General features: G+C 36.6%; 1 protein-coding gene across 1 annotated transcript; it reads right to left on the bottom strand.

Annotated features, from left to right (window-relative positions):
- Positions 1–1,237: 1,237 nt before the first annotated feature.
- Positions 1,238–84,084, bottom strand: LOC114054297 (beta-1,4-galactosyltransferase 6). The gene is made up of 9 exons (XM_027877502.1): positions 83,970–84,084; positions 63,634–63,750; positions 49,480–49,593; positions 34,756–34,880; positions 28,111–28,227; positions 20,520–20,707; positions 9,970–10,092; positions 2,391–2,492; positions 1,238–1,385 (listed from the first exon to the last, which is right to left on the bottom strand). Exons 1-9 carry the CDS (start codon positions 84,082–84,084, stop codon positions 1,238–1,240), a joined length of 1,149 nt encoding a protein of 382 aa, XP_027733303.1.
- Between the last annotated feature and the right edge of the window lie 60,095 nt (positions 84,085–144,179).

The raw sequence follows: 144,179 nt of genomic DNA on the forward strand, positions 1-144,179 counted from the left end.
CTCTTAGGTCCCTTTCCAACTATAATTTTCTGAATATACAAAATGTTGACTGAATCAAACTTTAAAAATATGATACTTCCTTCTAATATTTATCTCCACAAAATAGAAAGTTCAATTCTTTATTTAAACCCCCAAACTGATTAGCGTAACACAAGCACTGCAAGGTTTCTCATAATTCATTCTTTAGAAACAACAGCAACAAAACCATAGTGGGTGGTGGTTTTTCTTTGAAATGAAGACTTTTTTGGCTCTTTTGATTTGGGAAGATAAAAGTGCTGTTCACTAGCAATAATAATGAAAAAAATACTACAGTGTACAAACACCCAGGAACTTGAGAACATTGTTTTAGGCACAGAATCCCTGACACTAACACTAGTGGCACATATGAAGATGCTTAAAATAAGATGTCCTTTATATAATGATATATAAGAATTTTTAAGATTTTCTTGGTATTATACATGCAATATGCATAAAGAATATAGCTGTGATTTAGCAAAACTAGATGTGAAAGTGAGCAAGGAAATCACATAAACCTAGCAGGAAGGGAACTACTTAATTCTTTCCCTTTACCATTAACATCTGATGAAAGCTATGAATCTATCTAATAAAAAAGGCTGGAGGCCTAAAGCTCAAAACCAGTGTAACAGTTTGCTATCATAGCTGGCCATCGATTATTGACAGTTCCTTCATTTCACACAAGGGTTAACTTCTGTTTGGTAACAAATTTACATTGGTTCTTCCATGCAAATTTTAAAAAAATCCTACAAAAAACAAATAACGGCATGCAGAATTTCAACACGTTATCATATTTAAAAGCTATTTGACCACATAAATTTACATCCCATATATTTACAAAACATTTTAAAAGGAAATAAAGCATTCACTTAAATTAAAATCATAGTTTTTAATATAAAATTTTTTTTCTGGTAGAAGAAAGCTTTCACTCCTAAGCAATGGTATCTGTTTTCTGCAGTGCTATCCATGTATATAGCTGAGTGGCTTCTTAACACAGAGAATATAGTGAAAGAAGGCTTGACTGTTAACAGCTTCATGCTGTAAACATTGAGTATTGGCTGCTGGCATTTCTTCTTTTCGGCATACAGTGCACTGTCATACACTCTACTTCTTTTCACACATCTCTCAATAGCCAAAAAGCTCCTATAAATATTTTCCACCAGTGCACACCAAGCTTCTAGTCCAGTAGTCCAGCTGGTCTTGCCAACAAGATCCATTTCTTTCAATAGTCTTGAACAGGAGCTAAATCTGGAGTGAGGTTTACAGTGATGTTTTTATACAGCCTACTGATCAGTATTTTAGGAGTATATATTAAATTGTTCAACCCATCAATGTACTGACGCTCTCTTGAATACCGTAGCAGCTTATATCTGCAGGATGAAAAAGTACAAAAATATGGTGAAATGTTTAGAAAGAAATACAATGAACAGTATCTTTGGATCCATTTTACATTGAAAAGATGAGATGTCTTTGACATATTAAAAAAAACCTCAACAATTAAAAATTCATAAATACTTCTAAGCCAAAATCTTGGCTTTATAACTACAAACATTTTGCATTTTCAAAAGTTAAAAAAAAAACACAAAAAAATTGCCCTTTTGCAATGTAATAATCCTAGGTAATTAAATTACTACATTCTTAGTCATGTCATTAATTTTATCAGATTTATGCAAAATCTATAAAGAATAATAAGTTTTATGTTTACACCTTTGCCTTTGATTGAGATTTATATGTTCTGTAACACTCAATACCAAATTGTCTTTTTTTTCTTTTTTTTAGAAACCATGTCAGTGTCACACAGACCTAAAACAAAAGGAACAGAAATGGGGAGCTTTCTCTAATCTTGATTTACAAACTAGTCTACTTAATGATGTATAATTTACTTCATACATTTTTGAGAAATGAGGATACAAGATCAAGTTTAGAAAGAAAATAAAAACTGATGAAGCATTATGAATTTTTCTGGATATGTTGAGGAATCATCATTTTTACAAGTAAACTTAAGTCTTTAATACAATGTGTTTTTATTATAACAATGAGAGTGTCATTTCTCATCTTATCTGTTTGTTTTGCTCTTTGGTGAGGTAATCGGGGTTAAGTGACTTGCCCAGGGTCACACAGCTAGTAACTGTCGAGTGTCTGAAGCCACATTTGAACTCAGGTCCTCTTGACTCCAAGACCGGAGCTCCATCTACTGCGCCACCTAGCTGCTCCTTCATTTTTCATTTTATAAAGAATGGTAATTTAAAAATATTTAAACAAAATCTTTTTTGAGGATTTTATTAACATACAAATAACTCTTTTAAAATGTTTCACATAGTTATGACCACCTAGTTGTGAACATTTTGTATTCAAATTTCTAAATGGGAACTTACCGTCCTAAAAACTGGACTTCGCCTCGATGATGATGAGGAATGGACTTGTATTTTCCTAAGTCTCCCTCAGGTCTTGTTACATTATATCCAGCATAATGAACTCTACAGTTCAATATATGTGAAGAGAGGAAAATATAAGATAGGCAAACTTTACACATGAAAATCAGAACTGTGTTTTCAATTTAAATATGCAAAGCAATTCTGAGGAATCTTTTTTATATTCCTGTGAATTACACTAGACTGCCACTGTATAATGTTCCCCTGTCCTTTTTTTTAAAGGGCCCGGGGATAGAAAGAGAAAGGCAATTATAGAAGAAGAGTTAGGAATCAGTGCATGGCAAAATATTTATGAACAATAGTCACCCATAGAATGGACTCAGAAATACTGGAAGTCTGTCCAACAGGCATTAGGAGACAAAAGGTATAACAGTCAATTGCATTCAGTTGAACAAAGATTTTTTATTAGAACACTGTAATGTTATGAACAATTTGGTCCATTCTAACAATGGTCTAATCTAGCGTACTTCTACATCTGTTTTGATTTCTGTATGCTATGGACATGTCTGAAGAGAACAGAACTTGATCACTTGTCTTTCTACCACCTAAAGAACGATTACTGTAATTCCCTGGTTAAAACAAATTCCCTTTATAGAGCCTAGACCTATGACTTTATTGGTATAGGAAACTCCTGGTAAGTAAGTTTCATCTACCAATGTTGGTGAACATTTTCCCTGCAATAAACAGTCTTAGAGAGCTACCTAGGGAACTCTTAAGAGTTTAAGTGACTTGCCCTGGGTCACATAGCCAGTATGTGTGAGAGGTAGGACTTTTGAACCCTGGGCTTTCTGGCCTCAAAGCTAGCTCTTTACTGTGACAACATCATACTGCCTTTCATCACAATTATACCTCTAGAAATTCATAGTCAGTCACAACACTACTTTAAGCAACAAAAATTCTTTAATTTTCAGTATTTAGGACTTGCTTTCTATCAAGGTCACATAGCCAGTATACATCAGATGCAGAACATAGATAAATTATTATAATACAAACTAGAGCTGGAGAACTGGGCAGGAAAGAAAGAGGAACTATGTCTACTCCTTACTAACACTATAATCCCACTGTTCCCTTGATGCTAACTCCTCTGGCCTCCTCCAGAACTGAGCACCAGAAATCACCCCTTCTTTCTCACACCCTTTTCAATCTTTTCTTCCAAATATGTAATTTTTCCTAATTCCCACAGCCCTTCTACCCCATATACCTACCATTCCATGTCTCTTCTCTCAAACTTCTTGAAAACAAATTGTCTGTTCCCCATACCCGCATCCCCTCTCCCAACTCTCTTTACCTTGACTTCCTTCCTACCATTCTAGTGAAACTACTCTCTGAAAGTTCATCCAACTCCAATGGTTTTTTGACTCATCATCTTTGGCATCTCAGGAACATATAACACTATTGATGACTCCTAATTTTTGGCTTCAGAAGTGATATTCTCCTGGTTTTCCTCCTACCTATCTAACCACTCCTCTGTGTTTGTCCTCTTCTTGACAACTTATGGTGGATGTTCTCCCAAGACAGTTCTTACCTCTCTACCCTTCTCTCTCTAGACTCTCTTCCTTGACAATCCCATTGTCTCCCAAAGCTTCATCTAACTCCACTATAGATGACTCTTAAATCTACAACTCAGTCTCTGAACTCTCTCACAATCTCTAAACCTGTAAGGCCTATAAGCCATCTTTACCTGGAGATCCCATCAGCATCTCAATCTCAAAATGTTCAAAACCCAAGTTCCTTCTCTTTTTGACTTCATTATTTATCCCATGTTTGAAATCTTGAGGTTCTTTGTCTCTTTCTTCTTCATATCTCCCATCCAATCAGTTACAAGGTTTGTTGATTTGCCCATCAAAATGTCTCATGAATCTGTTCTTTTTTCTGTATTCTCATTACTACTCACCTAAATTACTACAAGCTATCATGCCTCAAACCAAGTCCTGAAGATTCCTCATCCCCAGAATGTCTCCACTGGGACCCCACTACCCTGATTAGTGGGTTCCTCAGTTATACACTACACATCCTGGCTCCAGCATGCTTTATATTACTCCTCAACCTTCTCTTTGCTAGTCATCTTGCGACTGCACATGTACACACATTCCCCCCCACATTAGTTTTCCATTTTTGTATCTGTAATAAAATCATCTCTGTTATTACTCCTGGAAAGGATGTGCTAACCTACTCCCTATAGCTGCACTCACTATCCTCATAATTTTCCAAACCAAAATATCCTTCCCTGGCCACTTTTTTCCTACAAGTTGTCTCCCCCCTATTTTTTGCTCCTAAAATATTTAAAGCAGCTCTTTTTGCAGTGGCAAAGAACTAGAAACTAAAGAGGTGCCCGTCTTTTGGAGAATGGCTAAAAAAATTACAGTATATGAATACAATGGAATGCTATTGTACCATAAGAAACAACAAAAGGGACAGTTTCATGGAAACCTTAGGAACATTCATATGAAGCAGAAGTGAACAGAATGAGGAGAACAAATTATACAACTTTGAAAGACTTAAAAATTCTGATCAATTTAATGAACAACATTGGTGTCAATAATAAACTATGCTACTCACCTTCTTACAAAGAGGTGATAGATTTAAGATAAAAAATGAAACACATTCATGATGGGGGAAAATAATTAGGGGGATATATTTATTTCACTATGCATATTTGTTATGAGGATTTTGTTTTTCTTTTCTCCTTTTAAATGAGGAGTGATTGAAGGGAAAGAAAATAAGTGTTCATTAACTGGATTATAAAATGAAATTTTAAGAGAGAAGTTACACTCCTTGAGGGCAGAGACTAGTTTCACTTTTATATTTGTATTCCCAGCACTTAGCAAAGTGCTCAACACAGTAAATGCTTAAAAATGCTTTTTTTCCCTCCCATTCATCCAGATCACAGAAGAAGGTCAAGTAACCCTGGACTTTTGAAAACCCACAAAGCTTATGAGAACCCTAAAGAACTAGGATACCATCTAGTGGATTATGTTGTGAGGTTAGGTCAGAAGGAGTTCAGAGAGTATAGGCAGGATGTCCTTTGCCCGGGGATCTGGACATATCAAACACCCAGGAAGAGTTGGCTTTTACTCAATCTCCAGCTTGATTTTTGTGTCACACTAGAGGTAAAAAAGGGTAATGAGGGGAAAGCTGGAGGGAGATTTGACAAATTTCATTGATTTCGGCACTTGCTGGCATCAACACACAAGGTCTAGTTCTATGTTCCTACTGGGCTGACATAGACAAGTACTAAAGAGACAAATTTGTAAAGATTTATTACGGGACTCCGTTGTAACTGACTACAACAGAGGAAACCTGGGGTTTGTGGTAAGAGACTCAAGGGATAGAAGGGGACATTATGTTCAATGCCTTTCTTAGGTCTGGTGGAGGATTACTCATCAAGTCTCTGCAACTGATGTCTGATTATTGGGTTGGAAAAATGAATTTTATTCCCTCCCTTCATTTTTAATGTGTTTACTGTTTAGATAGCCTCTGGGTATTGACCTAAGATAAGGGTTCCAATCCTTTGATCCATTTACTTCTCTGGGTTCCTGTTTGTGCTAAAAGTAAAAATCCCTGTGTACTGACTATGGCCACAGGCCACCTTTACAGGTTGGGGAGGGGGACAGACTAGAATGGTCAAGGCAAGAGGTGATGAGAATTGGGACTAGGGTGATTTTAGGTGGGAACAGAAAAGAAAAGAGGTTCAAATTACAGTGGGGAAGCAGAATTGGAAACACTTGACAACTGATTGAATGTGCCAGAGTGAGCTTGAGGGAAGATTGACTCAGAGTGATTAAGACTTATAAGGTTCCTAGTGTGGATAACTGAGAGGACAGGGATACCAAGAATAGAAACAGAGAAATCAGGAAAATGATCAGGAGGAAGACAATGAATTGAGTTAAGGACATGTTAAGTTTAAATTGCTGGCAGGATGTCCTGGTGGAAAAAATCTAACAAGTGGAAATGTAGGTTTGGAAGACATTGGAATAGAAGTGATAACTGAAGTCAAGATATTGATTAAATTCTCAAAGGAAGAGAAGAGAGCTAAGGACATAAGAATGCCTATATTCAGAATTTGGAAGAAAGAAGAATATGCAAAGGAGACAAAGAGGGACAGACTGGTTATCACAGTAGAACATGAAATTATAGTGTCACAGAAGCCAAAGAAGATAGTGAGTTTCATTAGGATACATTAATGCTTTCTTTAGGAACTTCCCTCTTCTCCCCTCTTCCCTATCTTCTATCATTTAGATGACTTCTGTCACTCTGTCCTTCTTCACCTCAGTCTCACATGATAAAGTGGCGTTATTCCTTACCAATGCTAACTCCTCTATTTGTTCAAGCAATCTCATTTCATCCCATTTTCCCCCAAAGATTGCTCCCTCTGTCATCCCCACCTCTCACTTATTTTCAATTTCTCCCTTCACTGGTTCACTTCCTGCTGCCTATAAATATGGCCATGTTGCCCCCATCCTGAAAAAAAAAACCCTGACTTGATCCTTCCATCACTGCTAACTATTGTCCTATATCTCTTCTGCCCTTTGTAACTATAAAGGCTATCTATTATAGGTGCCTCTACTTTCCTCTCACTCTCTTAACCTACATCCCAGCTTCCAACCTTATTCCACTGAAACTGTTTTCTCCAAAGTTATTACTGGATCTCTTCTCGATCCTCATTCTCCCTGAGTTCTCTGCAGTCTTTGACACTGTCGATCATTCTCTTTTCCATGATATTCTCTTCTGTTTAGGTTTTTGGTATACTTGCTCCTTCTAGCTATCTGACTACTCCTTCTCTGTATCCTCTGCTGAATCTTCTTCCAGATCACACGCTCTAACTGTAGGTGTCCCTCAAGATTCTATTCTAGGCCTTCTCTTCTCCCTCTATGCTATTTCACTTGGTAATCTCATCCCATGAATTTAATTGCTAAATCTATGCTGATGATTCTCAAACTACCTGTCCTGCCCCAAATTTTCTGCTGACCTCCAGTCTTGCATCTCAGTCTTTTAGACATCTCAACATCAGTAGACATCTTGAACTCAATATGTACAAAATGAAACTCATTATCTTCCCTCTGCCACCACCTTCCCTATTACTGTAGAATATCATCCTCCCAGTCCTTCAGGCTCACAACCTAGGAATCATCTTGTATTCCTCACTAACTCTCAATCCCATACCCAATCTGTTGCCAAGTCCTGCTGATTTCACCTTTTCAACTTCTCTTGAACATGCCCCCTCCTCTCTTCTGTTACTTTCACCGCTTTAGTGCAGGTCTTTGTTGCCTTATACTTGGATTATTGCAATAGCCTGTGGGTGGTTCTGCGTGCCTCAGGTTTCTCCCTACTCCAAATCATCCTTCATTAAGCCATTAAAGTGATTTTCTTAAAGTGCAGGCCAATCATGTCACCCCACTCAATAAACTCTAGTGGATAAAATAGAAATGCACTGTTCAATATTCAAAGCCCTTCATAACCCATCCCCCTCCTACCTTTCCAGTTTTCTTATACCTTACTCCCCAACACATAATCTTCAATTCAGTGACACTGGGCTCCTGGCTATTCCATGAATGAGATACCCCATTTTTCAACTCCAGGAATTTTCTCTGGCTGTTTCCCTTGCCTGAAATCCTCTCCCTCCTCTGCTCTGACTACCTACCTATGTGGCTTCCTGTATGTCCCAACTAAAATCTCACCTTCTATAGGAAGCCTTTCCCCAACCCCTCTTAAATTTCCAGGGCCTTCTCTCAGTTAATTATTTCCTATTCATCCTGGATATAGCTTGCTTTGTAAGTATTTTTTTAATCATAGTCTGTCCTGTGAGACTGTAAGCTCCTTGAGGGCAAGGACTGTCTTTTGCCTGTTTTTGTATCCCTACTGCTTAGTATAGTTCCTGACACTTAGGAGATACTTAATAAATGTTTATTGATTGACTTTCATTAAGATAGGGAGATCAGTGATGTCAGTTGATTCAGAATCTTCAAGGAGTTTGAAAGAAAGACCACTAGATTTGGTAATAAGGAGGTCATTAGGAATCTTGAAGAAAATACTTTCTATCCACCAAGAAAGGATTGAGAATTAACTGTGTAGACCAGTGTAAGAAACAAATAGAGACTTTCTTTCATGAAATAACTATCAATTTTGAAAAAGAAAGCTCAACAAATGCACCATCTACTAATTTGCTAACAAAAACATTAGCTAGTAAAAAGTTAATTACATGTCCCAGAAGATAATAAAGCAAGTCTTAATTTTTAAATACTGACTAAATATTTCAGTCAGATTTATGTGTTGCTATCTTGTTCCATATGAAAATTCCATAAAGAACTGTACAAGTGTTACTGAGAGATATCTAAAAAGAAAGGCTGGTAAATGCAAGAGGTCGGAAAAAAGAAATTCCATCTCTCTTAAGGTCTCCTTACCCCTTTTCCGTCCTCAAGTACAGAAAAGAGGTAAGAAAATGATTACCCTGAAATAAAAGTAAGATATGTTAAAGTGGTTTGAAGTTTTTGAAAATTTAGCCAAGTTACTAAAACTTTTGGGACTACTCCCTCCATAGTGGAAATGGTAAACTGGGTAAGATAGAAAATCACAATGCCAGTTTAAAAAAAAATTGCATTTGCTGATGGGTTTTGAATACAACACATTATTATTGGTAATGTTGATTATTATCTCCTGGTTTGATAGTTCATCTCTCCTTCCTGCCATCTTTAAGTATAGCTTTGAGAATCTGGGCTCTGCTAACTTGACCTCTAGGTCTTAATTTTTTTCTTATACAAAATAAGAGGATTAGACAATTTTCACCTTTGAGGTACATTCCAGTTGTATCTATGATTCTAATAGTTTTTTTTTAAGATGTTAGTTTATGATATCTAAGAGACCAATATTTTTCAAAGAATGGCAATTCAACTTTATAAAAGACAATTCATGTAACCTAAAATTCCCTTTCTATAAAACTTTGTTGAACCATTTCTATTTCATCAAACATGGGATTGCTATGAAAATCACAAAGATGCTGAGGCTATAATCCCATCAACTGGCCTTTCTTTGTGTCTACATGCAATCTCCCAATTCTGTTACCCTTAACCTAGCCTAGCCCTCCTGATGTCCCCTGGCCATTTCCCACACTTAATCTCCATTTTCCAGGTCCCAGGTGTTCACCCTAGTTTACTGGCCACTCCGATCCAGATCTCCTTGGACCCCTCCTCCAGTCACCCCAAACTAATAGGCCACTCCTAGATTCCTCCCATAGTCTTTCTGTATATAAGGTCCATCTTGTCTCCATTAAGGTGCTCTGATTCCTAAAATCTAGCCACTGCTCTGATTCTTAGAATCTAGCCAATACCTCACAGACTCTCAGATTCCTCTAGAGTCTGGCTGATATGGCGGATCTTTAATAAACCTTGTCTTGCTAGAAAAAAAAAGAAAAAGAAAATCACAAAGATAATCATTCCTTTTTCTTTCATTTCCCCATTAGTTTGATAGTGAAAAGAGATTTGGAATCTTGCATGAAATGAGGAACTTCTACAGTCAAGCAACATACCTATTCCAGAGATCATCATCTTCTCCTCCCCATCCCCAGAAGGCATTAGGAAATCCATTGATTTTTTTAAACTGCTCCACTGTCAGTCCACTCACACCACCAAAAAATTCATTATATGGAAGACTGAAAAAGAAAGGAGGTAAAATTTCTTCTAAGCAATAAAATTTACCTAGCAGTTTTGCATACAAATCAGAGTTTTCAGTTTATAAATGTGTAAGTATAACGGGGTGGGGGGGGAGTAATCTTATTTTCATGATGAAAGATAATATCAATCTTCATTCTAGTGCTAGAATAAAAGAGTTGTAAAAATGCTCATAAGACCTATTATTATTCCTACGTGAAAAAGCTTGTAGCATTAAAAATACATAAACTTATAACTAAAAATTATCAATAAATAGAATATTTTTATACTACAGTGAGAGGGGGGAAATGCCCTTCAAATGCACTGTCACAAAAATAGAACTATAAAAAGCAAATATAACTTTTTAATTTCAATTTTATTTTTAATTTATGTAATATAGTATTCCCATAACATGGTATAATTAAAAAAAGATGATTGCACATGAAACTGCAAATCTATTATGTACAATTTGATTTTCCTTTTAAACACATAATAGTTATCGTGTAAATTTCTTTTTTTCCTTTTATTTCCTCCCCACCCTCCAGAGATAGCTACCATTAGACACAAATGTATATGTGTGTATGTAAAATCATTCTATACACATTTCTATTATCAGTTTTTTCTATGGATACAGATAGTATCTTCCTTCATATGTCCTTTGTAGTTAATCTGGGTATTTATAATAGTCAAAATTATTCGCTCAAAGTTGTTCTTCAAACAATACTGCTGCTACTGTATACAACATCCTTTTGGTTCTGCTCATTTTGCTCTTCACTATTTCATGGAAGTCTATCTACGTTTTTCTAAAATCACTGAGCTCATCATTTCTTATAGCACAGTAGTATTTAAGTAATTGCAATATTGTTATTTTTCTAGATCTGAATACTAAGAGTGTTCAAAGTATCCATTTGATTTTTGGTACTAAAATTAAATTCTTTCCAAGTCTATCAACAATTATGCCTAAGTTGCTAAGCACCTATTAACAGCACAGTTCCATTAAAAGGTGCACTTTCTAAGAACAGGAATTGTTTTGTTTTGGTCTTTATATCCTCAGCTCATAGCACAGTACCTGACACACAGTAGATGTTTAATAAATGTTTATTTGATCAGTCAGTTGATTACATTGATAAAATACAGAAACATTATTTATTTGAAAACAAATTAATTTGCTGCCTAGAGTGAGGAAAATCAAAATGAAGATGAATAAGTAAACAAATTTATTTAGCCCAGCTGCTTATTCCTATACTACTCCTGAAAACAGGTCATAAATCAAGTATTTTACTGGTGCTGAAATGGGAACTATTCCAACAGCACAGATGAATGGTCACAGACATTTTGAGATGTAGTATCTTTGAAAAATACAGCATGACCTAAAGAAAACTTCCAGAAACACTAAAGCCATTCCATGGGAGCAGGAGGAAGAAGGAGATATTTTTCCTCCCAAATAATATTAAGAGTTATGTAATTATTTATACACAATATCTCATTTGATTCTCACAACCATGGAGGTAAGTAGTATTAATGTCTCCATTTAACAGATGAATAAACTGAAATTTAGAAAGGTTAAGTGACTCCCTCCCAATACTAATCAATTAGCATTTATTAAGTGCTTACTACATGCCAGGCACTGTGCTAAGAGTCTGAGACAGGATTCAAACCCAGGTCTTCCTGATTCCAAGTTCAGTACTTTTCCCGTTATGCCATGATGTCTCTACACAAACTTGGGTTGGTAATTTCTTATTTATTTTGAAAAAGAAATTTAGAAAACAATGGCAGTATATAATGTAGGGATATTTTAATGTACTCTACAGCCTCTAGGAAAGTCCTTCCCTGATTCCTCATTATGGAATAAAGGTAATCCTGGGTTCTTCAATTCAACAAATATTTAGTAAAGGCCTACTACATACAAGACACCAAGAACAGAAAGATTCCCCCCTAAAAAAAATAAGGTCCCTTCCCTCAGGAAGCTTACATTCTACTGGGCCGTGCCTACTCGGGAACAAATGCTAATAGATTCTACCAAGATGAAAAAGCAATAGGCCAGCAGCAGACTATATACATGTTTTCTAAAGGCCAGATTAACTAAAATAGAAAGGCTCATTACCAGTAGGGTGGCTACTATGAGATGAAATTCTTTGGTCACATTAACCCATGAAACAAAGAAAACCACCAAATGGCTCTTAGTCCTGTGCTTCCCTTTTTGTTTCCTCAGCCACCAGAAAAAGACAAGAGGATGAAGAATGCCCAAAGAGGTAGAGTCTGCTCTGCTGATGAAGGCCAATCATAAATTGAACTATCCCTATTTCCCACCTCTTCAATTGGGTGTAATTGACCTCTCCTTTATTTTGTTATCAAGACAATAGCATTTAGGAATATATCCTCCGTGGGTATCAAAGACAGAAACAAACATAGCAGCAAGCAAAGAACTTGAAACAAAGTAGGTACTCATCAATTGGGGAATGGTTCAGCAAACCTAGGTGAATGTAGTGGAATATTATTTTGCACTAAGAAATGATCAATATAAAGAATTCAAACGAGCATGGGAAGATATTATGAACTGAAGATATCCAGAATCAAAACAGCAATAGATGTGGTGCAGTGGATAGTGCACTGGCCCTGGAGTCAGGAGGACCTGAGTTCAAATCCAGTCAGACAAGACACTTGACATTTACTAGCTGTGTGACCCTAGGCAAGTCACTTAATCCTAATTGCCTCGGAAAAAAAAAGAGCCTCAACAAAATAGCAATAGACAAAATGACTATAGCAATATCACAATAAAAAGATCCCTAAATGGAAGCTGAAACTCTTAACTGAAAAACCCGTAATGTTCTAAGAGAAACTAATAATGAAATATAATTCCCTCCTCCCTACAAAGAGGCCAAGAGCTAACATTGTATATATTGTATATATTTGTATGTTGTATATTGTATATATTGTATATATTTGACAATATACTTAGCATTTCTTCTTGATTTTCTTTCTTACAATGGATGATTAAATCTGGAAGGGGGTGGGGACTGAAAGTGCTTCCAAAAGTGACTCTATGTAAAAACAAAAAGCGTGGATATATTTTTTAAACTGAAGGTTTTCTCCTGGTTTTTCCCCGCTTTGATGAGGAATTATAGTAGGACTTTGGTGAAGATGCTGTGTGCAGAGTAAATGTTTGTGAATTTAAAATTCCTTTCCCTGGTAGAAACAATTTGTTAAATATTCTACCCAGCTGCTATGTGCATAAGAGTCCTGCCTCACTTTTCATTCCTTTATTTTTTTTTCATCTTCTATTATCCCTCCAAGTAAACCAACGAAGGGCTCTGCGGCACTAGTTATTTGTTAGTCCTGGGAGTTACAAGTGACGAGGCTGAAGTCGGAGTTATTGGAATGTTCAGGTCAGTCACTTGACTCCTTCTAAATCATCCAGAATCTTTACGGAGGGAGTAAATGGAAACCACTTCATGAAGTGAGTAACTCATTTTGTTTATACAATAATCATGCATGGTATACTAAGTTTAAAAGCGTGGCTTATTCAAGCAGTAATTCCACAGTGACTAAACAAATTTACCTTTAAACATTTTTGTTGCTGTTCAGTCATTTTTCAGTTGTGTCCAACTCTTTGTGACCCCATTTGGGGTTCTCTTGGCAGATGCTGGAGTGGTTTGCCTTTTCCTTCTCCAACTTATTTTACAGATGAGGAAACTAAGGCAAACACAATTAAGTGACTTGCCCAGGGTCACACAGCTAGTAAGTGTCTGAGGTCGAATTTGAACTCAGGTCCTCCTAACTCTAGGGAGCTACTGAATATTCAACTTCAATAACAGGAATAGGTCACATTTGTATATAGCTTTAAGGTTTCACAAAGCACTTTCCTCAAAAGAACACTGTGAAGTAGGTAAAGAATTGTTATCTCCATTTTCTTGGTAAGGAAACTGAGGTTCATAGAGGTTCAGCAACTTACCAAAGGCCACTCAGCTGTTACGTGACAGAGCTGGAACTTGAACTAGGTTTGTTGGCGCTGAGGTCAGCACTCTTTCCACTATACACCAAGTTGCAATATTAAGTTTATAAACCTTACTGAGACCCTCATATTTCTGTATATAGATCACCGAAAACTGCAAGGGACGTTAGACATTCTTCCAATCCAACTCCTTCATTTTATAGAACTGAGACCCAGAAAGGTTGAGTGATTTGCACAATGTCATGCAGTAGTAGGTATCTAGGGCAGGATTTGAATTCAAGTCCTTTAACTTCAGAGCCAGTGCTCTTCCATCTCCAATTGAGTGACCATGTGACAAGACAGAGAACTAACTGTGCCGTATTAAAGTATTTCGGTTCAGCCAAAACTTGTCTACTCTGTACCAGCTACCTTGAGAAGCCCTAGACTTATAATGTTAGGTACAACAGTGACCCAACTTTCAAGAAGTTTACTATCTAACAGGGAACCAATACACGTACACAAAGCACTACACTAAAAGGAAAAATATAATTATGGGCAAAGAAGTAGTCCAGGCAAAATTCAATGAGACGTTTGCATAGGGAGGGAGGTTTTACTTCCAGCTTCAGATAAAGGGCTCAAGGACACACAGCCAGGGTTTTAACCCAATTCTGTCTCCAAGTCACTGCTCTTTCCGATTACCTACTTCATTTACTTGTTTAGTAGTAAGCATGTTACTTACTGACTTTTATAACCAGGAATCACAACACGTATGACCTCCATTGGAATGTTTCTTTCAACTCCATATTCTATGCTCATCACACTTTATTACAAAGTTTGGGATTCTACAATTTAAAAAGAATACGGAAACCTTGGACAGAATGCAGGAGAAAAACTCTCAGTGATGAAATGACCAGAATCTATAAAGAAATATTAAAGAAACTTTAACCCCAAAATAATAAAGTTGAATGAATAGATAATGTGTGGGTGATAAGTAACCAGTTATTCTTCATCTTCAAGAAAGAGAAGCAGGAGGGGAACGCTTAAAAGTACAGGAGAAAAGATCTAAATTAGATACAAGAAAGAACTTTCTGACAGAGGATTTGCAGAGTCACTAAAATAAGCTCAATTTAATTCAACATTTATTGAGCTCCTAATGTGTGCTATTGAAAAAGCAAAACCAAATGGTCCCTGCCCTGAAGGAAACTGCATTCTGCTAGTGGGAAAACAACACATATGCAGAAAAAGTTACAAAGCTACACAAAGTTATTCACACGGGGATGAGGTAGTGCAGTTATAAAGGGATTGGAGAGAGATCAGGATAGTTTTCTATAAGAAGTGGCACTTGAACTCAGCTTTGAATTCTAAGATGTAGAGGGAGGGCATTCTAGGCATGATGGATAGCTTATGCAAAGGCACAGAGGTGGGGGATGAAATGTTATGTATCGGGAGCAGCAAGCAGTTGGTTTTGCTGGAACACAGATGAGAAGTAGAATAGTGTGCAGTAAACCTGGAAATCTAGACTGGAGGCAGACTGTGAAAGACTGTAAATGCCAAACAGAAGAGCTTATATTTTATCCTGGAGGCAACTGGAGTTTATTGAGTAAGGGGGATGATATGATATTTTATGAATATCAGTTTGGCAGCTGTATAGAGGATCAATTGTTGGGAAGAGACAAAAATAATAATAGCTAGCATTTACATAGTGCTTTAAGATTGAGAGAGTATTTTACAATTGTAAACTCATTTACAGCTAGGTGACACTTACAGTGCTGGACTCCTATCTCAGAAACTTACTAGTTTTCTGAGCTTGGACAAATCATTTAAACTGTAGGTACCTCAGTTTCCTCATCTGTATGAGGATAGTAATAGCACCTACCTCACAAAGTTGTTGCAGTGTTTGACACTGCTGATCACCTTATCCTCTGGGATACCCTCTCTTCTTTCGGTTTTTATAACATAACTCTTTCTTCCTTTTCCTCCAATCTGTCTGGTTGCTCCTTTGATGGATCATGCATGTCATATCCATACAACATTCACATAATGCATGTGTAATAAATTAAATATAATGTATGCATAACATATTGCACATATGTGATATTTTTATGTTATCTAATATGTTCTGATTTTCTAACTCATTAGATTGTCCAGTCCAATCACTAATGTTCAAAGCCTGTGTCAAGGTTTATGCCAAATATGTTATATCAGGGAGGGGGGAACAAGGGGGAAAGTATACAGAGGAGAAGCACTAAGTATGAAAAGCATGGAAAGAGTCTAAAATATTACCACACTTATTCTTCCTCTATAATACAGAGTTCACAAGGATGGGATCATGTCTTACTTATCTTTTTACTTCCCCTAGTGCATAATACAGTATGCATGTAATAAATTCTTAATACTTATTGAGTTGAATACTCCCCAGAGAATATCAGGGCTCTTTAGGACAGGCAATATTTTTGAGAAGAGCAACTCCAGATCTTTCTGCCTAGAAGATACTATCTATTCACCTCTTAGAATCCCTGGTTTCCTTCAACACTCCTTGTATCACCTTGAAATTTTGACTTTTTCTCTTAATTGATGATAAAGGGAATTTAGAATTTCTAGTGTACTTTTGTTTTGGGGATTTCATTCTCCATTATTATTTGTTACCTTTAATCAAGTGATATGGCATTCAGGTTTTCTACTACCTATACCAGCTACAGATACCGACACCATCTTCTAATGCTTGTCCACAGAACTTTAATAGCTTTCCAAATTCCACATGGCTACCAAAGTGATATATTTGTACAACAGTGGTCTGATGATGTCACTCCCCTGCTAAAGAAGCTCCTGTGACTCCCTATTGCCTTTAGGATAAAACTCCTTTGTCTTTTCTTTAAAGCCCTTTACCATCTGGACCTAGGCATCTATATGTCACAATGGATAGAGTGGGCCCTGGAATCAGGAGTACCTGAGTTCAAATCTGACCTCAGACACATACTAGCTGTATGACCCTGGGCAAGTCACTTAACCCTGTTTGCCTCAGTTTCCTCATTTGTAAAATGAGTTGGAGAAGAAAATGGCAAACCACTCCAGTATCTTTGCCAAGAAAACCCCAAATGGGTTCATGAAGAGTCAGACAGAACTGAAACTACTGAACAACCACAACCTACCTTTCTGGGCTTAATATCTATTACTCTCCTTCACTCACATATACTATATTCCAGTCAAAGTAGCCTGTTTGCTACCCCATTGCTCCCAATCTCCCATCTCCTATCTTCCCATCTTCAAAAAGGCTGTCCTCTATGCCTCCACTTTCACTCTAAGAATCTTTCCTAGAAAGCCCAGCTCAGACACTACCTCCCACATGAGGCTTTTTCTGATCCCCTTATATCCTAGCATCTACCACTACCCCCAACCTAATTCTTTTCCATTATTTACCTTGTACTTAATTTGTGTGTATATCTATATAGGTATATATGCATATAAACAGTACATCCACACACATACATAAATACATACAGTCCACCTCACTGTTATATGTATATATGCATATATACAGCATATACACATACACACTCCCACACAAACACATACAATACACCACACCATGCTATTGGGTAGATTCCTGCTTTGAGTGGGGGGCTGGGGTAGATAAGCTCCAAGGTCCCTTCTAACTTTAAGATGCATTGTCTGTCCTTCATCCCTGGACTACTCTCTCATCACTGAGGCCTCTTAAAATCCGAGGCTTTCTTTAAGATTCAGCTCAAGCACAACCTTCTGGGAAAGGCCTTTCTGGTCCCCCCACCCTCCACTGCTACCTGTATGAATTTTGTAGGTACCTATTTATGTACCTAATGTCTGTTCCCCTTAGAATGTGAGCTCCCTGGGAGGAGAGAAAAAAAGGATAGCCTTTTTTCTATATTCTCAGCACTTAGCATATATTAAGTATTTAATAAATTCTTGTTTATTTATGGATTAGAGATTCAGCTCAAATATCACCTTCTGCATGAGGCAGACACCCCCTCCATCCCAGCTGCTAGTGTCTTTCCCCCAAAGGCTACCTGGCATTTGCTTTGTATATGTGTTGTATATCCCTACATCTCGAGAGTATCCCCAAAGTCTTAGCATAATTTAAAGCTTTACTAGGTTAATGAACTTCTTAAGACATAATTGCAGAGCCTAGAATTCTAGTCCCTAGTAGTTGCCTGCTGATTCATCTCATAGATTCAAGGCTCCTGAACATGCAAAATACTGGACAAAAGTCATGAGTGAATGTTCAGTTTAATGCTAGACACCCTACATATGTCAATGTTGTCTCCCCCATTAGAATATATGCTCCTTGTGGGCAGGGTCTGTTTTACTTTTGTATTCATAACCCTAGTACTCGGTAGTGTCTCCTAGCATGTTGTAGGCACTTAATAAATGCTTGTTTATTGTTTGTTAAGAGATTGGGATGCTGTGGAACTGGCAGGCAGGGAAGTATATGGGTGCTACAGAGCTAAAGTGTGGCAGTTCAGTTTTCCATACAGATCATACTGCTCAAAGAACAACTAACAATGAATTGATTGATTTCAGGGGAGACTGCTGCTATGTGATGTTTGGTAGAGCTTGAAACTAGACATTATTTGGGATGGAGGATGTTCAGTGAGGAGTGTGTTACTGGGTATGGAAAGAACATTTTGTGAGTGTTGGGGAAGAAATGACAGCTGGGAACTATAGGGCAGCTGTGATATTACCCATAGTATCCCTCTTTATGTCATTATTATGAAGGAAGGGGAGAGAAGAACAGAAGGAGGAGTCTCAGGTGTTGGCAACAGTACAGGTTGTATCTTGCAATGCTACTAAGCAATCTCTAACAGCACAGACCAGTATCGAGTATAAGAACTCCTGAAGCTATGATTTCAGTAGTCTAATATTGCTTGTCCAACTTTTCAGTGAAGCCTGTTGCAGCTCCCATTCCTAGAAAAAGGTACTGGCAACAGTAATTGACTTACATAACTCATCCATCAATTTCCCAGATCCCAGGGGTTCAAGTCTTTGAAAGCTTCCTGGCAAAGCAAAAAGGAGCCATTAAGTTTGTTCATGGCCTGAACCTCTGGCTTAACTCTTCTAAGTCAGTGTTCCCTTGAAAGCAGGGGTTCTTAACCTGAGTTCCATGGACCCAAGGGGCCTACAAATTTAAATGGGAAAATAATTACATCTTTATTTCAATATGATTGGGTTCCTTTATGGTCCTATGGTCCTATAATATGGTAAAGAATTTTATATGACAGAGTAGAAAAAAGTTAAGAACCAGTCTGGCAAAGAGTTCAGAAGAAAGATAAGGTAGGAGGATCTCATGGCCTAAAATTCTACAGGGCTAAGTAAACCAAGGAAGGATGGGAAGTTATCAAAAAGGAAATTCTAAAGGCACAACTGTAGGGTCTATTCTAGACCACTGTAGTTGCCTGCTGATTTATCCCACAGAAGCAAGACTATACCAATATGCTGAACAAAAGTCCTTCATGAATGTTAAGTTCTTTACTATTGTACCTATAGAATGCTATTTTAAAGCAGGTGTTCTCAATTTTGGGGGGTCATGGACCTATTTGGCAGTATAGTGAAGCTTACAGACTATTCAGAAAAAATTGTTTTTATATACATAAAATAAAATCCATAGAACCACAAAGGAAAACAATTATATCAAAATAAAAATGTGATTATTTTACCATCCAAATTCACAGATCCCCTGCATGAATTGACCATAGTTATGTTCTAGGAACACTAACTAGAGTTCATGTTAGATGAGAATCAGCTGAAGGAACTGGAGAGGTTTAGTCTAAAGAAGAGAAGGATCATAGGGAGCATGGTAATGGTTTTTCAAGTCTGAAAGGCCACCATGAGAAAAAGAGTTGAGATTCATTCTGTTTAGTCCCAGAAGAAAGAACTAAGAGCAACAAACAGAAGTTGCAAAGAGGCAAAATTAAGGTTGACATAAAGAAAAATTTCCTAACATTATGAGCTATACAAAAATGGAGTAGGCTGCTTCAGAGGGTACTGGGTTTTCTCCTCATTGGAGATCTTTAAGGAGGGGCTGAATGACCACTTTGTCACATAAAGGGAAATTATTTTCCTTGTTAACTAGGTGGACCATGGATAGAGTGCCTGACTAGAAGTCAGAAAGTCCTGAGTTCAAAATCTCTTTCAGACACTTTTTAGTTTTGTGACCCTGGGCAAGTCACTCACTTATCCTCTCTCAATCTCAGTTTCTTAATCTGTAAAATGAGGATAATAATAACATCTATCTCATAGGTTTGTCATAAGGACCAAATGAGATAGCATATGTAAAGTTCTTTTCAAATCTTTTAAAGCACAATAAACGTCAGCTTCCTTTCTCTTCATGTAAGAGTTGGACTACATAACCACTAATTCTTTTCCAACTCTGGAATTCTTTGACTGTGACTTGAGCCATATAATCCTATGCAGTTATTATTGATATTTTATAAATACATTTTCCCAAGGAAATTATATATTACTCACATGTACATGTATTTGTCCAGCTTTGCTGCAAAATGACGTGGCATTTCTCCACACCCATAATAGTTTCGGTCATTTTCTGGTAAATGATCCACATCATGAAAAATTATACAATCCCACATCATATCTTTCATAGCTTCTTTAAATCCAACATTAAAGAGCATTGCACGATTAAAAGGTTGGGTGCCAGTCTTTAAGGAGGGAAACCAAAGAGAAGACAAATTATAAGAACAAGAAGAATAGACATGTTTTATCATGTTTTAGAGGAAACAAATTTATTACAAAGCTTCAAGTCCAAAATCATTGTTATACTCATTTCTTTGTAAAACTCATCAGTGAAATGATACCAAAATTGCAAAAAAATTAAAACAGGTACTACTACCTGACTGAGTGGTGTACAAAAATAATAAACATTTCAGAGTATAAACATTCAAGTTCTAGTCAAAATTAACCTATAAATATTTGGCTATGTTGATAACATCAAATGAAATTGAATAAAAGCATTGCTGTCTGAGCAATTAGCTGAAACTAAGCATTTGCTAATTAGGTTACTACTGGGTTCTATCAAATCAAAATGGAGGACTTTATTTTCCCAAATTTTCCAAAATATCTAGTCTATTCAACAACAGAAATATTTATTTTCAACTTGAAAATGTAGTAAGGAATTAAAAGTGGAACCCTTTTATAATAAAGGCACAGAGATTTTATATTTTATTATACTATCAATAATAATAAAAGCCAAGTGTACTACTTTTTATTATTGAAGATATTTTAAAACCAGTTAATGAGCATTTATTAAGTGCTTACTATGTGCAGGACATTATGTGAAGCCCTAGGGATACAAAGAAAGGCAACAAATAGGCCCTGCTCAGAGCAGCTAGGTAGCACAGTAGATACAGCACTGGCCCTGGAGTCAGGTAATATGGACAAAAAAGTCATACATGAAATCTTTGGTCCATTGTCTAATTATTCTGATAACTCATACATGATGAAGATCACGGATAGAATAAGGTACACACTACCAGCTAGATGGTTCTGACAATTAATAGTCACCTTAAAACTCTATGCCCAAACAGAAGACCACATCACAACTTGATTATTTCTCAGATTATTTCCCAATGTATCTGAATCAATCACAATGATCCCTGAGTCTCAAGAGAAACTGCCTGTATAAATGTAAAAGCTGTTGCCTTCACTAGTTCTGAGGTGTCAATAGAATGTTACCCTGAAATTTCACCTCACTTCCAGCAAAATGGAAAAAATGACCCCAAAATGAACAGTCAATGTTGGAGGGGTTGTAGAATTATAAGAACACTACTATGTTTTGGTAGAACTATGAAATAATACAACCCTTTTGAAAAGCAACTTGGAATTATGCAAATAAAATGACTAAAATGTCCATACCCTTTGAACCAGAGATTCCATTAGTGGGCCACCAAGGAAGCCATAAGTAAGAATGTCCTCAAATAAAACAAAATATTTAAAGCAGCACTTTTTGCAATAGCAAAAAACTGGAAGCAAAGTACATGTCCATAAGTTGGAGAATAGCTAAACAAAATGTAGTCTGTGAATGTAATGGAATACTAATATGTTTTAAGAAATGATGTGTGTGATGAATAAAGAGAAGCTTGGAAAGATCTATATGAACTGATGCAGAGTGAAGTAAGCAAAGCCAAAAAAAATACAGAGTAACTACAACAATGTAAATGGAAAGTACTACACACCAAAAACTCAATGTAAACATGACAACAAGATAAAGATCAAGGAGAACTTCAGTGAAGAGATATGAGAGAACACCCCCAACCCACCCCTTTCTGGAGGTGGGAGGTCCACAGGTGTTACACACAGCACATGTTCTGGGACTTTTTTCAATGTGTCAATTTTTTCCCCTTTCTTAAAAAAATGTGTTTCAATATATACAATGGTTCTTTGGGAGGGGCAGAGAGAGAGATACTTGGGATAACTATGATGATGTAACAAACAAAAGACATCAATAAAAACATTTTTTTAAATGTAATGGTATAGGGGGTTGGATTTGCAAGAGAAACAAAAAACAGAGACTGATGGATGTGACACAGTATACTGACAACTGTGGCTACTTCCATTGTAGGTAAAGAAGGAATTGGTTTCCTTCCCTACAAGGAAAGAGACTAGAACTAAATGATGATAATGATGATGATGATGATGATGATGATGATGATGATGATGATGACGACGACGACGACAACGACGACGACGACGACAGTGGTTGCGGTAATGGTGATGGTGGTGAAGGTGGTGAAAGTCAATACTACAAGCTGGCTATGTTATAGTTAGAAAGATGCACATTTCATATGAATGGGGAACAAAATTTAAGAAAGAAAAAGAAGAAATATTTGTACAAACAAGGATCAAGTGACAGAAGTCCCTGAGTTTTTCCAGGGTGAGAGGTAAAGTTGAAAGATATGCATAAGAAAAAGAAAAGAAAAGAAAAAATAGAGAAGAAACTTAAGTCATTAAGTGGTACATCCTAATGAGCTTTGTAGATGAGGTTTTTTTTTTTTTCATCAAAATAGAGGAATTCTACTGACAAAGCCTAAAACGCCAGTAATCTTCAAGCAAAGAATGGATGACTGCTTGTCATGGGTTATGTAGAGATGCTCTGCCCTTCAAATGAAGGTTGGGCTAGATGAGCTCCGTGAGGTCTCTTTCAGCTCTGAAGTTTTATGATTCTAACTTTGACAATCAGATTTCGTATAAGAAATAAAAGATAAGATGGTAAAGGAGGCTGTCCAAAAATCAAAACCAAAAATATTCAAAACACAAAAAGCATTCATATTTGGAATAGAAATGCACCATTTTAGAAAGACTGTGCCAAATTTTAGCAGTTGGTATAATGGTTGAAGGGGGAAAAAGAAAAATAAAAGTGGTATCTTAAGCCACATAATGGTAAAAATGACAGATGGAGAAAAAATATATGTACTATCTACTATACTTAAATTCAAGATGTTGAGCTTAAACTATATCTAAAACGATAACAAGCCATGATTCTGGGAAGAAATTAAAAGCAACTGCCAACATGTAAAGTAAACAATGGGAGAAAAATGTGATTGCTCCACGAGGTAAAAACATAAATGTTGAAAAGAAAGGGATAAAAGCTAAAAGGGCTAAAGCACAGAAGTGGTGACAGCAACATTATCATAATAACAATGAAAGAGTTTATCTGAATAGATATTGTTGGTGAGAGGTAAAGTTAAATGATATGTCAAAAAGCAGAACATTAAGGGAGATGTAATTCTGCAAGTGTGAACAAATCGACTGTATAAGGAATCAGAATGAAGAATTTCAAAGTAGAACAAACCTAAAGGAATGAAAAACACGAAGAGAGTGGGGAAATGATTAAATAAGAAACCAGAACTAAGACCAGAGAAAAGATGACCAAAAAACAAAGGGTAAAGAATAGAAGTAGACAAGTTATCAAGGTCTGGAGAAAAGGGGCTTTTTAAAAGGCTATAATTATGAAATGATACAAGATGTAACTATAGGATATTGAGAACAGTTTGTATGTGGCTTATGGTAATCAGCCTCATGGCTTTGTCCTGCACTGTATTACTTGGTTTGATTTCTGTAATAGCACCACTTTCAAAAATTTCAGAGAGACTACATAAAACTAATTACGGTATTTAAAAAAGGAATACCTGTTCCCTAAAAAACAAACAAAAATGTATATAGTCATTAAAAACATCGAGGCCAATTCAACTACTACTCATTTCTATAGCTCAAGGCACATTTGCAACAGCTCTGTAAACAGTGTTCAAAAATAATTAGACCTTCAAATTATGTAATGGACTCCACCTATATTTATCTGTTCAACTGTCTTCTAGTCCCTAAATACTGCTCCCCATAATTAATAGGCTAGGAAAATACAAACATCTGCATACACTGTATAAAACCAGAATTCTGTTGTACAGCCACAGAATTCCCAGTAAAATCAAACAAAATGAAAATCAAAAGAATGGAAAAAGTACATTAATTTACATTTAAGTCGACGTTTGATTTTCATTTGACCAATCTTGAACTAGAAAATCTGGTATAGTATTTATTTTTATGGATAGTCAATAGCACTCTAAAAAGATCTTGCATTTTTATAATTATATTTTGTCAAAAATGCCTTTAGATAATTCATCCTTTCATTATACTTAGATGTATATGTGGGGAGAAATATGCACAGTTAAACATATAGAATCATAATACTGTCCCAGTATAGCTATATGACTGTGAAACATGAAACACCACAATCTTCGAATAACCAAAACTGTGTTTAACCTAAAGGACAATGTAAAGAGCTATGGCGGGAAGCTGCAGCACATAACCAAAGATGATTTGCTTTAAAGTAGCATTAAAAAAACACCATTAAGGTCATGTATGAGCCCAAAAGAAGGGACAACAAGAACATGGGTAATAGCCCAAGCGTGGAACCCTTATTCATGAAACATTAGAGACAAAGAAGGGCTCCAACATGCTAGGCAGATTCACTATGGAGGAGTTCTGGAAGGAGATGGGTAAGTGTTAAATAGGATAAGAAGACATGTATGAGTTGCAATTTGAACATGAAAAAGTCATATTGGCTCAAATAAGATCATGGGCTCATTAAAGTATGTATATATTATACCTATTTAAAATATTTATTAAAGGCAATTTGGTATAGAGAAAAGAGAATGAGTCAAAAAAGATCTGAGTTTATACTATTATGCTTAATCCTTACAAGATATAGACAGATTGCAACTTCTTTAAGCCTCATTTGTAAAATAGGAACACTAATAGCTGTGGTATTTATTTTCATGGCTGTTAAAGAAGCAAATGAAATAATGTATGTAAAGTGCTTTATAAACTCTAAGGTACTACATAAATATCAGTTATAAGCTTAAAGGAACTCTGTGTATTTTGCTATTTAAATTCACATACCATAAACTAAAAAACTTCTTAACTTTTTTTGGCCACTTTCCATTTTATTGATGTGTTTTGTTTTACATTGCATACATTTACAGATTACTTTCACTTTGTTGCTGTTTTAACAAAATAAAACAGTTAAATTAAACTAATAATACAGTGATTTCATATGAAATTGCATGAAACATTTCACATTTATAGCATTGCCCCCACCTCTCTAGTTTTTAAATTAACTAAAATCTATTTTCTCTCCCTCCCAACCCCACTCCATTAAAAAAAGGAAAAGAAAAAAACTAATTTCTTACAGCAAATATGTATAGTCAAGCAAAACAAATCCCCCTCCAATAGATGTACACAAAAAATATATGTCTCATTCTTCACCCAAAATCCATCACCTCTCTATAAGTAAGCATGTTTTCATCATTGGTATTCTGGAATCATGAATGGTTATTGTATTGATGATAGTTATAGCTTCAAAGGTTTTTTGATTTTTACAATATTGTTATGATTATATAAAAAACTGTTCTCCTAGTTTTGCTCATTTCATTTTTCATCAGCTTATAAAGTTCTCAAAAATGTTCATTTTTATAACATTGATGTTATGATATAAACTGTTATAGTTCATTCTATATTAGTTCACTTAATTCCCTATCTTCATGAAACCATCTAATTCTAATAACGCAACAGTATGCCATCACATTCATATACCAAACTTATTCAACCATTCCTCAACTGTTGGAAATCCTCTTAGTTTCTTGTTCTTTATCACCACAAAAGGATCTTTTACAAATATTTTTTGTGTATAAGGAGCTTTTCCTCTTTCTTTGATCTCTTTTGGATATAAACTTAGGAGGGTTTTAGCTGAATCAAAGAGCATACATGGTTTAGTAAGTTTTTGTGTATAATTACAAATTGCTTTCCAAAATAGTTGTACCCATTGATAGGCTTATCAACAGCACACAATATGCTTGTCTTCCCACAACCCATTCAATATTTATCATTATCTCATTTTGTTATCTTTGCCATTCTGAACAGTGTGAGGTGGAATCTAGAAAATACTTTAACTGCCATTTCTCTAATTGGTAATGATTTAGGGTATTTTTTCATATGCCTATAGATAACCTTTATTCCCTTGAGAATGTCTGTTCTTATCCTTAGACTATGTGTCAATTGGAGAATGGCTCTTTTTCTTATAAATTTCAATCAGTTCCTTAAGTATCCTGAAAATGAGACCTTCATTGAAAAAATCTGCTACAAATATTTTTCTTGGTTAATTGTTTCCCTTTTAGCTTATCTGATTTGCTCATACAAAAAACTTTTTAATTTTATGTAATCAAAATTATTCATGTTATCTTTTATGATCCTCTCTATTTCTTGTTTGGTCATGATTTTTCAATCATCCATGGATCTGACAGGTAATTTTTTTTCTCATGCTTCTTTAATTTGTTTAATTATGTGACCTTATATGTCTACATCGTGTATCCATTTGGAGCTTATTTTTATATAAGGTATAAGGTGCTGATCTAAATCTAAATTCTTCTACATTGCTGCCATCCAATTTTCCCAAGCAGTTGTTGTCAAATACTAAGTTCTTATCCCAGTAGCTGGGGTCTTCATGTTTATCAAATACTAGGGTATTTGATACCCTTGCTTGTTATAAACCTAATCTGTTCCACTGATTGATCTTTCTATTTCTTAACCAGTATCAATTGTTTTTAATAATAACTATTTTTAATACAGTTTGGGATCTGACATTGCTAGGCCCCCTTCTTTCCCATGTCATTATTTCTTTTAGGATTGTTGAAGTTTTCCCATATGAATTTCATTATCTTTCTCTAATCCTATAAAATAACACTTAGGTAGTTTGATTGGCATGTCACTGCGTAAGTAAATTAATTTAGGTAATATTATTTCTTATTATATTGGCTTATCCTATCAATTGCTCATTTTTTCCAATTACTTAAGTCTGTATTTTTGAAAACAAATGTTTGGAATTGTCTTCGTATAGTTCGTGTGTATATTCTAAAAGGTAGGCTATCGAGTATCTTATAAATTCTGTACACAATGAGATATGGTTGATGGGGGAGGGAGTAGTGATTTTAGCACTATAAGTTAACATTGGCTATAACCTAACAAAGATTATGATTTTAAAACAGTGTAAGTCTGTATTTCTGAAAACAACTGTTTGTAGTTGTCTTCATATACTTCTTGTGTATATTCTAAAAGGTAGGCTATCGGGTATCTTATAAATTCTGTACACAATGAGAGTAATTAAGAAAAGGAATCTTAGGAAGATCTAGACCCCAGGTATTCATCTTATATAAAATGAGCAAAAACACTTCAAACGTTTTAATTCTACTCAGAAGTGAAGGTTTGTCAGTAGATGTGGCAACACAACATAGTTTTTTAAGGGATATGGTTGATTGGAGAGGGATTGGCTATAACCTAACAAAGATTATGATTTTAAAATAGTATTTATTAAAGAGCTGCTGACCAAATAAAGGAATTTGGCAGCTGGGAATTTAAACTAGATCTGAAATACAATTTTATATCAAACACATGACCATCAAGTGGCCTGGATAAGTAATGTGATTCCTAATCCATTTAATGAACGAGGTCTCAGAATTCAACACATTTATTTACCACTTTAAATAAAAAGTCTCACCTGTTCAATGACATAAAAGGCAAATTCCAATCGTTGTTTCTGTAGCATTGGTATCAGGTGCAAGAAAAAAATTGGAAGATGCTCATGGCGATTGCGAAAAGGAATGAGAATTGCCACCTTCAAAAATGAAAAATAGTGGAAAATTTCATGTCAATATAAAAATGGGTATAAAGATAAAAACTGAAAATTCCCAAAGGCTTTAATATTTAATTTTTGATACAAATGCTGCCATTAATGATGATTCTGAGACACTTTAGTTAAAAAAAAAAAAGAACTTAGCTTAAAAGATGACCCACTAGAATCTATACCTCCATGGGAATTTTTTGGTTTATGAAGTAGCCAAAACCTGAGCACCCTCAACATCTGATCACCATATACCACCCTCATGAATTATCTTAAAACATGTTAAATTAATTTTGAAGTGTATGTTAGTCTTTTACTATTTTTAGTAAAAAAAAATATTTAATTTTTTTCTACTGTTACTGCAATATTTCAAGGACCTGTGATTTCACTGCTATGACTATCGACAGATCACAATCTGATTTAGTAATAGTCTTCAAAAATTGCTGTGGCCAAAAATATTCATCATGAATTGATCATCAGAGTAATCAGCTTCTTAGAATTTAGCTGAATTAGAGATCAAAAAACAGACACTTGGTTAATACCAAAAGCCTTTCTAGGTAGAGCAGTGGATAAGCACTGAGCCTAGAGTCAGGAAGATTTGAGTTCAAATCTGGCCTCAGACACTTCCTAGCTGTGTGACCCTGGGCAAGTCACTTAACCTTTGTTTGCTCTAATTTCCTCAACTGTATAATAGCATCTACCTCCGAGACTTGATGTGAGTCTCAAATGAGATAATAGTAAAAGTGCTATATAAATATTGGAGGATGATGATGGTAATAATAATAGTAATAACATTTGTTATATTGTCACTTAACCTCTCTGAGCTTTAGCTTACTCATCTGTAAAATGGGAATAACTATATTACCTACCTGGATTGTTGTGATACTCAAATGAGGTGATGTATGTAAAGTGCTTTTTTACAAACCTTAAAATGAATTCTATTAAGTGTCACAGACAGTCTGTTGTCATTCAGTAGTTTTTCAATCACGTCTGACTCTTCATGACCCCTTTTGGGGTTTTCACAGCAAAAATACTGAAGTGGTTTGCCATTTCCTTCTCCAGCTCAGTTTACAGATGAGGAAACTGAGGCACACAGGGTTCAGTGACTTGCCCAGGATCACACAGCTAGTAAATGTCTGAGGCCAGATTTGAACTCAGAAGAAGAGTCTTCCTGACTCCAGGCCCAGCAATCTATCCACTGCACCACCTAGCTGCCTCAGAGAAAGTCTACTGTCTAACAGTTGCTCATCCAAAAGAAATCTTGGGAAGGTTTGAGGGTAGAGTAGTGGGTAGAACAATAACAGGTAAATGGCGAGTGTTTCTGTTTGGACCAGAATCTCTGAGAGTTTTCCCCTCTCAGACTGATTCTTTTGTGAAGGTAAACTAGGCCATCTTTTGCCACATTTCTTACCTAGCCTTTAATCACTGAAAGGTTGTTGTCTCAGAGAAACTGGGACCTGGAAAAGATCTTAACTTGAAAAAGCCAAAGTCTCCCAGGGCATCCTGGGCCACTGCCAGTCGTTCTGACCTATGTCTTGCCACTGGACTCTGATGACTCTGGAGGAGAGAGTGTGGCTGACGACTTTTCTCTGCCCCACTTAAATACAATTCACTTGCAAGTCAAGACATCATCCCTCTGATGTCATTGGTTCTCTTAGAGAATGAAGGACGAACAACAGAGCAGTAACAATGACAATAATAATAGTTGTCTAAGATTCAACAGAGCTGTCATTTTGCTGTTAGAGCCTTTAAGAACCCTTGGTCACCTCCATATCATAAAGCGACATCAAAGTAGGACTTTCGTGCTGGATGTTTTTAAATAATACATAAATAAAATGTGTTTTTATCTTTACAGATAAATTGGTGTATACTTGTATCTATATACAGGTAGACAAAATGCACAAAAAGCCATCAAACTTTTAATTTCTTCTATTAGTTTGTGTGCAGCATTGGTGAAGTTTCAATAAGTACTACAAGATTATTAGAATGGCAAATTATAGTGGGAACAATATTCTAACACTTTCCTCTCCCCTCCCCATGCAAATTAAGCTAGGTTTTGGGGTGTTTTGTTTGGGGGGGAGTACTAAACCATTCTCTAGACTTGGTTGGTGTAGGGTTGCTCACATCATTTCCTGGCCATAGGAGTCAAAAAAATAGCCATCAGGTGTTCCACATGCTCTCTAGGATTGGCTAGTGGAAAGCTATGGATAACTTGGGCAGAGGATCTTTGCTCAGCTGAATTAACTCAAGGTGTCCTCAATACATAGCCTTGTTTAATATCCTCCTTTTGTGGCTAAGTAAAATCCTTTTTTAAACTGCTGAATGACATACAAGTGTCTCATTTTGTCCTAATTATCAAACATGAACTACTAGGGGTCAGGCTTATCCAGAAAACAAATCAAAGTTACTACATATAACCACCTGTTGTTTCAAAGAATTCCATACGAGCAGAAGTCCTATCATAGGCTTGCTCCTGTATAATCTGAAATATGGAAAATACAACGTAAGGCCATTAAACTGCTAGCTTAATAAATTTACCAAAACAAGATATAAAATATTCTACTTTTTCAGAGCATGTTAAATCTTCCTTATATTTTAAAGACTTTAAAAAAGCCAAAGTTCTACTCAACTTTCTAATTGTGCCATGAAAGTGACCCTTGGTTCTCAAAGACTACGGCAGCTAGCAAAAGCTCTGGCAGGTTCTCCTAGGCTTTAAAGGCTTTCAGTACAGGCCAGGTGACAGGCTATATGCTTACCAGGCTAGCTGAGTATGAAGAGGTTTAGCACCTGCAAGTGGCCTCTAGGTGATGAATTCTTTGAACGTGAAACAGTTAAAAAAAACCAACAACGGAACTCCTTTTCCTGCCTAAAGTAATTTCCCAAACCAAAGTAGCTTTATAGAATAGAAATGATTATATGATACCCAGGGAGGAGGTGGGACTCACCAGGGAATAAAGTTTTCTTGTACCCAAACCCATAGATAATTGAGTTTTTTCTGCAATCTTTGTAGATAATCAATTTGTTTTATTTTCCATGGGGAAAAAAGAGAATTAATATCAATAGTAACAAATGAGGGTCAGTTCCTGGGACACAGCAGTCTCTTGTCCAGGAGCACACCATCATCTGCTCATGCCTACTGTGAGTGGATGTGAATGAAATCAAGAAAGATTATGAAAGACAATCCAAGATGCCACCAGAATTCATGGAAAACTGAGGCTCCCAGATGCCTCCTAGGACACGGTAACACAGCAGGTAAGAGCTGTGTCAAAACCTTGAGAATCAACCTTCATGCTTCTAATCATCAAACTAAATCAGCAGAACTCACTGATATTTTGAATGATTCATTTCCCAATTGTTAGCATACTCTCACTCCCTATTACACTTACTATTCTAGTAATACCGACCAGCCAAAGAACAACTCTCTCTACCCAACTCCAGGTGTTCTGCCTCCTCATTCCCATTCACCTCAAACTTACCCCCAAAATCTTTCACTCTAAAAGAGCTTATCCCTTCCACTGTGCCCTCTGGAACTCATGATCCAAAATTAGCACACTTCCTCTCATCTTAGACCACTCACTCTCTTGTTACATCTTCTGGTACTTAGTGAGACATACTTGGCTCCCTCTGGGTGAAACTGCATCCTTGGCCACCCTTTCTTCATCAGCATTTGATGCTATTGACTACCTTATCTTCCTGGATATGCTCTATATCTTTTCTATGCAAATAATTACCAGATCTATATCCAACCCACTATCTCTCCCAAGATCCAATCCCACATCAGCAACTTCTTAAACTCAACATGTCCAAAAGAGTCTCATTATATTTCCCCCATAATCCATCTATTTGCCAAACTTCCTTATTTCTGTTAAGTGCATCACTACACCCTCCTAGTCACCTAAATTCACCTCAGTATCATCCTTTTGCTCAATCCGTATATCTAAGCAAGTTTTCAGACCCTCTGATTTCTTCTCTCTCAAATGTCCCCTTCTCTCCACTCACACAGCCACCACCCTAGTTCAAACCTTCATCACCTCTCACTTGGACTACTGCAATAGTCTAATTGGTCTCTCTGCTTCAGATCTCTCCCCTCTCCAATACATCCTCCACAAAGCTACCAAAATAATTTTCCTAAAGTGTGAGTCTGATAAAGTAGAAAGTGAAGAGGAATTAAGAAGCTCCTTGATGAGAGTGAAAGAGAAAAGTATAAAAGCTGGCTAGAAGCTTAACATCAAAACACTAAGATCTTAGCAACTGGCCCCATCACTTTCTGGCAAATAGAGGGAGAAGAAATGGAAGGAGTGTCAGATTTTATATTCTTGGGCCCAAAGATCACTGCAGATGATGATCTTAACCATGAAATTAAAAGATGCTTGCTCTGTAGAAGGAAAGCTATGGCAAATCTGGAAAGCATAATAAAAAGCAGAGACATCACCTTGTTGACAAAGGTCTAAGTAGTCAAAGCTATGATTTTTCCAATAGCAATGGATGGCTGTGAGAGCTGGATTATAAGGGAAGCTGAGCACCATAGAATCAATGCTTTCAAATTGTGGTGCTGGAGAATACTTTTGAGAGTCCCTTGGATAGCAAAGAGATTAAATCAGTCAATACTTAAAAAACTTAGTTTAGACTATTCATTGGAAGAACAAATATTGAAGCTGATGCTTAAATGTTTTGTCCACATAATGAGAAGACAGGACTCGATGGAAGAGAGATTGATGTTGGGAAAGATTGAAGGCAAAAAGAGAAGAGGAAAGTAGAGGATAAGAAAAGTAAAAAGTGTCATAGAAACAATGAACATAAGTTTGGATACACTTTGGGAGACAGTGGAGGATATAGAAGGGCCTGGTGTGCAGTCAGAATTAATCAGGAGGAGGAGAATGGGAAACTTGAGGAAACTATAAAACTCCTTTAATATCTCCAAACTTCTCCCAGAAACAAATGTTCATTTTTTTAATAACAATACTCTACCAATGTTGTTGTATGGCTACAGATCATGAACAACAGTAGCCAAGGAACTGAAAATGAACATGACACAGAGGGCAACAGAGAAGTGCATGGTGGGAATACGCGGGATTCAATGTTTAACAAATAATTAACTTTGAAGAATTGGAGTTAAAGATGTCACCAAGGAAATATATGAGGTGGAAAATTATGTTTTGGTCACATGGCAAAAAAAGGATCACAGTTAGAAAACACAAGTGCTCCACAAATGTTCATCTTTGTATCAGGACAGAGCGAGGCCCCCAAATGATAGAAACATGAATCCGATAACAGACTTAGAGGGCGAAACCATCAAGATTCACATAGAATGGTCAGGCATGAAAGAGTTGTGAACTGCATCACTGGAGAGAACATCCAAATCAATGAAATTATAGAACTATTTGATAATTTGAATATTTTGAATGTTTGGGGAGAAAGTCTTGTGGAGATGCAACCTGTGAGCAGCTACGGTTACTGAAAATGCAGAGCAGAACCAAGGTTCCTGACACTTTGGATTCAAATGGTCTAACATCAGAAATGGAGATGGTTTTATCGATGAAAATGACATTTTAAAAGATGCATTTCCATATATGCTTTGCTGCTATACCCTAAAAACCACTAAGCCTTTTCAATTCAATTACCACTGAACTCTTCTACCTCTTGTCTCCCTCTATAAAATGTGAGTCCCTTGAAGACAGGTACTGTCTGGCTTTTCCATTTGAATCACCAGCACTTAGCGGTGCTTTGAACATAGTGCCTAGTAAGCCCTTCTTTCATTCCTAGATCTATGTCTAGGGAGAAGGAGACAACCTGCGATTTCATTGGTAGGAGAACTCCCGGGTGAGAAGAACTCTCTCAACCAAGAGATGCTATCATTTTTTTCTGCAAGTTTCAGTCTTGGAGAGTTTCCTGGGGCACTAAGAGGTTAAAATATTTGCCCAGGGTCCCATAGCCAGGATATGTCAGAAGCTGGACTTGAAACCAAGTCTTTATGTATCCAAGGTCATAAAAGCTAATAAGTGATGATGATGATGATAACTATCATTTATATAATGCTTTAAGTGTTTTGCAAAGCACTCGACAAATATTACCTCATTTTATCCTCATAATATTCCTAGGAAGCAGGTGCTCTTATTATTTCAATTTTACAGATGAGCAAACTCAAGCAGATAGATAAATCACTTGTCCCAGGATCACACACCTAGTATCTCTGGCCAAATTTAAATTCACATCTTTCTGACTTCAAGTGCAAAGCTCTATCCTCTGACAACTAGCTATATGCTTCTAAGTGACAGAGTCAAGATCCAAAACCAGGTTTTCTAACTCTTAATCCAAATTTATTTCACTATATCAGACTGTGATATGATCATCACCTGTTCATACTAAATCTTTTTACTAGGAACTTCAAAAAACACATACATAAAATTTACAATTATGATTGTAAATCACATCACAACTGCCAATGTGATCAATTCCATGCTCTGTCTAACATACCTTCACACTCAAAACATAATAATATTGATACAAAAAAGTGTCTCTCACCTTCCATCGGGGTTTGCAGTCTTTGGGCCTCCAATGACCACCTGGACCAATATCTAAATCCTTAGAGAATACCTGTTGAATTTCATCTAAACTGATTTCACTCATATTGACATTGATAAGGCCCCCTATATAGAAAGAAACACAAGGAAAACATTTTAATGTCTTTTACAACAAGGATTCAGAAATATACTAAATATCTAATACTAAGTGAAATAAAATTTATTTACCTGAACTAAACATTCTCATTGGGTACACCAGATTAATAAATAACTCATGTTTGTAGCAGATCTTCTAGTGATGCTCAACAAATGTTAATTAAGCACCAAATATGTATCATGGTCTCAGAGTGAGGGAGACCTGGTTCAAGTTCCATTTCTGACACATACTGACTGTGTACATCACTTGCCTTTCTTTGATCCAGGCAATTTTCTAAGACTATAAGCTGCACGGTAGTCATGAACTCTCATTGGCTAAAATAGTTTCCTCACCTGGAGATGTAATTAAAAGCCTGGACCACCCCCTCCTCTGCTGATGAAAAACCTTCTGCAAGGGGAGATACAATAATCAATAGGACAAGGTCCTAGCTCACATGCAGCTTACAACAATTCAGGAGAGAGATACAACACATGCACAAATGAGTACAAGCCAAAAAAAAAGACAATAATAAATAATACTAATAATAATAATAATTAATGTTTGTATATTGAAAGAAGAATCAGAACAAAAGAGAATAACCACAAGAGACAGACAGACAGACAGGCAGAGAATAGTGTGTTGCGATCTGCATTCAGGCTCCGTAGTTCTTTCTCTAGATGTAGAAAGCATTTTCCATCTGGAGTCTTTTGGCATTATCTTAGAGCATTGTATTACTAAGAAGAGCTAAGTTAATCATAGCTGATCATAACACAATATTGCCTGTTACTGTATACAGTGCTCTCCTGGTTTTGCTTCTGCTTATTTCACTCAGCATCAGTTCATGTAAGTCTTCCCAGTTTTTCTAAAATCCATCTGCTAACATTTCTTATAGCACAATAGTATTCCATTACATTCATGTATCACAATTTGTTCAGAGACTAGAGAAGTCTAAAGTGTTATATTCATCTGAAGAAGGAAAGATCATTTCTGACTACAGGATCAGAAAAGGCTTGATAGAAGATTCGGCACATGAGTTGTATCTTGAAAGACCTCAGTAGACTGAGAGCATTCCATATACAGGAAAGTATGAGCAAAGGGAAAAGAACAAAAGAGTGCAAGGAGTGCATGGAGTGTGGTAATATGAGTTAAGGCTAAAAAGTCAGTGTGGTGCCAAATGGTGGAACGCCATTTGAGGAAGGCTGAGGAGTTTGGATTTTATTCAGAAGGCATTATAGCCATTGAAAAGTTTTTACTGGAGAAGTGATATGATTGGATCAATTTTTCATAAGGATTTATCTGCCATGGAATATGAAATATGAATTGGAGGGTGTAAAGACTGAAGGTAAAGATCAATTAGGAAAGTAGTGCCATAGCCCATGTCAGTGGTAATGAGGTATCCACAAAGCTTGCAGCAATGGGAAGGGAAAGAAAGAAGATGCAAGAGATGTTGAAGAGACAGAATCAACCAGACTTAGCAACTGATTGGGAGTGGGAAGCAACAGAGAGGGATGAATAAAAGATAATACCAAGTTTATCAACATGAGGTGACTGTGAGTAATCGGGCAACTGACAGAAATAGGGAATTGAAAAGAAAAGAACATGTTTGGAGGGAAAAGTTCCGTTTTAGACATGGTGTATTTGAGATGCCAGCAGGGCATATATGTTTTGATATAAGGTAGACAGTTGAAAATGCCAATCAAGAGTTTACAGCTATAGATTTAGGAGTTATCTGCATAGAGGTTCTAGTTGAAGTTGTGAGACATAACAAGATTGCTAAAAGTAATTTAGCACTTAGTATTTATAGACTTCTGAGTCACATGAGCAACAAGACATAGGACTAGACTTTTTCTCTAATCCTCACGACCTCTCAAACTTCTCCAAAATAAGAATCATGTGCAAGAGGTAAAACAATTTCAGCTGTTTCCACCGTATAAGACACCACAAACCCTAACAAGGTAAAACCCAATGAATCAACAACAAAGGAAGCTAATCTCTAGCCCCTAATGCACACAGCACAGCTACCCCCACTACCCACCATACTCTGGCAGGATCATAAGAGAATTCAAATCTACCCTGTCTACCTCTTCATTACTTGGGAAACTAAAATCTCAGCTCTGGCTGAGATTGCAGTGCTCTGTGCTGCAACAGTACTCAGCTCGAGAACTGCAGAAGAGAAAAAATTGGAATAAGAAGCCAAAATGTTATGGTTCCCACCCGACTTTTCCAAAAGGCCCAGCACCCAGATGGGACCAGTTCTTTTTCCTGCAGAACTGTCTTGAGGCAGAGTCTGAGGTTGGCCAAATGTGAACTGTGCAGTGTAAGAGTAAGCTTAGAAGGTTTTGAGATCTAGGCTTCAGGGAAACTGTCATCAAAGGGGAAAGAATCAAAAAATGAGCAATAGGAGAATATAAGGAGAAAAGACTGAAATTACCAGAGACCTGAGAAGGAAGAAAATTCAGTTAACGACCTTGAGCATAAGTAGATAAACCAATAGGGAACATATTAATAACAGAAAGAAATATGGTCTCCAGATTAAAAAAAAAAGAGTCCTGGCATCTATGAATAAATACTATATGACAAAGGAAAACTAATCAGCAAATGATGAGACTGGCTTATGACTCTGTGTATTTCCAAAAGAACATGGAACCATAGCAAGATATTCCTGAATGGTTTAGAAGACAAATATTAAAGAATTGGGAAAGTAGAATGTATGACTTGTACAGCAAAAGTAATTGGCAGAATAGAAAAACTGAATCCATAGTAGCAAGGATCACCAAAGAAACAAAAGAATAACTGATTGAAAATGTAAATACAAAGAAGTGAAGAGCAATCTGGAAGAAGAAAAACAAAAAGGAATAATGTTAAAAAGAAAATAGGATCTTCATACAAGCAAAATATTGATCTCAAAGACAGGATAGAGGCAAGTTAAATATTATAGGTCTACCAAAAGAAAACCCAGGCTCCAAACCTAGGTGTTATTCTCTGTTCCTCATTCTCACTCTCACCCATGCCCCCATATCCAATCTGTTACCAAGTCCTGTCTATTTTGCTTTCACAGCATCTATTGCACATGCTTCTCTCTCTTCTCTGACACAAGCATTACTCTGGTACAGGCTCTCATCACCTCATGACTGCACTATTGCAATAGCCTTCTAGTTGGTCTCCCTGCCACAAGTCTCTCCCTGCTCCAAGCTGTCAAAGTGATCTTTCAAAATCACAAGTCTGACCACGTAATCCCCCTCTTCAATAAACTTCAGTGGCTCCCTATCACCTCCAAAAATCAAATATAAAATTCTCTATTTGGTATTCCAAGCCCTTCATAACTTGCCCCTCCCCCATTTTTCCTATCTTCTAACACCTTATATCCCCACAACCACCAATATACTCTTTGATCTTTGGCCTCCTCTCTGCTTATTGAACAAAAGATTCTATATCACAAATCTTAGCATTTCATTGACTGTTTCCCATGTCTAGAATGTTCTCTCTTCTCATCTCTGCCTCCTGACTTTAGCCCCAGCTAAAATCTCATCTGCTTCAGGAAGCTTTTCCCAAACCTTTAATTCTAGTGCCTTCCCTGTGTACATCATCTCCACTTTATTCTGTATATTTTGTTCATATACAGTTGTTTGCATGTATCTCCCCCATTAGACTGTGAGCTCCTTGAGAACTTTGTGTCCCCAGAGCTTAGCACAGTGCCTGGCACATACTGCATGCTCAATTAATGCTTATTGACTGACTGATGAACACAAGTCAAAAAGCCTAAACACCAAAATTCAAAAAATTAAATTTCATAGTGATACTATGAAATTTCTTTGAAGCAAGAAGCAAACAAATCTAAAAACTCAGTTCCTCTTCTCCCTCTAATCTACACTAATTTTAGTCATTACATTAATTTCACTACCTCTAATATTATTTTGGCATCTAGAGTCTGATTCTGGACATTTTGTCTTCTAAAGTCAGTAATCTCCTCTTGCTACTAGGTAATTTTGTCTTCTGATATAAGGTTAAATTGCCAATATATTGTGCCTGTTAGCTTTCTGAAAATATCCCTTTAGCTATAATCTTTCCTTTCCTGGGTCAGAAACAGAAATGACAAAGAAAAATCAAACTGTGTGTCCACATGCCTCTACTTAAGTCTATCTCCAGGAATCACCATTTCCTCCAATCAGCATATGTTTACCTGAGTAAGCATGATATTAATCATACAACCCTTTCAAGTTCAGTGCTGATATGCAAGCTACTTTACATTAATACTAAACACTACATGTTAGCTAATGTTTTCAATTTGAGGACAGGTACTTATTAATTTTGTGGTTGACAAAAAGCTAAAAAAAATCTATTTTCTTGACTAAAAGAATCAAATTCAAAATTATTTTGACAGGCTGGAATGAGGCAAAGCTAACAAGATGAAGCTTACTAGGGATAAAAATAAAATCTTGAGTTTAAGTTCCAAAAATCAATTATACAAGAATAGGTTGGGCAAAACTTGACTTTTGTCTTTAAAGCAATTCACATGAAAGAGATTTGCCTAGAGATTTCAGTTGACTGAAAGCTCTATGAGAATCAATATTGTGCATTAATTTTGGGATATCTATGTCAATCTTAAGTTGCATTAATAAAAGTAGAGTGTCCAGATCAAGGAAAATATATTTCACTGCATTATTCACTGGTCAAACCACAACTGGGAGATACTTCTGAATACCACAGTTTAATAAGGATATTGAAAAACTGAACCATGTCCAGAGAAGGGTAATCAGAATGGTAAAAAATAGCTAATAGTTATATTGCAGTTTAAGGTTTGCAAAGTGCTTTACATACATAATCTCACTGATCTTCACAATAACCCTCGTGTTAAAGTGTTGAGAAACTATTTTACCTACAGTAATAGCAAAGTTTAGCCTGGAAAAGATAAGATTTAAGGAGGCCCAACAGAGGTCTTCAAGTATATGTAGCGTTATCACATACAACAAGGATGATGTTTATTCTATATGGCTTCAAAAGACAGAACTAGGACTGATGGGTAGAAGTTATAGGGAGGAAAATTTAGTTTCAATATATATGTAAGAACTTCAATATCTGGACTGTCTGATAAGATACAGAGCTTCCCATCACCAGAAGTACTCAAGCAGAGGATAGATGATCATGTAAGGATTTATGTATTTGGGGAAGGAAGAAAGGAGATGAGATTGGATAAGGTGATCTCTAAAGTTCCTTCCAATTCTAAGATTTCATGATTCTTGAATATTCATATTCTGGAATGGAATAATTTACCTCATCTGAAAGAACCAATTGGCTTCCAACTCACATCTAAATTAATGAAGTTATAACACTACAAAGATCAGGCTTACTCACTCAGTTTCATTATTTTGCTTTGATTCTTCTACCCTTCTTGTACACACACACACATGTGCACACGCGCACGCGCACACACACATACACATAATCTCTGCAGCCAACTTTCTCAAATACATATACAGCTTTTATGCTACTCCCTTCTCTTCTAGAGTGAACATGTGCTTAATGATCCTTACCTTCATTGATTTCAGTTTTCTACAGCAAATTTGTTATTGAGAGATTGTTTCTCTTATCTCTCTTTGCTAGTTTTGAGTTATTTAAATCCAGATTGGAAACATAATGTAAATCCCCTAAGAAAGAACTCTGTTTCTCATAGCTTTGTTGTTACTGTTAGAGACTGTAGCCATCATCAAAGGTGCACACTACAAAAGGCATTGCTCCATATGTGACAAAAAAGAATGCATAAAAACAATTATAAATCAAAATAGAATTCATAGAAGGAAAAATATGACCTTTCTTCACCAAAATGGACTTTATTTAGGTAATTTAAAGGTTAAAATAATAAAGAAAAATTAATCATTTTAACATTAATAAAAAGCAAAACTGTTCCAGATAATTCTACACATTTTTATATCCACTCAATAAAATTTAATTATGAGTATCTTTTAATTCTTTATACCTAATTCTCTATACCTATATCTTTAATTCTTATACCTAAGAAAAAGCAATTTTTCTACAACACGTAGTTGGATAGAACAACTTCTAAGAAATGTAATGAAATCCAGTGCATATTTGCCCCTGGAGTATCTATAAATATTAAAACTAACACTGAACTATTCATTCAAAGCCTTGATATTGTTACTGAAAAAGATTTAACCAAATATTTCATCTTAACTTGACCTTGAAGACCAAATTATATTTTGATGAAACTCTAGTGACTATAGTGTCTGCTACTCCAAGAAAACTTTTAAAGACAATCACATACTCCAATTTTTTCTCAATTGTTGATCATGCTGAATTGAAAACTAACCTAAGTAATCCTATTCTTAACAAATTTTTATCATATATATGTATATAGTATAATAATCTTTAGAGATTTAATAGTCAATTATTTTTGTCTGGTTGTTAAGATTTTACATGTAGATATTTTGTTATACTATTCTCAATCAACACTATGGAAGTTTTAGCCAACGGTGAAACTTTTTTATGATAATTTCAACTCTATACATTTATTCTACTTCTCATTCATTAGAACATTATCGAGGGCAGACTAGGTGGATAGAGTACTGGGCCTGGAGTTAATAAGACCTGAGTTCAAATCTGACCTCAGACACTTACTACCTCTGTGACCCTGAGCAAGTCACTTAATCCTACTGGATGTGACTGAAAAAAAAAATGACTAAAGAGCAGCAACAACAACAGAACATTATTAAGACTAATTTCAGTCTTGAAAACAGATATGCAGCTTAGATGGAGTGACCAGGCCTTTGTCTCAGAGAACCAAAAAAGAGCTAAAAGCTCTTGCACTGTTGTGGTATCAGCAAAGCTCAGCACACAGCACAGAGTTTACAAGATTCATTAAAATAGGAAACACTCCCATATTATACTGGGGTCTCCCTATTCCCCGATAACAGGTTTCTCCCCTTCAAGGGCCAGTGTCTCAAAGTCTCTTCCTTACAAGACAGTTCCTACTAACTGTCCAAGGTTCCAACTCTACTGAGCATGACCTGAACCAAATAAAAATATAACTGGGAAATATTTAAGAAAATGAATAAAAATACAATGAAACATAGATAAACTTAATTTGTGGTCTTCAAAGTCAATATGTAGCTCACAGGTATCCTTATGTACAATTTCCTGGCCCCCATTTCTATTTAAATTTGACACAACTGCTCTACATCCTTCTGAGAACATGGCATTCAGTTCTCCCCTGAAGAATTCCAGTAGGGACAACTAGGTGGCATAGTGGATAGAGTACCAGCCCTGGAATCAGGAGGACCTGAGTTCAAATCCAGCTTTGGACACTTGACATTTACTAACTGGGAGCCTTGGCAAGTCACTTAACCCCAATTGCCTCACCAAAAAAAAAAAAATTAAACAAAATTAATTCCAGTAATGGACAGATCTCTTAGAAAAGTTTTATTTATTTGTAGCTCAAATATGATTCTTGACAAGCTCTGATTCTGACTTCTGGGACCATACAGAACAAGCCTAATCCCTCATCCATATAACTGCCCTTCTAATACTCAAAGACAGCTATCCTATCCATCCTAAACCTTATCTTTTCTAGACTGAATATTCCCAGCTCCCTTAACTGACAGGATTGGAGCACATTTCATGGAGCATGTATAGAAACAGGCTTGCCATAGCCAGCTTACAAAATACAAATGGAGCCGATCACCTTAGCTTCTTGGAGAGATATATCTGGTTAGCACTGAAGGAGTTTAAGTTGACACAGCAATCCCTTCATCCTCATGATGGCAGCAGGGGGAAGGGGCTATATCAAAGAGGATTGACCACTGAGCCAAGAACAGGAGCCCATTTAGATAACCTTAAAAAGAACTACTCTGGGCTCTCTTCTGCCATCTGTAGAGTGTGTGGGGAATCTGCAAGACTCCATTTGGGGATTCCCAGGAGGAGAGAGAGAACTCTTCTCCCTCCCACCTCTTGCAGCTGTGGGAGCTACTCATATGTGGCAGTGAACACAGGTGCTTCCTAGGTTAATCCAAAGCAGGCCCTTGGTTCTCTGGCTGCCTCCTCCGCTTGTGTATCTTTCCCTGAACACAGGTGATCAAACAGTAATCCTGAGAGAATGACTTTTTCAGGAGTAGCTAAGAGCTCAGCTAAGCTTCATGAGATGTACTCTACCCCCATTATACAACCTGAGTTAGTCTCCAATCTCCTTGTGATGCTGATCACAAGTATGGAAACATTACAGTTTGCCAAAGTCCTTTCTAAAATAGGATGCTCAGAACTAAACACATTACCCCAGATGCCTTGCTATTAGGTAAAATATGATGCATAGAACTGAATGCAATACCACATGTGCCTTAAAGTTCTACTGGATTAGAAGTCCAGAACTACAATACAGGCTCCCATTTGGGATTCCTGCCTTAGTTACTCTGTGGTAAGACAGGATAGATGCTAGAACTAAGACCTCACTCTTAGGTCTGAGCCTACAAGTGCTACTTGCTTCTCCCTCCTTTCTTGGTACATGGCCCAGGGCACATCTCCCCTTCTCAGCATACCCTAGATCTGTGGCCTAGATCTGGATAGTGAGTAACAAAGCTGCCACTTGGTAGCTGTCTCCATAGTGGTGCCCTATGGCTCTGTGGAGGTTCTGGTGGGACCTCTTCTTGACTAGGTTCACATCATCTCCCCAGGTGTTAAAGCACTCCACATACAGCATGCTCCTGGCTTGACTCCATCTCCAGTATCTGCAGACCTCTGTCTCCTTCTGGCAACATGGGCTGGATGAATGACTCACTGTGACCTTTTCTGGATTTCACCGTCAGGATTTTCTAGATCTAAATGGAAAAGTTTGGGGAGTTCTTATTTTTTGTTTGGGGGAAACAGGGACTCACTGTGCTGCTTCCTGCTACTCCACCATCTGGGCTCTGCCTTCCTTCTACGTCCTTTGACACTGTGAATCACCCTCTCTTCCTGGATACTGTGTCCTTCAAGGGTTTTTATGACACTGCTCCCTCTTGGTTCTCTTCCTACAAGTGTGACCTTCTTTCTGACTTCTTTGCTGGATCATCATTCATATCATGCCTCCAACTATGGGTCTTCCCCAAAACTCTGTTCTAGGCCTACTTCTCTTCTCTTTGCATACTACTTTGCCAACTCCTATGGGTTTAATTATGCAAATAAATCCCAGATCTATGTATCTGATGAATAAATAAATGAATGAAAAAGCATATATTAAGCACTTACTATGTGCAAAGCCTGCAATGAGAACACAAATAGAAAAATAGAAGTCATTGCTCTTAAGTAACTCAAACTCTAATTGGGGCATATAACACATACAGAAAGTTTTGAGTACAAGTCAAATGGAAAAGCCCAGGGGTCCTTAGAGCACTAAGATAAAGCAAATGGTACTGCATCTTCTTTAAGATCATTTCCATTAACTATGCCCAAAGGGCTATAAAACCATGCATACCCTTTGACCTAGTAATACCATTACTAGGTCTGTATCCCAAAAAGATTAAAAAAAAAAAGGAAAAGGATTTATATGTACAAAAATATTTGTAGCAGCTTTTTCTGGGGATAAAGAATTAGAAGTTGAGGGGAAGCCCATCAATTGGGGAATGGCCGAACAAGTTGTGGTATGTGATTATGATGGAATACTATTGTACTATAAGAAATGATGAGCAGGATGCTCTCAGAAAAACCTGGAAAGACTTGCATGGGCTGATGCAAGTGAAATGTACTGTGTACATTGTAGCAGCAATATTGTAAGATGATCAGCTGTGAATGACTTAGCTATTCTCAGCAATACAACGATCCAAGACAATCCCAAAGGACTCATGATAAAAAATGCTATCCATCCCCAGAGAAAGAACTGATGGTGTCTGAATATATATTGAAGCATACTTTTTTTACTTTATTTTTCTTGAGTTTTTTGTCTGTTTTCTTTTACAACATGACTATTATGGATATGGTTTGCATCACTACACATACATAACCTATATAGAATGGCTTGCCTTCTCAGTGAGGGGGTGGGGATGGAGGAAGGGAGAGAATCTGGAACTCAAAGTTTTAAAAATGAATGTTAAAAATTGTTTTTACATGTAACTGGGGAAAAATAAAATACTAAATAAAAGCTTAAAAAGTTGATAAAACCATACTGGTTTCTGATGCTGAGCCATTTGACAGTGTCAAGGATTTTGATGGTGAGAATTTTCTTTTCTGGGTCTTCAGTAGCTGTGGCTACAGTCTCCAGAGAAGTGACTGACAAACCATATCTCCACAAGGGTTGTTCTCCTAGATAATGGCTGTAGGAACCAGCCTGGAAGCAGGGACAGTGGTATGTGGTGGGAAGGAGGGGTGCTACTGTTTCCAATACTCTTGAGTTTACCTCCCTATTGATGGTAGTTGGTCTGCAACTGATGCTGATGGTGGGGATCATGGACTCCTCCCCAAGAGCTGCTCTCCTTAATAATGGCTGAAACAAGAGGATGAATGTTCTACAGACTCTTGGACTCAGAGTTCTGGGCTATCTCTATCAGTGTCTAAGGGGAGGTGGTTGTCAAGATGGCTTGGCCCTCCTGGCACATACCACTTACTATCTCTCTCTTATGGTGCTTTGATGCTTCAGGTAGGCTGGCTTAGCTGTCCCACCAGGGGTAGGTCAGTAGTTGGTGGGGATGGTGGGCCCCCTTTCCACTAGGATTGTTCACTTCAGTGATTGTGTCATGCTCTAGGCTGGAAGCAGGGCCAGTGAACTAAGTGTACTACTCTTTCTAAGGCTCTCTCCCGAATTCTAGTTCTACAACATTATCATTTCTTGGATTCCTTGTAAGCATCTAGAACTTAATATGTCAAAAACAGAATTATTTTCCCCAAAAACCCACCTCTACCCCTTCCAAACTTCTTTATATCTGTCTAGATTATCACTGTCCCTCCAGGATCCCAGGTCTGAACCCTTCCCATTATCTTTACACTTCTCAAATCTATCTCCTCAATACCTACAAAACTTCCACCTTAATTCAGGTCCCCATCATGTTTGCCTATACTACTGCAACAGCTTCCTGATTGGTCAATCAATCAATCATCAAGCATTTACTGAGCACTGATTATGTGCCAAGAACTATGCTCTCATGGTTCTTCTCCCACTTAACTGACCACTTTTCTCAGTAGCCTTTGCTGGATCATCATCTGTTTCCTAGTCCCAATTCCTCCTGTTCCTACTCCACAGATCCCAAGGCTGTGTCCTGGGTCGCCTTCTCTTGCTACATTCTCTCCTGGTGACCTTATTACCTAATATTGGTTTAATTATTATCTCAATGCAAATCACTTACAGACCTAAATACCCAGCCCTAATTTCTCTCCTGATGTCTAGTCTCTTGTCATGAAATGACTACTAAACATTTTATAAGTTCTATGAACATTTCAAACACATGTCTAAAATAGAGTTCTTTATGTTTCCTTCCAAACCCACCTGCTTGTCTCCTTGAGTACAGATATCATTACTGTAGCCATCTATCCCAAAACTTGCGCCACCACCCTTCCCCTTTCTTTCAGCAATACAGTAAAATACAAACTCTGAACCTTCCATTATAATAAATACACTTTGTTATGTCTATTAGAAGAGAAGCTCCACTCTAGCAAGACTATCTTCTAAATATGGCATTATTATTATGATTCATATGTGATCTCAACACAAGGCTACTGGTCCAGATTCTGTAATTTGAAATGACTTAGGGACAAAGGAAAAGAACCTGTATGTTCTAAAATATTTATAGCAGCTCTCTTCATGATGGCAAAGAACTGGAAATTGTGGGGATGCCTGTCAATTGGAGAATGGCTGAACAAATTGTGGCATATGATCGTGATGGAATACTACTGTGCTATAAAAAATGATGAGCTTGATGATTTTTAGAAACACATGGATAGACTTGCATAAAATAATGAAGAGCAAAACGAGCAGAACCAAGAGAATGTTGTATACAGTAACAGCAATATTGTCTTAAGAACTCTGAGTAACTAAGTCATTTTGACTATTATAAATATCCAAATTAACTACAAAAGGACCTATGAAGGAAGATACTATCTATGTCCAGAAAAAGAACTGATAAATAGAAGTATGCATAGAATGATTTTACATATATGCATGAATGCACACACATATATACACATCTTGCGGGGCAGAGAGAAGAAAAAAAAGGGAAAAAATAAATTTACATGATAAATTTATCACATGTTTAAAAGGAATAGCAAAATGCACAAGACAGATTTGCAGTTTCATGCGCAGTCATCTTTTTTATTATTCTACTATATTATGGAAATGCTTATTTTATTTCATAAGTTAAAAATATAATAAAATTTTAAAAAAGATTAGAGAGTCTAATTCCTTGTTTTCAATGGAACCCTCTCAATATTTTGTTAACAAGATTTCTAGCTATGATGATCTAATAAAATAATCAATATAGCCAACAGCAGGAAAAAAAGAGACATTTCATGGAACCATGGATAAGGCCCAACGCAGATTTTTATAATTGACATGTCAGCAAAAACGTTACTCAACAGTTTCATTACTGCACAGATGATACTTTCAGTTTTTGGAAAAGAATACATAAGCTCACATTCATAGTATTTACAGTTTATAAGACCTGAGATTTAAATCTCAATTCTATTAATTAGGACATGCATGACTTTGAATAATTTCATCTCTGTGGGTCCTGATTTCCTTATTTGTAAAATGCAAAGGGTAGAACAGACCATAGACTGACCTTTTCTTGTGTCATGACCCCTTTGGCAGTCTGGTGAAACCTATGGAATTCTCAGAATAATGGTTTTAAATGTAGAAAATAAAACAAGTAGGATAACTAAGGAAACTGATTATATTGAAATACAGTCAATTGTGTATATGTGTGTATAATATATTTGTGTGTATATTATATACGTGTGTATATATATACATGTATATACACATATACATACATATATATATATAAGTATTTTTTTTTGCAAAAATAAACCGTAAGTTAAGAACCCCTTGGGACTAGAGGATCTCTAAAGTCCCTTTCCACTTTTAAGGACCTATGAACCTATGTCTTTATTTCGATATTCCCAGGGGGTAAGAAGTACAAGTATAATTTTGTCTATTTTGCGGGAAATAAACTCAGAGAGGTCCCATTACCACACAGCTGGTAAGTGGTGGGGCCAGGACCTCTTGGAATCAGTTGTCTGCCTCCAAGCTTTAATGTTCTTTCCATTGAACCATACTTCCTCTCAGTGACTAAGAGAAGCATAGATAAAAAATAAAAGTCCTTGAGCTACCTTCTCTATCAAAAGCCAGTGAGGAGACCGATAATCTAAATAGGTTAAGAGACCTATCTGTAGTTTTATAACAAGTATTTAAGAAATAGCATCTAGGGGCACCTAGGTGGCACAGTGGATAGAGCATCGGCCCTTAAGTCAGGAGGACCTGAGTTCAATTCTGACCTCAGACCAAACACTTGACACTTACTAGCTGTGTGACCCTGGGCAAGTCATTTAACCCCAAATGCCTTAAAAAAAATAACATCTATATGTATTTTGATACAGCACTACAGATGGAAAATGAGTGGGACTAAAATTGAATAGAAGGAAAAGAGTGGGGTCAATTGCACTTGAAAAAAACAAATAGTGTTTTAACAACTCCAAAGTGATTCTTCGCATAAAAATTCATCTTTTAAGCAATAATATTCTGCTGGCAATACTATATAGTTGAGACTTTTAGAACATCATAATCTGTAGTTCAGCTGAGTGATGAGGTAAATGGAGCATTGGACTTTGAGGCAGGAAGACCTGAATTCAAATTCCACCTCAGATACTTACTTAGCTCTGTGACCCTGGGCAAGTCCCTTAATATTTCTTAGCCTCAGTTTCCTCATCTGTAAAAATATGTGCAAAAATAGCACCTACCTTACAGAGTTGTGTGTAAAGTGTTTTTTGAATCTTAAAGCACAATAGTAAAGCTAGCTATCATCATCATCATCATCATCATCATCATTGTTATCTTAGTGATGAAAGTTGTAGGTTGACTGGCCCAAAGGGCAATGAAGAGATGCATGGTGGGCACAAATAATTTGCAGCATATTTTCAATAATGACTTATGTGTAAGAAGTAGCATAAGGGATATGACTGAGGAAATAAAGGAACAAAAAAGGATAGTCTTAGTGCCATTATTATAATGGAGTCCGTGAAATGTGAAAAAGGAGAAAAAACACCTAGAAGGCCTCAATGCAATACAACAGAAAGAGCACAGGATTTGGAGTAGTAGGATCTAGGTTCAAATTTCAGTTCTGCCACTTACTATCCATGAGACCTTGATCAAGTCACTTATTCCAACTTCATCTTGGTTTCCTACTCTATAAAATGAAAGGACCTCTACTGGTCCCTTCCAGAGCCTTTATGAAGGATCTATGGAAGAACATGGACAAGAATTATAGAGAATGTGAAGGCATGAATGGGTTATAATTTTCACGAATGGAGGAAATTCCTACATCAATGAGATGATGGCTCCATTGTAGGATGAATTGTAGCACAAATAAACATTTCATTGAATTAACATTAAGTTTCACTTACTCATGTAAGGCAGCTTTTCTGGGCATGGATGGTAAGGAGAATATGTGAAGTTTTCTGGAAGATACATTGATGTTTGAGCAAGATAATCACTTGAATTATTGCCTTCGGGGTAATCTTTGAGGGAAAAAAAAAGAAAAATTAGAATTTTCTATCTCCAGCAAATTACTTGAGGCTTTTATTCTTAGTTTTTCAGCATATATATTATTATCAATGTGGGAAAAACTATAATACACAGAATTAGCAGTAGCAATCCCAGTAATTAGGTACAAAGCTAGTGATAAGGAGATGTAGCCATGCATTTCCTTAGGATCACAGATTTATAGCTTGAAGGGAACTTAAAAACCAATCCAATCCCCTCATTTTACTGATAAGGAAATTGATGCTAAAAAAGGTTGAGTGACTTGCCTCAAGTTTCTGAATCAGGATTTGAACTCGGGTCTTCTTGAATACAAGCCATATGTTCAATACATGTTATCTGACTGACTTTACAAAGGGTACTGAGAGGGAACCCTAGACATAGGTTTAGAAAGGAACACATTCATTTTCACAAGAATATTTTTTTACCTGTCATATAAACTTAAACTTTAGTTTTAGGTATTCTAAACTATGGCCAACAAGGGACCTTTGGTTCCCACGCTTACTTTGGGAAGACACAAGCAACTCTACAAATGGTTTGGAAATATAGCAGGGGCTCCACTTAGCTGTCAAATCATGCCAAGCTATCTATTGCCCCATACAGGTAAAATGGAATATTCCTATACTCACAAGCCTTCATCCATACAATCTATAGGGTCATCTAAGGCTCCTTAGTGTGAAAATAAGAACCACATTATCTGAGTGGCCTTATAGGGTACAAGGCCTTGAGGATTAAAATTAGCATCACTACCACTATTTAGGAGTATTTCTCCATTCCTGTCACCAACTCAAGCTTTTTAATATATCATTCTAATGTGTCACATTAATTAGTACAATCCTGAATTGTATGGGCTTCATGACCAGTGGTCGCTCAAAATGTTCTACAATTCATTCCACCCTGTACTCCTTTTTCTCTTTCTTCTCCCATTCTTTATCCTCTTTCTTCCTGTTCAGTGGGAAGTTATTTATATGTTTAATCAAATTGTTTTTTGTCACTTTTCAGAGGAAATTTTGAAAATGTTCCATACACCTATCCTCACCTATTTAGTTGCAGAAATTTCTTCTCTATCCCCATTCATAATTCCAATTCTGGGACCCCTAACCCTCACACTTGGACAAGGGTCCCTTTCTATGCAAGAGTAGCTAGTTTCTTTCAGTCTTGCACTGACATATCTGTGATTTGATCATTTCAATCAAAACAAAAGACAAAAATTACTTCTTACAAAGATCAAATAAGCAGCCTCTATAGAGAACAGAGAAGTGATATTGGAATCAACACCTGGGTTCAAGCCCTGCCTCTAAAACACTTTGGCTCTGGGAAGAGGGCATTCCTGGGCAAAACATCTAATCTCTCATTTAACCAGGCAATCCTATCTAAGACCATAAATTTTAGACCAGGTGCCAATTAGCATTGGTAAAGGTTGTTTCCTTACAGGAATTCTCCTATACCAATTAACTCCAAATCCAGTAAACAAATCATATACATGTATGTATGTATACATACGTGCACATATACATATATATTTTATATATAAACAAATAGAAAGAAAGAGAGACAAATAGATCTATGTATGTAACTATAAAATTAGATTTGAGGAGGAAATTATTTAAGAGACAAAGCTTATTCTCTTTCTATCACATCACATTTCCCACTCTCATTTTTTAAAATCTTTCAAACTGCCAACATATAAAATAGTAAAATTAACTATTATATTCTTAGTACTTCTTATACCATCTATAGTAAGAGTTATATTAGATATCTGACACTTTTGTAGATGATATATTAAGAATCTTTTCATAACCCTTTTTCTACTAGTAACTGTAAAGAAAGTATGTGCTAACACAAAGAAAAATTATTTTGAACCAGATTTATTTATTCCTTTTACTTTCTTAGCCATGTGTTTCTACCTACCATTAATCTGTACAGCAATCTCAAGGCCCTTTAAACACAATAACATCTGTTATCACATGCCTATTTGGTAAATTTGCAACTCAACCAACTTTCTACTGCCATAGAATCATGGTCTTAAGAAAATGTACTTGGGTCACTGAACAGGTTAAATTAAAACCATCATAGGAAAAAAATCAGAATTTAGATGTGAAATAGTCTTTAAAGTTCATCTACTCCAATCCCTAATTGGGAAATATAAGTATGAATTCTCTCCTTTCATCTCTTGTAAGTACAAGTTACAGGCATTCAAAGTGGGTTATAAGAGTATTTTCTTATACATTTCACATGAAAATTTGATATTTAAGAATGAGAGCCTTCATATTCACAGAAAAGTATGACTAGGGCAAATTTTATAAATTTATAAATGAAAATATAAATACTAATTAAGAGAACATTCTAAATACTGTATAAGCAGTCTGAAAATGAAATCACAGAATCACATAACTTCAGAATTGACCATTTCATCCAAAACATATTTGAAAAAAGAACTCCCACTATAACATACTTAACAAGTGGTCATCCAGCTTTTCCCTAAAGCCCTCCAGTAAGGCAACCCATTGCTTTGGAATTGTTTTAATTGTTAGGAAGTTTATCCTTACTTTAAGCCTAACGTGGTGTCTTTGTCCATTCATGGTTCCTAATTCTGCCTTCTTGAGCCAACATAATCCAGGTGGGTGTCATCCTTATATGAAAGCAGATATTTGATATTTTCTAACAATGCATGTTATACAACAAAGCTGTTTGCAGAGGTGTAAGGAAAGTAGGGAACTCATTCAGAGCTCAACAACAATTCAGAATTATCCAATGGAGTACATTCATTAAAAATAAAATCCACATTAATGCATAAGTGCTCAACAGGGAAGTGGGACAAGGAATTATATTCAGTATTGTACTTAAAGGTTGTTCTGAATATAATTTTTCTAATTTTAGGAAGAGACCAAAATTGCTAAATTATTATAGTATTACATTTAAATGGCTCCCCCTCCTGGAGGTAAATTAATGAGATTCACTATACTGTGGCTATTTATGTAGCTGGAAAGTAGTTCGGTAATCAAGATTTTTGGAGCAATTATTCCATCATAACTTTTTTTTAGTTAATAAGCAAAATCAGATCCTGTCCAAATTTCCATTCAATTCTATTCAACAAATATTAAGCATCTTCTGAGAGAAGAATAGACATTAGACATGGGGGCCATCTCTAGTCATCCGAGTCCATACCTTGCCACTGAGCCCAGATGGCTCCAGAGGAGAAAGTAAGGCTGGCGATTTTGCACAGCCCTCCCTCACTTAAATCCAATTCACTTGCACATCATGGCATCACCTTCCTGATGTCATGGTCCTCTTCAAGAATGAAGGACTAACAACAACACGCATTGGACAGGACAGACAAAGTTCAGTTAAAATGTGGTCCCTGCCTCAAAGATACTACCATCTAGAAGTAGGGTATGGCACAAACAAAAACAATAATACAAAATAACATATGTGCCTAAAAGGGTACAAAGTGAGGACTGAGGGGAGGGGAGAATAGGAAATCATTGAGGACCGAGGGAATCAAGGAGGCTTTCTGGAAAAAGTGGCATTCGAACATTAAAGGACATGCAGAAATTCAACCTGTATGGAGATAAAAGATAGGCAAGGGACATACCAGGTGTAGGGAACATGATGAAAAATTTCAGGCAGAAAGAAACAGAACATGTAAGGTGCATGGTGAAGAGCCAGGTTTGGCTAGAGCAAACAGTATGAGGAGAATATTATAAGATAAAGATGCAAAGATAGGGTAATGTCAGATTATAGAGTGTTTTGAAGTCTGGAAGCTATGTGAAAGATGAACTAGAAGAAAGAAGGCAGCAAAGGTGGGTAGACCCAAGTTACATGATTTGGAACTATAAGAGATCATTTGGTTCAACAGCTTCATTTTACAGATGAGGTAACTGCAATTCAAAGAGGTTCAGTGGCTTGATCAAGGTCATTCAGTTGGTTCAATGGTAGAGCATGGATCTGAACCTCCATCCCCTAATACCAAATCCAGTGTTTTGTGTACTCCTGCTAGGAACCCATTATGGTTATCTAGTCAAGCGACCATAAGGGCTATTATTGAATGATGGCATTGAAAATAGAAAGATGCAAATTTATTTGAAAGCTACCTCAGAAGCATGTTAAGTGAATGGCTATGAGAAGTAAGGGGAAAATAAGAATAAAAGATAACATCAAAGTTTCTAATGCAAAAGTTGAGGTAAAGTTGAATAGTAGACTAATAGAAATGGTAGGGTTCAAAAGAAGGGAAAGATGGCTTGTTTTTTTTTATCATGTTGAATTTGAGGTGCTAGAAGAATATCCAAGCGGAGATATCATGTAAACTATTAGAGACATAGATTTGCAAAGTATCTGCATAGAGGTGCTGGTTAGAATTAAGCCAGTAAATGAAAATAGCAAAAGGCAGAGTGTAGAGAAAGAAAAGAAGAGGCCCAAGACAGAATGCTAAAGAAACATTCACCTTAAAGACTGGAGTCAGAGTATGAAGAATCAGCACTACTGAGGGACTGATTAGAGAAGTAGGAAGAACCTCAGGAGAAACCATTAGTCTCTAAAGAAAATGAACGAGACAGTATCTGAAAGAGGGAGCTGGTCAACTACACCAAATGTAGAAGAGTCAAGGAGGATGAGGATTTTAAGAATATTAGATTTAACAATTAGGTTGTCACTGGTGACTGTGGAGAGTTTTGTTTCAATGGAGTGATAGGTACAGAAATCAAATTGAAAGAGGTTTGATGAAAAAGGTAATGAGAAAATTGAAGCCTAAAATATATGTTTGGAACTGGAGAGGAAAGAGAATGTTTTTTCATTAGGAATATTTGAGGGATTGTGTTTTTAGGACCAAGTAGAACCAAGTACGTTTATAGGCAGATGAGAGTAGCCAATGAAATAGGAAAGCTTAAAGATGGATGAGAAATTATTTGCTGTAGCAATGACCTCCAGGGAGTGTAAGGAAGAATTATATGACAGAAGTTGTTATGTAAAGATTAATAGGTTGGGAATGGTAGAATACCTGGGAATAAAGAATTCTGGGATGGTGCTAGTGAATTATTAAAGGTACAGACCATGAGATCAAGAGGATATGGAAGCAGGTGAAGAGAAGGTGGGGCTGATGGATCAAGAAAACAGAGAGTGGTCAGGTGACTCAAGATCAAGATGAGAAAAAAGACCAACTACATTTATACAAAAGACCAATGTTGGATAAACTTACAGAAAAATCAAAACTCAGCAAAAGATTCATTATTGATCAAACATGCTTGGGAAAACTAGTTAGCAATATGGAGGAAAGTGAAATTGGACCCACATCTCCTACCATATACCTCAATGAATTTAAGCTTGATGCTAGATTTGATCATAAAAAAGAACTATTAAAATGAAAGACAATGGAATAATCAACCAACAAACATTTATTAAGAGCCTACGTTGGTGCCAGCATCACATATGTAAAGACAAAAATGCTAGGCTGAGGCAGGTGGGAGGCAGGTAGGGGACAGGAAGGACAGGGGCTGGGGATAGTTTAGCACAATCTACCAGGGAGAGAAAAGGTTCACATTTAATTGTGTGCAAAAACAAATAAATAAATACAAGGTGGTTTGTGCAGGAAGTCACCAGCAGCTGGAGGAGAGAAGGAAAGACCTCATGGAGAAGGTGATAACTTGAGCTGAGCTTTGAAGTATACTAGGGATTCTAAAAGGCAGAAGGGATGAAGATTTAAATTCCAGGCATAGGGGAGATCAGTTGTGCAAAGGCAGAAAGACAGAAGATGAAATGTCATTATGTGAGGAATAACATGAAAGCCAGTGTGAATGAGAGGGGTGATGAGTGAAAAGTCTAACAGGGTATTTTGGGGGAAGGCTGTGAAGAGATGGAAATGCCAAACAGGAGTTATAGATTCTAGAGGTAATAAGGAGCATCTGGTGTTCATTGAGAGGGGAGGGAGAGATAGGTTGACAGACCTGTACTTTAGGAAAATCACTTTGGAAGCTACATGAAGGGACAAACAAGACTGGGAGCCCAATTAGAAGTCTATTGCAATACTCCAGGCCAGAAGTCATGGGGGTCTGAACTAAGGCAGTAGCATGAGATAATGTTTTTACAATAGACTCAATAAGATTTAGCAACTGAATGGACATGTGGGGTAATGGAGAGTATCTACAAAGTATAATGTAGTCATCTCAATTTTTCAGAGAAATTGACTTTTTCTATTTAAGTAAATACTATACAAGGAATTATTAGGTACGATATAGATGTGCTCATTAAATCAAAATAAAAATTTTTATACAAAAATATAAAATCAAAAGAAAAATAAACACTTGGAAATATTTATGGCAAATATGAGTTACAAACTTCACATCCAACTAAAATAAAGAAATGGTAAAAAAAAAAAATTTGGAAGGCAACCCTTACTCCCCAATGGATAAATGATCACAAGATAATTTACAAAAGAAGCACAAATTTATAATAATCACCTGAAAAATTTCAACTTCACAATAATCAAAGAAATATAAATTAAAACACTTTCATGGTACCACCTCGTACACATCAAATTGGAAGAAAATAATTAAAAATTTCAGTGCTGCTAGGGTAACCCTACAATATGTTACCACCTAAACTGCCAAGAAATTCTAGGAGTGAACACTGACACTTCACTATGTATTATCTCCTCAACAGAGATGTATAAGCAACTAATTTCACATTTGTTTTTTATAAACTGAAATATACATTTTAAAGTTAGTCTCAGATGTAAGAAAGGACTCAGTGATGTAAAAATTTAGTTTCTCTACTTAGGTGTTAAGTCTCATAAATGAGCAACCATTTTATCAATGATTAAAAAGATTAGTGTCCATTTTACAATTAGATTTTTTCCTATAAAGAATATATCTTGGATTTCAAACCCAAAATAACATCAAACACATTTTAGATATTCTACTTTGTATTTTAGTTATTTCTCTTCTAGTCTTTATTAGCCCTATTAAATTATAAGCAATTTGAGGGCAAGGCCAGTATTGTATTTAGGTTGGTAACCCCATGCTTAGCATGTTTTTCACAACACAGGTGGTGAATAAGTGGATGTTTAACGTTTATTGCATATAGATGTAACCCAAGTTTCTAGCCCAACCTGTAGCATTTTGCATAAAGTTCTATTAATTGGTGGACAGAATATTGATGTGATGCTATGTGACTCATGAGGGGAGGAGTTGAGAGAGCTTTGGAGAGAAAAGACATCCTTTTTTCAGGAGAGGTTCCAGACATTCTTTTTAGGTACCATGTCCTCCCCTGTCTCAATCACAAAGTGTTGCCTCAGCCTTCTTTCTGCCAATTAGGAGAGTCCACGCAAAATGCTCGAGGCTTGGCTAGAAATTTGGGTTACTACCTGAACAGCAAAGTTTATTTTAGTATAAATTGGTTAAGTTGCCACAGTTGAAAAATTCAAAACTTTTTTAAAAATCTAGATATCGTGTTGCGTGTGGCATATAATAGGGGCCAATAAATGTTTATTGACTCATTGACTGATTTATAACACCCATCAGCTCCTAATCTAGGAACCCTGTCAAAAGTGGAAATGAGTTTAGTCTAACATGACCTATTCTTGATAATAGCATACTAATACTTCACCACCACGGATGCCTTTTCTAAACAAACTTCTACAAAACCATCCACTTGCTAATATATTCCAGGATTTTTCCAGGTCCATTGCCTATACCCTACAAACTCCACTCTCAACTTTCTTGAAAATTGGATCTGTTCATAAATAAGCATTTACTAAGCACCTACTATGTGCCAGGCATTGTGCTATAACATAGGGATACAAAGCAAGGCAAAAGGCAGTGCCTGCCCTCAAGAAGCTCACAATCTAATGGGGGAGACAGTATGCAATCAATTATGTACCAACAAACACTATACACGAGAAACAAGATAAACAATAGGGAAAAGTTAGTGGCATCAAGATGGATTGGAAAAGGTTTCTTGGAGAGGAGATTTTCACTGGGAATTGAAGGATGCCAAGAGGCAGAGATGAGAAGGGAGAACACTTGTGCTTCTCCAATCCTGTGGCTTTTGTCCTATTTTCCATTTCTAGCAGAGGATCAATCACAAACACCAGATCTTTTAATACTTTAGGATACAGTTCACCTGAGCCTGGTAACATGAAAAAGAGCTACATTCTCTCTTAATTTCTCCCTACTCATCATAATGATCAGCTCCCTATTTCCATTTTTTTGGCCTGTTTTACAATCCTAAGCTTATTTTCCTCAGAAGAGAAAACTGAAGCAAATTAAGAGTTGGGCAGCCTTGCCTTCTCTCCACTGTGCATTATCAATATCCTCTCTGCCCCAATGACACAAGGGCTCTCTCCTTTCTCAGTTCTCCTCTTTTCCACAATATTACTTTCAAAAAAAAAAACCTTTTTGTCCTTCATTGTCTCCAGCAGTCTTGGCTCATTCTAAGTTTTATTTCTCCTAATGAATGTTTTTATAAGTCCACACCAAACATTTGTAGTCCTTGTTATTGGTCACCCTTCCCTCCCCCCCATCACCTCAACTTCACCTAGTTGGAGAAAAGTGATTTCCACCCTAGTGATTTCCATTAGCATTTCCTCCACGTTTTGAAGGAAATAATTGCTATAGATTGTAATTTCTTTGAGATTAGGACCTATGTCACATCTATCTTTTTAGTCCTAGTGTCTTGCATATAAAAGTTTTTTGGGATTGGAATTAAGAGAAAAAAGAAATATGTACTGATTACAGGGTGACATAACGAAAAGAGCAGCAGACAGAATCAACAAAAATCAAGGATCAAATTCTGTCTCAATACTTACTGGCTACGCATCCAGTGGTGCAATAGATAGGAAGCTGGACTTGGAGTCAGAAGGAGCCAAGTTTGACTGCTACTTCAGACATTTACTAGCTGTGTGACCCTGAGCAAGTCACTTAAAAGCTCTGTGCCTCAGTTTCTTCATATATAAAATGGGGATAATAATAGCACCTACATCACAAGGATGTTGTGAGGATCAAATGAGATAATATATGGAAAGCACTCTACAAACCTTAAAGCAATATATAAATGCTAGTGGTGGTGGTGGTGATGACGATGATACTATTTTTGAACCTCACGGCCATCTCTCAAGAGAATTATAATCAGCATCTGCAGAGGGAGTACCCCTGCCAATGAAATTATATGTCCTTAAGGTTGAATTAAGTATAATGGGAATGTTTAGATATTCATTAGACTACCAGAGAAGTATAATGCATTTTTCCTTTTGAGTCCCAGCATCCACTGGCAATAAGATAAAAATAATACGGGAAATTCACTAGACTCCAAACCCGGTATAGTGCAAAGAGCACTGGTCTAGGGGTTAAAAGACTTGGGTTTGAATCTTGGTTCAGCCATTAACTTGCCATGTGACCTTGAGTAGGTCACTTTAAAACCCTAGGGTTTTCCTCACTGTAAAATAAGGGGGGAGGAGAAGAGGGACGAATTAGAATCCTTCCAACTCTAATATTGCATGGTTACATATAAGCCATAAAGAAAAACAAGATGCTGCTACCTTAGAGTCCTATGAATAACCCATGCTGTTTTTAAAAGCACAAGAACATATAATGGTGCCCAGAGAACTGTCCTCCTTGTTCCAAGTTGCCCTTGAGTGGTCCAAGGGAGTCTCATTCTATGATTATCTAAATAAGAAAATATCAAAATGATTCTGAGAACCTAAAACACATAGGAGAGTATTAAACCAGCAGAATATTTTATTTTTAGTTAATTAATATTTTATTAATTCCAACACCTCTTGCAAATTATGTCATTCTATGATTCTATAACCTACATAACATCCAAGGGCTGAACTGCAAAAACTATTTCAAGATTTAAATGATTCCAGCTCCTCATAGTAACCCCATGCTATTCCAGAGAAAGCAGAAAAGATGCTATACTGTCTGTTGTTTACAAGAGATCCCTTCCCCCACCATTTATCTACATTTTCTCCCTAAAAGACTGCTTAGTAAACTCTCCTCATTTAACCGCCAGCCCACCCGTCAAGTAGCCTCCCTTACCAATGAGTGAGACAAAGGCAATTAACTGCCTAAGCTTCTGGAGAGACAACATCATAATAAATTCATAAAACCACTACTGTCTCAAGAGGGTAAAGAAAGGGGTGTGGTAAGTAAGAGTATATCTATCAGAATCACCACTTTTATGGCAGGTGATGTTTTTAAAAGGTTATATACGATGGGTTATTTGAGACTGATCCAATCAATCGATAAACATTTATTAAGTGCCTTCTATGTACTAGGCACTGTGCTAAGAGCTGGGAATACAAAAAGAGTTAGCAAAAGGAAGTCCTTGTCCTCAAGGATCTTACAATCTAATTGATGAAATAACAAAAAAAAAATCAAGCGACATTTATTAAGCACGTCATGCTCCAAACACTATCCTAAGTGCTGGAGATACAAAAAGTGGCAAAAGACAGTTCTTGCCTTCAAAGAGCTAACAATCTAATGGAGGAGACAATATGTGAACAAATATATACAGAGCAAGCTATACACGGCAACAGCTGGAAATGAAGCCATGATTTCACTTCACTCAATAAGGAAAAAAAACAATAACTTATTATTCCTCCTCTCTTGACAGCTACAATGATCAAGAATAAAAATAATTTTGCAGACCTTCCATTCTACTGTCCTCCATACATTATCACCTAATGGAGAAAAAAGATGAGAAAAGAGATTTCTCAATTTGTTTGTTTCTGGTTTCTGTTTTTCCCCTGCAGAAAATCAGTAGAGCATAGTAGAAAGAACACTAGACTTGGAGACAGTTCATTGAGATCCAGCAACTAACAGTTTCTAGTTGTGTAACTTCAAACAGTCCCCACAGCAGAAACTGTCCCTTAACAAATATAGTTTTCATGATTCAACAGGTACTGAGAGTGTTTGCCTTACAGCTCTGGATATCTAACTTTGGTCAGCAAAATGTAAGTTTCTTGAAGGCAAGGACTTTTTAGTTTTGTCTATATTACCAAATGCTTAACAGAGTACCTAGCACATGGTAGGAACTTACCAAATGCTTATTGAATTTAATTGGTTATAGTACAAACAATACTATACTTCAATACAATACTTCAGAAATAGGAGATTCCAGGCAAAAAAAAAAATCATTGTTTAATTACTAAAGAGATTTTCACTTGACATTAGAAATTCAGTAATTAGGAATTCAGAAATAATTTTGATTTCAAGTATGTTTACATGTATATGCACATACAAATTCTATTTTCATAGAAATGAATATTTTTCCAATAGTTAGAAACAGGCCTTCTCAAACTAGCTCCCTACAAGCCATTTCCTCTCAGGAATAGTTTAGATGCCATGCTAAACTTTTTTTCAGCCTGATTAAAGATGGAGGGGGCAGCTAGGTGGAGAGAGCACCAGCCTGAAGTTAGGAGGACCTGAGTTCAAATCCAACCTTAGACCAAACACTTGTCATTTACTAGCTGTGTGACCTTGGGCAAGTCACTTAACCCCAATTGCCTTAAAAATAAAGATGGGTATTTATTGCTTGGAATTTTATCTTTTTGCTATTACACATTTGTCTTTGTTTCTTATTGGGGTAATGTTTTTAAGTGAGTTCAGAGGGGAGAGAGGTAGTGTGAAAAACTGGTTAGAAAGACTGATAATTGATTGCTTGGCAGGATTTAAAAACCTAGGCTTGCCAGATGGAACACAGATTTGAGTTTTTTTCAAATAAAATTATTAAATAAAAATTATGTATGCTACAAATAAAAAGCACTCCACAGTATATTCTCAGTATCACATTTAAGAATGAAATTATGTAGGAAAGATTCAAGTTTGTTACTCTGAGCTAAAGTTGAGGCTGTGTGTATCTGTTCCTCGCTCACCTAATTGTCGATTTAGAACAGACCTTTTCCATTCCAGACAAAAATCGATTATTTCCACCTTCACCCCAACCAAACCACAAAATAAGGGATGATTTTATTCTTGAATTTTATTCTGGGAAAAGGTTTCTCCCATAATTTTCTAATTATCTCTAAGCTTTATTAAATTACCTGAAGGAGAAAACAAAAAGCTCTTTTCTAAAGTGGTATTAAATATAAGCCTATATTTGTCAGAGAAACCTACAGTTGCATAAAAGAAAAACCACTAAATATATTTACCTAAACAAATACCCTCTACCAAGATTTACTAAAAAATACTTCCCCTCCGACCAGCAGTCCTATGCTCCAGACACCTAAGTGGAAAAAAAAAATCAAAATTCTACCCCCCTTCCCAATAAAGGAAATACAATGGCAACACTAAAATAGCAAATTTGCTTTCAATAAAATTTCGAATATCTCAACAAATTCACAAAGGCAAGTCAACAATCCATAGTCATTTACTGATTCATAAATTGATTCAACAAATATTTACTGGGCCTGTAGTACTGATCAGTAACACTGACAAAGTAAAATGAATTACAGGACACATGGATGATTACTTCCCACTTAGACAAGGCTCTTTTGTTCTTTTACCAATAAGCCCCTGTCTTCATTGGGCCCTGAATTATACAACAGACTTAGATTCTCTAAATAGTGCTCATCTGTATAAATATGATAATAACCCAAATGTGTCTAATGGATGTTTTCCTCCCAATTATGTGGATTCTTTCCTTCCAAGAATAGCTGGGAATTTTAAGCTCTTCTATTTGTTGAATAGCAATGAACACAATATATAAAGTACTTACAAGGTCAACAACTAACCTTTGCTAGGCATTAAAGAAGCTTTAATAGGCATTAATGAGAATTCTGAACTCATCATTTCTTTAAAAATAAAAAAAAAACATTTTAGATGCCACTGAGAAAATGATCTTCTGGTCACAGAAATTTAAACCACAGTCAATTAATGTAATTTTTCTCTCTACTATTAAAAATGTAGCAAATATTTGGAAATTTAAAGTGTTGCTAATCATAAAGGTGAAGAATAAAAAAAACCTTTCTTTTTTATTTGTGGCATCACAAACTAAATCGTAAAAATGATGTTGATGATAAAAAAAATTTATATAACATATCATATCACCTACATACATATAAGGACAAGAAAGGTTTTCAGATCTTCGATTTTATCTATGGTGGGGTATTCCCAGTATTCCCTCCTTTGTGTAAATTACCAACTCATATGGCACTCAGAGTCTCAGAGTCACCTAGGGCACAGTAAGGTTTAGTATCTTACCCATGGTCACAAAGCAAATATATGACAGAGGTAAGATATACTTCTTCTTATCTTGTCATACTGTCTCCCATGAAAATTATAATGATATATATGTATATATGTATCTGTATGTGTATACACGTGTGTGTACGTGTATATGACCTTGCATTAAGATTCGATTGGTTATGTTCTTACATTTTGGGGAAAATGATATTAAATAGAATTTAAAATCCCAAAAAGCATTATGAATTTTCCCTCCACAATTGCCAAGTCTATATACAACAAATCCTTAAGATTATCCATTTATTCAACACACTACACAATTTTTAATCTCTGCATATATTTTCAACAGAAATTCCACTTTTTAGTTTTATAGATTATAATGATTGAGGGGAGTTACTGGCTTCCAACTTATACTTAATATCCTTTCATAGAATAAGCATGAGGGAAGCCCAGTAGCCCTTTGAAAATTACAAACAGAATTATCTTTATGTGGCTAATCCCTCCTTAAAACAAAGAGTAAACTCTAAAAATTTATCTATATGATGCTTTTATGCTTTTACTTTATTTTTGTCATAAAAACTAATACTTTTGTGCTTAATATCATCACTTTACTAAGGCATACCTTCATCTATTCTAAAATGCACACAACACAGAATACCTAGCTTAGGAAGGTAAAGGTATTTCAAAAAAAAGTCAGTGGTGAATTTACAAGAGGATATATTCATCTTGAACAAGTATTCATATGGGGGAAAAGCTAGTGCTTAATAATTTCAACTACTGCTTACTCTAAAGTAGAAATCTGATGTAAAGTGAAGCATTTTAAACAGTAAATATTCTTACCTGTACCATTGAGAGTAGCATTTTTATTTGTGTATAGTCTGATGATTTGTCCTATTGTTTTCACATTTTCTTTCAACATTATACCTCGGGCTTGTACCATAAAGAGATAGGTGTTTACTATAAAGAAAAGGAAAACAAAGTAACATACCATAAACATTTAGTATAATATAACAATTTCTCTGTTAGGCACAACAGCCTAAACTGACTTATCTAGTTTGACAAACAGAGAACAGAGAAAAATAAAACATTGAAAAATTGCTCCCCATACTACCTACTTACTGTTGTCTAAACATAGTAGTAGTAGGTAGTGTCAGGCTGACAAACGAGTTCTGATTCAATCAGTGAAGGATGGAAAAAGTCCAACCTCAATCAACTTCATGACAACTCAATCCGCACCATTCTTTCTAAGCACACTTGCCCCTCTAACACTTTTTAATTAAAATTAAAGCATGAAAATATTTTCTAGCACAATGTAGCACAATTAAATTTTTCAATTCTTGATTATTCCTTCCTTTAAGTCCTTTAAAAATCTCTTACAATTTATATAATATTTTAAAATTAATTCAATTACTTAACCCAGTGTTTTCAGGTCACTATCTCCATTTTACAGAAGAGAGAGTTAAAAGGCAGCGAAGTTAAAGTGATTTGCACAAGATTCACAAAAGCTGAATAACTTAAAACAGCTGATATAGGCAGCCATTGAAAGAATGAGGATTAAAACCCATCTTCTGTTTGCTCTGGCTTCCTTCAAAGGTCAGTTGAAGTAACATCTACTAAATGAGTCTTTTCTGGCTCCCCAAAGTACTAACTCCTCTAACCCCATAAATTACTTTGCACATAATGTTTCTGTGTGCATACTGTTTCCCTAATATAAGCTCATTGAGGGTGGAGATTGTTTCATTTTTGTCTTTGTATCCCTAGCACCAAGAACAATGCCTAGCACATAGTAGTTGCTTAATAAATGCTTTATTTTTGATCGATTGAAATTATTGGAAGAATAAAGATAAAATAGCTAGCTAATGAGAGTTAGCATTTGTATACACACATATTTTATATATGTGTGTGTGTGTGTATATATATACACCTATATATTCCTTTCAGTTTGCAAAGCACTTTATATGTTATTTTATTTGATCCTTATAACAATCTTGTGAGGCAGGTGTCATTATTTTCATTTTACAGATGAGGAATCTGAGGTTGAGAAAGGTTAAGTGACCTGCCCAGAGTCACACTACTAGAAAATATCTAAAGCAGGATTCACTTAGGCCTTTCTGATTCAAAGTCCACTGCTCTATCCACTACTCCACAGAACTGCAAAAATAACAATTTGCCAACAACCTTCTTACGCCCTTCCCCTTTCTATGTATTAAACTGAATTTCTCAAAATCCAAATGGCAAAGAGATTTCAACTATGTACAGTCTTCTTAAACACAAATGGGCAGCAATGAAATATGATTAGTAAAGAAACTCAGTTATATATTTCATTTGCCTTCCAGTCTTTCAAAATGGAAAGAGAGAATTTGACTTCAATCCAGTTTTACTTCAGTCATGTCCACGACCTTTCTAGAAACCAGAACGGTAATTACATTTTATTTATTCATGCAGGATTTCCTGGCCATTCCAGCTTACAGACAGCAGATTTTTCTTCCAGTTCTGGTTTTGGATTTTTTTTAAGCCATAGACTAAAGAAAAGGAACAATCACAAAGAAAGCTAGAAGATTCTTCTGTGAAACTAAAAATAATTTCTGCTGAAACAAGTAATACCATACCTAATACATTCAACCTACAGAATATGGAAGAACTGCATTCCTAAAATAAACTAGTAGTGTTTCAATTTTGTTTTCGAAGATCTTTATAGCATTTCAATTGTTCTGCTAAAATCAAGCATTAGCTTCTAACTTTTTTTAAATTCACTTCACTTTGCATCTGCTGCCCTGCCTATTTCAGAGTTTCAACTCTCTGGAACAAGATGTTCCTTCGGGGATAAGCTCATCACTTCTCAACTCACCACCAGGCTATTAACTCAAGCCTTGACTGACCCCACCTCCCTCAGCTTCCTCTCTCCTCTGATAGGAGGACTGGGGGGGTGGAGTACCCAACTCCTCCCAATGCCTTCCTTTATAGAGGACAGAAACTCAATGCTCAGCTCAACTCTCTACTTTGTGTCTGCTGCTCTGCCTGATTTCAACTCCAGGGAACAAGATGTCACCACACCATATAACTCTGGCATCTCCCCCTCCCCTTTACCTTCCTCCTTTTATATGTTGTCTCTCCCCCCTCCCATTAGTTTGTCAGCTTCTTGAGAGCAAGGATTGTCTGTCTTTATTAATTTCATCTTCAGTGCTTAACACAGTGCATTCTACATAATGGGCATTTAATAAGTGTTTATTGAACTGGATAATAAAACTTTCATGGTGACAAAGTTATTTTGAGTTTGTTGAATATGTGGCTGACTCCAAACTCATAAATCCTTCTGAATTCTGAAGAAAGAAGAAACATGAACTTGAACACACACAGCCCTTCAAAAATTAAACAATAAAATGATAAAATGTTAAGATTGCTGAGGTTTCACCACACACCTAAACTCTTAAAAATGACAAAAGTCTAAAATATTAATGTTGACATACTAATATGCTATTGGTAAAACTGTGAATTGATTGTAATTATACTTTTAAAAAGTAACATAGATGGTACAGTGGATAGATTCCTGGATTCAGGAAGACCTGAGTTCAAATCTGGCCTCAGACACTTGACACTTACTAGATATGTGACCCTGGGCAAGTCACTTCACCCCATTGCCTCGCAAAAAAAAAAGAAAAGAAAAAGAAAGAGAAAAAAAAGCTAAGGTTTCATAAAAAAGTGACTTACAAACAACTCTGAGGTACCACCTCACACCTATCAGATTGGCTAATATGACAGAGAAGGAAAATAATAAATGTGGGATGGAATGGACGAAAATCAGGACACTAATGCACTGTTGGTAGAGTTGTTAACTGATCCAACATTTTGGAGAGCAATCTGGAACTATGCCGAAAGGGCTATGGAACTGCACATACCCTTTGATCCAGCAATACCGCTACTACTAGGTCTGTATCCAAAGAGATTTTAAAAAGGTGGGGAGGACCTAATTATACAAAAATATTTACATCAATTCTTTTCTTAGTGATAAAGAATTGGAAATTGAGGGGATGTCCATCAATTGGGGAATGGCTGAACAAGTTGTGGTATGTGAGTGTAATAGAATATTACTGTGCTATAAAAATGATGAGCAGGAAGATTTCAGAAAAACCTGGAAAGATTTAAATACGAAAGTGAAGTGAGCAGAACCAGGAGAACATTGTACATAGTAACAGCAATACTATGCAATGATCAACCACGTATGACTTAATTATTCTCAGATTATAATGATCCAAGACAACTCCAAAGGACTCATGATGGAAAATGCTATCCACTTTCAGAAAAAGAACTCATGCAGCCTGAATGCAGATTGAAACATACTATTTTCACTTTCTGTATTTTTTCAAGGATTTTTTTCCTTTGGGTCTGTCTTCTTTCACAACATAATCTCATAATGTGTTTTGCATACTTGAACATATATAACCTATATCAAACGGTTTGCTGTCTCAAGGAAGAGGGAGGTGAGGGAGGGAGAGAAAAAATGTGATATAGCAATAAAAATAATAAATAAATAACTTCCAAAAGAAAAGACTGTTAGAACTAGCAAGGGCTTTACAAATCACTTATTCCCACCCTTTCATTTTACATGAGACTCATATTTGGAGATAATGAAGTGAAGAAATTCCTCCTTATGTTACTAAATAAGTTCAAGGTGATAGAGAGATTGTGGCCTAGACATTGAAATTGATGTGTTAAGTGCGACAGAGGAATTCCAATTCACTCAATCAAGCACAAGAGGGATACCTAAGTAAGAGATAACTCATGTCAATTAAGACATAGAACAAGGAGACATGTATGCCCAAAGGTGCTTACAATTGTCATGGAGGAGAGTCAATTCAGAATCCAAATGTAAGGGGGATTCTTTATAGTACACAACAATACTCAAATGTTCCTATTTAAGGATGATATCGTGAAAGACTGCATCAAGCCTTCAAATGAGTTTGGCCTAACTATCCACACAAATGGACAAAGGTCTATTATTCAGATGATGTTATACATTAGATAGTCCATTAGTACATAACTCTTGGACAGACACTATAGAGAGACAGTGAACTATGAACTGAATAGAAAGAAGGTGGGTTGGATTACATTTGATAAATTACACAGAAATTTCAATGAAGAGAATTGTACCCTGAAATAAAATCCCACCCATTTTATACAAATATTCTTCCAACAATGCTATATGGCTAAAATATCCAACAAATCAAAACTATAAGTCACCCAAAGGGCATATTAACAATAACAAATTGCATCCTAGAAGTACCATAAAAGATATCAAAGCAATCTATTACTGGAAGAGGAGGCAGGAAAAGGATAATAGATAACAGATGCATTGATACCTAGGTAATGTCAGGAGATCAGAGGAAGGCTCTTAGCATACAAGATGGACTCAGTGGTGTGTATTTACAGGAGGAAATGGACAAGGGTTGCAAAGGACAGATGGGTAGCAATCAGCACTTTTGGAGGTAGTATCCATATTTTAAGCTTCTAATCTAGTGAAATACTGAAGAGAAAATATGGGAGGTTTATATTAAAGTCAGAGGACTTGGTCTGAGGACAGTCAATAAAAAACAAAAAATATATATAGATTTCACTAGAAAAGTTTTTTTTTTACAAGGAGGGAAATTTTAGGGTCTTCCCTAGGCTATTAATGGAGAGGCCTGATTAGAAAATGAAAATAGCATCAGCTATATTCTGTTAAGTCTAGATTTCCAATAATAAAAAAAAATCATTTAAAATCTAGAAAACCCTTTACAAGGCAACATGATAAAACACTCGAATTGTTCTATCCTTTTCCTGTCTTCCATAAAAAGTTACCTCTAAAAGCAATTCTGATGAAATGGTCAACACTCTGATATTAACCACCTTGGGAAAGTAATTTTAGTTCAATTCAAATGTTTATTACACTAATAAATGAGATAGGTAGCCTTATATAGGGGTTAGAAGGCCTTCCTTGGGGTCAGGTCAACTTGTATTAAAATCTTGGCTCTGCGGCATTAGACAAAACACTTCACCTTTCACTATCCCAAGAAAATCACAACTTTAAGTGACAGAACAATTGACAATCTGCATTGGTAGAGGGAGTTTCCTCTCTAAGGAGTTTGCTACATTGCGAAAGTCACAGATCTAACTTCCCTCCCCACCCTCATACCACACACACACACACACACACACACAATTTTTCTAGGATCCAGTTTCCTCATCTGTAAAATGAAAGGATGGAACTATACTATCTGAGGCTATTTTCAGCTCTGAATCAATGGTCCTAGGATCATAAATGATGAGGAGACTTAATTGATTAAATCCCCAACAGAGGAATTCAAAATGATGACCAGTTGCCATATATAAATTGCCTTCACCAAGTCGATAACATGAATTTCTGAAAATCTTACCCTTTTTGAATTAAGTACCTCATTTACTTATATTTTCACAGGATCACTAAGAGAGACCTTAGAGATCAAGTTTAACATTTTACAAATAAAAGAAACTGAGGCCCAGAAAGATTACGTGACCTGCTGAAGGTCATAGAATATTGAGTGGCAAGAGACCCTCTTTAGAAGTTTGCAGTTTAGACTGCACAGAAATCTCCTCTACAATGTAATTGACAAATGGCCGCTGAGCCTTTGACTGAAGACCTCCAAGGAAAGGGAACCCTACTAACTCTTGAGGTAGCCAATTCCACTTTCAGATTCTTATGATTGTCACAAAGATTTTCCTTACATCATGCCTAAACTTGATTCTTTGTAATTTCTACACATAACTCCTAAATCCTTCCCTAAGTATTTTTTAAATACTTTGAGAGAGCTATCATGTTCTTGGTAAATCTTGTTCTCACCAGGCAAGACATTACTATTTCTTTTAAATGTGGGACTACTATATCATACAAGTAACAAGTTGTAGACCCTATTTGAATTCGTCTGCTGACTCAAAGGAACAGCTAGGTGGCACAGCGGATAAAGTGCCAGGGTGCCAGGCCTGAAGTCAGAAAGACTCACCTTCCTGAATTCAAATCTGGCCTCTGCCATTTACTAGCTGTGTGATCCTGAGCAAATCACTTAATCCTGTTTGCCTCAGTTTCCTCATCTGTAAAATGAGCTGGAAAAGAAAACGGCAAACCACTCCAGTATCTTTGCAAAGAAAACCCCAAAAGGGGTCACTAAGAGTCAGACACGAATAAACAATCTGACTCAAAATCTTTCCAGAACCACAGTGCCTCCTTCACTCCAGACAAAGCCTTTAATATGTTTAGTAGCTTCAAACCATAAAAAAGGAAGCTTGCCCTTGATTACCAGCCTCATGCAGGTGTGTCTTTCAGAATACTGTCCTCAACCCCCACATTTATATCACATTTTAAAATTTATAAACTGCATTCCTTGCAACAACACTGAAAGACAGACATGGCTATCATCTCTATTTTATAAAGGAAAAAACTGAGGTATAGAGCAGCTAATTGACTTCCCAAGGCAGCACAGTTAGTAAGCATCAAACTAAGGTTTTTAGTTCAAGACCAGGGATGTTTTCAATTCAACACACCAGGAAATGAAGAAAACTGACAATTATTAAGAAATTAGGCTCTGAGCACTGTAGATTTTACCAAGATTAAATCATCCAAACATAACAGAAAAACTGCTTAATATCTTGAAACTGGATGATAATGGAGATTTGGAATTAGATACTAAAATCATGCTTTTTATGCCCCAAGATCTCAGAATCAAAAAACTGATGAGAACATGTGATCTTGAAATCACCTGTGACAGTGTTTCATAATAGTTCCCTGTATTATAATTTCAGAATGCATGGTGAGGTGGTGAATGCATAAAAATCTGCCACATTATGCCCTTAGAAACCAATATAAAATCAATTAGCTAAGTTAAAATAATTTCCTGTTAATTAAACAGCCTTCTTTAAATTATTATCCTTAGAGGTCTAATCCTCAAAGGCCAAAAACCATAAGAAAACAAAGTGTTGATAAACAGATTTCTCAGTAAGAAAGTGTTAAGTAAATATAGCACAAAAATATCTAAGGAAAACAACTTATTATTGTTTAAAAGTGTTTCCACGGCTTATAATTATAACTTAAAATCACAAATCTTAGTTAACCCACCTTTGAGTAACTGAAACTCATAATTAACAGGTTCCAGGGTAGAGGTAGAGGTAGAGACAGGATGGAAAAGTGAATACCTGAAATTCTTATAAAGCCATGAGACAGCCAGAGTCACAAGATAGATCAAACAATTAATGATCATTTATGAAACACCTGTGCTAGGTCCTCAGGACACATACAAAAAGAATATACTTCCTGCCTTCAAGGAGTTGAGGAGAAAACATGTATTTATCTAACTTCATACAATATAAATACAAGGTAATTGGGTGAGGGATACTAGCAGCTGAGGGGGATCAGAAAAAATTTCAGGTAAAAAAGTAGTGCTTGACCTAGGTTTAGAAGGGAACAAGATTCTAAGAGTTCATAGAAGTAAAGGAGTATGTTAGAGACCACGGAAACAGTCTGAATAAAGGCACAAAGACATGAATAAGTTGCCTTCAAATAATCTTTTTTTTTTAAAAAAAAAACTCCTAATCATTAAAGAAAGTTTTCATGTGTTCATTAAAATGGTCAAATATAGTTTGTAGTGGCAAAGAATTGGGAATTGAGAGGATGCCCATCAGTTGGGGAATGGCTGAACAATTTGTGGTATACAATGTAATGGAATAATATTGTTCTAGAAGAAATGGTGAGCAGGCCAACTTCAGAAAGACCTGGAAAGACTTATGTGAACTGATGCTGAGTGAAGTGAACAGAACCAGGAAAACATTGTAGACAGTAAGAACCACATTGTGTGATGACCAACTTTGATAGATGTACCTCTTCTCAGCAATGCAAGGATCTAAGACAACTCCAAAAGACACATGATGGAAAATTCTATAAAAGAACTATGGAGTCTGAATGCAGATTGAAGCATATTATTTTCTCCCTTTTTTTGTTTCTTCTTTCTCATGGTTCCTCCCATTGGTTCTAATTCTTCTTTACAACATGACTAATGTGAAAATATGTTTAATATGAATGTATATGTAGAGCCTACATCAAATTACATGCTGTCTTGGGGTAGGGAAAGGGGAGGGATGGGGAAAAAATTTGGAACTTAAAATCTTACAGAAGTGAATGATGAAAACTAAAAATATTTTTTTTAAATGGTAAAATATAATACAGTATAGAATTTCATATTTCATCAGAGAAGACAAGCATATCTTTGCTCAATTTCCATTCCCACAGCAAATTAATTCCAAACAGGAAATATTCTTCCCCGTTGCTGTTTATATGAAGACTGCAAAGCCCCTTCCTACCCCAAACTCTATGGCTCTCAGGGGCCAGGGTGCACTTGGCTTTTTTAAATTCCTTCATAACCTCGCCCCTTCCTACCTTTCCAGTCTTCTTACACCTTATCCCCCTCCACATATTCTACAATCCAGTCACTCAGGCCTCCTAGCTAGTTTTCAAACACAACTCTCCATCTCCCCAATTCTGCATTTTTACAGGTTGTCTCCTCACCAACACTTCACCCCCATGCTTGGGATGCTCTCCCTCCTTTCCTATGAATCTTCCTTGGCTTCCTTGAAGCCTTACCTCAACTCCCATCTTTTGCAAGAAGCTTCTGTCCCTCTTAATCTTAGTGCCTTCTCTCTGAGACTACCCTCATTTATTTTGTATATATCTTATTTATATATAGTTGTTTGCATGTTGTCTCCTCCCCACCAAAGACTAGACCTGAAGTCAAGAAGACCTGAGTTCAAAGCTGATCTAAGACACTTAGGAGCTGTGTGACACTGGAAATCATGCATGGCAGATGATTTCACAATTTCTTCTTTAATAGGAATTCTACATAACAGATGTTATTTGTACATTTGTGGTATGCACATCTGAGAATAAATCTGGTATAGTTAGAAAGACAACTGCCTTGAAGCCAGTAAGACTTGAGTTCTAATCTCTAACACATACTGGCTATGTGGCCCTTAACCTCTCAGTGCTCTTCTACACAATTCTCTCTAAGACAAGTGGCAGAGAACTAGCCTACACTGATACAGAGATCCTCTCTACCAATGAAATAGAGGTCCAATCCCTACTCCTATCCCTATATTCCTCTGACTTACTAGTCAAGATTAAATAACTTTAATAAAATTCTATTATTTTTCCCCAAAATGCAGCTTAGTGATGTCCAGGGGAATGGGTGTTTGGAGAAGTTCTAGGTGGGAGCCACTGTGAGGTTCTTCGGGTTATTGCATAATGATCATCAATGTAAATTGTCCAAGATGAAAGGAATCTCTTTCTAAACAACTGCAATATCAATTTAACCATTTGGTAAAATAGTTAACATGTAAAACCATTACTCTAACACATGAAAAGTTATATCATATCATATTATTTAACTAAAATAAACTACCATAAAACCCAGAGCAAGTATTATCTATAATGGGATAAACTAGAAGCCTTCCTAACAAGATCATAGGTGAAGCAAGGATCTCCATTATCATCATTATTATTCAATATTGTATTAGAAATGCTAGATACAGCAATAAAACAAGAAAAAGAAACTGAAGAAATAATAATAGGCAATGAGGAAACAAAATTATCACTTTTTGCAAATGACAATATACTTAGAGAAATCTAGAAAATTAACCAAAAACTAATTAAATAATTAACTTTATCAAAGTTGCAGGCTATAAAATAAATACACAAAAATTATAAATATTTCAATATATTGCCAATAAAACCCAGCAGCAAGAGATAGAAAGAAAAATCCATTTAAAGTAACTGCACACTTGGGAGTCTACCTGCCAAGACACACAAACAGAACTATATGGATACAATTAAAAAACACTTTTCATAAACAAAGGCAGATCTAAACAAATAGAGAAATATTAATTACTCGTGGGTAGGCCAAGCCAATATAAATAAAAATGACAATTCAATCTAAATTAATTTATTTATTCAATGCCATACCAAACTACCAAAGAATTATTTTATAGAGCTAGAAAAAAATCAAAATGTATCTGGAAGAACAAAAAAAATCAAGAATATCAAGAGAATCAAAGAAAAAAAAGTAAAGGCATCCTAGCAGTACCAGATTTCAAACTATACTACAAAGTAGTAATCATCAAAACAGTCTGGTACTACATAAGAAATAGGGTGGCTGATCAGTGGAACAGATTAGATGCATAATATATAGAAGTAAATGACCATCATAATCTAGTGATTAATAAACCAAAGATCCAAGCTTTGGGGACAAGACAAAAAATGCCTGGAAAACTGGAAAGCAGTCTGGCAGAAATTAGGAAAGACCGACATCTTTCACTATATCCTAAGATAAAGGTCTCACTTCTCAAATATATAGGTTACTGGGTCAAATTCATGAAAATAAAAGCTATTCCTCATTTGTTAAACAGTCAAAGAATATGAACAATTTTCAAAGGAAGATATCAAAGCTATCAGTAGTTGCGTGCAAATAATACTCCCAATCACTATTCATCACAGAAATGCAAATCAAAACAATTCTGAGGTACCACCTCACACCTACTGGAATGGCTAACATGACAGAAAAGAAAAATGACAAATGATTAGGGGGGATGTGGAAAAATAGGTGCACTAACGCATCGCTAACCAAGTTGTGAACTGGTCCGACCATCCTGGAGAACAATTTGGAACTATGCCAAAGGGCTATAAAATTGTGCATACCCTTTGATCCAGCAATACCACTACTAGGTCTGATCTAGCAATACCCAAAACAAGATCAAAGAAAAAGGAAAAGGACCCACATGTGTAAAAAAAATATATCTATAGCAGCTCTTTTGGTGGTAGTAAAGAATTGGAAATGGAAGAGATGCCCATCAAATGGGGAATGGCCGAACAGGTTATGGTATATGATTGTAACAGAATGCTATTGTGCTATAAGAAATGATGAGCAGTTTCAGAAGAACCTGGGAAAATTTACATGAACTCATGCAGAGTGAAGTAAACAGAACCAGGAACACACTCTACACAGTAAAAGCAATATTATAACAATAATCAATTGTGAAAGACTTAGCTACACTGATAAATTAAATAATCCATAACAATTTTTGAAGGACTCGTGAAAAATCCATCTCCAGAGAGAAAACTGATGAGCTATAAATGCAGAATGAAGCATATTTTTTCACTTTATATTTCTTGGTTAATTTTTTTAGCAAAATGGGTAATATGGAAATGTTTTACTTGACTTCACATGTATAATAATTATCATATTGCTTGCTTTCTCAATGTTTAGGGTAGGGGCTGGAGAGAGGGAGAAAAATCTGTAAATGAAAATTTAAAAATGAATGAATGATAAATACATTAATTAATCTTTAAAAATAGACCACTAAGTAGAGCACCAGTGGCCTTAAAAAGAAATTCAGTGTCAAAGGTTAAAAGCAACTCTGCCTGATTTTTCAAATTGAATTAAGAAAGTCAGGAGGAGATGGGGGTGGGGAGGAAAAGCTAGTTAATAACAAGATTAAATATAATCAGTTAAGAAACTCACAATAAGATTTCTCACTTTAAAAAAATCAAACCCTGAATGAACATGCAAAGAAGATGCTAAAAATCTCTGAATATGAATGAGTTCAGATTTCATAAAGTGAAAACAGAAAGGCACTGATCCATTTACTTATGAATTCTGCCTTGAATATATTGAAAAAAATTGAGAATGAAGAGAGTTCAGAGCATGGAATACAACAACACTGGAAAAACTCAAAAAAATATAATTTGTTTTTCTTTTCCTTAATAAAGGATTCTATCCAAATTTCAACACACTGTTAAAAGCATGTCTTTACCAGAGAAAGGGGGTATTTGTCTATACGAAATGAACCCTTCAGATTTAAATCAGTAAACAGACCGTTTAAAAATTGTCTACTTTTACTTTCCAGATTTACATAAGAATCAATTCACATTTCTCTGCCTTTAAGTCACTCTACAAACTGGACTGTACTTATAATTCTGAACAGACAGAATCAGATACAAATTCCTTTGTGTAGTATCAAAGTTGTTTACAAACTGACCCCTTGCCACCTTTTCAGCCATCTCACACATTACTTCTCCCATCTCCTGCACTCTGTGGTCTAATGCTCTACACCAGGTACATGGTACATCTAAACTTTTACTAAATGATTATTAATCAACTGATCACTAGAAAAATGCCTATGGTAATAAAATGAGCTGAGCCCTAGGCTCAAGTAGATATACTCAACGAACTAGCCTGCTTCTCCTCTCCCCAGGGAAGGAACCAGAGAAGAGATGAGGTCTATGTCAGAAACAGCATGCTGGGAAGCCCCATAAATTGAGTGTTAGATCAAATTAACCACAATTAGAAATCAAGTAAAGGTTCTTCCAGATCTCCTATGACCAAATAATTATCACTATGATCCAGAATCTCTTCAGAAAAAATAAAAGGAGGGTGATCATGACAGCATGACTTCTATCCTCTTCCTTACCTTGAATTTTAGTAATTCCTATAGTTACTTGAATGGCTACATCAACAGAAATCCAGAAGGGATGACAACACCTTTGGCATTGGGAACTTTTATCTCTAACCCTTGCCTCTTCTTAGGGTCAAAAGGGTAATACTGGCCCTAGTGTCCTCAAATATCTTGAACCCCTAAACACTCAAGCCTATCCCTGTCAGGAAGGAAAAGGCAGAATGTTTAATGTAGTCAGTGGAGCTATAAATTGGTACAGCCAGTCTAGAAAGCAATTTGGAAATGTATCCCAACATTTGTGCATACTCTTTGACCCAGCTATACTACTACTAGGCATTTGCCACCCCCCAAAAAAAAGAAAGAGGAAAAGGTCTTATACATACAAAAATATTTATAACTGCTCTTTTTTGTGGTAGCAAATAACTAGAAACTAAGGAACTGCCGATCAATTGGGGAATATCTGAACCAAAAAAAAGTGGTATATAAATGTAGTGGAATATTTATTGTGCTGAAAGAAATGATGAAGAGGACAGTTTCACAGAAACCGCAGAGACTTGTATGAACTGATGCGGATTGAAGTAAGCAGAACAAGGATAACAATTTATACAATAACAACATTGTAAAGTCAAACAACTAAATGACTTAAGAATTCTATCAATGCAATAATTAACCATGATTCCAGAGGACCGATGATGAAGAATGATAACCATCTCCTAATACAGAGGCGACTGACTAAATATGCAGAATGAGACACATTTTTGGACATGACCAATACGGGCATTTGTTTTGCTTGACTACACATATTTATTACAAGGGTATTATTTTTCTTTTTCAATTGGTTGGAGGAAGAGGTTGGGAGAGAAAATAAATTCTTGTTAATTGAAAGGTTAAATTTAATTTTTAAAAATAAGAATAGTTGTTTCATTTTCCATAAATTTAAAGATCGAATTAAATTCCTTTATTTTATAGACTAAGAAACTGAGGCCCAAAAAGATCAAGTGATTTAGCCAAGGTCACTCAGCTAGATAATGTCAGAGCCAGTACTAGGACCTAAGTCTCATGTCTACTAATTTAGTGTTCTTTCCAATGTGCTATCCTAACTGTTACCATGACTCAAACTAGCCTAGTCCACCCAGTGAAATTTCTGGGCTGGTGACACATGGCTAAGACGGGAATAATGGAAGATGCTGTTTTTCCAAGAGCAACCCCATCACCAGAACCAGCACCAGCACCAGCACCACCACCACACATTTGTCAGTCAAACATTTATTAAATACCTACTAGGTACCAGGCACTGTGCTAAGCAAAAGACACTCCTTGCTTTCAAAGAACTCATAATCTAATGGGGAAGACAACATGCAAAGAACTATGTACAAACAATCTATATATAGGACAAACTGGAGATAAACACTAGAATTAAGAGAATCAAAAAAAGCTTCCTGTAGAAGGTAAGATTTTAGCTGAGATTTGAAGGAAGCCAAGAGGTGGAGATAAGGAGAGAGAACATTGCAGCTATGGGGTACAGCCAGTGAAAATGCAGCACTGAAAGACAGAATGTGCCTTGTTCAAGGAACAGCAAGGGGGCCAGTGTCACTGGTTCACAGAGTACAGGGGGTAGGGGTAAGAAGGAAGGTGTATGAAGACTGGACAGATGTAAGGGGCAAATTATGAGGGTCTTTGAATGCCAAACAAAGGGTTTCTGATTTCCATAAATTCATATCTCCTTCCTCTGCCAGAAATACCAGGTGCTTGGGGTATCCCCTGCACTTAGCACAATGCCGGGCCAAAATGCTTATAGACTGTCAGTAATATCTCATTACACTCATATACCACAGTTGTTTAGCTATTCCCTGGCGAAATAGTTCCAGTTCTTTGCTACTAGCAGATGTTCTGCTACAAATATTTTGGTCAATATGGGACCTCTCTCATACGAATTATGCCCAATGGTGGAATCTATACATATTGTTCTACACAACAACAGTAAAAAGAAAAACAACTTTGAAAGACCTGAGAACTCCAATCAATGCAATGATTAACTCCAGAGAATTGATGATGAAACCTGCTTCCCACCTACAGAATGAGACATACTTTTTTGAACATACCAAAGTATCCGTTTGTCTTGCTTGTCTCTAACTATTACTAACAAAAAGAGGGTTTCTAAATGGGGTGGAGGGAGAGGATAGTAATAGTGATGCCCAAAAGGAAAAAAATTGTTTCAATTAAGTTGTTGAGTTTTTTGGGGGGGAGGGGTAGTTATACAGAGACAGAACTGAAGGAATTTCAGATGAAAAAGACCACAAACAAGCAGTGTGCCTCTGGCAGCAATCTATTGAATTTATGATATACTCAAAAACAAGATGTCCATAATAGATTCATGGTTTCATAAGCAGTCCTCTTTTTCTGTCCTTTATGTGTTAAAATGTTAATGTCTGTGGTATTTGTAAAAAAAAAAAATAACAAAAAATTTAAATTTAAAAATAAAAAGGCCTAAATTTCTCATTGTCATCATATTTCTAGATCAATTTATACCAAATAGCAATAAAACATACATACATATGTATATACACACACACATATACATACATACTTATATACAGTGGTTGCAATGCTCATGATTAACAATCTCACTTCATCTACTACCTTCACTAAGGATTCTTCTGCCACCCGTGAAGTGACTATGTTCTCTAAACTACATACACTACAGATCCAGGAGGGCCCAGTTTGGTTTGCCAGTAGACCACTGATTGGAGTTTCTGTATCCAGTATAGAAGCAAAATCAAATAATTGATTCCCTAGTCTGGGATAATATTCACAACACTAAAATATCTCTGATTAGGTAAATGTTTATGTCTATTTGTTTCTGTGTAATGTCATCCTATTTGTCCACACAACAGGAAAATTATTGCAGTCATTTGTAGAACATGATATATACAGGATGATTTGGACATTGCTCCAAACTCATCATGCCACTAGTCCAAAGGTTCTTAGCCTGGAGTCCACAAATTCCTTAGGGATCCCTGGGAAGATTTTAAGGAGTCTGTGATTTGGGATTGGGAAAAAAATTACTCTTTGTTTTCACTAACCTTTAAGTGAAGTTCAGAATTTCCCTCAATAATGAATTTGGGCAACAAATGTTATTTTGAGAAGGGGCCCATAGGCTTCACCAGACTGCCAAAGTGATCTACCTATTTCTCTCTCACACACACACACACACACACACACACACACACACACACACACACTTGAAACTCCTGCTAGAGTCTCAGTTCCAAGAAGATCAGAACCTGAGAGGAAGCATCTGTAACAGTGCCAGCACTGATTGAAGAAGGTATAGGTTGCGACCGCTGCTATTTACGTCAGCACTGCATGTAAGTGTTATAAGTATAGGAAATTTTCCATAGCCACGACCAGCTCTCAACAGAACTATATTAATGTCTAGTTTTTAAAATGTGAACTATGGACCACTTAATGGTAGTATGTGTCTTCATGTTATCCTGCAAACTAATTTCTTATAGTATTTAAGTTTATAAACAAGAAAATGCCTACATTTCTTTTGCTAGTCTGAATTGATAATTCGGGGGAAATGTTTTACAAATTACTTCCACAGCTGAGCTGTAAGTGTGAAAGCACATTAAGGTCCTTTTCCTCCCCTCTTTAGGCTACATATTAAAAATAGTAATAGGATTGCAAACCTCAGTTCTTTCCACACTTACCAGAATGAATAATCTCAGTTGCTTCTGCCTCTCTGATTGAAGGACAGGACAAAAAACTCCCCCCATACTCTCCCTTTATAGAAAGCCCAAAATGTCAGCCATTCTTCCACCAGCAGTTCTGCTTGGTTTCAACTCCATCATCATCTTCATCATGCCCCCATGCCTCATACCTTCTGGTATCCCCACCCCCTTTAAGGTTCCTTTTGTGTACTATCTTCTCCCATTAGATTTCCAAGTTCCTTGAGTTTCTCCTTGAGAATTTTCTTTTCCTTATTTTATCTCCACACTTAGTACAGAGCCTGGCACATGGAAAGTGTTTGATAAACACTTTCATAAAAAACCAATAAACATCAATAAATATTTACTGTATAAGCTCAAGAAAAATTTGTCCCCATAAAAAACAATGTCAGTTTGAGCATTATCTCTTCTACAGAGAAAGCAAAAAAAATAGTTCTTTAAAGTAGTTTAATTCATAAGCACATTTTGACACTCTCTCTTCGTAACAATAATACACATCCATCATTTACAACACCTACAGGGTCATTAGAAGAGAGGCTGTCTCAGTTTGAGGCAGCTAGGTGGCACAATGGATAGAATATTGGGCCTGAAGTCAGGAAAACCCGAGTGCAAATGTGACCTCAGACACGTACCTGTGTAACCCTGGACAAGTCACTTGCCTCAGTTCCTCATGTGTAAAATGGGGATAATAACAGCAACTACCTACCAGGATTGTTGTGAGGATCAACTTAGCACAGTGCCTGGCACATAATAGGCACTACATAATTGTTAGCTATTAGCTACTATTATTATGTTGTATAGTGAATAGGAAGCTGGCTAGTAAGTCAGGAAGACCTGATACATACTAGTTGTATGCCTCAGGGCAAGGAATTGAACCTCTCAGTGCTCTAGGTAACCCTCTGACCAAATGCTGCAGAAAAGGTGCTGCCATGCCATGGTAAAAGAGCAATGAAATCACAGTCCAGTCCTCATATCTGTAGCATCACTGCTGGGACACCAAATGAAGCAAATAAACATTAAGTTCCTTTGGGGCTTTTCAGAAATGTTGAAGGCCACCATTAATTATACTATAATATTTATTACAAACAATGCAGGTCATATCCTATAAGTAGAGTATCAGAATGATCTTTTACTACTGCAAAGACAGATCACTAATACATGAGTATAGTCTAAACAAAACCTGATATATATGTGTGTGTGTGTGTGTGTGTGTGTGTGTGTGAGATGCTAAATGCCATTAATGAACAGGGAGATTATTTTGACTTTACAGTACTGCATCTTGCCAAATGATTCAAAGGAACAAAATGATATCAATTTACAAGTTAGCATTTTACTTTTCTTGATTGCTTTTAAATGATGCTAATGACCCATAGAAAAACAGATAATGCTTTATGTATCTAATGAAGTCTAATGGTCATACTGTACAAGAAGTCCAATTCCAGACTTTGAACAAATATAATAATAGTAATAATAACAATAGTAAGCCTAAGTCATTTCAACCTGGCTGCTATAATTACTGCTACTAATGATTTTATAGAAGTGAATAAATTGATCTTCTATTGTACAGTTACACACATGTAATGTATGCTCAGATAAGGATGCCTGAATCTTTCACTAACATTGGTTTTCAGACCAATTAAATTTTGAAATCATATATATAATATTTTAGCGTATTTGGAAAGCCCTTCAAAACTTCTAATCAAAGGAAAAGATAGGTGCATATAAATGGTCCTCAGAATAAAGTATTAGGTTCAATCCACTAATTTTTGTATGACTTGTGAAGAACTTAAATTACTTCCAATAAAGCTGATTCCTGCAAATTGCCATTAAATGAATAATACTGTAATTTATAAGTCAAGTAATTTTTCTCTGAGGTTTCAAAGAATTAGTTATCCTCAAGAAAGAGTACACTAGAGGACACAGTCTTTAAGGAATCAGATCACAAAGCACAGATCATGAGAAATTGGTTTTTAAAACCCAAAAAATGACATTACTTTAAGAAAGTAAATCTTACTATGGTTTTTGCCTTATAAATTGGCTAAATAATTCTACTGAGCTTTCTTAACTGCTGGTGAAGTCAGTGCCACAGACTCTTCCTGTGATGGAAATTACCTCAAATGGGCCTGGAATCTGGTGCAGTGGATAGAGCACTGGGTCTAGCTAAAGTCAGGAAGACTTGAGTTCAAATCTAACTTCAGACACTTTCTAGCTGTGTGACCCTGAGCAAGTTATTTTACCTACCTCTACCTCCGTTTCCATAATAATACATCCCAAAGATATTGTGAGAATAAAATGAGATATTTGTAAAGCACTTGGGCACAGGAACTTAAAAAATGCTTTACTTCATTTTGGGGAAACAATTATTGTACTCATGCTATATCAAAATTCTTTTTTAAGATACACCAGATTTCAGCAAAATTTAAGGTTTCTCAGACATCAGATCTTAATATTATTTCTATCCAAAAAATCTGAACATCAAATGACCAAAGAAAAATTCCATTTTCAAGAATGCTAGTACATAAAATAATCTGTGCCCGCTTTCCATGACACTGCTTCCCCACTCTTCCCTACCCCACCTTGGCAATTACTCAAACCAACCAACACCTGGAGTCAGATTTACCTGAGTTCAAATTTTGCCTCAGCTATTTAGTAGGTGTATGACCCTGAACAAGTCATTGAACCTCTCTCAGTCTCAGTTTCCTCATATGAAAAAACAGAGATAATAGCACTTACCTGTCAGGCTTGTTGCAGGCATCAAATAAGATAATATAAGTAAAGTGCTTTGAAAACTTTTAAATCACTATATAAATGCAAGTTATGTGTTTTTTTAATTGCCCTCAGATATATACAACTAGAAACTACAATTTTCAGGATTCAACAATATATAAATTTGAGAGTTTTCCAAATGTATATGTTCAGATTACATAGTCAATGGTTTTTAACACAGATGATGAATAAAACAGAAAACATTTAAGTGAGAAATAAAATCAGCATTTGGAGAAATACAGCAAAACTACTTAAAATACATTATGTATGGATTCCCACAAACATTAAACACTCCCAGGTCCTAGCCATAATGCCAGAATGAAACAGCCCTTAAACAATATGGTTGACTGTCAACCAGCCAAGCTAGTGGAGGAAAAAACCCTAGGGAAACGATCATTTAAAACACTGAGTAGACCATTAGTTCTGTATATTAGATTCAATGGCAAAGAAGCATGAGTCAGATCTGGTCTGTGTCATGAATTTTAATATATCTGTGGTTTAAGAATATAACCTTCACTCTAATATTTAACATTGTTCTATTTCTGAAAACACCCAAACAGGTGGGGGGGGGGATCAATCACTTGAAATGCAAACATATTTAATATCTCCACAAGGAGAAGCTGTGCTAACTGGACAAGACAGACTATGGTACTCCCCTTGAAGTCCGTAAAATAGAGGAATACTGTCATTTGATTTCATTTTGGAAATTCAGTAAATATATTCCAAAACTCTCAGCTACCTAAAAAAAACAATTCCTTGTGGTTGGTTCCTCTTTTCAATCTATCTTACTCCACAGCTAATGAATTAGAGATCTTTTAACATTACTAGGATTATGCACGGAGCTGAGGTGATGGGGTAAACCTAGTCAGTACAGTGTTAACACTGTCATAAATACATAAAAAATGAACCGGGGCATTCACCGTGAAGTTGTGCCTATTTGATGACCCTCAATTTACTTACTTGAAATTGTTTTAGTCAGTTTCAAATCAACAGAAATGTGAAATATGCTATATCCAGTGGTATAAAGTTTCAAGTAAACTACTTCCTAAAGACCCCTTAGCTTAGTAATAACTAAATTATCTTCTCTAAAGAAAGTAATTTCCTGGATTTTGCTAGGTGCGAGTGTGTGGAGATTTATGACTCCCGGTCTAAGGAAAGGAATGCCTTAGTGCTTACCGATCCCTGGGGCCACATAGATGAAGTACAAACAAGACGACGAGAGGGAGAAGAAGAAGATGAAGGCGAGCAAAGAGCGATTGGAGACCCGCAGCAACCACTTAAGCAGAGACATCTTCCTCCTCTTAACTAGCCGAGCTCGATGTTCAACGATCCCGAGCACTAGGGCACTGTCCAGGCCTTACACTCCCATGAACTGTTTAAACCACCCCGCAAATTGCAGAGAGGAAGCCAAAGTCGGGAGAGGGTGGAAGCAGAGATTTGAGAAAAAGAAGCGCGGAGGTTGGGGTGAGGGGTAGATATAGAATGAATGAATGAATGAACTTGGCGGGGGGGAAGGGGTAGTAAGGGGACGGGATGAAAGCTAGAGTGGATGGGGAAAGGAGGGTAACTGGGGGGTAGAGGGTGTTTCTATCAATCAGAGTATGGGGCGGGAGTGCAGGTGGGAAAAGGCAGCAGCGGGAGGCCGGTGCGGGGTAAAGCGCAGGCTGTGAGCCCCAGCTTAGCTCTGCCTGCGGAGAAGGAACACCAAATTGCAGCACGACCCTGCGTAGCGGCGGTGGCAAAGGCGCCACCGCTTCAGACGCTCCAGCCTCGCACCCTCATCTCGGGATCGGGGACAAGGCGTCCAGTTCCCGAGAACGAGACTCTCCAGATCGGACAGTCACCCTCACCCCGCGTTATCCCGGCTTCCCTCAGCAGCAGCCTCTGCAGCCGCCGCAATATCTCCTTCTTCTGCTGGTTTTTCTCTTATCACCGAGACTAAAGCAGGCGCCCTGGTAGCCTCCGGCGTGCGAGATGCTCCGTGGCCGGGGGCGTCCCTAGGGGCCCGGGAGGTCTCGGCTGGCCCGTGCTGCGTCTCCTCATGCCTGGCGAGGCCCCGGCGCTCAGCGGCGGCAGCAAGAGCCGAGTGACAGCGGGAAAAGCCCGGAAAGCAGCGGGGCTGCGGGGAGAATCCCTCCCGGGACTGGCGCACGAGCTCGTGGTCCTGCAGCTGCCGCTGCCGCCTCCTCCTCTTCCAGGTGCTGTCCGGGCCCCAGGGGCGACAGCAGCAGCAGCAGGAGCATCCCCACTTCCCAGCCCCGGGGTAAGTCAGCAAGGCCCGGCGCCGCCCCCGCACAGCGCGCTGGCAAGTAGGGGGAGAGACGTGAAAACGACAGAGAGACGGGGGCTGCGGGAAGTGGAGCTCCTGCTCGCAGGAGGGAAAGAGGGCGGGGTGCGAGGTGACTGGGCGGTGCCTGAGCCACGCCTCTGCAGGAGGGAGGCAAGCGGGCTGGGGCGGGGGCGGGGGAGGGGGACGAGGAAAGGGGGAAGACTAGCGGACGCTCGCGGCTCCCAGTGGGACTTCCCACGTGCCCCCTCCCCTCCGCGACTCTCTGCAGTGCATTTGCGTCGGATCCTGAGCTGGGGGTCGGGGCCGAGCGCACCACTCAGTAGAAATGGGAGGGGAGAGGAGGAGAGGACTTGCTCCTCATTGGTAACTGCGGAAAAACAAAGGTCTGGCACCAACACCGTGGCCAGTGACATCTCGTACCTGTGTCCAGCCACAAAAAAAAAAAAAAGTCCTTTGATTAGTCAGACACACCAACTCTTTCTTCAACCCTCCCCATACCTCTCAACCTCCGCCCCCAATTCGTGTTTCTGGTCTGTGCCGCGGGAGGGAGGGGGGCCCGAGGGGAGGAACCCGAGTCCACCTCGTGCGTCACCGCCCAGCTGCCTCTGCCACCGCCCCACTCTGCCCTTGGGGTCGGTCAGCCCTCCTGGGGCCTGTGGGAGGAGCTGTCCCCGCCTTGCCTTCGGGTCTTTAAGGAGCTAGGCGTGGAGTCTTGGGTATATCAAGGTATTCTGGTGCAGAAGGCTCTGGGTTGCAAGTGATGCCATGGATGAGTGGACAGTTTGCTGCAGGAGCTTCTGGGCAACCTGGCTCAAACTAAACCCGGCTCCCATTCTCCACGTACACACCTTAGATTAACACTAGACTTAGCAGGGCTGCAGATGTTTGGTCCACCGGTCGGTCTGAAGATGATGTTACAGTTTTGTAGTGGTCAGTAGCACTGAGTTTAGTCGTCACTGGAGAGATCCATGTGCATCTGCAGGCCTTTCTGTGCTGCACTCTTTCAATTTGCAAAGCCTCTAATTGTTTCTAAGCTACTTAAAGGTCTGTCAGCTTTTTGTTTAAAAGCCACCCTTTCCTGATAGTTGCAGGGGAGATAATCTCGAGTCTGGAACCCTGAACATCACATTGTTTCAAGCTGTGCTTTATTGTTTCGGTGGGTTTTGTTTTGATGGGATCTTTTCGAGAGGTGCAGAGGTTGGGAAGGTACTGAAGTTACACTTGAGATCATAAATTTAGACCTAGAAAGGGACCTCGGGTCCTTAGTCCAACGCCCTCATTTTCCAGATGAGGAAGCTTAGATCCAGAAAGGATCTGCCTTGCTTTGTTCACACAAAACAAGTAGAATCCAAACTGAACCCAGTTCTGATTCCCAGCCCAGCACTCCTTCTCCTGTACTGTCATTCACTCTCTGGTCTCCTCAGGAGCTTTTTGGACATCGATGCCAGTGCCTTAACCTCGAAGTCTATATCACTTCTGTGGAATCAATCTGTTTACTTTGTCACCAAAGTACCAAATTTCATGAGTTGTCTCTTGGGTAGATCACGAGACAGACTCACTAAAGTCCGTTTTTAGGTTTGTTTTGTACCCCCGTGGAATGAATATCTAACTCAATTGCCTAACCTCTCTGGATGATGCCATCATTATTTAAAGGCATGTTGTGAAAATAGATGAGATATTTTGTAACTGGCTTTGAGATTCTTTTATATATGGATATTTTAAATATGATCTGTATTAACTCATTAAATAAAATAGGAGATAAGGACTAGAACTGTGATTTATTAACAAAAAAGACCAAATACAGCTAGATTTCGCTTAAATTACCATTTTATACTTTTTAAATGATTCTGAATAGATGTCTGAGCTCCAGTTAAAAAGAATATGTTAATTATTGCTGCCTCCTTTGAACAGTAGAATATAAGCTCTTTGAAAGCAATAACTGTTTCGTTTTTATATTTGTTTCAACCTAGCTAGTGCCTTAATAGGTGTTTAATAAACATCCAATTGAAAAACCAACTTTATAGGAAAGCAATTATGTATATTTTAAATGTAACTAAGTAAAATTTTAAAATGCAGGCATTAAATAATGAAATCAGAGCATCCCAGTGAAATTTACTATAAATAAATTTCTCAAATGAAGTCTTCCTTTTGATTTCTGTTATAAACACAATGATGTTTTTGGCTGGGAAAAAAATGTTGTTCTCAAAATTAAGACCGCTGTAAAGAAAATGATAGGGAATAGACAGAGACTGGACCTTGATTTCAGTGATACAGAAAACTCCCAGGTGAGAAAATTCTTTCTACTAATGCAGGTCAGCACCTTCTCTGAAACCCATCATCTTAGAGAGTTGTCTAGTGGTATCAAACTCAAAAAGAAATGGGGCCACTAAACCTTACATGAAGATCCCTACAGGCAGCATATTGACTTATTAATGTAATTTATGTTTTATTCTATTTTTAATTTTGTTAAGTATTTTCCAATTACATTTTAATCTGGTTTGAACTGCCCTCCAGAGTTACTGTGGGCCACTCGTTTGACACCTCTGGTCTAGAATACTGAGTTTAGTGACTTGTCCAAGATCATACACCCAGTATGTGTCAGAGGCAAGACTTTAACCCAGGCTTTCACAGCTTTTGAGGCTAGCTTTCTGCTAGAGCATGCAGCCTTTGAGTGAAACCATGAGAATACTAGTGGAGTCTTCAGGGTTTCCAATTGTCTTTCATTTTCTGTGTAGTTGGTCAAGTCAAACACTTTTGAATGATTATAGATCTCTTCCAGGGGGCTCTACAGAATTCTGGTATTTGATATCACCAGTACAATATCATCCACAAACAAAAATGTCAGGGATACCTTGTCAGCTTGGACTCTGCTGGCTTTTCCCCATCACCATGATGAATATATTTTGGCAAGCCAGCATACATTTCCCTGTTTAATGCCTCACTTGATATTTATGATCGAACAAGGTTATCTTTGTGGTTAGATCTTTCAAGGAATCTTTAATGATTTTAATGTATTAATGGGAGACCCTCCATTGGAAGAGAGCCTTTAAGATGGCATGCTCTACTGAACCAATCTCATTTTTTATCCTCAGCAGACAATAAACACAAATGCATAGTGGCGCTAGTGACTAGAGAGCCAAACTCAGAATTAGGAATATGTGGATTCAATTTCTGCCTCTGATATATTCTGACTATATGACCAAGGGCAAGTCACATAATTTTTCATCTCAGACAATTCTTTTAGACAAAATTGCAGAGCAAATAACGATGAAAGTCTGTGAAAAGAGTTTTCTCACTGCTAGTTCCCTTACACAGAAGAAATCAAAGATAATATAATAAAACAAATAAATAAGCACAGTGAGATAAACATTTTTCAATCAATTATATGTTGGTAAAAATGTGGTCTACTATAGAATAACATTTGCAAAACTTTCATGTTACTACCTACCCACCACCATCAGTAAACTATAGTGGTTCCCTATTGTCTATTAAGATAAAATATGTCCTTTGGCATATCCTCAAGGATATAATCAATGTTTGTGGATATGATTCACAGAAAAATATCACATAAAATGTGTAAAATGGTAAACATAAAATGGTAGTTGTTAATGTTCTCTTAGTTACAACTTTTTGGTAGTAAGATCTAAGATTTTTTCCCCACAACTTTGTATTATTCCCTCCTTCAGATACCTTGTGAATGATACCTTAGCATCCTTATAGTTGTGCACCTCCAGCACTGACCTCTTCTTAGACTAGTACACTTAGTCTAATCCAGCTTCTCTCTTCTTTAGTGCTATTTCCATATCTTTTTATCAAAGCCTGTGATGTTAGAGCATGAAGTATGGGGGCTTTTCATCCTTGGTGTCAAAAAGTTTGCTATTAAAAAAATTTTGCAGACCTTTTCCATTTTTCTCCTGTTTATTATCCTTCCATTTTCATCCTTAAATGCCCTCTGAATAGCTTTGCTTAGTTAGGTATTGTTAGGTATCTGACCAAACTTTCTTTAAACTGGTTTTTATCCTACACTCTCTGCTTAATGAAAACTCAAGCAGTCACTGCACCCAGGGAGCTTCCAGATTAGTAGTAAACACCTTCTATCTCCTTCCTTCCCTAGGCTTATAGAGTAGACCAATGAGGCTGGTACCACAATTTACTACAACACATCCTATCAAACATTTGATCACTGTGCTAACGGAAATCATTTAACTTGAACCTTCTGGTCATCTGTCTTTATCAGTGGTTGGCACTGTTACTCTGCCTAAACTTGTTCTTCACCCTCTTTCACTCTTCATGCCTTTAATAGCCCCTGGCTACTGAAGAACAAACACCCTCTCTAATCCCAATTGTCTACTCCTTCAGCCACATCCCCCTCAACCTACCTCTTCCTGCAACTCCAGCTCTACCTGTACTTGGCACCCTCTGGAAGGATTACTCCATAATTTAACAAACTTGCTTTAATCTCAAACTTCTTCTATCACTCCTTACATCTTTTGCTACTCACTGTGTCTCCCTCCATATAACACTGATTGCTTCCCTTGACACCCCGTCCAGTACTGGTTTCAACTTCATGTTCTTAATTCACTGGTTACAGTGGTAGAGATAAAATATTCCTTGCTCCCCATTCCCACTAATAAACACTCCCCTTACTATCCATTACTCAACAATCTCTCCTCCTTTGAATTTCATTCAAATAAAATTCACCCCCCAGGACGAGTTCTAATAGTTGTCAGTCACCAATATACCAGGACATTCTCCCTCCTTTCTCACTTTATTTTACATGACTCCAATATACAGGTAGATGTTTCTTCAAATACCCTAATTTCTCAGTTCCTTAATCAACTCCCATGACCTATTCCTTTATGACACCTCGGCTATATACAAGGATGACCATACCCTTAATCTTGCCATAGCCCACAAATATTTTGCTTCCATTTTCAAGAATTTTCATTTTCCTTTATCTGATAATAATCTTTTCTTTCCATCTTATCCTATGTTTTACTCCTCCTAAACCTACTGTTTGTCCTCACCATTACCTCCAACCCCTCAGTGCTATCCCAGATCATCGCCCTTGATCAATTCTACATCATCCTCTTCTCTTGAATCTTTTTTTCCCCCATCCTAAGTATGATCATGTCTTGCCAAATCCCAACCCTGAATGACTCCCACTATCTGTCTCTTTTGTTCCTATTCACATGCTGCTGAACAGAACTGGAGGAAATCCTGAAAGCTTCATTATTGGGTCCACTATAAATTCATGTTACCTAATCTCAAGTGGGCCCTCGCTACAGGTGAGGCAATCCTACTCTCCTACATTATTGATTCCCTATCCCACATCAGCTGTCACAAACCATTTCTTCTCTCCTTAAGCCTGACTCACTGCTCTCTCCAACCTATCTTTCTGTTGAGGACCTTGCCTCATTCTTTACTGAAAAAAATGTCTATTCACCCTCTCCCCTCCTCTTCATATCACTCAAACACCTCACCCACACACTATCTGCTCCTTGACTCCAGTTGCTTATAATATGACCCTTTTCCTTACCAAGACCAATCCTCCCCTACCATGTACTTTTGATTCCATCCTCTAATCTCCTCTAGCAGATTGTCCACAATATCATCCCCATTCCCTCTCTTTAATATTCAATATCCCCCTATCAACAGTCTCCTTCCCAGCTGCATAAAAACATACCCAAGGCTCTCCCATCCTTGAAAACTTCTCATTAGATCCTACCATGATCACCAGCTATCTTCCTCTATCTCTCTTCCTCTTCTCAGCTAAACTTTAAAAAGCTATTTATAATCAATGTCTTTTTCCATCCTCTCTCTTTCTTCTAAACCCTCTACAATCTAGCTTCTGACTTTGTCACTCAACAGAAATTCTTCCCTCCAAACTAGTCAATAATTTCTTAATTGACAAATACAATCTTTTCTTTACACTCATCCTTCTTGACCTCTTGGTCCCTTTGATGTTGTTGACTACCTTCTCTTCTTGAATAATCTCTCCTCTCTTGGTTTTTGTGACTGCTCTCTCCTGGTTCTCCTCCTACCCTTCTCAGTATCTTTTGCTGGATCTTTAACCATGTCACATCCAATAATAATCTCCCAAGGTTCTGTCCTGGGTCCTTTTACCTTTTCTATATATATTCTTTCACTTGGTGATATCATCAGCTCCCAGGGCTTCAATGACCATTTCTGTGCAGAAGATTTACAGATCTATTTATCCAGCCCTAGTCTCTCTCCTAACTCCAATTATGCATCTCCAAGTTCCAGTTAGACATTTCAAACTGAATATCTAAAACTCAACATACCCAAAGCAGAACTCATAATGGCCCTCAAAATCCTCTGAACTTACCTATTATTGTCAAGGGCACCACTATCCTTCCAGTCACCCAGGCCTACAACCACAGGGTCATCCTCAACTTCTCACTCTTATTTGTCCTACATATCCTATGTATTGCCAAATCTAGTGGTTTCTTTCTCTACATCTCACATATACTTCTCACTCTTTCCACCCACATTGGCACCAACCTAGTTCAAGACCTCATCACTTCATGCTTAAACTACTGCAATAACTCCTGGTTGGCCTTCCTGCCTCAAGTCTTTCCCCATTCCAATCCACCCTTTACTCAGATGCTTAAGTGATTTTCCTAAAGTATAGATCTGACTACCTCACCACCACCACCACCACCACCCCCCACCCTCCATCAGTAAACTAGTTGTCTACTTAAGTTGTCTGTTAAGATAAAATGTAAAGTCATTTGGCATTTAATGTTCTTCACAAGTCCCCTCTTCTTCCATTTCCAATCTTCTTATATTCTGCTTCCTACACCAGCCTACTTTATGTTCCTCACGCACAATATTCCATTGCTTATATTTTCTAACCTTTGCAGAGGTTATTTCCAATTCATGGAATGCTTTTGATTCTAGCCTCTAACTCTTTGAATCTCTGCCTTTCTATAAGACTCAGTTCAAGGGCCACTTCCTCCAAGAGTTGTTTCTTGGTCCTCTTACTCAGTCAACAAATTTTATTAAGCACTTACTGTGTACCTGGCACTGTGTTAAGTCCTGGGAATACAACCACAAACAGAAAGTCTCTGCCTTCAAAGAGCTTAAGAAACTAGGCCCTTCCTCAATAAGGTTTTTTGTTGTTGTTCAGTCATTTTTCAGCCGCGTCTGACATGTCATGACCCATTTGGGGTTTTCTTGGCAGAGATGTTACAGTGGCTTGTCATTTCCTTCTCCAGTTCATTTTACAGATGAAGAAACTGAGACAATCAAGGTTAAGTGACTTGCCTAAGATCACACAGCTAGTAAATGTCTGAGACTGGATATGAACTCAGGAAAATGGGTTTCCTGACTCCAGGCCTGGTGCTCTATCCACTGTGCCTCCTAGCTGCCCCTCAGTAAGGTTACCTCCCATCTAATCTTAATTTATCTTATATGTTCTGACATATATGCTGTGTTCCCCATCAGAATATAGGTTCCTTGAGAGCAAGGGCTGTTTTACCTTTTTTTTTTTATTCCCAGCATTCAGCCTAGTATATTCTATGTTAAGCATATAGTAAATGCTTAATAACTAGTGATTGATTTATTATAGTATAATGCTGCTCATAATATTTGATCATCCTTTTTCATAACAATTTACAAACAAGGAAATTTTTAGGCTATTTTTCTCTGTTTTAACAGGTAATTTATACTGGTTAAGCTCCTGAATTATCCCAAGAAGTGTCAATGTTATTTCTACCATCCATTACCCATGTTTCATTGTCAACAAATGAAAATCATTATGTGTTTACTTGGTGGCAGGTATTAAGCTAAACACTTGAGGTGTATTTTTTTTTAAGTGACAGCCTCTGATATCAAAGAGCCTATGTCCTTTTTTTCCCCTGGTGCTTTGTTGTTCTTTTTTTGTAATTAATTAATTTATTTTTAGTTTACAACATTCACTTCCATAAGCTTTAGAGTTTTAAATTTTCTCCCCTTTCCTCCCCACCTCCCTCCCCAAGATGGCACAAAATCTGATATAGGCTATACATATACATTCCTATTAAACATCTTTATAACATGACTAATGTGGAAATAAGAATTAGAAACAACAGGAAGAACCAAAAGAAAGAAGAAAAAAAACAGAAGAAAACAAAGAGTAAATAGTATGCTTCGATCTGCATTCAAACTCCATAGTTCTTTCTCTGAATGTGAATAGTATTTTCCATCATGGGACTTTTGGAGATGTCTTAGATTCTTGCATTGCTGAGAAGAGCTAAGTCTATCAAAATTAGGCATCCCACAATGTGGCTGTTACTGTGTACAATGTTCTCCTGGTTCTGCTCACTTTACTCAGCATCAGTTCATATAAGTCATTCCAGGTTTTTCTGGTCTACTTGCTCATCATTTCATATAGCACAATGGTATTCCATTACTTTCAGGTCCCAGCTCCAGGTTCTTAGTCCAGGTGGGGAGAAGTAGATCAGCAGGGCTAGGCCTATGGCAAGATGGACTGGAGGGAAAAACTAGATATTTAAATAGATCAGGATTGAGCTTTTTCAATTGCATGCTATATCTATTTTTCTATTATTATCCTTCTTATTTTACACTAATTTTTATCATTGCTCTTAAAAATCAGTCATCTGATTCAGGAATGACTTCCACACCAATAATGAGATAATTTTCCCCCACTGTTGATTAAAATATAATCAATTTCATATTTTAATGATGCTAGTAGGTGTTTGCCATGGCCAACTCTTACCAATTCTTTTCTCAAAAAAAAATTCAGATATAAATATCAGATAAAGTCTGGTTGGTTTTATTGACTTCTTTATTATTCTTTCATTTTTTCAATCTTTATTTCAAGTAAATGGCAGTGTAGGTAGGGAAGGAGAAAAGAGTTACATGCAGAAATAAATGTGATATTAAAATGTAGCAATGTATACCAACCCCAGGGAACACAGCAAAGGATATTTTGAAACAGAGAATCCTGGAAGTCTCTTTGTGAAATGATTGACATTGTCCTGGGAAAGGGATAAAGGAGGAAGAAGCTATGATGCTAGGTGGAAAATTAGATAGCCTCCCTCTTCAGGCCATGTAGATTTTACAGAGTCAAGCTCTTAGCATGAGATTTATACCTATTCTGATATCCTTTTCACAGTCTCTGAAAGAATTGACTTGTAGCTACAACTCAGATGAGATAGAGCAAGAAAGACTAGGACCAATGAGCTTTGAGTTTAGAGGACCAAAATTGGATGAGATGATCCCTGCTGCCCTTAAAGACAATTTCTTCCTTCCATGACTGAGCTAGAAAAGAGGTAGTTGCACTTAATAGTAACCAGCATTATATAGCTGCTCTAAGGTTTGCAAAACACTTTACAAATATTCCATTTTATCCTCACAAAAGTCCTAGGAGGTAGGTGCTGTAATTTTCCCCATTTTGTAGATGGGGACAGTGAACTTACCTAGTTCAGCTAATAAGTATACAAGTCTGTATATGAACTCATGTCTTATGACAAGTCTGTATATGAACTCATGACTTCATGCTTCACTTCTGAGTGAGAGGAAAGAGTTAATTCAGGAAAGCCCTGTTTTCTTAGTTCCAGGAATATAAACCTCTCTGAGATAATAATCTGGATAATGATAAGATTGAATAAGACTTCTTTAAACTCATAGACAGAGCTCTTGATATTATATTTAAGTTAATCTCAGCACTAAGAGCCTCCTATCCCCTGCTTGTTGAAATTCTTTATTGTTGTTCAGTTATTTTTTCAGTCATATCCAACTCTATGTGACACCATTTGGGGTTTTCTTGGCAGAGATACTGGAGTGATTTGTCATTTCCTTCTTCAGCTCATTTTACAGATGAGGAAAGTGAGGCAAACAGGGTCAAGTGAAAGCTTTTTACAAATATTGTCTTTTGATCCTCACAACAACTCTGGGATGTAGGTGCTATTATTATCCCCATTTTACAAGTAAGAAAACTAAGGCACAAAGAGGTTAAATGAAATATCTAAAGTCACACAGCTAGTAAATGCCTGAGGCTGGATTTGAACTCAGGACTTTCTGACTCTGAGTTTAGTGCTCTAGAAATTTAGGTCTCATCTATTTATCTACCTGTTAGACTGTAAGGTTCACTTAAACTTCGCATATCCCTCTAACAATTAACACATCACCTGGAACATAGCTTTAATAAACATTTATTAAATACCAGCTATTTGTGAGAAACAACATGATATAACAGAAAAGTAATTAGATTTGGGGTCTAAAGTGTGTTTGAATTGAGCTGTGACTATTTGTTTGACTTTAGACAAGTCACTCAGGATCTCAATCTCCTCTCTATGGATCTCAATTTCCTCTCCTGTAGAGTGGGTGCATTGAACTAGATGATTTCTTCTACATACTCTGGAGCATAATAAGTCCAGGTATTGCTACAGGGATTAACTAGAAAGAGGAAATGCGTCAGACCAAGCTAAAAAATATTTTTGTGGCTCTTTGCAAACTCTACTTATTCCTTCACATTGTGCAATCTTTCTATTCAATTCAGTTATGCAATAGTTAACTCATTGGAGACAGTAGGCAATGTGACATAGTAGATGAAGATCTGGGATTGGAGCTAGGAAGACCTGAATTCAAGTCCTGCACCTGTGCCGGCCGCACCGTGCATTCTCCTCCTAACAGGAGCAGGCTGCCAGGGTCACACCTAGCAGTCTTCGGAGCCCACTCGGATAAACATAGAGATGAGCTGATCAGGAGGTGCAAGCACTCGAACTTTACTCAGAGACCATCACAGCAAGGCCAAGCAGGAAAGCAAGAGCAGGAGCCAGCGAGCGCTCCGATCCCTACCCCCCCCATATACCTTCCTAGCCCCTCCTTGCCACAACCCCCACGTGGCACGTAGCCAACATCAGACAATCCCTCACACCTGTCCCTGCCCCATCTTGCCACAACCCCCACATGGCACGTAGCCAACATCAGACAATCTCTCACATGCACCCAACAGTTCCTGGCTGTGCAACCCTGGAGAAGTTACTTATCCTCTCATTGCCCCAGGAAACTCTTGAAGACTAGAAGTTGCAACCCAGTTGGAGACAAGAAGAGTAGAGGTAGCAGCCTGAAAGCAGAACTGGCAACATAGCTCTGCGTTTCTGCCTGCTGCTTCTGGTTCTGCTTTCTAGAGTAAAGAAGGACAAGTTTTCTCTTGTCTGGAGTAGACATCCCTCATTCCTTTAATGTATCCTTATATGTCATGGTTTTGAGTCCCTCTCAAAACTTTGAAGGACTTACTCTAGACGCCAACTTGTCAAAAGACTTTCTTCAGTCAAAAACAGTGATGTACAAAGCCCCAGTACCTGCTGAGTTATTCAGTTTCTTGTCTAGAATTATACAAGTTTAAGGCTTTTTAAAAAATTATTAAGTTAACTTTTCGTGTATTTATGTTTCATCTCTCCCACCAGAGCATAAGCCCTTGGATGATGGGGATTGTGCCCTGGACATAGGCAATCAACGAATTTTATTGCACTCCAGTTAAAAAAAAAAAAAGACTGGAAGTTGCAGAGAAGGTGTATATGCATTGAAGCAGGGTCCTTCTCCATCCAGGAGTTCTTTATAACAAAGAAATCACTAGTCTAATTACTATACCAATTATTTTTAATAATAGATGATGTTGAAGATAGTTTTCTATTTTAAAATATATATTTTTAAACCTCTTCAGACTGGTTACCAAAGGGCTAGCCCTAAATAGAGTCACACCATACATCTTGCACACTTTTCCAACATAATCTAAATCAGATGATAAAGTACTATTGAGAAATTGCTTGCTGTCTATAGCCACTACTGTGGAAAATAGGGAAAGAGAATTCCAAGATATTTCCTAGGAATGGAAAGGTTGAAACAGAGCAGGTTGTTTAAAGTGTCAAGAGATAATTCCTTGAGAAAGGGGCCCAGTTAATGGATCTCCTGGAGGGAGGAGGGTGTCAGTACTTTACCTGTTCTAGTTGACATTTGCTATCTCTACCAGTTAAGACCCTAATATTTCTCACCTGTCTTTTATTTGTTACCAGGTCTATCAGACCAGCTCCTGGCAAGAAGACAGATCCAAAATTTGCTTGGTTCTCATGGGCGTATGCTCTTGCCCCAAAAGAAACCAGGTTAACAAAAATAAATTCTGGCAAAAGGCTAATCTGATTCATGAAGAAATATAAAAAACATATTCAGTCAACAAGCATTTATTAAACACTTGCCATATTCCATGCATTGTGCCAGGTGCTAGGGATACACCTACAAAAACAGACAGTCCTTGCTCGTCCTCAAAGAAATGTATTGTTTGCATTAAGTATAATGGGCAAGATACTAACAAGGTATCAATGATATCCCCAAGGTAAAGTTGGGCAGCTGCATAGCACACCAACTTCTTCAGACTAGTGGAAGATTACTATGCAAAACTCATTGTTCACATTCATTAAACATTCCCTAAAGACCTGAAAGAGCCAATACACCTCCAAAAGTATAATATGTCTCCAGTACAGTATGACATTCACTAGATGATAAAAATCTGACCCATTAATCAAAATTAAAAACATCTTTAGCTCATTCTGGGTACTGTCAATATTTGTTGATTACTATTGGGGTTATGCTTTGTTTTCTATAGTATTTCTAATGGAAGGATGCTCCAGAATAATACAATTCAATAACATTTGTATTTACAGCTGTTAGAGTCAATAAAAATTACCTCTGCTCTTTTCCCTATTTTTGTGTTATTTCTCATTGTCACTTTGAAACTACAAGCAAATCATTTTAATCTTAAATTTGTTACATAAAATGCAACTGAAATCATAGAATTTCAAAATAGAAAGACTTCAAAGGTTAAACAGTACAACTAATAATTCCTCCCTACCAGAGCCTTACTGGTCCTCTTTGAAAACAAAAGACCAACCATGAACAAAACAACGAACAAATGAGCAGTGGTCATCCAAGCTTCCATTTTAGACTTCCACAGATAATAATAATAGCTAGCATTTATATAGCACTTTATGGTTTGCAAAGCTTTTTACAAGTATTTTATTTCATTTGATCCTCTCAACAACCCTGGGAGCTGTTGTTATTCAACCTTCCTACTCAAAGAGAACCAATGACATCACAATGTTGGAGTCAAGGTACAATGTGTTTGACTGTGGCTAAACAGTCCAATATGAGATCAGAAGGATCTACTACAGGTCAAGCACAACTAGTCTATATGAATGTTTGGAGTGGACATGTCTCTAAATTTGCTCATCTTACATTTTATTTGAGCTACTGCAATTCTGTTTTGCTTACAGAGCACAGCACCTTCTTTGATGTGTGCATGCCATGCTGGGTGGTCCTGTGCCAAGATCTCCTATGTCTAATAATCAATACTAAAGTTCTTCAGCAAGACTTTGATAGTATCACCGTACCACTTCTTCTGACCTTCATGTGAGCCACTTGCCTCATGTGAATTCTCTGTAAAATTGTCTTAGGTAAACAAATGTTTGGCACTCAGGCTATAGGACCAGTCCATCAAAGTTATGCTCTCTGCAGTATAGTATGAATGCTTGGCAGTTCACCTCAAGAGAGGACCTCAGTGTCCAGTCCCTTATCTTGCCAGATAATCTTCAGAATCTTCCTAAAACAAATGGAAGCACTTCAGTCTTCTGGTGTGGTACTAGTAGACTGTCCAAGTTTCACAGTCATACAACAATGAAATCAGCACAATGGCTATGTAGGCCTTCAGTTTGGTAGACAGCCTAATTCCTCTTCTCTCTCTTTTCTTTTGGAGCCTCCCAAATGCTGAGCTAGCTCTGGCAATTGATGTGCCAATCTCATCATCTATGGGGACATCTCTAGAAAGCATACTGCCAAGGTAAGTGAACTTACCACAGCATTCAGAATTTCTCCACTTGCTGTAACCAATGCTTTCACCTATGGATGGTGTGGTGCTGGCTGGTGGAGAACCTATTTTCTTGGTGTTGATTGTCAGTCCAAAATTAACACAAGTGGCAAGGAATGGATCCATACTAGGTGCTATTATACCCATTTTACAGAGGAGAAAACAGGCAGAGAGATGTTAAAAGACTAGTACAGGGTCACACAACTAATATGTGTCTGAAGGCAAATTTTAACACAGGTCTTTTGGACTTCAAGTCCAATGCTCTAATCTTCCTGCACCACCTTCCTGCCTCCATTATTGCCTAAGAAAGCACATTCCATTTTTTGTTAACTCTAAGTGTTAGGAAATTTTTTCCTTACATTAAGGCTGATTCTGTCTCTCTGAAATCTCCACTCTTTGCTCCTTGATTCAGACCTCTGGGCCTAAGTAAGACAAGTCTTATCTCTCTTCCCCATAACAGCTTATCAAATATTTAAAGTCTTTCTTTCTCTGGGCTAAACAACCCTAGTTCTTTCAACAAACTCTTATAGGCAATATTGTTTTAACCTCTAAACAATTACATATTTTTCTTTCACAGTTATTTTATTTTCTGTCTTTCAACTTCCAATAATGAACAGTTTTAGCTAGATAAATTAAACAATGGTTAATAATTAGAAAGTGAATATAAAACAAATAACATTTTGTATGTTTGTATGTGAACTCAAAATTATCAATTTTAATGTGGTTGAAAAATGCCAAGATTTAAAGAGCAAAGAATAGCTCAAGCAATATACACTAAGTTTTAGTGGCTTAAAACTATACTAAGACTTTTGGGATACCCTGGATTATGCTAAAGTATGTTTTAATATCGCTAATTGGACTAAATAATTGTTGATATTTATATGGTACTTTAAGGTATATAAAATGTCTTTCAAAGAGACATGAGGCTTATATTCTTAGATTAATTCCTGATCCTCACTTTATTATATTTCATTATCATCAATAATAATAATATGTTAATAACAAGAGTAACTGAGTCCTCACTGCAGCAAGGCAATCCTTTTACATCTTCCTAGTTGATTCAACATATCCCACTCATGAGAATCCCTATTTCAAACCTTTTCATCTCTCTTTAAGCCTTCCATGACACCTACTCCCTCACCCTTGTGTCATACTTTACTGAAAAAAATTGAAGTCATTTTCTAAGAGTTTTCTCTTCTTCCCTCCTCTCGTTTCACATCACTTAGATGCCTTTCCCCACTATCTTCTCCTTTACTTGTCTCATGTAATGAGATGGTGCTTCTCCTCAAGGCAAACACATACAAATGATCCCACTTTCTCCAGCAGATTACTCTCTGTATCACCCTTTCTCTCACAAAGCCTCAATTTCTCTTTACCATCTGGTTGCTTCCCTTCTACCTACAAACATGACCATCTCTCCCCCATCTTTAAAAAACCCTCACTAGATTCTACCATTGCTATTGTCCAAAATTCCTCCTCCATTTTGTGGCCAAGAAGCCTGTCTACAATCTCCTCTCACTCTCTTCTAGATTCTCTGAAGTCCAGCTTTTAATCTCACCATTCAACTGATACTATTCTCTCCAAAGTTACCAATGATGTCTTAATTGTAAAATATAATGGCCTTTTCTTAATCCTCTTTTTTCTTGAGCTTTGCAACTTTTTTTCAGGCAGAAGCAAATTTTTATTTTTTGAAAGAAATTTCAAGTTGGTTATGTCAGTTTTTCTCCTATATTGTTTAAATTTTCAATTAACAAGCCTCTACTTTCTTTCACTTCCACACTCACACCCTCCATTGTCAGTCAACTAGCATTTAGTTGGGGGAAAAGGAAAAAAAACCCTTGTAACAAGTATGCATAATTAAGCAAAACAAATTCCTGAACTGGACATGTCTTATATTATCTGTCTCCTTTGCCTCTTGAGTCTGTGACCTCGCTATCAGGAGATGGTAGGAGCATTTGGATCAGCTTTTCGCTTTGTCTTACCAGTGTGGACCTAGCCTTTCTTTTTAAATTAAATTAATTTTTTGTTGGATTTTAAGTTAAGGTCTCCCTCCTTCCCTCTCTCCCTTCTTTCCTCTTCACCCCGACTCAAGAAGACCACCATTTGACAGAGATACATCTATATGTAAAGCCACACTATTCATATGTCTGTTTATCAGTTTTCTCTCTGGAGGTGGTCCTTTCATAGGTTCCTTCATAGGTCCTTTCTAGTTGATTTGAATATTTATAATACTCAGAATAGCTTAGTTATTCTTCAAACAATATTGCTGCTACTGTATACAGAATTCTCTGCTCATTTCATTCTTCATTATTTAATGCAGGTATTTCCATGTTTTTTTCTAAAATCAACCTGCTCATCATTTCTTACAGCACAGTAGCCATTCCCCAATTGATGTGCATCCCCTCAATTTCTAGTTCTTTGTCACCACAAAGAGAGCTGCTATAAATATTTTAGAACATATAGGTTCTTTTACTTTTTCCCAATCACCTTGGGAAATAGACCTAATAGCAGTAAGTCAAAGGGTATACACAGTTTTATAACTCTTTGGGTATGATTTCAAATTGCTCTCGAAAATGGTTGGATCTCAGCCATTCTGGAGAGCAGTTTGGAATTATGCCCAAAGGGCAACCAAACTGTGCATACCCTTTGATCCAGCAATACCACTACTAAATCTGGATCCCAAAGAGATCATAAAAAGGGTAAAGGACCTGCATGTACAAAAATATTTATAGCAGCCCTTTTCATGGTAGCAAAATATTGGAAATTGAAGGGATACCCATCAATTGGGGAATGACTGAACAAGTTGTGATATATGAATACATTGTACAATAAGAAATAATGAGCAAGAAGATTTCAGAAAAACCTGGAAAGACTTGTATGAACTGATGCAAAGTGAAATGAGCAGAACCAGGAAAACATTGTACACAATATCAGCTGATCAGGTGATGATCAGCTATTAATGATTTAGCTCTTCTCAGTAACACAACAATCCAGTACAGGAACAAAGGATCCATGATGGAAAATGCTATCCACATCCAGAAAAGAACTGATGGCCTCTGAATGCAGATCAAAGGATGCCTTTTTCACTTTATTTTTTTCATGATTTTTTTTCCTTTTGATCGGTTTCTGCTTTCACAACTCTGACTAATATGGAAAGATGTTTTATATAATTGCATATATTTAACCTATATCAAATTGTCTACCATTTTAGGATGGGGAGTGGGAATCTGAATTTCAAAATCTTTAAAAATGAATGCTAAAAATTGTCTTGACATATACTTGGGAAAAAATAAAATACTATTTAAAATTTTTTTAAATGATTAGATGAGTTCACAGTTCCACCAACAGGGTATTAGTGTCCCAATTTTTCCACATCCCCTCCAACATTTGTTATTTTCCCCTTGTGCCATTTTAGCCAATCTGATAGGTGTGAGATGCCTCAAAGTTATTTTAATTTGAATTTCCCTAATCAATAATGATTTAGAGAATTTTTATGTGATTATATACATCTTTGATTTCTTCATTCAAAAACTACCTATTCATATCCTTTGACCATTTATCAATTGGGGAATGACTTTTATTCTTATAAATGTGATATATTTGAGATATGAGACTTTTATCTGAGAAACTGTCTTTTAAAGTTTTTCCTAATTTTCTGCTTTCCTTCTAACCTTGGCTGCATTGGTTTTATTTGCACAAAACCTTTTTAATTAATGTAATCAAAACTACCTATTTTACATCTCACAATGGTCTCTATCTCTTGTTTATTCATAAATTCTTATCCTATCTGTAAGTCTGACAAGGTAATATGTTCAAGCTTTGCAACTTTTGACAGCGTCAATCACTCTCTTCTGGATATTCTTTTCTAGTGTATCATAACACTCTTGTCTACTGGTCGTCCTTTAACTGTCTGAATACTCTCCAGCCTTACCTCTGCCTCTTGGCTTTCCTGATTTCTTTCAAGACTTAGCTCAAATCCCACCAGCTGCTAGAGACCCTTCTCAGTTCCTGTCGCTGCTAGTTCCTTCACTCCTAGGTTACATTATATTTACATTGTTTATATCTTGTATGTACATAGCCATTTGTATGTTGTTTCTCCCATTAGAATGTGAGCTCCTTGAGGTCAGGAATTGGTTTGGTCTTTATTTTTTTTCATCCTCAGTGCAAAGCTTTTAAAATAGTGCCTGGCATATAGGATCAAATGAGATACCATGTACAGTGCTTTGAAAATTTTAAAGCACTCTAGGTGTTCTTTCATAGTAAGTGCTTAATTGATGATGGTGGTGGTGGTGGAGGTGGTGGTGTATATAGTGCTTTGCAATTTCAAAGAGCTTTCATTTACATTATCTTGTTTGATCTTCAAAGTGGTGCTATAAGGTGAGCTGTGGAAACATATCCTCCATGTTAAGGAAGCCAAAACTCAGGGAAGGGAATTGAACAAATAACACAGCTAGTAAAATGATTGAATCCAGATCTTTTAACTCTCAAGTTCAGTACTTTTCTACTACTTTGGTATAAAACTGCACTATGTAATTGTGTTCTATAGAAAAATGGTTTTTAAGTCAATGCAGCTACTTCTTATGGGGGAAAAAAGCACTTTGTATAAATTTTGAGATAGCTAGGTGGCGAAGTGATTAGAGTGCTGGGCCTGAAGTCAGGAAGACTCTTCCTGAGTTCAAATCTGGCCTCAAACACTTACTATCTGTGTGACTCTGGGCAAGTCACTTAACCCTGTTTGCCTCAGTTTCCTCATCTGTAAAATATCCTGGAGAAGGAAATGGTAAACCACTTCAGTATCTTTGCCAAGAAAACCCCCCAAAAGAGGGTTACAAAGAGTCAGACAGAACTGAAATGACTGAACACACGTAGATATAAAAGAAAAGAGCATCAATAAAAAAAATTTTAAGGAAAAAGAAAGGTAGCTGGAAGTTAGATTGTGGAGAGCTTTAAACATCAGGCCACTGAAAGTTTTCCAGCAGGATTATTGCATGGTCAGACCTATATGTCTTAGGAATGCTATTTTAGCACCTGTTTGAAGAATGGATTGAAAAGGGCATAGACAGGAAGCAGGGAGGCTGCGCAGCAATCCAGGTATGAGGAATGAGGGCCTGGACTAAACTCTGAAATTATAAACTTGAGTGACCAAGATGGTGGTGCCCTCAGCAGAAATAGGAAAATTGGAAGGAGAGGCCTATTTAAGGTGAAAGATGATCATTTCCAGTAAGACATCTAGGTAGCCAGGTGGCGTAGTAGATAGACCACTGAGCCTAGGGTCAGGAAGAACTAAATTCAAATTCAGCCTCAGACACTTACTAGGTGTGTGACCCTGGGCAAGTCACTTGACTTTTGTCTCAGTTTCCTTATCTGTAAAATGAGGCTAATAATAGCACCAACATCCCAGGGTTGTTGTGAGGATAAAATGGAATAATATGTATAAATCACTTTGCAAACCTTAAAGTGCTATTTAAATGGTAGCTATTACTATTTTGGAGATGTGTATTGAAGCAGTGCTAGTTTAGGAAAGAGATTAGGACAGAATAAATAGTTCTGAAAGTTACCTGTGGTGAGATGATAATTAAACTTTGAAAATTTATGAGGTCACTAAGGGAGAGAGTATTGAGAGAGAAGAGAAAAGAGACCAGGACAGAGCCTTGGAAGCTTAGAAGGTAGAATATGACTAAAGATCCAGCATATGAAACTGAAAAGGAGCAATACCTATATTAAAAAAATAAACAAGCAAACACCAGAAGAGTCACATCAGAGAAGCCAAGGGAAGAAAGTATCCAAAAGGAGGGGTGGTCAACAGAATCATATGCCCAGAAGAGTGTCAACCCAAACTGATTAAAAAGAGAGGAAGCTAGTAGTTGGGTAACTCTACCAAATCAGCCTATTCACTCAGTGACTGAAGATCAAGTTGTGGTATTGATTACAACAACCAGCAAGGAAAAGCTTCTTGTTGCTCATAGTGACATTTTGCTTTACCCAGGTCATGCAGGACATAGAATAAATTTCATACAAGCCCTACATTTGATGGAGAAAACTTCCAGCTTGGAATTGAAGAAAGGGAAAGAAAAAAAAAAGAGGAGATATTTAAGAAAAGGAGAAAAGTTACAGAAAAATGAGGAACCTTGAAAGACAAGATGTCAAGGACCTAGAGGAATGATACAGATATCTCAAAAAAAGAAATTTTTTTTTAATGCAACAAAGCTTTGACCTATACATTTTCTTTTTTCAGCATCTACTAATTTGTTTTTAAGCATCATAATACTTGTGAAAGTCCAAAGACCTGGGTTCTGTTTTTGGTTCTACTGATGTCTCTGTGACCTTAGGTAAGTTCCATGATCTCTCTTGGCCACATTTTTCTCCTCAGTAAATTAGAGGTTTGTACTTTAGATGATCTCAGAGTTTCCTGTCAGTTCTAATGCTCTATGTTTCAATAAGCAAGCATTTTGTGATTAACTTCTTTTAGAAAGAAAATTCTTTCCCCTAGTTCTTTTAAAAGTCAAATGCCTTTGGGGGAGAAGGATACCAATGTGCCCATAAACACTGTGCAGCTCTTAAAAATATATGCCCTAATTAGATATTTCCCGACCATTCCACAAGTATATATTAATCTTTAACATGGATGGCCTACAATAATAGCATTATTCCCATACTTCAAACAGAAATTAGTTCTGCAAAGTCTAACAGAGAATATAATGATAGCCCCAGGACATGACTACCTCACAAAACTGTTCTAGTGAAAATAAATAAATAAAAGCTTGGTTCAAACTCAATGACCATCCTAAACTATTATTGACTGGGGAAAAACATTTAACAATATCAAGGAGGAGAAAATCCACCACAAATATATTTCAGAAACCTTTCTTATTTCAGAGCTAAGAAAAACATGTAAATACCAATTTTGTCACTTGGAGTACCTGGTAGAAACCAAAAACAATTCCACTTTTTAAAAGAGGGAAAGATTGGCTAGGCACAAATAACAAACCAAATGAAGGTGATTTGAATAGTAGTGACTCTGTCACTGACTGATGAGCAGTACAACATTCACAGTTACAGCATGAGTGGTTGTGCAAAGAATGTAACAAATTTCCCACCAGTTAGTTCCCCTGGAAAGCTCAATGTGATCAGCATAGGTGATACGTAGGGCAGGGACCAAGGGTAAAGGAATTCAGTTCTGCTGCAACCACAAAGTTAGGTAGTGAGGCACAGTAGAATTGTATTAAACTTGGAGGTCTCCATTAGCTGTTGCTTCAGTTTTCTTTTCCAACAACTGTCTTCAGAATGGGAAGGATAATTATTTGTCTGTTATTTGACATCTAATTCAACACCCTTTCTATAAGGAAAACTACCTAAATGAGTTCAAGTCATAAGGCCCAGAGGGAAAACCCACTCTATTTCAAAATCCTGAAAGAATTTGTGGGTATGAGAGCTTCATCTGTGTGATTTTTTTTTTTAGGAATTGTAGTGAAAGAGAGAGTTCCCACAGAATTGAAGCCAGGCAACTACTCCCAGTTTGTCAGAAATCACAAGCAAGTATTTTTTCAAACTAATTCGTCAGTGAGATTGGTTTTGATTCCTGGTAAAATTTTTAGAACAAATTATTGAAGGAAGTGTTCATATGACCACTTAAAAGGGGAAGAGGTTATCGTTATAAACTAACATCGATTAAGGAGAAGTCATGCCAAACTAAACTCATTTCCTTTTTTGATAAGGTTATTAGGTCAGGAGAATATAATTGACTATACATCTAGATTTAAGAAAGCTTTTGAAAAAGTCTCTCACTCAATATCCTTGTAAACATGGGGACATGGATTAGATGATATGGAACTGTTGAATGATTGAGATCAAAGAGTAGTGATTAATGGATGGGTATCAACCTGGAGAAAGGTTTCTATCAGAAGACCACTGGGCTCTGGATTTAGCTCTGTTTTGTAGCATACCACCATGGACATCACCAGATGTCTTTTAATTAATTACTTAAATGTCATGTTAACTGAACTTATAGTGACAGAAAGCTAGGAGCATAGCTAATATATCAGATAAAATATTTGAAATTAAAAAATATTTTAACTTGCTGAAACAGTGGAGCTAAATGGAGCAAGATGAAACTTACCGAGGTTAAATGTAAGGTCTTAAGTAGAGGATAGATGACATGGAACTAGGAAACAATGAAAAGGTTAAATATATCCACTAGAACATAAAACTTAGCTGCATTAAGACTCTTAGGACACTCTGGATGTCTCACATTTATTTTTATCTCAAGTACTCTTATAGCCCTTCTCATTTTATCCCAGTTTTTAGACACATTGGGGAGAGAGAGATGTACATCTCAATAAATAATTTCAGAGAAAGAAAACTACTTTGTCTCCTTTCATTTCTTTCCCACATTATGAGGAGTTAACACTGTACAGAGCATTGTGTTAGGCACTGGGGATGACACAAAGTTTCTTTTTTAAATATATTTTTATTTATTTCACTAAATATTTCCCAATTACATATAAAACAATTTTAAATAATTTTAAAAATTTTTAAGTTCCAAATTCTCTTCCTCCCTCCCACTACTACCCCCTCCTTGAGAAGGCAAGCAATTTAATATCAATTATGTATCTGTAGTCATGCAAAACATATTTCCATATTAGCCATGTAGCAAAGGAAAACAGACAAAAAAAAGAAAAATAAAGAAAGTTTCAAAAGTATTCTATCTGTATTCAGAGTTTATCAGTTCTCTCTCTGGAATTAGATAACATTTTTCATCATTAGTCCTTTGAAACTGTCTTGGATTGTTCTCTTGATCAGAATAGCTAAGGTTTTTAAAGTTAATCATCCTTACAATATTGCTGTTACTATCTACAATATTCTGTACAATACAATACTACTATATACAATATTCTCCTGGTTCTGCTCACTTCACTTTGCATGAGTTCATATACTTCTTCCCAGTTTTTTCTGAAACCGTCCAGTTCATCATTTCTTATAGCACAATAGTATCCCATCACAATCATACCATAACTTGTTCATCCATTCCCCAATTAATGGGCATCCTCTCAATTTCTAATTCTTTGCCAGCACAAAAAAGAGTTGCCATAAGCATTTTTATACAAATAAGTCCTTCTCCCTTTTCTTTGATTTATTTGAGATACAGACCTAGTAGTGGTATTACTGGGTCAAAGGGTATGCACAGCTTTATACTCTTTGAGTGTAGTTCCAAATTGTTCTCTAGAGTGGTCAGAATAGTTCACAACTCTACCAACACTGCATTAGTGTCCCAATTCTTCCACATCCCTTCCAGCATTTTTCATTTTCTCATGTTAGCCAATCTGATAGATATGAGGTAGTACCTCAGAGCTGTTTCAATTTACATTTCTCTAATAAGCAGTGATTTAGAGCACTTTGTCATGTGATTATTGATAACTTTGATTTCTTTTTCTGAGAACCGTGAGGTCATATCCTTTAACCATTTATCCATTTGAGAAATGGCTCTTCTTTTTATAAATTTGGTTCAATTCACTATATATTTGAGGCCTTTATCAGAGAAACTTGTAAAAAAATTTTCCTGCTTCCTGTTTTCCTTATAATTTTGCCTGCATTAGTTTTGTTTGTACAAAAACTTTTTAATTTAATGTATTCACAATTATCCATTTTACTCCCATGGTTCTCTCTCTCTCTTATTTGGTCATAAACTGTTCCCTTATCTGGTCATAAACTATTTCTTTATTCATAGATCTGAGAAGTATATTTTTTCCATTCTCTTCTAATTTACTTATGATATCACCTTTTATGTCTAAATCATTTTTCCATTTTAACCTCATGTTAGTATATGGTGTCAGATACTGATCTGGTTACTGCCAAATTGCTATCCAGTTTTCCTAGCAATTTTTGTCAAAATAGTGAGTTCTTGTCCCAAAAGCTTGAATCTTTGAGTTTATCAAACACTAGATTACTATGGTCATTTATTTCTGTATCGTGTACCTAATCTATTCTATTGATCCACCACTGTATTTCTTAGCCAGTACCAGATTGTTTTCATGATTACAACTTTGTAATATAGTTTGAAATCTGGTACTGCTATGATGCCTTCTTTCACATTTTTCATTGATTCCATTGATATTCTTGTCCTTTTGTTCTTCCAGATGAATTTTGTTATTATTTTTTCTAGTTCTATAAAATAATTATTTGGTTCTTTGATTGATATGGCACACAATAAGTAAGTTAACTTAGACAGAATTGACATTTTTATTTATATTGACTTCATCTACCCATGAAGAGTTAATATTTCTCCAATTGTTTAGATTTGTCTTCATCTGTGTGAAAAGTGTTTTTGTTTTTTTTTAAAAGTGTTTTGTAATTGTGGTCATATAATCCCTGGGTTGGTCTTGACAGGTATACTCACAAGTATTTTATGTTGTCTGCAATTATTTTACATGGAATTTCTCTTTTTATCTCTTGCTGCTGAGTTTTATTGGTAATATATAGAAATGCTAATGATTCATGTGAGTTTATTTTATATCCTGAAACTTTGCTAAAGTTGTTAATCGCTTTAAATAGTTTTTTAGTTAATTCTCTAAGGTTTTCTAAGTATACTATCATATCATCTGCAATGAGTGATAGTTTTGTTTCTTCATTGCCTATTTTTATTCCTTTTATTTCTTTTTCTTTTTTATTGCTATAGCTAGCATTTCCAGTACTATATTGAATAATAGCAGCAATAATGGACATACTTGCTTCACTCCTAATCTTACTACAAAGTCTTCAAGTCTGTCGACATTACAGATAATACTTGCTCTTGGTTTTAGAGATATACTACTTATCATTTTAAGAAGAACTTGATCATCAAAAACAATCTGGTACTAGCTAAGAGATAGAGTAGTGGATGAGTGGGATAGATTAGGCATACGATACACAGTAGGTAAGGACCATTGTAATATAATGTTTGATAAACACAGTGACCCCAGCTTTTAGAATAAGAGCTCACTATCTGACAAAAATTGCTGGGAAAATTGGCAGAAACTAGGTATAGAACAGTATCTTACACCATATACCAAGATAAAGTCAAAATGGGTTCATGATTTAGATACGAAAAGTGATATCATAAGCAAATTAGGGGTGCATGGAATAGTTTACCCATCAGATCTATGGATAAGGAAAGAATTTATGACCAAACAAAAAATAGAGAGCATCAAAAAATCTAAAATTAATGATTTTGATTATATCAAATTTAAAAGTTTTTGCACAAACAAAATCAATGCAGCCAAGATTAGAAGGAAAGTAGAAAACTGGGGAAAATTTTTTACAGCAAGTTTCTCTGATAAATGCCTCATTTCTCAAATATATGGAGAATGAAGCCAAATTTATAAGAATACAAGTCATTCCCTAATTGATAAATGGTCAAAGAATATGAACAGGCAGTTTTCAGACAAAGAAATCAAAGCTATCTATAGTCATATGAAAAAATGTTCTAAATCTTTATTGATTAAAAAATACAAATTAAAACAGCTCTGAGGTCCCACCTCACACCTGTCAGAGTGACTAATATAGCCCAAAAAAAAAGGAAAATGACAAATGTTGGAGGGAATGTGGGAGAACAGGGACACTAATGCACAGTTGGTAGAGTTGTGAACTGATCCAATCATTCTGGAGAGCAATTTGGAACTATGTCCAAAGTGCTGTAAAACTGTGCATGCCCTTTGATCCAGCAATACTACTACTAAATCTGTATACCAAAGAGATTTTAAATGGGGGAGGGGAGAGATAAGGACCTATATGTACAAAAATATTTGTAGCAGCTCTTTTTGTGGTGTAAAGAATTGAGAATTGAGGGATTGCCCATTGGGGGATTGTTGAATAAGTTGTAATATATGATTGCTATTGAATACTACTGTGCTATAAGAAAATGATGAGCAATATGCTTTCAGAAAAACTTGGAAAGACTTACATGAACTGATATAAAGTGAAGTGAGCAGAACTGGGAGAAAATTGCATACAGTAACAACAATATTGTACATTTATCAGTTGTGAAGGACTTGGCCATTCTCAGCAATCCAATGATACAACACAATTCCACAGGACTAATGATGAAAAATACTGTCTGCTTCTAGAGAAAGAACTGATGGAATTGAAATGCAAATCAAAGCATATTATTTTTTACTTTATTTTTCTCCATTTTTTTTTTCTTTTTGGTCTCTTTTCTCTTTTACAATGTGACTAATATTGAAATATATTTTACATGACTGAACATGTATAACCTTTATCAAATTGCTTTCCATCTTAGGGAGGGGAGAGTGATGGGAGGGAGAGAGAGAATTTAAAACTCAAAAAATGTTTAAGTGAATTTTAAAATTATTTTTACATGTAATTTGAAAAATAAAATGTTAAAATTAAAAAAAAGAAAGGCTCCACAAATTTCTATGCTTTCCAGTGTTTTTAATAGGAATGGGTTTTGTTATTTTGTCAAATGCTTTTTCCATACCTATTGATATAATCATATTATTTTTATTGATTTTATTAATATGGTCAATTATACTGATAGTTTCCCTAATATTAAACCAGTCCTACATTCTAGGTACAAATCCCACCTGGTCATACTGTATGATTTTTGTGATACATATACCTATAATCTCCTTGCTAGTATTTTATTTAAATTTTTGTATCAATGTCCATTAAGAAAATTGGTCTATAGTTTTCTTTTTCTGTTTTTGCTTTCTCTGGTTTAGGTATTATAGCAATATTTGTGTAATAATGAGATTTTGGTAGTAATCCTTCTTTACCAATTTTTTGCATAGTTTACATAGTATTGGGATTAATTATTTTGGTAGAATTGTAAAATTCACTTGTAAGTCCATCTGGTCTTGGGATTTTTTCTTGGAAAGATTATTTGTTGCTTATTCAATTTATTTTTCTAAAATAGGGTTATTTAAGTATTCTATTTCCTTTTCTTTTAATCCAGGCATTTTATATTTTTGTAAATATTCATTTCACATAGATTGTCAATTTTACTGGCATATAATTAGGCAAAATAACTGCTAATAATTGCTTTAATTTCATCTTCATTGGTAGTGCAGTAACCCTTTTCATTTTGAAACTTTTCACTTTTTATAGTAATTTGTTTTCTTTCTTTTTTCTGAAATTAACCATTATCTGGTTTGTTTGGGTTTTTTTTTTTCATAAAAACAGCTCCTAGTTTTATTTATTAGTTCAATGGTTTTTTACTTTCAATTTTATTGATCTCTTCTTTAATGTTCAGGATTTCCATTTTGGTGTTTAATTGAGGATTTAAATTTTTTTCTAATTTTTTTTTTTAGTTACATGCCCAATTCATTCATCTGCTTTTTCTCTTTTTTATTGATATAAATATTTATAGATATAAATTTCCCCCTAAGTACTACTTTGACTGCATCCCACAAATTTCAGAATGTTGTTTCATTGTTGCCATTCTCTTTAATAAAATTATTGATTATTTCTATGATTTGTTCTTTCACCCATTCTTTATGATTTTATTATTTAGTTTCCAATTAATTTTTAATCTTTGCTTCCAAGGCCGTTTATCGAGTGTAATTTTATTGCATTATGGTCCACAAAGGGTGCATTTAATATTTCTATTTTCTGTATTTGATTGTGAGGTTTTTATATTTTATAGGTCCTTATATATGGAAAAGTTTTGTGAAGGTGCCATGGATAACTGAGAGAAAGGTATACTCTTCTTTTTCCATTCAATTTTCTCCAAAGGTCTATCATAGCTAACTTCTAAAATTCTGTTCATTTCTTTTGATTTCTTTCTTATTTATTTTATGGTTAGATTTATCTAGCTCTGAAAAGGGGAAGTTGAGGTCCCCCACTAGTATAGTTTAACTTTCTATTTCCTCCTGTAATTCATTTAACTTTTCCTTTCAGAATTCATATACTCTTCCATTTGGTAAATTTATGTTTCGTATTGATATGACTTTATTTTCTGTGGTTCCTTTTAGTTAATTTCCCTGCTTATCCCTTTTAATTAGGTCTATTTTCGGTTTGACTTTTGCTTTGTCTTTGCCTGAGATCATGGCACGGTGGATACAGTGCCAGGCCTTATGTCCAGAAGACTCATCTTTCTAAGTTCAAATCTGAGCTCAGACACCAGCAATGTGATCCTGAGCAAGTCACTTAAACCTGTTTGCCTCAGTTTCCTCATCTGTAAAATGAAGTGGAGAAGGAAGTGGCAAACCACCCTAATATCTTTGCCAAGAAAATTCCAAATGGGGTCATAAAGAGTCAGACACAACTGAATAATAACAACAACCCCTGCCTCCTTTTTAACTTCAGCTAAAGCATCACAGACTCTATTCTAACCCCTTATTTTAACTTTGCGTGTGTTTCTCTTTTTTCAAATGTGTTTCTTGTAAACAGTATATTGCTGGATTCTGGTTTATAATCCATTCTGTTACCTGCTTCCATTTTGTGGGTGAGTTCATCCCATTCACAGTCAGTTATGATTACTTAATGTGCATTGTACTCTATCCTATTTTCTTCTGTTTATCCTTCTCTCTCTATTTTTTTATTCTGTCTCTCCTTTAAAGTTTGTTTTGGTTCTGACTACTGTCTTCTTTTATCTGCCCTCCCTTTTATCATCTCCTTTTTGCCTTATCCCCTTCCCCTCCTACTTCCCTGTTGTAAGATAGATTTCTATTACCAATTGAGTGCATATATATGTATATATATATATATGTATATATGTGTGTATATGTGTGTGTGTATATATATATATATATATATATTCCCTCTTTGAACTAATTTAGATGTGAGTGAGGGTCAAGTGGTACCCATCCCCTCCACCACCATTTTCTCCTCCACTGTAAAAGCTCTTTTTTGCATTCCTCTTTTATGTGAGATAATTTTTTCATTCTTCCTCTCCTTCCCCCTTCTCTCAAGTTATCCCTCTTTCTCACCTATCTATTTTTTTTGCATCATCCCAACCTAATTTACTCACTTCTAACACTCTCTTTCTATGTAGAATTCTTCTAACTACCCTAATAATGATAAAATTATTAAAAGTTACATGTCATATTCTTATGTAAAAAAGTAAACAGTTTAACTTTATTGAGTCCCTTATGATTTCTCTTTTATGTTTACCTTTTTCATACGTCTCTTGAGTCTTGTATTTGAAAGTCAAATTTTCTATTTAGCTCTGGGCTTCTCATCAGGAGTGCTTGAAAGTCCTCTATTTTGTTAAATATCCATTTTTCCCCCTGTAGGATTATTCTCAATTCTGCTGGGTAAGTTATTTGTGATTGTAATTCTAGCTCTTTTGACTTGTGGAATATTATATTCCAAGTCCTCCTGTCCTTAAGTCACAGCTACTCATTCTTAATTTCTATGCCAGGAGAGATAGTGTAAGGATACCAAAAGCTATAGGAGCTGACCACTGTGTCATTATCAGTTTGTTGCTTTTATGAATACCCCTTTATTTCTATCTTCTACCAACCTCTCCCCTTCCTGCTTCATTATCCTGTGTATTGGCTTTCTAGCATCTGTTTTCACATCTTTGATTTAGTTTTTTTTTTTTTAATTTTGATGAGTATATATTAGAACCTTGGTTCCAGTATTTTTAATGGCTTTGCTTTGTATCTGATTTCTAACTTCTTTTCCAAGTCCTTTGTTATTGAAATGCAGCAATGTTGCCAAGCAAAGGATTAAGTGTAAACCAGCCCTTTTTACTTCTTCCTATTTAAAATGTAGTTATTTCCAATGCAGGATGATAATTTTAGAGCTGGAACGGACCTTAGAGGTCCTCTAGTCTCAATCTCTCATTTTACAGATGAGGAAATGGACCCAGAGAGGTTATGGAGCTTGATATTACTACACAATTACTAAGTGATAGAGTGTGTGTTTTTTTCATAGATCAGAGCCTACTAATTTGCCACAGAAATATGAAAAGAAGCTTCTGTCTCATTTGTAGAATTACTGGTGTCACTGTGAAGAAGGCAGCTGGCCAGCTTGTCCTGGATATTTTCTGCTTCATCTTTCCTGCTTTGATAGGAGCTCCAAGCCTTTCCAACCTCCTCTCAAGAGTGATGGTTTAGGCCATGGTCTTTTCTTAGACCCTCTCCTCCCTACCCCTTTTCTCAGTAGATATTTAATCAGCCACACCCTTACAATTATTAGCTTTCCTGTTAGCCTAGTGGTCATATGATAGCCCTTCAGATCCAAGTGGTCCCCTTCTTTGATGTTTTATGGAGTTCAAATCAGGTGAAAAGTTAGTTGTATAGTCACAACTCAGAACCCCAGATTAGGAAAATTCCTAAAATTCATACAGATACTTGGCTCTCTCTGCCCTGATTTAAGTGTGTTTGTCTCCAGCTAACTCCTGATCTCTTTAGGTTTGAGGCAAAAAGCAGGATGTAGGAAACACTTAGGGACAGAGTATATATAGTGTAATACTATACAGTAACAGTATACCTGCTATTGCCCAGGTAACTGGAGGGGAAGTTGGGGAAAGAACAGACCTTTTGTTATAACTTTCCTCAGTCCTTAGAGAGGTAGGTATCATGGGTGGCTTCAGCCCAGGTCTTCTGCTCTGAGATATCTGCTTCGAGAAATATGTAGGGAACTGATGACCCACCTTGATCTCTCTCTTCTCCACTGAAGTTTGGCCCTCCTTCAGTCCCTCTTTCAGTTTTACTTTTTTCCTATTATGGTTGTTCCTCTAATTTTTTCTGGCCCAGCTTATTAAGTCCTGGGTAGGAACTCACTGACATTGAAGTTGCACTCTTCCCTCTCAGTATCCTACGCGTGTGTGTGTTTGTGTGTGTGTGTGGGGGGGGGGGGGGTCCCTTTAATAACTCCCTGGCCTGACTCAAAAGCAAGTCAGTCTAATCTAAGAGGCTCAGTAAAAGCTAGTAAATAATTCCTGGGGCAAAAATCTCCAGAAACTGTCCACATTGGTATGTTACATAGCTGCAAGGGGTTAGTTCAATTTATATCTAGGAGGCATAACTATGATAGATTAGCAAAAAAAAAAAAAGTAATGGCATTCTTAAGGATCAAAATAAAGAAGAGGCAAAAGAGGAATGATAGTAGGGAATGCATGGAAGGAACTGTTCAATGCTTTGTAATTGACTAATGAGAACCTAATCTCACCTCAACTATGTTTAGTTTGTATACATTCTTGTGCATTTTAACTGACTTGGTATGTTGAACTACAGTGAACAGGATTGGGTCATGGATTACTGCTAGAGAAGACAAAGTAAAGAAAAGATATGAACCCAGGCACCATTCTGAAGCAGATGTTTCTCTACTTTTTTTTTTTTTTTTTGGCTCTGAGCACAGCAAAAAATTGATTGAGGTGAGCAGCACCAGGAACCCAGTGGGATCCTTGACTCTTTTGGGACTGTTCCACCCAGTTACTCCTTCACCACACATTACACGGCCTTCTAGAATTAGACAATGTATCATTAGAATCAATTCAGTGCTGGAGAACCCAATCACTCTATATTCCCTTTCCAATTAAAACAGAAGCAGGAATATATTCCTGAATCCTGGCCCATGACTGAAAAAAAAATGCAAATAAATTTATTTGTAAAGACATTTAATCTATTGAACATGCAAATCACAGCCAGATGCAAACAAAAAGTGGCTTTTAATTTTATGTGCCCAGCATCGCAGTATGAATTCATTCATATAATAGCTAGATAAATAATCAATTTTTATCTCAAATATTAATCAGCACTACAGTTTGTTTTCAAGGGAATGTTATTAAAATGTGTAAATTTCTATATGTGTTTTATTAGAGTATATATATGATTAAACTCAACATTGAACTACACATCAAGCTTATGTGATTATTATAGTAGATATTTACATCTAAAATGCAGATCAAATCCTGGAATAAATATTTAAAATAAATACACAGTGAAGGAAAGTCTTAAACTGTTCATATCCTTTGACCCAGCACTTTTTATGGTAGTAAAAAAACTGGAAACAAAGAGGGTGCCATATCTGTCAGAATAGTTGGACAAACTGTGGTATGTGGATATTATAGAATCCCGTTACTCCATAAAAATTATGAATGTGAAGAATCCAATTAAACATAGAAAGACTTCTGTGAACTCATACAGAGGGAAGAGAACAAAACCAAGAAAAATATACAGAGACTACTATAATGTAAATGAAAACCACCCTAAAATGCAATTGATTAATAACATTGACCAGCTTTCTTCCCAAAGAACAAATGAGGAGGCATATTTTCTTCCACAAACTAGAAGAGGAAGAGGAAAGGATGGCTGCATGTGGGGAATGGTACATATGCTTTCAGATAAGATCACTGTCAACAGTTTTGTTTAATTTATTCTCTGTTAGGGTAGAGGATCCATTAGGAAGCAGCTGTATTGGAAAATAGGATGTTGTTGTTGTTCGTTGTAGTTGATAATGTAAAAAAAATATTTTATTCAATATTAGAAATATTATAGTGAATTCCTTTATTAACCTCAGAACACCTATAAGTTTTCCTACCCTATTGTACTGTGCAGAATACATTTTATTATTAACTGACATAAAGCTTAGCTATGAAGAAGGCATAGCATAGTTCAGCAGGTCCTTATAATAAGATTGGGCACTCTAATTTCCTCACTTTACTTTTAGGTAGAGTTTCTAAGAAGGATTATGCTATATGACATTAGGGTACCATAGTCTAGAGTAGAAACTCTTAACCTGAGGTCTCTGAACTTAAAGGTTTTTTTAATTGATAACTGTATTTAGAGATCAAATTGGTTACTTTGTAATTCTATGTATTTTGTTTTATGCTTTTAAAAAAACATTATTCTGAGAAGAGATCCATAAGCTTCATCAGTCTTCCAAAGGAATCTGTAACAAAAACAACAACAACAACAACACACACACACACACACACGGTTAAGAATTTCTGTCCTTAAAGAATATATTTTCATTATCAACAAGCAGAATTCCATGGATGAAAGAGACAGTAACTCCATTTTGATCAAAGAAACTAAAAGGGAAAAATTATTTTCTCTGGGAATATGTTTCTTCTTCTTCTAGGTTTCAGTTGATTGGTTTCTTCTGCATTTTAACAATTATCTTCCTCCCTCCCTCTGACTAATTCTTGCAGCCTTAAGATTGAGACACTAATCCAGTCATATGTCATCATGGTCTCGTCTATAATGAGACAGCAGAGATGATAAGAATAGGGTTGACAATTTTATGTCTAGATTGATATAGATATCACTTATTTGAAAGTGAGGGACTAAAACTAAATGACCCCATAAGTTCCCTTCCAGTCCTATAATTCTACATTGACAGTAGTACAATATAGGGTTCTAAAAATATACAGCTTAAACGGTAGACATTTATGCCTAACTTAAGATTTGTGAACAAGAGATGAAAAACTACAGCAAGTGAGTCACCATAGTTGGAAAAGCTTTCCAGTTTTGTCAAAAGACAAGCAGGCTTTGCCATCAGAGCCAAATATATATTATGCAACTGGCCAGGGATCAGACCAATTCAAGGTCAGCTATTGAAATCACCAGTGGGAAGACATTGCGGTCATTGCCAACTACTAGGTAAGTCAGAATGTTGCTGTCTTTTGATAGTGAGGCAACAGCAAAGAGATATAATCTGTAATTTAGGATAGCCGCTGGTAAACCCACAGTGCAAAGGCAGGAACTGGGGCAGACAGGTAAAGGCAGCAATACTTTCAGAAGCCTGTAGTCTCAACACTAGAATAAATTACCAGTAGCAATGACTTCCACAACTGTTGAAGACATTTTGCTGCCTTTTGTACTGGAATATCTCAAGCTTACAACTCAATCTTGCCTGCTGCATAACCAACTACATTCAATTTAAAGAGCCTCATTTGAGACTGAATACCCGCTATCACTATGTGTTTCAGATACTGGACCTAGATCCTTGGTATGGCCTTAGGAGCCTCTAAGAGGTGGGATAGGTTGAGAGAGGTGAAGGTCTTTGAGGCTAGATCTCTTTTTGTTGCTGTTTTTCTTTGAAGATTGGGCAGGAGAATTGTTTATGAAGGTTCTTGATACTAAAAGCTTGAAAGATGTTTTTGGGATACAGTGTCTTTGGTTTTTGTTGCTTTGCAAGAAGAATCTTCCCATCTTTGGCCCACTATTTAGCCATTTAATCTCATCCATTCCCTTTATCTTACCCATGGAAGCATATCATTGCAGTTATATCTTTGGAGAAACTGGCACGTCTAGAACTTCTACCCAGCCTGGAGCTATTTGAGCATACCAAACAACAATGCAAGATGTGAAGTGCTGATGCCTAAAAATAAATTATTTGTAGACTATAGATTGTCTTCCAAATTTCTTTCCCCCTCGTTAACTAGTACTTCTATCCTCAGTTTTTCCATCTGTAAAATGAGAAATCTTTAGCGTCTTTTTCAGCTCTAAGAAATGTAGGTACCCTAAATGTACTTATCAAAATTTAGGTTTCCTAACTATCCACCCTAACCTTGGTTCCACAACTAAAAGCACACAACTTGAGATAAAGCAGCACAATGTCCTCACCTGCCAATCAACTTCACGTCAAAAGCCTCCCGTTTAATTAAATTCCCACTACAACAACTATTTTTAGGCTCACCATATAACAGGTGGCATTTTTTATTGTCAAGTTCCCGGTTTAACTAAAATTATTTTTTCCCAGCTCTGATTCTGATTCTCTGGTCTTTGACACAATGCCTCAGCTGCTTTCTCAACCTAAAAGTTCCCTTAGCCTCTTCAACCTTCTTACCCAGGAACGTCTTTCCAGCCCCACCCCTCCTTTCTCCCATTGATGAGTTCCTCCGAAAACTTCCATTTTGAGGAAGGGCCCAGGTTAGCCCTCCTTCCTTCCTCTCCTTGCTCCCCTTCTGACTCTCCAGACCTCACCAGTCAAAGTTCCTTGAGGACAGGACTGTCTTTTTTTTGCTTGTATTTGTATCCCCAGCACTTAGCACATTGCTGGCATATCAGCATAATAAATTCTTGTTGACTTGACTTCTGTATTGCATATTTTGAGCTGGGGAAAATTTTTTACCTTTTAGGATACATGGAACTAAAGTTCAGAAAATAATTTTCAAAGAGAAAATCTGCAGGGACAGAATGATAGAGTCTATGAACCCAGTTTGTTACAAGGTAGGGAGAAAAAAAATATCATATAGTGGAAAGGGCATTGGACCTAGAACAAAAGTTCTTAACTTGGGGTGCATCAACTTTTTTTCATTTTTGGGGGGGGAAGGGGAGGCAGTTAGGAGGGTTAAGTAACTTGCCTAGGGTCACACAACTAGTGAGGGTCCAAGGCCAGATTTGAACACAGATCCTCCTGACTACAGGGCTGATACTGTAGCCACTGCTCCACTTAGCTGTCCCTCCATGGACTTATTTAAAAAAAAAAAAACTACTTTAGTAACTTATTTCAATTGAATTGGTTTCCTCTGTGCTTTGTTTTATGCCTTTAAAAACATTCTTCTGAGAGGTAGCTCGGTGGTGCAGTGGATAAAGTACCAGTCCTGAAGTCAGGAAGACCTGAGTTCAAATCCAGCCCCAGACCAAATACTTAAAACCTACTAGCTGTGTGACCCTGGGCAAGTCATTTAACCCCAATTGCCTAAAAAAAAACAAAAAAAAATTCTTCTGAGAAGGAGTATGTAGCTTTCACCAGACTGCCCAAAGCAACCATGATCTAAAAAAATAGTGAAGTTATAAGATCAGAGGATCACAGGTATAGAACTGAAAGGGACTATGAAGTCCATTGAGATCAGGTCCCTCATTTTACAGATGAGGAAGCTAAGACACAGAGAAGATAAATGATTTGCTCAGGGTCACACAACCAGCAAGTGTCTGAAGAAGGATTTAAAACAGAGCAACACAACTTGGTAGTAGGTAGGGGCAAAATTTAAATAGGCTAAACTTCGGCCACAGACAGGTTAGACTAGAGGCAGCGGATGATGGCTGGTTGCTGCGAGACATGTGACAAACAGGAGAGCATGCACAGTGGCAACCCTATATCTTTCACTGGCCACCCAAAATCCTCTGGCTGGCCAAAAGTGACCTGTGGGACAAGTGTTGTGCAGGCTTGATTTAAACTCGTCTCCTTGACTCCAGATCCAGTATTCCATCTGTTGCTCAACTTAGCTGCCTAAGAAGAGATACTTACCAGCTGTGAGACCCTGGACAAGTCATTTAACTTCTCTCAGAATCAGTTTCCTTATCTGTAAAATGAAAATGATAACAGCACCTACCTCACAGAGTTATTATGAGAATAAAAAGAGATAATATGTAAAGAGCTTTGCAAACCTTAGAATGCTAAGCAGATGTTAGCTAATATTATTATTATAACAGTTCAACCATGTTGGTCTACGTGCAGTTCCTCAAACATGATGCTCTACCTCCTTTTGCCTTTGCTTTGACTATCCACTTTGACTAGAATGCTTTTTCTCCTCTCTTCTGTCTCTTACGATCTCTAGCTGCCTTCAAGACTCAGCTGAAATGTCACCTTCTTCTGGAGGTCTTTCCTGGTCCTCCAGGTCCTAATGCCTCCCCTTCTAAAGTTACCTACTCCGTATGTATCTTCTATCTACCTATCATACGTGTATATCTATCTATCTATCTATATATATGTATATATATGTATACACACACACACACATATATACATATATACACACATACACATGTTATCTCTGCCAATGGAATATAAGCTTTTTTATTTTATTAATTTATTTTAAACTTAAATACACAATAAGAAAAGAAAAAGAAACATTATAAACTTAAATTTTAAAATTTAAGTGTAAAATAAGAAAAGAAAAAAAAGCATTACCATGTGCACAGCAGAAACATAAGAGAGGATTCAAAATATACAGCAACAGGGAAGGTAGGTGGCGCAGTGGATAGAGCACCGGCCCTGAAGTCAAGAGGACCTGAGTTCAAATACAGCCTCAGACCAAACACTTGACACACACTAGCTGTGTGACCTTGGGCAAGTCACTTAACCCCGATTACCTCATCAAAAAAAAAAAAAATATATATATATATATATACATACAGCAATAAGTTTCCATGTCAAAGAATGTAAGCTTCTTAAGGGCTAGGACTGATTTTGATTTTTATTAGCATGTTCTGGCCATGGCACCTAATTAACATTTAATAAATGCTTATTGATTGTTTGAGCTCAGATGGAACTTAAAATCCTTTAAAACCATCTAATCTTTTTCATACAAACTACTATTTAAGCAGTTCCCATCTTTTACTCGGGAAGATGGGAGAGTTTGGTTTTTTTTTTTTTGTTTATTTTTAACCCCATGAGGTTTACATTTACCCTTAATACATTTCATCTTATTAGATTCAACTCCATGTTCTTGCCTGTTAAGATCTTTTTGCATCTTGTCAGCCAGTGTGTTAACAATTCCACCAGATTCTGTGTTTTCTGCAATGTTAATAAGCATGCCATCCATCCATCCCTTTATCTAAGTCAATGAAAAAATGTCAGACTACTCAGGATCAAGGACTGATCCCTTGGACAAAGCACTGGAGATCTCCTGAAATGACATCAGATCATTAGTGACCAATCTCTAGGTCCAGACATTCAACTGTGCACCACTTAGCTGATGACATCTATCCATCTCACCTATTAAGATAGTATAAGATACTTTATCAAATGCCTTGTTCACATTAAGTTAAATTATAGCTACAACTGACCTGCCTGTTTAGAAACCTTGTCAAAAAGGGAAAAAGGTTTGTTAAAATGTTGTTGATGAAACCATGGTGACTCCTTGTGATTTTCATTTCCTTTTCCATTTAATAACTAACAATATCTTTACTAATATATTCCACCATTTTGCCAGGAATTGAAGTCAAGCTTTCTGGCTTATAGCTTGAATATTTTATTCCCTTCCATTTTTTTTTTTTTTTTTGGAAAATCAGAACAATAATTGACATTCTCCAGTGCTGCAGCATCCTTCCCCTTCTCCAGGATCTTTCAAATATCATTGGTAGTGACTCATCAAACACATTTTCAAATTCTTTCAGTATCTGAGGATTTCATGCATCTCAGTCAGAAAGGGCTTCAAAAATATATATGACTTGGGGCAGCTAGGTGAGGCAGTGGATAAAGCACTGGCCCTGGAGTCAGGAGGACCTGAGTTCAAATTTGACTTCTCAGACACTTGACACTAACTATGTGATCCTGAGCAAGTCACTTAACCCTATTGCCTAGCAAAAAACAATATATATATATATATATATATGACTGGACCATCAGGTGATATCCATGTCCCAGATATCCATATATATATGACATGGTCCCAGATAGTGAGATTGAGTAGAAGTACACTGTTACCCCTGTTATTCTAATAGAATTAGAGGAAAAATCCTAGTGCTTAGGCAAATATTCATTGGAGGATTTGTGGAAAAACACAGACAAGAATTGCACAAAATGATGAGGTAGTCTAGGAAAAAATCAAACATCTTTCAAAATATCATAATATAGGCCATCTCAAAGCTAAGGGTTTGAATTCCATGTTGGGTTCCTATTTATCCTGTATGTGTCCCTGGGCACTCTTTGAGCCTCTCAACTGTAAAATCAGAAGGCTGAATTAGAGTGGCTCTAAAGTTCCTGCTAGCTCTAAAACTATGGTTCCATGAAATATCTAATAATACTACACCTTAAAAAAAAAAAAGCATGCTGCATTCTATTGTTAGTAATGTAGTACACTAAATGGCTTGTTTATGTCACCACACCCCTCAATTTCCATCAGAATTACTGAAATGTTTGTAACATCTTTGCCCTCTAGTGGATATTCTGTGAAGAACCTGTAATCAGCCTCATTAGTAATCCTTGAAGTCTAGTTGAATGTTTCTTAGTTTAGAACAGGATCTGGGTTTTAGAACAGGTTATTTTAAACTGGATTGACTTATGTATATACCATCACTCCAGGTGACCAAGGATCCTTGCAGTCACTGCTTTTTATGGTAGGAAGAATCAAAACTTGAGTCACAGCATGTCAGTAACTGTTGTGCTGCTCTCACCACAGGTATACACACATGAACATACAAATTCACCCACTAGGTTATCAGTCATTCTGTTGAAATGACAACAGTACTTTCCTGTTTGTTATTTTAAACCATATAAAGATATCCCAACCCTTGTTCTCATCCTTTGGGGATATAGGTATGCGTGTTAGCGTTCCCTCAAATACCCCAGACTCTCCATTCACTGGTATCTTCAACTCTCGTGATCTGTATATCCTTGTGTTCACCAACACTGATAACTGTTCCAACTCCATGATCTAGAACTCTGATATTCTTCTCTTGGGCCACAAGTTCTTATCCTTCTACATCTCCCTCTGCCTCACCTATTTTTGGGGTACATGTTGGGATCTTCAGGTGTTCCACCTCTCTCTACCTCTATCCAATCCTTGATATAGGTCCATTTTCTATCCTTTAAAATCTTGACCATGTAATTAACCAGTTTAACTTTATACTGCAAAATCAAGTCTTTTACCTCTTGCCATTTGTTTCTTGGCATACTCCAACCCTGCATTACCCCCACTATCTGCTTTCTCCACTTCTTCTATTCCCACACTGATGGATGATGCTGGAGTATAAAATTGCAAAATTTTTAAATTGGTTATAAAATCCTTTGTCATTTAAAACCCTTCATAGACATGATAAAAATTCTTTCCACCTCTAGAGAAAGGACCAATGAAGTCTGAATGCAGATCAAATCAAAAAAAATTTTTTTTTACTTCATTTTTCTTGGGTTTTTTTGTTTCTGTTTTCTTTTACAACATGACTAATATGGAAATATGTTTTGTATGATTCCACACGTATAACCTGAATTGCTTTGTTTTCTCAATGAAGTGGGAAAGGAGGGAGAGAAGGAGAGAATTTGGAACTCACAAAATTGTAAATGAATGTTAAGAATTGTTTTTGCATGTAATTAGGAAAAATAAGATTTTTTTAAAAAAATAAAGTCCTTCAGAACTTTAATTCCAGTCCATCTTCCCAGATTCTTCCCATTCACACTCCACATTCTGAACAAACTAGACTTCTTGATGTTCCTCATGTATGACATTTCATCTCCCACTTCTATGTATTTGAACATGGGGTCCCCCATGTTCTCCCTGAAATGTTCTCCCTGCTCACCTCTGTTCTTGGAATTCCTCCCTGCTTTCAAGGCTCAGGTGTTACTTTCTAGGTGATACCTTTCCTGATTGCCCAGACTGTTAGTGCTCTCTCCCCACCCGTGTTTGAAATAGTTTTGTATATGCTTTGTATATATGAGTCAACACCATGTGTTTAGGGCTACATCACAGCCCAGCTGGGAAGATTAGGCTGCTGCTACTTCTTTCCCTACCCAGAGTCTTACAGCAGGAGTGAATTTCTTTGGAGTTTTTTGTCTGCGTTCTCAGTTCCAGCTCTTAGAAGCCAACAAAAAGGCTTTTGAACATTCAGAAAGTGAATAGGAAACAATCAAAGAATACCTGTGTATTCCAGTCCTCCTGTTGTATCTTCTTAGTGGTATATAAGCTCCATGAGGGTAGAAACTGTCTTTATATTCCCAATAATGCTCATAATTTTTTCTTGAATTGACCGCTTAAATGGATTAAAATGTCATTCTATAGGAACTCCTCCCACTAGTGTATTTTGTGACCTCTCCTTGTTTTTTCCTGTAGGATTCTTGCCCATGTTGGCCTCTATAAATGATCTTCTTAATGTGCTAGAGGCCATCCTATGATTCTTTTCATATTTTAGAGATACCAGTACAGCACTCAGGCTATCTTTTCTCCCTCATTCTCACTGCATGACTGACCCATCTCCTTTTCTGGTCATACATGTCATTGATGATGGTTTTTTATGCTCCTTTTCACAAGCCAGTCATCAATGGCAATAGGTAACTTATACCTATCATAGACCTTTTTTATTGTTTGGTTTATTCTATTATTTATTTTGCAACTTAAGTCTTCTGAGATCATGACATATAGCTTCACTAGAAGAATAAAAATGTTAAAGAGCTAGACTTGTGTAGTAGTGTGGAATCATTGAAAGTACTATACAACTTTCCAAATGTGATTCACCACCTAGCTCCTCCTTCTACTGAATCCTTGACCCATCTTATTGCCCATTTAGTCCTGCCCTGTCCAGATTTTATATAGTGCTGAACCAACTCAATGGGCTGCCCACTTGTTTTTTCATTCATTTTGGGTTGTTTCAAGTTTAAATAATTAATTTGATCTTTCAAAGGATTATTGAATTAACTAAAGGTTGTAATAAATATCATAAAATCATAGATATAGAGCTGCAAGATACCATAGAGGCCAAGGAGTCCAATCATCTCATTTTTAACTGAAGAAACTGAGGCTCAGTGTGTGACTTGGCTATGGTCAGACAGCAATTCAGTATCAGAGCTTGGGTTCCAGTGTAGTTCCTGTGACTCTTTCCTCTGTACCATGATCCCTTGTGAAATGAGTTTGGTAGCAACCCTGAGTTTGATGGCATTAATACTATGTCATCTGCAAAAGAGGAACATTTGAATAAGTTCAGCATAAAATAGAGAACTCTTCTATTTGTACCCTCTACAGGACATCCTTTGTGATTTGGCAGGAAAGCTGATTTTCTGCAGTCTTGATTTTCAGTTTTAGACTATGAAATTAGTAATAAACTTGGCATTGGATTGTATGTCCTCCCCCAATTCTGAAAATGATTCAGCATTTTTGTCTTCCTACTTGGTATCAGGAATATTTTGATTTAAGTCTCACTTCTGACATTTACAAGCTATGTAAACGGGGCAAGTTATTTAATCTCTATAAGCCTCAATTTCCTCATCTGTATAATCCAAAGGTTACACTAGATGGCCAGCAGACCATTATTCCAGCTCTCCTTCTATGAGTGTAAACTCACCCTCAGGTCAAGGCTGCCCTTGAAAAGACTTATTAGGAATTTAATGCTTTTTAAACTGCTGATAATTTTATCTTACATTGTTCTGAATACTGCACCACTGGCTGGTTGATTGTTGTCCTTCATTCTTGAAGAGGACCAAAATGACATCACTATGCTAGAGTCAAGTTACAGTATGTCCAGCTATGGCTGATCCGAACAATACAAGCTCGGAATGTTCTGCCACAGGTTGGCACAAATGGTCTGTGTGAACATTTTGGGGGGGGATTCTCTAAATTTGTGCATCTCATGTTTCTTTCGAGCTATTTCAATTCTCTTTTGCTCATGGAGCAGAGCACCTTCTCTGATGATGGCATGCCATTCTGGGTGGTCCTGTGCCAATGTCTCCCATGTCACACAATCAATTCCAAAGTTCTTGAGAGAGACCTTGAGAGTATCACTTCTTCTCACCACCAAGTGAATGCTTGCCTGTGTGAGTTCTCCATAAAATAGTTTGTTTATTTGGTTTTTTTGGCAAGTGTACATTTTGCATTCAAACAATGTGACCAGTCCATCAGGAGTCACACTCTTTAAAGTAGAATTTGAATGCTTGACAGTTTCATTCAAGAAAAGACCTCAGAGTCTGGTATCTTATCCTGCCACGTGATCTTCAGAACCTTCCTAAGATAATTCAAATGTAAGTGATTGAGTTTTCTGGCATGGCACTGATATACTGTCCAGGTTACAGGCATGCAACAATGAAGTCAGCACAACAGCTCTTCAGTTTGGTTGTCAGTCTAATACCTCTTCTCTCTCACACTTTCCTTTGGAGCTTCCCAAACACACAATGAGGAAAAGGATATTGTTTCTCTGCTCTTTCAAATGATTAAGAGCAACTAATGAGCAGATTTGTGTAACATAGATTTAGATCTGGAAATCTGGTCTAATCCCCTCATTTTCAATTAGGAAAATGAGGCTCAGAGAATTTAAGTGACTTTGCCTGGCGTTATGAAGGTAGTAAATGGCAGAGTTAGGGTTCAAATTCAGGTCCTATCTCCCCAAATCCTTTGGTTTTGCTAACATTCTAATTCTTCACAAAAAATCCTCTTGAGGGAAAAAAAAATGGGTCAATGGAAGCACCATTTATGAACATTCCATCCCAAGGCTAGTAGTACAGTGGGAAGAATCTTGCATGTGGAATCTGGAGGACCTAGGTGTGAAACCTAGCACTGCTCATCAGCTATGTAAATTTAGGAAAGGCACTTTCTCTGGGTTTCCTTCATCTTTAAAAGGAAGGCTGTGACTACCTGACCTTTAAGGTCCTTTCTAGCTCCAAATATTTGATCCTTTGAACATTTAGTAAATCATATCTAAAATTTCTATTTTTTTTAACACTATAAGGATCAGAATTTTAGAATACATCAAAGAACTAAGCTGCATCAACTGATACAATTTGTGAAATTGTTCATCTGGTATCCCAGGGACTCTTGAAGGCTACCCCACCTCTCCCAAAATGAAAGCATATCTTTTGCTCACTTTCCCCCATAGAGGACTAGGTATCCACAGATGTGGGAGGAATGGGTCTCCAGCCCCCATACAAGAACTCAAGGTTGCATATATGCACTATTATGCATATATTGGGAATGGAGCAGCTCTTATTCTACCCTACATATAATACAGAAACAACATCTAAGACTCATGGTAGTCCATAAGCTTATAATTTCCTTTCTGGGAATTCTTCAGGTTTTATAATGCTCTGGTCCTTTACCTAAACATACACAAAGAATTCTAAGATCATGTCATACAAGAAAATACGAAGGCCTTTTGTTGGAAGTGTGAATGACTTTGGGAGCCCAAAAAGATGTCATTACTCAGGTCAAGTAATATTGTCTATTAGTAATTAAATATTTCTCTTTCATAACCCAGCACCAGCATACCTGCAAGTAGAAGAGTATGGGGCTACCCAGTAGTATGGATTTCAAAGTTCTGTGTCATATTTCTTTTGCTTTGCCTCCCCACCTCAAAAAAAAAATGTAGCACCAGATCCCTCATACCACAGGCATCTGTTACATGAAAGTTATACAGAGTATACAGATTAACCTTATAATTCTATTTTCCAGGTTTAACCTCAATCCAAAGCCATCTCAGACCAATTCACTTAGAATTTGAGACAATTCATTAGAATCACTTATACTCCCTGTGTCAGAAGTTTCTGTGACCCAAAAGGTCCAAGTACACTTTGGGGAATTTTCTCACTTTTGGGCTCAAGATGGCTGTCTCCACTTGTTGTTGGTCCATTGTTTTTAAAGAGAACCACTGACAGCACAGGCTGATGTCTTGACTTTTTTGCAATTGGATTTAAGTGAGGCAGAGCTGCACAAAGTCTTTAGCTTCACCCTCTCTTCCAGAGTCATCAAAGTGCACTGGCAAGACAAGAGTCAAGATGACTGATGATGGCGTGGGATGCAGTGGCATCTTTGACATCTTCAATGTCTGACCAAACTCAAAGTGCTCCAAAGTGCCTGCTTCAGCTACCTTCATGGCCATTGGAATAAATTGTTCTTGTCCTCCCATTCCACTGGGGGAAGTCTTCACATGCTTGGGGCAGACACCCACCCCTAACTCACTGCTGGGTTTGTAGCTTTGGTTACCCCCAACCTGGTTTAGCCCATCTGCCAAGACTGTTTACTGAGGTGTGGCCGCTATACATGCTACCTCTTCTTGGAACTACAGATAAGAGTTGAGTGGTAGGTGGACAACAAAAGTGGATGAGTAGCCCTGAAAAGGGCTCAGGAAATCCTCATACCAAAGGGCTTGAACACCCTCAAACACATACATACCCATCTCTACCTAGGAAACTTTGGAAACACCGCAGGGTTCTGTATCTGATTCTGTATCTGCATATGATCTGATTGTGGTTCATAATATTATGAAATTAAAGCATAAAGTTGTATTAAAAGTAGGAAGGAGCAGCTAGGTGGCACAGGGGTTAGAGTGCCAGCCCTGGAGTCAGGAAGATTCATCTTCATGAGTTCAAATATGGCCTCAGACACTTACTAGCTGTGTGACCCTGAGCAAGTCACTTAACCCTGATTGCCTCAGTTTCATCATCTGTAAAATGAGCTGGAGAAGAAAATGTTATAGAAGATGACTCTCTAGGTGGTAGTGTAAGGAAGAAGATATTGCAAAATGAATGGGAACAAAGTACCAAAACAAAGCAAAACAAAATACAAGGACTATCTTAATGTGTAGGGGAGTATTAATACGTGTTGTTTGATATTGGAGGGAGTAGGGGATGGAGCCAAGATGACGGAGTAAAGCAGTGACTTTCTTGAGCTCTCCCCCAAACCCCTCCAAATATCTGTAAAAAATGGCTCTAAACAAATTCTAGAGCAGCAGAGCCCATAAAAAGACAGAGTGAAACAAATTTCCAGCCCAAGACAACCTGGTTGATTGAAAAGGTCTATTGCACCAGGCTGTCAGAGGAACACAGTTCAGTGTGGGTGCACAGACAAAGACCACGCCTCAGCGAACGTGGAGCAGGCCTCAGAGGACTGAATCACGGGCAGCTGTGGAGGTTTCCAGACTTCTCAACCAACAAAAACCAAAGACAACTTAGAAGGTCAGTGGGAAAGATCTATGACTGTAGTGAGAGAGAAGCTTAGTCCCAGTCCCAGTTCCTGCACAGCCCCAGGGCAGTGGCTGTTTCCTGAGCTTCCAGCCCACAGACTAAGGGGGAATCAAGTGGCTGATCAGAGGGGGATTGCAAGGATCTCTTTGCTGGTGCTGAGGCAGGAATCTCTTGCTTTGCCCGAGCTTGGATCTGGGTCACAGTTCTGGGTGACAGTACCTGGGGCAAGAAGGAGCACTGGTGTGGTGGAACTTGTAGTGGTGGTGGAGAGAGAATCCTCTTCACAGTTCCAAGGCAGAAAAAAGTGCTTGTCATCACTCATAGACCAGAGCACAGGCCAGGAAAGGAGTAAACACCTCACCCCTGATTGTACCACCTTGGAAGAACTGAAAATTTACAGGTCCCTAGAAGTATCTCTGAAAACAGCTGCACAAAATCCTCAAAGCTTAGGACAGTACATTCTCCACACTGGAAGCAGACCTCTACCTTAACAAAGAGTTTATAACTCAAGTAATTGGCTGGGAACATGAGCAAACTGTGCAAACAAAAAGTTAGACCATAGAATTTTTCTTTGATGACAAAGAAGATCAAAACATAAGACCAGAAGAAGACAACAAAGTCTAAACTCCTACATCCAAAGCCTCCAAGAAAAATATGAATCAGTCCCAGGCCTTGGAAGAGCTCAAAAGGGATTTTGAGAAGCAAGTAAGAGAAGTAGAGGAAAAACTGGGAAGAGAAATGAGAGTGATGCAAGAAAATCATGAAAAACAAGTCAACAGCTTGCTAAAGGAGACCCTAAAAAAATACTGAAGAAAATGACACCTTAAAAAATAGACTAACCCAAATGGCAAAAGAGTCCCAAAAGCCAATGAGGAGAATGCCTTAAAAAGCAGAATTGGTCAAATGGAAAGGGAAGTCCAAAAGCTCACTGAAGAAAATACTTCCTTAAAAATTAGAATGAAAAAAAATTAGAATGGAAGAAATGGAAGCTGGTGACTTTAAAACAAAACCAAAAGAATGAAAAAAGAGAAGACAATGTGAAATATCTCATTGAAAAACAACTGACCTGGAAAATAGATCCAGGAGAGATAATTTAACATTTATTGGACTACCTAAAAGCTATGATCAAAAAAAGAGCCTAGACATCATCTTTCAAGAAATGATCTAGGAATATTCCTAGATATGCCCTGATATTCTAGAGCCAGAGGGTAAAATAGAAATTGAAAGAATCCACCGATCACCTCCTAAAAGAGATCCCCAAAGAAAAACTCCTAGGAATATTGTAGCCAAATTCCAGAGTTCCCAGGTCAAGGAGAAAATATTGCAAGTAGCCAGAAAGAAACAATTCAAGTATTGTGGAAACACAATCAGGATAACACAAGATTTAGTAGCTTCTACATTAAGGGACCAGAGGGTTTGGAATATAATATTTTGGAGGTTAGAGGAGATAGGATTAAAACCAAGAATCACCTACCCAGCAAAACTAAGTGTAATTCTTCAGGGGAAAAAATGGGCATTCAGTAAAATAAAAGACTTTCAAGCATTGTTGATGAAAAGACTAGAGCTGAATGGAAAATTTGACTTTCAAATACAAGACTCAAGAGAAGCATAAAGAGGTAAACAGGAAAGAGAAATCATAAGGGCCTTATTAAGGTTGAACTATTTGCATTCCTACATGGAAAGATGGTATTTGTAACTCATGGGACTTTTGTCAGTATTAGGGTAATTAGAGGGGAAAAAATTATATGTATAGATGGATAGATAAATAGAGGGCACAGGGTGAGTTGAAGATGAAGGGGTGATATCTGGAGAATACAATTAAGGGGTGAGAGGATTATACTGAGAGGAGAAAGGGAGAGGTAGAATGGGGTAAATTACCTCATATAGAACAGACAAGAAAAGACTTTTACAGTGAAGGGGAAGTGGGGGAAGGTGAGAGGGAATAAGTGAATCTTATTCTCATCGAATTTAGTGTAAGGAGAGAATACCATACACACTCAATTGGGTATGGAAATCTATCTTACACTACAGGAAAATAAAGGGGAAGGGGATAAGAAAATAGGGGGATGATAGAGGGAAGGGCAAATTGGGGGAGGCGGTAATCAGAAGCAAATACTCCTAAGGAGGGACAGGGTCAAAAGAGAGAATAGAATAAACAGAGGGTGGGTTAGAATGAAGGGAAATATAGTTAGTTTTCCACAACATGACTACTATGGAAGTGTTTTGCATGACTACACATGTATAACCTATATCGAGTTGCTTGCCTTCTCAATGAGGATGGGTGGGGAGGGAGAAAGGGAAATAATTTGTAACTCAAAGTTTTGAAAACAAACATTCAAAATTGTTTTCACATGCAACTGGGAAATAAGATATACAGGCAATGGGTTATAGAAATCTATCCTGCCCCACAGGAAAATAGAAGAGGAAGAAGATAGGGGGGGTGATAGAAGGGAGGGCAGATTAAAGGAAGGGGATATTCAGAATGCATGCTGTCTTGGGGTGGGGGGGGAGGAACAAGATAGGGAGAAAATTTGGAACTCAAAATCTTGTGGAAGTGAATGTTGAAAACTAAAAATAAATTAATTTAAAAAAAGATATTGGAGGGAGTACCTATGACTTCTTGAAGTACTGAAATAAACATATCTAACAGTCATGGGATTGGGTAGTGAGCAAGGTTGTGCAGACATTCCCACATTCCCCCTTTTCTGATTCATGTACAGGCATAGTTCAGGGATGTTGTGGGTTTGGTTCTAGACCACAGCAATAAAGCAGATATTGCAATAAAGTGAGTCACACAAATGTTTTGGTTTCCTAGTGCATAGAAAAGTTATGTATACACTATACTACAGTCTATTAACTATGCAATAGTATTATGTCTAAAAAAATGTACATATGTTAATTTTAAAAATACTTTATTACTAAAAAAAATGCTAACCATCATCTAAGCTTTCAGCTAGTATTAATCTTTTTTTCGCTAGTGGAGGGTCTTGCCTCAATGTTGATGACTGCTGACTGCTCAAGGTGGTGGTTGCCAAAAGTTGGGGTGGCTGTGACAATTCCTTAATATAAAACAACAATGAGGTTTGCCACATAGATTGACTCTTCCTTTCATGAAATGCAATGCTGTTTGATAGCATGTTTCTCATAGTAGAACTTCTTTCAAAATTGGAGTCAATCCTCTTAAACACTGCCACTGTTTTATTAACTAAGTTTATGTAATATTCTTCAATATTGTTGTGTTTTAGGGAAGAAGAAAGCCCAAGGAGATAGAGACTGGAGCAATCAGAACATACACAACATTTATCGATTAAGTTTGTCATCTTATATGGTGGCCAAAACAATTACAAAGATTGCTCACATCAAAAATCACTTATAACAGATCACCATAACAGATGTAATAATAATGAAAGAGTCTGAAATATTGAGAGAACTACCAAAATGTGACACAGAGACACGATGTGAGCACATGCTGATAGAAAAATGGCAGTCAGAGACTTGCTCCATGCAGGGCTGCCACAAACCTTCATTTTATTAAAAAAAAAAATCTGCGAAGTGCAATAAAATGAGGTTTGCCCATACTAGTTGATTTTTCTGGTATAAATGCTAGTCTACTGCTGTGGGAAGTTGTATCACAGGATCTGTAATTTTCTCTATCATTTTTATCTCTTAAGCCTCCCTTCCAAGACAAAACCCTGGCCAAAAACATCAGTGTTTGATCTAATTCTCCCTCTTCTCTGGGGTTGATCTCCCTCCCCATCTTTTAATTGCTCTTCTAACTTTCATTAAATACATTAAGTACTTTAGTTACGTAGCAAAAGCTGGAAATTAATGAAGAAAAAGTAAATATTCAAAACAAAGAAAGGTAAAAAGACCTTTCTATGCCCAGAAGGAATATCTTCAGGCTTTCATAAAGGAGTCTAAAGGAAGAAATGAGATATAAAGGCATTACCACCCTAGGGCCTCTGGGTAGTTTCAGCAACAGAATATCTGTCCTGACATTCCTGGTGCCCTCTCACCCCACAGAGCCTCACTTCTAGAATTCTAGACTCACTTTTTGCTTGGTAGCTGCTCTCCTGCTCTTTATGACTCATTGTGACTTTCTTTCCTCCAGTTCCATATATCTTTTGAAGGCCACCAGGAGGCATGGCCTCTCAGTCTACATCCTATGAGTTGCCTTTCAGATTCACTTGAGGGCATTATTTGAACCTCATGAAGGGATCACTTGATGTGGCTGCACTTTATAATTAGTTTAATACCTCATTACTGAATCCCTTTTCTGTGATTAGGTCTATAAAAGACCATTTTCCTTACATACATAAAACCAAATGTGTCTCTATTTTTATAAATTACATTGAGAACCTCTATTTCACAGAATGATAGAGTTAATAAAGACCTTACATCTCAATTAGTCCAATACCATGTTATTCAGTTAAGGTGTGTACCAGGGAGTCTATATTCTTTAAATTGTACCATTGTCCCCAAATGACTCTGGCTACTATAAATTATATCCAATGTTTGCCCGTCAATGGTGACCAAGGGGAGAAAATATAACCAAGGTCCTGTCCTCTTTTAAATAGTACAATTAGCATTTGATTCTAATGGTAGATGTCACTATTCTGACACTCTGAACTGCTATTTCTGAAGTGTTTTTTCAGACTTTGTCTTAAGATTGCTAAGAAGTACTATCTGAGAAATAATAGCAATGATGCCAGATAGTTTAATTTGAAATATATTAGATCTTCTAATATTTACCTTATTTTTGACACTACTAAGGAGGTTGAAATATAAAATGGGAATACATTTCTTCTGGTTTTTCCCCCCTGGGGTAAATGTTTTGTTTTGTGTTAATATACTAAGATATAATAGTAATAGCTCACATTTATGTAGCACTTACCAAGTGATGCTATCAGGTAAGTAGTATAGGCATTACTATCCACATTCTACAGATTAGGAAAGTAAGACCCAGTACAATGCAATGATTTGAACATAGTCACATAGTCAGTAAATGTTAAAGACTCCATCCCAGGTCTATTGACTTTTTCCAGTGCTCTTTCTATTATACCACAGTGTTTCTTATCCATAAAAGCAATAATATTATTGTGCATAGTCTTAGAGAGTTCTTAGTCCTAGCTGATTTCCTAATTCCTGGCTCTGGAAACAGTAATCAAATCAACACTCACATTCTTGGAAAAAGTGGGTCAACGGGGGGCAGCTAGGTGGCAAGTGGATAGAGCACCAGCCCTGAAGTCAGGAGGACTTGAGTTCAAATTCGGCCTCAGACCAAACATTTGACACTTACTAGCTGTGTGACTCTGGGCGAGTCACTTAACCCCAACTGCCTAAAAAAAAAAAAAGAAAGAAAGAAAAAAAGAAAAAAGAAAAAGTGGATCAATTTCCCTCTGACTCTCCTTATTCCTGCAGCTTCCTAGACCCAAACACTCCTCTGGAGCCATCATGCCCCTGTATGTGTTGTCTTCCCTGAATAGAATGGTAAGAATCTTGAGGATGAGAACTGTCTTGCTTTTTATATTTGTATCCCCAGTGCTTAGCACAGTGCCTGGCACATAATTAGCACCTAATAAATGCTTGATTACTTATTCATTCATTCATTTATGCAGAAAAACCTGCTACAACAGTTCTTCTTGGTGGTCATTTAGTATACTCATGGTAATTCCAAATATCAGAAAACTCATAAGGCAGTACAGTCTACCTCAGGACATTTCTCCTCCTTAAACAGGCCTTCATAATGGACCAAAATCTGCCTTCCGGTACGTCGCCTTCTCAGATGAAGCTCTGATGAAGTCTAACTGCTCTTCTGCGTGGAATCCTTCAAATATTTGAATATAGCTCTCATTCCAGTTTGGAGTACTTGACTATCAAGTCTCTGAAAGACAAAAAAAGACAGGCCCACTTTAGGTAGAGGTTGATTTGTTCTCCTTAGTTCAATTCAGAGATTATTTGGTTTTTGTATTTTTCCCCCTCTTTAAAAGTATATTGACCTGATAGTTTGTTTCGAATAAGCTTAAACTGAAAATCTGAGATTGAGCTGTTAGTTTACAAATGGACAAGTCTTCATAGATAGGCCACAATATATAAGTATTGAAGACAAATAAATTGCTTAGAATTAAAATGGCAACAGAGCCAAGACTAAAATACATTTCTAAGTTAAATAAGATCATCAATTTAGGGCTAGATGGAACCTTAGATAACATTTAATCCTACCCTTTATTTTACAGATAAGAAAACTGAAGCCCAAAGATGTTGCAAGACTTGCTCAAGATCACACATGTTATGTCAGGGGCAGGATTTTAACCAGTCTTTTCACTCCAGAGCCAATGCTCTTTCCATGGTACTATGATACTTATTTTCAGTGGCCCCACAGAGAACTTTTATTCTATTAAAGAATTGATTCAAGTGGGACAGAGTTGAAATGTTTTAAAATTTTAAAATTTTAGAAACCCAGTGGAATTAGAATATTTTTTTCCTGAAATAGACTAAATGTCAGAATCCCATCTTTAAACCAAACATTAAAATGCTAATCAGTATATTTTGACCATGTTTTTAACAATTTATTCTATACTCACCTCCTTCTATAGGTATTATTTCTACAGGGCAGTAGTCCTTTGTTTATCTCCTTTCTTTACCAAATGCCATGTTCCTGTAACATATAACCCTTAGATTCCCTAACTTCTTGTGCTACTGGTAGGAATAAAATCTGTGATCATGGATTTTATTCCTATAATTATGATATATTTTATCATACTGGCATCGACATTGCACTATCACTCTACTGATATCACAAATTCTAAAGCTACATGATTAGATGATGATGGGGGAGCAGAAGACAAAGACTGTAATGTTATAGTAACTACCTATTACTTATCATTTTACATAATAGTTCAATTTTGCTGATATAATACAAAATCCTACGAGTTTGTTATTGGGGAAGGGGAGCAGTGAAAGGCAAGAGAAACAATTATATCCAAAATGAGCTGCTACAACTTCCCAGGTTATTTCAGGGCCCATCAACTCTTTAAAATAATTGGAAGATTGACTGATAACAAATTAGTGTGTTTATGTGATTTCTATAGTGTAAATTAATCTCATTACCAGTTCCCTCAATAACTGCCTTACCACATTTCATGATTAAGCTATAGAGGAAATGGTAATGTTAGACAGCATGATAATTGCAAATGCTACCCCATTAACACTGTTCTTATCTCACACAGTAACAATTTACATTGACATATCACTGAATTCAGACTGCATATTTCTTGGAAAATGTAGTCTTACTAATTTTCATTAGTTAATAAAGCTTATAAAAAGAAGATATCATTTAAGGGGGCAGAGAATCCTGGGGGTGGATTAAAACAGGAAGAAAATTGCTGACTTTTCTTGTGGATTTAAGACTGGGCTTAAGAAAAATGTTAAAGGCATCTCATCTTCAATATCCACTCTACTTTTTGCTACCTCCTTTCAGGGTATTCCCATGACAGGTTCCCAGTGCTCTCATTCTGTGCCCTCACCTCTCAGGCCCCACAATGCAATGCTGCCATCACCACCACCATCCCCAGATCCTTGGGCAGTGAATGCCTAGTGGCCCAGACCTTTTCTTCTTTCTCTTATCCCAATCACCTCTTCCTCAAAACTTACCTTCTTTGTGCCTTGATTTCCACCTGAGGTCCTGATTTCCACTTTTAACTTACCCATATAGCCATGTTGGTTGTTACTAATTGTAATATGTGATCCCTTCCAGTTATCACATTTACAAATTAATGGAACAGTACTTGACTATATCAGAGTAACTTCAATGTTGGGAATTTCAGGCACTGTGGCCAGTGGCTCTATTTGGGATATTCCTCAAATGAAGTAATGTAAATATCTGTCTCTTTTGTCTTTACACAAGGCAGGGACCCCTTCTTGGAACTCAAAAACTCTTTCTATTTATGGTATAGCCTTGCAATTTAGATACATTATTGAAATTTTGTCTATGTAATTTTACCCTTTTGGATAAGATGGAGAAATGTAATCATGATGATAGTATAGTGAGGTGAATTTAATTATTTGGTAGTCATCATCATCATCATCATCGTCAGGTGGCAAATTTGTTGTCACCAAAACTATTCATAAAATATCTACTATGGCATTTAGTGATTTATCATCTGCATTGGTGAAGAGTATACCCTCAGAGATATAAGATTGTGTCTCTTGATATAATTGAAGTAAAAAAATGATAGAATTATTGTGGGAGTGGGGGAAACAGGGCAGAGAGATGTTCTATTTTATTATTCTTATTCCACATTTCCAACTGCACCAATTTAGACTGCCATCAGCAACCTGACAATGTACCTAATTCTCATAAGCATGGCCAACTTTGAGATTTATCATTATTTATTTATACTTGTTTGGTGAGCATAAGATGAGGCTCCATTGTTGTTTTAATTTCCAGCTCTGTCATTTTTGTGAAGATGAACATTTTTAAAATATTTCCTTGTTTCGTGAGAATCATCTATTAATGTCACTTTACCCCTTGTCCTTTAGAGAAAATATGTTGTCCTTCCAGATTCATGTCAGTTCCCTATAAATTTAGAAGTTAAATTTTTCTGGTGTGCGCCTTCTTAAAATGTAGGCAGCTTTATTGGATCAAAGCATTAAATTATCTGAAAAGAGAAATAACCCTATTAGTTGGCTAACACATTAGCATGATTAGTTTGCCTGTGACAGTCCATTACCACTTTTAATCCTTGTGTCAAAAAGGAAAAATAACGACAGAAAGGGCTAAGGTTACTTTTTAAAGAGTGTTAACTTCTATTGATTGGCAGCTCCAACCCTAGAAACTAGTAATAAAATCTAGGGGAATTATATCCACATCATTTCCCTTATCAACTATTTAATAATTTTTTCCATAAGACAAAAAAACTAAAAACAAAAACCAGCTATTCTGCATCTGGCTGTACAAGAAGTTCTGAACCCATTTGTTTGTCCATATTTCTCTTTTTTCTCCACAAAAATTATGTATCAAAATTTTGCTAAAATCAAAAAAGGACATAAAGTTGAATGACCTATGACCAATGCCGTATTCTCAACAAAGCCATGCTGTTCCTTCACAATCAATCACTATTTCCCTTTCTAGATTTTCGCTAACCATCTCTTTAATCACCCATTCGAGAATTTTCTCATGGATCAAAGTCATACTTATTTGCCAAATAGTCTGTATGCTATATTTCCATTCCTCTTTTGAAAATTATCTCTATGGGGGCAGCTAGGTGGCGCAGTGGATAGAGCACCAGCCCTGAAGTCAGGAGGACCTGAGTTCAAATCCAGCCTCAGACCAAACACTTAACACTTACTAGCTGTGTGACCCTGGGTAAGTCACTTAATCCCAATTGCCTAAAAGTTTTAAAAAAAAAGAAAGAAAGAAAATTATCTCTATGAAGAGATAGATAGATATACATACATGTTGTTTTCCCTAATATACTATAAGTTCCTTGAGAACAGGCATTGTTACATTTTTTTTAACCTTTGTGTCCCCAGCATTGAGCACAGTTCCTGGTACTTATCATCATCAGTGTCCGTGAAAAGAATTTAATAACACACACAGAACTAAGACTACTTTGCTAGACTGTGAAGAAATATCTTTTAGGCTATAGAAAGAGCTATTCTTTTTTTATAAGTTTTTAAAAATAAGTTTTGATTAGTATATTTTTTTACATAATTCCTACCAGTATCCCTTCAACTTCCACTCCCAGAAAGCCATCACTATACAACAAGTCCTATATAATAAATTTATATTTAATGTACAATATTTATAGACCTACTTCTGCACAGGGTTAGGGGAATTTCTTTTTTTCATTTCTTTTCTTTCAGTCCATGCTTGTTCTTCATAATTTTGCAACAATCACTTTTGATTTGTTTTCTGGTTATTCTTTTGCTATAGTCATTGTGTACATTGTTCTTTTGGCTCTGTTTACTTCACTGCATCTGTTCATGGAAATCTTTCTATGCTTCTCTGTGTTCATCACATTCAACATTTCTTATGACCCAGTAATTTTCCATTACATTTATGTACCACAGAAATCTTTTTTTAATTCTGTAAATTTTTTATTCATTTTAAACTTAAATACAAAAAGAGAAAAAAAAGAGAACATTTCCATGTACATAGCAGAACATGAGAAGTTTCAATATAAAATTTAAAAAAATCTCCATTTCAAGAAAAGCGACATTATACACTACATGATGTTTTCAAAACTACCCAGCTTTTCTTTGCTTCCTTCTAGGTTTCCTTTTGTTTCTGCTGTGTACTTTTTACTTTATTTTTTTTCTCTCTCTCCCCTCCACCCACCCTAAAGATGGCTACAATTAAATATGCATATATATGTACACACATACACACATATACACACACAGGTATCTATCAACACATATACACTCATACACATATATGTAAAAGTATATTATGCATATTTCTATTTACCATCTCTTTCTTTGGTGGTGGATAGCATCTTTATTCCTAGGCCCAATTCTTTCCTTGTTTTTCTAGATCAGCCAGTTCACCATTTCCTACACCACAGCAGTATTCCAACACAATTACATTCTATCTGAGAGATTGTCTATGAAAGTTTTTTTCCCCAATTTTCTGCATTCCTTCTATTCTTGGCTACATAGGTTTTATTTGTACAAGAAATTTTTTAATTTAAAATAATCAAAATTATGTATTTTACACTTCAGCAGTGCTCTTGCCTTATAACATACTTAAGGTCTGATACAGCTGCATCTCCTTTCTTCATATCTTTTTTTCCCTAGTTTCATTGAAATCCCTTTTGTTCTTCCAAATGAACTTTGTTACCATTTTTTTCTAACTCAGGAAAATAATTTTTAGCAATTTAATTGAGATGGCATTGAATAAAATAGGGAAGTTAGATTCTCTTTTTTTATTATACTGGCTTTACCTATCCATCAACAAGAAATATTACTCCAATTATTTAAATCTGACTATGTGTATAAAAAGTGTTTTGTGTTTATGTTCATGTAGTTCCTGCATCTTTTTTGGCAGGTATACTCAGGTATTTTATACTGTCTAGTTATTTCGAATGGCCTAAAATAATATTGAATAATATTGGTGACACATAGTACAATTTCCTTATTTTCTCTTTCAATCAAATGTATTTTTAAAATAGTGTTTTATTTTTTCCGATTACATGTAAAGATAGTTTTCAAAATTCATTTTTTATAAGATTTTGAATTCCAAATTTTTCTCCCTTCCTCCCTCCCCTCCTCCTCCCTAAGATGGCAAACATCTGATATAGGTTATATATATGCAATCATGTTAAACCTATTTCCACATTAGTCACATTGTGAAAGAAGCATTGGAATAAAAGGAGAAAACCAAGAGAAAGCAAACAAAGAACAAAAAAAAAAAGTGAAAATACTATGCTTTTACCTGCATTCAGACTCCATATTTCTTTCTCTGGACATGAATGGAATTTTCCATCATGAGTCTTTTGGAACTGTCTTGGATCAATTGCCGAGAAGAGCTTATCATATTAAGTTTATCATAATTGATCATCACACAGTCTTGCTATTACTGTGTACAATGTTCTCCTGGTTCTTCTCACTTCACTCAGCATCAATTCATATAAGTCTTTCCAGGTTTTTCTGAAATCTACTTGCTCATCATTTCTTATAGCACAATAGTATTCTGTTACATTCATATACCACAACTTCTTCAGCCATTCCTCAATTGATGGGCATCCTCTCAATTTCCAATTCTCTGCCACCACAAAAAGAGCTGCTATAAATATTTTTGTACCTTTGCGTCCTTTCCCTTTTTTATGATTTCTTTGGGATCCAGACCTAGTAGTAATATTGCTGGATCAAAGGGTATGCGTAGCTTTATAGCCCTTTGGGCATAGTTCCAAACTGCTCTCCAGAATGGTTGGATCAGTACACAATTCCTACAACAGTACATTAGTATCCCAATTTTCCCACATCCCCTCCAAAATTCATCATTTTCCTTTTGTTATATTAGCTAATCTGATAGGTGTGAGTTGGTACCTCAGAGTTTTTTTAAATTTGAATTTTGCTGATCAATATAATTTAGAACATTTTTTCCTATCCCTATAGATAGCTTTGATTTCTTTATCTGAAAACTGCCTGTTGTATCCTTTGACCATTTATCAATTGGGGAATGACTTGTATTCTTATAAAATTGACTCAGTTGTCTATATATTCAAGAAGTGAGGTCTTTACCATAGATATCTCATATAAGAAAAATTTCCCCAGTTTTCAGCTTTCTTTCTAATTTTGATTGTGATGGTTTAGTTTGTGCAAAATCTTTTAAATTTTAAATAATCAAAATGATCCATTTTATATTTTGTAATTCTCTGTATCTTGTTTGGTCCTAAATTTTTCTCTTATCTCTAGATCTGATAGGTAAACTATTCTACACTCTTGTAATTTGGTTATGGAATCACTTTTTATGTCTAAGTCATGTACCCATTTTGACCTTATCTATCTTCATATACACTGTGAGTTGTTGGTCTAAACCTGGTTTATGCCATACTGTTTTCTAGTTTTCCCAGCAGTTTTTGTCAAATAATGAGTTTTTGTCCCAAAAGCTTGGACATTTGGGTTTATCTAACACTAGATTACTGTGGTCATTTACTACCATGTTGTGCACCTAATCTATTCCACTGATCCACTCTATTTCCTAGCCAGTACCAGATGTTTTGATAATTGTTGTATTATAATACAGATTGAGCTCTGTTACATCTAGGCCACCTCCTTTCACATTTTTTTCATTGCTTCCCTTGATATTCTTGACCTTTTGTTTTTCCAAATGAATTTTGTTACTATTTTTTCTAGCTCTATAAAATAATTTTTGGTAGTTTGATTAGTATGACAGTGAATAAGTAACAAATTAATTTAGGTAGAATTGTCATTTTTATTTATGATTTATGTCATTTATGATTGGCTATATATATATCATATTTGATTGACTCAGCCTACCCATGAGCAATTAACGTTTTTCCAGTTGTTTAAATCTGACTTTATTTGTGTGGAAAGTGTTTTGTAATTGTATTCATATAGTTCCTGCCCAAGTATTTTATATTGTCTACAGTTATTTTAAGTGGAATTTCACTATTTCTTGCTGCTGAACTTTCTTGGTAATTTGTAGAAATGCTTTTGATTAACACAGTTTATTTTGTATCCTGCAACTTTGCTAAAATTGTTAATTATTTCAACTAGTTTTTAGTTGATTCTCTATGTTTCTTTAAGTATACCATCATATCATCTGCAAAGAGTGATAGTTTTGTTTCCTTGTTGCCATTCTAACTCCTTCAATTTCTGTTCTCTTATTGCTATATATAGCATTTCTAGTACAATATTGAATAATAGTCTTGATGATAGAAATCCTCGCTTCACCCCTAATCTTATTGGGAAGGCTTCTAGCTTATCCCAATTATAGATCATGCTTGCTGATGGTTTTAGATAGATACTACTTATCATTTTAAGGTAAGTTCCCTTTATTCATATGCTTTCTAGTGTTTTTGAATAGAAGTGGGTGTTCTAGTTTTGTCTAAAGCTTTTTGTGCATCTATTGAGATAATTATATGATTTCTGTTGGTTTTGTTATTGATATGGTTAATTATGCTGATATTGATTATTTTTCCTAATAATGAACCCATCCTGCATTCCTGGTATAAATTTCCCCTGG

Source organism: Vombatus ursinus, unplaced genomic scaffold (assembly GCF_900497805.2).
Source record: "Vombatus ursinus unplaced genomic scaffold, bare-nosed wombat genome assembly UNPS02014812.1, whole genome shotgun sequence".
NCBI lineage: Eukaryota > Metazoa > Chordata > Mammalia > Diprotodontia > Vombatidae > Vombatus > Vombatus ursinus.

Coding starts and splice junctions, on each gene's coding strand:
- LOC114054297 (XM_027877502.1), bottom strand. CDS start 84,084: ATGTCTCTGCTTAAGTGGTTGCTGCGGGTCTCCAATCGCTCTTTGCTC. Junction 63,751..83,969: donor CTATGTGGCCCCAGGGATCG/GTAAGCACTAAG, acceptor TTTTCTTTATAG/TAAACACCTATCTCTTTATG. Junction 10,093..20,519: donor CTGGACAAATACATGTACAT/GTGAGTAATATA, acceptor TTTCTTTTTCAG/TCTTCCATATAATGAATTTT.